A 111543-nucleotide genomic window follows, 5' to 3' on the forward strand; every position below is an offset into this window, starting at 1 on the left:
GCACATCACATAATTTCCCGGGACCTCGGTTCCTTCATCTGTACCATAGGGACAGTAATGGTGCCTACTTTATCTGTGTGAGGATGAAAGAAGAGGACGTATTTTGCAGAATGTGTTGTGGGTACTCAATAAACAGCAGTTAATTATTCGTCTTGGCTGCTTGCACAGCCAGGCTGCCTGGGGTTCAGTCCCAGCTCTACCATTTCCTAGCAGTATGACTTTGAGCAAGTTACTTAATATCTCTGTGCTCAGTTCCTCACTTGGGGACAATGACATAACAATAACAAAACAACTATGTGTCTGGCTCGTTAAAAGTGCTCCTGGCCCTGGCTGGGCAGCTCAGTTGATGAGGGCATCATCCCAATACACCAAGGTTTTGGGTTCGATCCCTGGTCAGGGCACATACAAGAGGCAACCAATGAATGCATAACTAGGTGGAACAGATCGATGTTTTTTCCTCTCTCAAATTAATAAATAAAAGTTAAAAAAAAAATTTAAGTGTTCCCTAAGTGCTAGTGCTTGTTGTTATTATTTTCCAGCTATAAGACCTTGGGCAAAATCCTGTCTCTCCCAAGGCCTCAGTTTCCCCATTTGCTTAGCGCAGTGTAGACTTGACTGTTGCTAACCGTTTCCGGGGCTCCACCCTACCCTAATGACTCAGTGCCTCTAGGGAAGAGCCCTGGTACCCTTTCTTGGAGAGCAGCTACTGGATCCTTCTTGCTCTCGTTCTGGACTCCAGCCTCAGAACCTGGCCTGGATCTGGTGTAGGGCGGGTCCCCACTAAATGTTTCCGGAATGTATGTGACTTAGTGCTTTTTTTGTGCCAGGCACTCTTCCGAGTGCTTTACAGATATAAGTACATTTACTCCTTGTACCCTTAGGGGGAGGGACTATGATTACTTTCATTTTTTATTTTTACAGATGAGGCAATTGAAGCAGACAGTTAACATCATGTGTCCAGGGATTCCAGCCCAGGTCCTCTAGCTCCAGGGATAATCCTCTGACTTTCTCTGGCCCTGTGCCCTCTGCTCAGAAGTTGGGGCGCACCATGCACCCGCCCATCCACCAGCAGCCATTACTCATCTCCTGGGACGGGACTCTCCCCTCCTCGGGGTGAGAGGCGGGGGCTGGCTGTGGGCTGTGGGACTGGAGCGATGAGCCCGGCCTCTGGGGGACAGCCTGCCAACACCTGCCACCCAGCCAAGTCCCAGAACGGTCTGGGCGGATCTCACAACCTATTCTTCCGGAGTCAGAACAGGAAAGGCCAAGAGGCCTGGCTTCAGGGCTGACTCATGTAGAGGCGGGCTGAGCAGCCAGGCTGGGGAGGCGAGGAGTGGGTTAAATTCACCCTTCTTAAATTCTTCTCTGGACACTCACTGGAATAAGGTTGTGCCCAGGAGTGAGGAGCCTGAATCCACTCAGCGCAGAACCTCAAATACTTAGACTTGGGGTGGGGGGCAGGAGGGTGGGTGGGTCACAGAATCCTTTTAGGAAGAGGAGGGTCTTTGATGGGCTAAATATTTTGGCGGCGGCCCTGAGTGTGAGGGGCACACCTCCCCTCCGCCACCTTGGCCGTGGCCTGGAGGGCTGGAAGGCTGTGGGGAGGCCTCGGCTAAGGAAGGGAGGGGAGACTTGAGACCTGAAAGCAGGTGGAGGGGATGAGAGTAGAGAAACGGAGACTGAAGAAAGAGCAGCCCAGAAGTTCCTGGGGTGGGAATGTTTGCTGGACTTTTAAGAACCAGGATATTTAATATTCAAATTTCAGTTGTTTAGTGGTGGCTCCCTCCCCTGTCACCACCAGCCTTCCAGACTCTGCCACACCTGCGCCCAGCCTTGCGGCCGGGTATGCGGGAGAGCGGAGGGGTGTCCTGCCCGTGGCTGTGCGGACAGCACACTGTAGAGCTAGAATATGAGGGTTTGACCGACTTACTGTGTGACCTCAGGCTCTATCAGAGACTCTCTGAGCCTTGGTCCCATCCGTAAAATGGAAACAATAATATAAAGACTAATTTTTTTCAGCATCTACTATGTGCTAGGAACTGATATAAGCACCTTGTGTAGATTATCCTATTTTGATACTTACTACAACCCTATGAAGTAGGTGCTATTTTCAGACGAGGAGACTGAAGCAAAACAGCTGGCTAAGTTAAGTAGAAGAGCTGTGAAAATCCAGGAGGTCTCACTCCACAAAAGGTGCTATTAACTATGACACAGATCCCATCTGCCTATTAAGGTAGTTGTGAGTATTAAATGAATTTATGCATGTAAAGCTCTGAGAACAGTGCCTGGCACATAGTAAGTGCTCAATAAATTGAATATGAGCTCTTGTGCTATGATCAGTGGAGTTGCAAACACCCAACTCAGATGGCTTAAACATTAAGGGAGCTTATCATTTCATCACCAGAAAGTCGCTGGGCGTTCCCAGTCTCATGATCAATTGATTCAGTAGTTCAATGATGACATAAGTGACGCAAGACATAGCATAGGAAGAACTCAGACTGTGCTGCTGTTCCTGGCCAGCATCTAGCTTCTCAGTTGCCAGGCAACGCCTCTTAGCACTTAGGTAGAAGGGATAGTAAACCAAGGCAGGGAGGAGTAGGGGGACATGTCTCACCTACTACTTCGGCAGTCATGAGACTGGTCCAATAATACTGCCAGGTGCTCCAACATCATAAGAAACACTATGTTAGCATGGGAGGAGGGTAGTCCTTGAAGTTCTATGTATGGTTTCCACTATATGGGAAAGAAAGCCTTAAAATTGTGTATTCCCGCCAAGGTCTAGAAGGGGGATGAGGAGGGAGTCCACAGTGGCCAAAGAAGAAACCCAGAAAACAACTTTGGTTAATTGCTTACCTCTGGTCACTGTCTGCTTTCTGAGGGAGTCCCTAATGCTTACAGAAAGAGCCCATAAATAACTTCGGGTGACTTCTCCAACTTTAATGAACTGCCTCCTATCATGTGTCTGTTTTACAACAAGATGACAAATGGGGTCTGGAGCTAGTAAGGATTCGGGCTAACAGACCACACACATACCTAAGTTTGGGTAGCCACGCCCCCCCGGGAAAGCTGGCTCCACCTTTACCCGTCAATCAGTATGTAACTCCCTCACCCCCATCCTACCAACTATGTAAGTCCTCAGAACAAAGGCCCTGATGCTCTTGCCATCTTTGCTCTCGCCACCCTTACCATGCCCTGAACCTATGTCCTTCACCTCCTCTTCAGCAAGGCCTGTTCTCTTCCCTGAGAACTATCACTAATAAACCCTGCTTACATGCAAATAGACCTGCCGATCTGTAATTCTTTACTGCGTCGGCAAAAAGAACCGGGTTTCTCCTGGTAACATGAGGACCTGGGAGGCTTTCTGCCTCCTCCTCTGCACATTGGCTTCAGTCCGGGGGTAGCTACTCTACTGGTAGCAAGACAGCTTCCAGCAACACCTGGAGTATCCTGCGTCTTTACTCTTCCCCCAAAACCGAAAGAGACTGTGCCTCTAGCCAGACATTTAAGGTCTTCCCTTCAGTCTGATTGAGCAAGGTGTAGGGAATTGTGGAACTAGTGATCCTTGCCAGCTGGAGGACCTGGGGGGACCCCTGGGTTACACAAATAATCTCAATACAATGTGCTCATCTAGTGTCCGGTAGTGCTGGATCCAGAGGAGGAAGAGGTTTATTTGGACTGAGGGTGGAGGTGTGTTTCTGGGAGGATCCCTGGTGCCTTTGCCTCTGAATCCTGAAATATGAGCAAGATTTCCTCAGCCAGGAAAGCTTAGGAAGAGGGTCAGCAAAGATCCGTGGGCGTCCAGGGTAGATGGGGCTTGAGAGCAGTGAAGGGGGAGTGAGTGAGGGGAGGGTGGAGACAAGGCCCTCAGATCGCAGAGCTGACCCTCCCCACCTCTCCTCTGGGCCAGGAGGACCAGAATATTAACCCCTAGCCGTGCGGAGTGCTCACTACCTGCGTGCACCACAAGGGCATTTAATCCTCATGACAGCTCTGTGAGGAAGTGTTGTTACTCTCCATTTTACAGACAGAGAAAGTGAGATGTGTAGAGATTAAGTAATTTGCTTAAAGTCACACTGCTGGCAAGGGCAGAGCTGGGCTGTGAATCCAGACAGCCTGACCCCAGAGCCAGCGCTTTAAACGTGCCCTGGACCTCTTTGCCAATCCCCCATCCTGGCAAGGAGGAGGGAGAGCGGGGGGGGGGGGGGGGGGGGGGCGGGGGTGGTGAACAAAGACCCATCAGGCCCTGAGTGCCTGCCGCTGATGCGGGTGGGTGGTGGCCTCAGGTGGGTGGAAGCTGCAGCAGGGGTACCTACCTGCAGACCGAGTCTGGCAGACAAAGGTGGGAAGCCAGAGCTTTTGTCTGAGGGCCAGGGAAAGTGGCTCCCTCCTCAGGCCTGAGAGACAGGGAGGAGGTGGGGGAACCGCTGTGTAAAGGGGCCCTAGAGCCAGGAGATCTTGCTTCTTAGGACTTGAATTCTCTAAGTCTCCATTTTACCATCGGAAGTAGTAATAATGCTCATTATTTCAAATATCATGCCATTAGGTGGAGGCAGCCGGAACACAGTACAGAATGCAAAGCTGCTTTTACCATGTCACTCAAAGGTTAATTGCATTTCTTGTTAAAACAGAAACCAGGGGCTGAAAGCGGTAGGGGTGATAGCCTTTGCAGCTTAGCTTTTCGTTCTGTTGTTCTACTTTCTGAGGGTTTTTTTCCCCCCTCCGTATTCTCTACAATAAACATATTTTGCTTTTTAATGGGGCTTCCCCCTAAAAGAAGAACATTAAAATTCATACTTAAAATTCCTCCATGGGATATATTTACATAAACTAATGCATATATGCATAGAATGTGTTTGGAAGGCAACCCAGGAAAATGATCAAGGTCTTGCAGAGGGCAAATGAGAGGCTGGGGTGGTGGGGAGGGGGTGCCTTTGTGCTGCAGGCTCCACGGGACTGCCGGAAGTGTTATTTATTTATCTTACCTTATGCTTGCGTAACCTCTGAAAAAAGTGTGTGTGTGTGTGTGTGTGTGTGTGTGTGTGTGTGTGTGTGTAAGTCAAGAGGAACAACCAGGCGCCCTGGCCAGGTGGCCCCAGTATGCCAAAGTTGTGGGTTCAATCCCCAGTCATGGGACATACAAGAATCAACCAGTGAATGCATACATAAGCATAACAACAAATTGATGTCTCTTTCTCTAAAATTAATAAATAAAAATTCAAAAAAATAAAAAGAGGAAAACCCGACCCAAGCCCCAAATCCTCCTGGGTTCCACAGTTGTCATCTTCAGGATTCACCTCTGGGCTTCCCTCTCCCATGCTCTATTCTGGCTCCTTAAGAGCCACCCCTTTTGGAGAGACTCTGGGTCCCACTGGAAGGTTGACTTGCCCCGGAGAGTCTCCCAGAAGTGGGTGCCTGGCAGCTGAGGGAGCCAAACTGCAAAGACGCCTCTCTGCCTGCCCCATTTTGCACTCCCCCAACAAAGCATTCATATTAATAAGGCTCCTTCTCCCCATCAGACTGGAGGGTTGACCAGGAGGCAAGCAGCTGCTCTTCACTGGCTCCCCAGGGCACCTCTGCACCCAGGAGAGAGGCCACGCAGGGTAATACAAGGCCCTTCTTGACCTGCATCGCTACGCCACCACCCCCCGATCATTACGAGCTTCTTGAATACTGTGGCTGGATCATGTCATCCTGATATTCACTCAGGGTTTGGTACATATTAAAGAGTTCTCAAAAAATTCTTAACGAATAAGTGAAATAATCCATTCAAATCAATAAACATTTTTTGAGCATTTGCAAACCATGTGAAATATCTAACACTCCGTGTCAGACACTGGACTACTTAGTACTTTCTGTACATTAGTTCTTTCCTTCCCTTTCCTTTCCTTTCCTTTCCTTTCCTTTCCTTTCCTTTCCTTTCCTTTCCTTTCCTTTTCTTTCTTTCTTTCCTTTCTTTCTTTCTCTTTCCTTCGCCAGGCATCAAAAAACAAAACAAAACAAAACAGTTTTACTTACTTATTTTTAAATAGTTCATTGAAAAATTTTTTTCCATTACCATTTATTCCCCCATTATTCCACCCACCCACATTATTTCATTTAATCTTTGTGATGAGGGCTTGAGTTAGCTATTTGTAGTATGTCCATTTCACAGATGGGTAAACATTCAATCCCCTTAACCTGTTATATTTTTTTTCATAACACATCATCACCTGCCATTTTATGCATTTGTCTCTTTGTGGTAGAGCTGGCCTCCACGCTAGAGTGGAAGTTCTGTGAGAGCAGAATTTACTTTGTGGTGTTTACAGGGCCTTGAACAGCATCCAGCACAGAGCCGGTGCTCAGTTTACACCAGTTTGAACACGCTGACTCTGGAAAACCTTCCTTGACTTTCCCCCACTGCAGACTACGGTAGCTGGGCCGCTCTGTGCTTTCACTGCACGTGACAGTTGCATGTACTTCCCCTAACCCAGCAGTTATCAGGCTTTGTTATATTGCTTCTAAAATTGGTGGTTTTCTTGGCCAGCCGGCCAACTCTGGGAGGGCAGGGCCTGTGGTTAATAATAATAGCAACAACGAACATCTGTTGGTTATTTAGCGTGCCAATTCTCTACTCAAAGTATTCCTTTCAGTAGTTTCAAGGAGCCTATGAGGTACGGTGTTGTCCCCATTTTCCAGAGGGGGAAACCGAGGCTCGTGGGGGTGAAGAGTCTTGCTGCAGGTGAAGGGACTAGCGAATCACTGGCCAGCAGCGCCTGACCCAGGCGGTCTGAATTTAGCTTCGGGGTCCTTAACTGCACACATTGCCTCTTCAGAAAAGACATCTATATAACAAACGGAGCCAGGAGCACTTGACAAGTGTCTCCTCACTGTCCCCTGACAAGCAGGAAACAGAAAAGGTGGCTTCCGATTCCACTGATTCCTAGCTCCACTCAAGACAATGAGGGGTGGGGTGCTGGGCCGAAGTCTCTGCGGTGGCAAAACAGCGCTCCTTTCGCCTCACTTTCCCCTTAAAGTCTGTCCCAGAGGCTCGGGAGCCCTTGCCTTTTCACTTTGGAAAGACCAGAGGGTGAGCTGGTGCTTCGGTGTTTCCGAGCTGGCCTGCCTGGAAGGTTCCGCCCTGACTGCCAGACTCTGCGGCCCCAGGGAGGATGATCTAAGAGAGTGGGAGTGTCTTCCTGGCCATTAGCAAAAGGGAAACCAACCAAGCCACAGAAAAGTCCAAAGAGAGGTCAGAGAACGAGCCTGCCACCACCGTTCACTCAAAGAAGAGCAGGGGAATCCCCAGGATTTTAGTTGGGGATCCAGCTTTGGCTCCCTCCGGGTCCCTAGGAAGTTTATTTTAATTAAAAATAATTCCAAACTAACAGAAAAGTTGCAAAAATAGTACAAAGAACTCTTAAAGACCCTTTACCTAGATTCATCAATTTTTGCACTTTCCCAGGTTTATTTTCTCTTTCTCTCTTTCTAGATAGATGTTACAAGGATATAGGGGGGTGGGTAGATAGATAAATAGGTAGATATAGTTACACACAGAATAATGTCATCATTTTTGAACTCTTTGAAAGTAGATTGCAGACATCACACCCCCTTAACCCCTCAATACTTCCGTATATATTTCCGAAGGATAAAGTTATCTTCTTACATGATCACTGTACAGCTATGAAGTTCAGGAAATTTAACATTGATATAATACTTTAATCTACTATCCATATTTCCATTGTGTCAACTGACCCAGTAACTTTTTAAAAAATTGATTTGAGAGAGAAAGAAACATCACTTTGTTTTTCACTTATTTATGCATTCATTGTTTGCTTCTTGTATGTGCCCTGACCAGGGGTCAAACCCGAAACCTTGGTGTATTGGGACTATGTTCTAACCAACTGACCTACCCAACCAGGGTGACCCAGTAACATTTTTAAATAGAATTTTGTTCCCTGTAGTACAAGATCCAATCCAAGAGCATGTACTGCAGTTAGTTGTCATGTCTTTTTGTTTGTTTGTTTTGTTTTTGCTTTGTAGTTGTCATGTCTTTTTATTTCCCTCTAACCTGGAACAACAACCTTCCTTCCTTTGCCTTTCATGACATTGGAATTTTGAAGACTACAGACAAGTTATTTTATAGAATGCTGCTCAGTTTGGGTGTGTCTGATGTCTCCCCATAACTAGATTCTGGTTATGCACTCCCAGCTGGAATATTAGAAAACTGATACTGTGTGCTTCTCAGGGTAACACTTCCAGACACCCCTGATGTCTGTCTGCCTGGAGAGGGTGACATTCATTTTGATCACCTTCGTTAAGTGGTGGTCTGGTTTCTCTACTGTATAAGTTACGATTTCCCCCCTCGCGTGTAATAAGCAATCTGTGAGGACACTTTAAGGTCATGTAAATATCCTGTTCCTGCTGATTCTTGTAGTGTTTATTTCTGATCAGCAGGAAGAGGTGCCCGGCCTCCTTTCAGCTTCTTTGTCCTGGTCGTCCAGCTCCTTCCTCCCCTGCCCACCCCCACCCGCGGCCCCACCCCGTGGCGCTGGGATGAGGCCACTCTTAGCATTATATCAGCATTCTGTGGGCCTTGGACATGCTCGCCCACCTCGGGAGCCGTGCTGAGTGACTCCAGGGACTCTGATCTCTGCCTTATCAGGGCGGATTTAGCAGCTGGAGGTTCTGGGAGTGTTCGGGGGAAATAAGGATTCTTTTGAGAACCTCTTCTGAAAACGAAGGGGCACACCAGACAGGGTAGGTGGAGAAGAAGAGTTGGGCTCCATCCTCGGGACCCTGCTCATGTCTGAGATCAGCTCAGGCAAGGCTGCTCTCCCGTCAGGGACTGTTCCTCTGTGGGTACAGTGTCCACACAAAGACCAGCGGTCTTGGTCCAAATAGGACATTGCAGTAAGTGTAGCTCTGTGTGAGGAGATTAGGAACTGTTTCATGTGAAAAACAAACAAACAGACAAATAAACAAGCCAGCCTCCAAGTATCACCAAATGACCACCAAGTGAGGGAGGTGGACGGCCAGGACAGGGGTTGCAGCTGGGAAAACAGCGCTGGCTGAGCTCCCCTTTCTTTGGCCTGTGATCTCAGGCTGCTGAGACTCAGCACAGTTCAGAGCTGGGGAACTCGTTATTCTTCTGAAGCATGAAGGACACTGCTCAGCTTTGAAAAAATACAGTTGCCTGCTTGAATTTCAAATAATTTAACGCCTCCCCCGCTACCTAGCTGTGAGCTAAAGGGCTGATTGTTCAGGCCTCAAAGTACCAAATAAATGAACTGTCAACCCCCAAGGATGAGGAAGAAATGTCCCTACACAAATCAAATCTTATGGCTGGAGAGGAGCACATCCGAGCCCTGCATAATGCTGACATAATATGCTAAGAGGCTAGCGGAGTCCTGCTCTGATGTGGCAGGGAAGCACCTGGGAAGTGGTCTGCCACCCCAAGGTTCTCCTGGGGCAACAGCTGGCTGTCCCTGCACCTTTAGGAGGTAGGAAATAGACACTTCACCTGAATCAAGGCCACCAGCTCTGGTGGGGACGCTTGGTGATGAAAGCTATTTCTCTATGTTGAAGATCCAATCCAGCAAAAGGCAAAAGGCAGAGGGCAAAAGGCAGAGCAGGCATCTGAAGGAAGGCTGCTGAAGTCAGGGCACTGCCCACCACGTGGCCACTGGTGATGGGAAGGGGCGGGACAGAGTAGTACACGGCACCATCTGGAGTCAGACTAGACTTGCGTTCAAGTCCCAGCTCTGCCTGCTTATTTACCCGGTTTTTGACTTGTGTGTGTGATTTAATCTTGTGAAGCCTCAGTTTTCTCCTCCACAAAATGGAGAGCAATAATAATATTCAACTTGTGTTGTTCGTACATATTAAAGGAGATTGTATAGGCAATGTATTTAATTAGGTACATATTAAGTGCTCAGTACACCTCTAATAACAGTGTAAATTCTAATACTAACAACACTGCTGGTGGTGGTACTGGTCATTATTGTTATTTCTGAGCCTCCAGGCTGCTATGTTAGGTTTGGCTAGGAAGTTGGAGCTGGGGCAGGAGTGGGAGTGGGAATGTGGCCCAAGGGAGCTGTAAGTGGCACTGAGCGGAGGCCACCAGGCACAGTGTCATTGTCCCCTTTGCTTGTTCCAGTAGTTCCTACCCCCACCAGCAGCTCCAGTCTCAGCAACCTTCAACATCTTTTTTGATGACTATGTAGTATTCCACTATAGAGATCAACTATGTTTTATTTAAGCAAATAATCATTTTTTAAAAGATTTTATTTATTTATTTCTAGAGAGAGGGGAAGGGAGGGAGGGGAAGGGAGGTAGAAAGGGAGGGAGAGAAACATGAATGTGTGGTTGCCTCTTACAAGCCCCTGACTGGGGACCTGGCCCACAGCCCAAGCCTGTGCCCTGACCGGGAATCGATCCAGCGACCCTTTGATTTGCAGGCCAACACTCAATCCACTGAGCCACATCAGCCAGGGCTAAGCAAATAATCATTTTTAACAGAATATTTCAATGATTGGATGGATCATATTTTGCTAGTATCAGAATAAGAAAAGGCTTTGGAAATAGAGATCTTCAATCAGTTATTCGATATTTTTTGAGCATCAGCTTTGGGTCAAGCCCTGTGCTATGTGCCAGTCATACAAAGGTGAAGAAGAGAGATAGGGACATGCCCTCACAATGCTTATGGTCTAGGGGGGAGACAGGCATATAACTGGACCCGAATTTAAACCCCTGGCTGTGTGATCTTGAACAAGCCATGCCTCTTCCCCAAGCCATAGTTTCCTCACATATGGAATCTCAATGTAGAGAGTTGCAAGCACAGTATTTGGTGAACAGACATTAGTTCTTTCATCTAATGATTAGTACTTCTAAAGAGTTTTTTTATTCTTTTGTCTTTATGGACAATATAGTCATGGATATCCTCCTATATGTCATGTTTTTCTTTTGGGAATAGATTATTTATCATCATGGGACAATTTCTGTAATCCAGCTAAAGAAGTTTTTCTAGGCTCTCTGCTACTCTTTAGTGTTCATCAGGCAGAGAAGAACATAAGGGCCCCTGAATTGGTGGCAGGAGGTCTTAGCAAGCAGCTCACCAAACTGTCTGGGCCTTTGATTCTTCATCAGCCTCTGTACTGTTTCTCCAATACACCAAGGAAATTCCTGCCTCAGTGCCTTTGTGCTCACTGCTCTCTCTGCCCGGGGCATTATTTGCCTAGAAATTGTCTTCACTTTCTTCAGGTCTTTACTCAAGTGTCATCTTACAAGAGAGGCTGTTCCTAGTCCATGCCCCCAGCACCCCTCTCCATTCCCCTATTGGCCTTATTCTTTTTGCAGCTCTAACTACCTCCTGACATAGACACATGGGGCTGGGTATTGGTTTATTGTATGACTTCTCAAATAGATGTATTCTTTGTGAAAGTCAAGATGCAAGACTTGAGTATGGAAGAGTGCCTGGTACATAGTAGGCACTCAATAAAAATTTGTGGCGTGCGTGAATAAAGAGATCAAATAAGACCACTCACAATACTCATAGTATTTCCTAGCGTCTGGAAACAGTATAAAGCTGGTCAAGTGGAAGGGAGAATAATAATTGGAAACCTAATACAGTATCGTATTTGGGTAGCAGGCCATTGAAGATCTTGGCTGGGGTGTGTGTGAGTGGGGACTCAGGTGGGGGAGGGAGACTTTCCTCTCGGCCAAGCTGCAGCGAGAGGCTAATGGCCTCTACAGGGATCCAATCTAATTAAGGCCCTGGCTCCACGTCAACTCGGGTTCCCTTCCCAGCTGCAGCAGCTTCCAAGTGACAAAATGAAACCTGTAACTTTCCCAAGATGAGACAGTCTCCAGGCGAGCAGGGCAGAAAGGGGCTGAGGGTAGGGTTTCTGCCCCAGGGGAACAGATCTGCGTTGCACCCAAAAGGTTTTAATAGTGTGTGTGAGTGTGTGTGTGTGCATGCGCATATGAGAGAGGGCGAGGGGAGAGAGAGCACAAGGCACAGAGCAGGGGCTGGATCACCGCCCTCAAGACCAGTCCTTGCGGGGAAGCAGCTGGATCTAGTGGGAAGGGGTGAGATGCAAAGCAAGGAGACATGAGTTCTCCTGTCCCTGAGTTGGTGTAACAGGGCGGGAAGGCGCGATGGCGGGGAGGATGAGCCCTGCCCCAGGTCACAGAACTCCCCGCGGCAGAACTGGAAAGGTGACTGTCCGCAAGTTTAGACTTAATCGCACTCAGAATGCTTTCACCTGTTTTTATTCTTTTTGAAGTCAATTTTTTGGGGGTTGGTAATACATACCCATAGAACAAAATTTTAGAGTTACGGAACGAAATGGTATATAGTAAACAAATGTACACCTCTGTCCCCAGTGACCGGGTCCCTCTTTGAGGGTAAATATTGTTACCAATTTCTTGTGTATCTTTCCAGAGAGAAGCATATGTGATATACAGCTACAGAAAGATGATATATAGGCATGCAAAGATGATGTCAGAGTATCACAGTAAATTTTAAATTAATAAAGAAACCCCAAATATCATGATGATTTTGAGTCTCCTTATCTTAAGAATAGATTATCCTTCTTGATGTATCAAATAATTTTTTTCTTTCTTTTTTTAAAATTCTAGTCCCACATTAGGCACGCTTCTTTTTTTTCTTCCTCCAATCTGTTTTGTTTTTAAAATTTTTACATTAATTTTTTATTTTTAAATTTTGCATTACCTTATTTATTTTAAAATAAATTTATTGGGGTACACTGGTTAAAACGTGATATCTATTTTAGATGTACAACTAAACAGTAAAACAACTGTAATAATACAACACCTGTATACTCCATTGTGTTCTCACCACCTGAAACCTAGTCTCGGTACATCACCTTGTATTTGACCTCCTTCACTTTCCTCTTCCTTCCCCCAGCCCCATTCCTTCTGGTAACAACCATCCTGCTGTCTGTATCTATGAGTTTGTCTGTTTTGTTTGTTTGTGCCTTTTGCTTTATATCCAAAAATTAGTAAAATCATATGGTTCTTGTCGTTTTCTGACTTATTTCTCAAGATCCATCCATGTTTTGCAAATGGCAAGATTTCATCTTTTTTTATGGCCGAGTAGTACTGCATTGTACAGGGGTGGGCAAAGGTAGGTTTACAATTGTAATACAAATAATACAATAATTGATACACAATAATAAAAGAATAAACTCTGTGTTTTACAGACTCACACCTCTAAACCTACTTTTGCCCACCCCTGTATATGTGTACCACAGCTTCTTTATTCAAGCATTCATTGAAGGCCACTCAGGTGCTTTCCATGTCTTGGTCACTATGAATAAAACTGCAATGAACCTAGGGGTACACACATCTTTACAAATAAGTAAAGACAAAAATACCCAGAAAAGGGATTGCTGGATCATATGGTAGCTCCATTCTTAAAAATTTTTGGAAACCTCTATACTGTTATCTATAGTGTCTGCACCAATTTACATTTCTGCCAGCAGTGTGCAAGGGTTCCTTTTTTCCACAGTCTCTCCAACACTTGCTAGTTCTGGTCTCATTGATAATAGCCATTCTGGCAGGTGTGAGGTGGTATCTCACGGTGGGCTTGATTTGCATTTCCCTTATAACTAGTGATGTTGAACACCTTTCCATTTACCTGTTGGCCATCTGTATGCCTTCCTTGGAAAAGTGTCTACGTAAGTCCTCTGCCCATTGTTTAAATTGAATTTTTTGCTTCTTTGTTTTTGAGTTGTATAAGTTCTTTATATTTTTTTTATATTAGCCCCTTATTGGAGGTATCTTTTGTGTAGAAGCTTTTTAGTTTGAGGCAGTCCCATTCATTCATTTTTTTTAAGAGATTTATTTACTTTTAGAGAGAGGGGAAGGGAGGGAAAAAGAAAGGAAGAGAAACATCAATGTATGAGAGATAGAGAGATACATTGATAGAGAGATACATGGATCCTCTCACACGCCCCCAACTGGGGACCTCGTCTGCAACCCAGGCGTGTGCCCTGACTGGGAATCAAACCAGCGACTTTTCAGTTCACAGGCTGGCACTCAATCCACTGAGCCATACCAGCTAGTGCTATTTATTTATTTTTTGTTTTTACTTCCTTTGCCTTTATCAAAGCATTTTCAACATTTTTTTTTGTGAGTATATATTTATATACGTATATTTCTCAAAAGCATTAACTTTTTATCAAGTGGAAATTGCACATATTATAAAGGTGCTTTCCTATTTCTTGGTTTTTATACTTTTTATATTTTATATTTTTGGTTGCTTTTAATAAATGAGATCTTTTCTCCCATTATAATTTCTAACTAGTGGGGCTTTGTATATAGGAAGGCACTGATTTCTAAAAAACCTTAATTTTAGTCACTTTCATGAGGTTTCTGATAACTGATAATAGATTACCAGTTGCTTTTCTTTGGAACTGATATTGAAGATAGCTAACTCAGTAGATTCCATGGACACCTTGTTAGTAAATTTTAAAAATATGAATAATAACCTCTCAAATCTGTATAAAACTTTCTCTTTTTTCCCTGATTCAACAAAGGCCTCTGATACAGACATTATTTCTCCACTTGACAGAAGAAACTGAGGCTCCAGAAGGTGAAATGATTTGCCTAAGCTAGTAAGTGGCAGAGTTGGAATTTGAACAAGGCCTGTTATGCAAAAACCTTCTGACCTCTGGATGTGAGGCATGTGAGAGAAAGAGTTGGGAAGAGGTTTGTGCAGAAGCAGAAGGTGACATTTTTTGAATGCCTACACTATGCTAAATTCTTTATAAAATATCTTTAAAAAATTTATTTATTTACTTTTAGAGAGAGGGGTGGGAGGGAGAAGGAGAGGGAGAGAAACATCAGTGTGTGCGAGATGCATCGATCAGTTGCCTCTCCCAGGCTCCCAACCGGGGCCTGGCCTGCAACCTTGGCGTGTGCCCTGACCGCTGAGCCACACCAGCCAGGGCTGTACTATCTTTTTAAATGCTCAAAAGGACTCTTCGAGGCAACATTATGAACAGATGACTGGCAGGACATGGGCAACAGGGACAAAGAGATTTGGGTTTGATTATTGGCTCTGCCGCTTATCAGCTGTGTGGCCCTATGCAAACTGTTTGACTTCTCTGAGCCTCAGTTTTCTCCACTGTGTCTTTGTTGCAGATGGTACCTGGATGGTCCTCCTCCCAGCGAAGGTCCACCTACTGGGGCTTGGGGCCAGGAAGAACAACTCAATCCTTGGACTCACAGCCTGGAGCTCTGTTCCAAGAGCCCGGAAAAGCTGGACTGAAATGTGTTTCCAGCTCCTGTGTTTGTCGAGTGACTTTGCTCGCCCTAGGGGAGCCTGGATCTCCAAGGAGGCAGGAAAGGTTCGTGTTTCTGTGGACACAACATTCAGGTTAGGCTTTAGCCAAATTTATGACTGAGTCGTAATTAGCAAGGTTTTATAGGACCTAATTCACATCATGCGAACACACTTGAAGTTCAAAGCTGCATTAGGATTTTCCATAGCTGGGTTGACCAACATCACCAAAGATTAATTGAGCAGCTATTATAAATGCAGTGAGAGAAACAACAATGTAAAATTCAGAAGGTGGGAGGTTAAAAGGCAATATTTGAAATTTTAAAAATGTGGTCTTTCACTTAATCTGGTTATTATTACATTACAGACACCGATTTAGGCATAGGAGAACACAAATAATAATTAATGTTTACTGAGCACTTAGCATATGACAGGCAGTGTGCTAAGTGCTTTATATTTATTAACCTCCTCAATCTCCATAACAACCCTATGAAGTAGGTATTGTTTACCATCATTTTATATGTGGAAATGGAGGTATAGAGAAGACAGCTTGATCAAAAGTCACACAGCTTGGAAGTTAAATATTTTGTTCAAGTAAAGATGGATATAAGAAGGTTCTTTGTGCTCCAAGAATCTCACAGTATATCATGGAAGAAGACATTGCTAAGAATAAAATAATAGCTAATATTTATTAAATTCTTTACATGAACTATCTCATTTTATCCCTACAGCGACTTTATGAGTTAGGTTCTGTTATATTCTATTATAGCGATGAGAAAACTTGCATGACTTAGTAACTTGCTCAGCTGGATTTCGAGGTTCTGTTATATTCTGTTACAGTGATGAGGAAACTTGCTTGAGTTGGTAACTTGCCCAACTGGAATCTGAAATGAGGCAGATTGCTAGGGAAGATCACATTGGCAACTGCAACACCACCCTGACTGTTCTGCTGGGTGATGTAGAATCCAGACTAATGCATTGGCACAAAGAAGCTCCTTGGAGCAGGGGAATATTTGACTTGGACCTTGAAGGATTGGTAGAAGATTAGCTTTTCCCGCCCCCCCTTAGTATACAGTGGAGTGAACAGATAGTTGTGGGTTCGAATTTCAGCTCCACCATCTTCCCAGCTGAATAACTTGGGTTCATCTTCTCTGACCCTCAATTTCCTTAACTGTTTTTTTAAAGGAACTTCTTTAATCCTACAAAGGGTGTCGATTTTCTTAAAAATTTATTTTTTTAATTTTAGAGAGAGGGGAAGTGAGGGAGGGAGGAAGAAAAACACTGATGTGAGAAACAGCGATTGGTTGCCTCTTGTACATACTTCAAAGGGGGTGGGGGAACCAAACCTGCAACTCAGGCATTTGGCCTGACAGGGAGTTGAACCGGCGACCTTTTGCTTTGCAGGACAATGCTCAACCAACCTAAGCCACACTGGTCAGAACCTCCTTAATTGTTAAATAGGGATGATGAAAACTATTTTTCTAAAACACCATGAGGAATAAATGTGACTGGATGTAAAAACACCCAGCTAGGTGTCTGGCAGGCGGCATGGGGGCTCAGCGATTGACACTGTGGACGGATGGATATAACGGCAATAGCTAGTCCCTACAGAGCACTTACCACGTGCCAGGCACCATTCCAAGCACTTAACATAGATTTACTTATCAACGATCCTCTTAAATAGGTACTATTTTTAGACCCATTTCATAGAGGAGAAACTGAAGCACAGAGAGGTTAAACGAGTTATCTGAGCTAGCAAATGACAGAAGTAGGGTTGGAACCCAGGCAGTCTGACCCCAGAGTCCACTCTATATAGCACGTGACTCTACTGCCTTCATTGCAAAAAGTGGGGCTGAGACAGCTATCCAGTAGCACCACAGGATCAGGAGTGGGAGGAGGGAAGTGGGTCATCAGGAGAGGCTTTTGGGCGGTTCCACGAACGTGGCATTTGCGCAAAGACCTGAAGGAGGCAAGGGAGTGGGAATTGCAGGAATTCTGGGAAAAGAATGTTCTGTGGAGGAAGAAGAGCAAATGCAAAGGCCCTGAGGCAAGGAAGGATGTTTGGCATGTTCAAGGCAAGGCAAGGAGGCTACCTGGCTGGGGTGGGAGAGTAGTAAGAGATAAGGACAGAAGGGTATGGGGGCTGCAGAGGGAGAACACATCGCCACCCATCTTCCCGATTAGTGTGTGCGTTATAAAAAACATGACTATAGGATGCAAAATGTGCATGCTTTTCAAAGTTTGAAGGTGAGACTTGAGGCAGTGTGCTTATGGACCCTCCTCTGCATAGACATTTTCTCCCTATCACCCTCCCCGATCAGCTTTGCCCATCCTTGTGAGTGAGTCACACAGGGGTGGAAATTGGGAAATGCTGGTGTGAGTGACGTGATCAGGATTCTAAGAAGAGCCTCTGGGTCTGAGCCTGGGAGATCATCACCATCGCAGGGCTGGGTGGAGGATGGTGCCTCTGGTCTCCACCCAGCTAAGATCTGAGTTTAGTCAATGAGGCCTAAAAATCCCTGGTCTGCTTAGCCTTCAAGGTCCTGGTCTTCTTCATATCCTGGCTTTCAGCACAGCAAATATTTGCTGATTCAAAGTGAATTTGATAAACCCTCAGATACACCCCTGAAACCAGCCTTGAATAGTCTTTTCCCTCAGGGCCAGCCCAGGTGCTTCTTTGAGGTTCCATGTGATCTTTTAGATCTGGATCTTCTTGGATCTGCTTTGATCTGGTTCATCATTTTGGTTCCTTTTCAGGCAGTGGAGAGGAAGAGGGCTGGAAGGGAACTTTGGTATAGCTCGCGATTCCGTGAGAAACTAGCACTGGATTCAGTTCAGAGTCCAGCAAGGCAATCAGTTTGTTTTTGGTTCATGTCCCCATTTAGGGGGCAGCCTCCTGGTGCTTCTTTTCAACAAACAAGCTGGTCGTAGAGGAGTTGAATATGATGCTGGCCTGCAGGGGTGAACAGGGACAATAGAAGGCCCAATGCAATGATAACAGCCATCACTGACTGAACAGGGCACAAGGACCAGGAATTGTCCTTGCCTTAGGAGTAATGAAACTGAGGCTAATGGGTAGGTTTAGGGACCTTGAAGTTTCAGGACAGTCTGACTCCAGAGCCTGTTGTGCTTCTAACCTCTGGAGTCCGCTGCCTCTTTATCAGAGTCCCTACAAGAATATGTGAGCAAATTGCTTTGGTCTGGAAGAGGAAGAAGTGGCAGGTTTCACTGTATTTTTATGCAAACATTTAATTTGCTCAAACATTAAATCATCTGTGAAACTTACTGCTATGCACTAAGGACGTGGAGACAAACCTCTGTTCGGCTTTTCTGGACTTGTCATTCAGCCTGACCAGGGAAGTGGGGAGGAGTAGCTAGCTGTGAGTCAAATACTACGGAGAGTCCAAAGAGGGAACAAGTAACTGTCTCCAGAGCGAGTGACATTTCCCTGGGCATTCCACAGTAGCAAATCTGGCCTGAGTGCTACGGACTGGCTGAAAGTATCACAGCCCCTATCCTCAGTGCAATTTTTGTGATTTGAGGAGCCCTACATCAACATTGTCCTGGTGCTTGTTAAGTTGGGAATTTCTCCCTTCTCTGGAGGAGAATCAGAGAATTGGAATAAGAGGGGTCTGGGAGTAGCACGCAGGTGGAATTGATGTACACTCATGTTTGCCAGGTGAATGGGGGGAAGAAATCAGCCCAAGCAGGAGGAAAAAGCATGGACAATAGTTTGGGGGTCCTTCGTGGCCTGCAGACACTGGGATTGCAGTTCAAGACTAAGTTGTGGGAGGAGAGGGATCCTGTCACCCGGGGCCTGGAACACAGGCTTCCTAAATATTTGGGATGTATTCACCTGGCAAACTTGAGTGTTCATCAGATTCACCTGGGTGCCTGGAACACAGGCCTCCTAAATATTTGGGATGTATTCACCTAGCAAACTTGAGTGTTCATTAGATTCACCTGGGTGCTAGGCCGGCTCTTGAAGTGACGAGTCAAAGGGAGAAACGAAGCCGTCAAAGGAGGAAAGGAAATGTGTTTCTAAGGGGATGAAAACTTTCCAAAAAGTTGACCTGGAAAAGGCAGCTCCATCTAACAGGAGTTTGGGGAAGTAGTCGCTTTGGCAAAGGGCAATGAATCCTGAGGCCGCAGATTGGGAGCCGGCGGAAAGAGCTTACTTGCCTCCCTAGGCAGGCTGAAGGTGTGAGGTCACGGGGCGCAAGGCCAGCAGCAGCTGCGAGGCCTCGCCCGAACTGCGGTGGGAGACAGTGTCAGGCTCCAGCCCACTGGGGAGATTTCTTCCCCCGCCTCCGGAGCAGTAACTCCGGATCCTACCCTCCGCCAGCGCCTAGGCCACGCCCCCGGGGCTGGGTCACGCCCCTCTAGAGACCCCGCCTCTTAGTGGCCCCGCCCCTGGGTCCCACCCGGAGGTTTGAAGCAGCTCGGGCTGGGGCGGCCCCAGAGTCGCGCTCGAGGCGTGGGGTGGTGCTGAGAAGCCGGGACTGTCCTGGAAGGCGCAGAGCGGCGGGAGGCCACTCCAGAGCACCCCGGAGCAGAAGCAGCAGCCGCTACCAGTGTCCGCGGAGCCCACCGAGCTGGCCATGGCGTTGTCGATGCCGCTGAACGGTCTGAAGGAGGAGGACAAAGATCCCATCATTGAGCTCTTCGTCAAGGTGAGCGCTCGCACGCGGTCCAACGCTGCTGAGCCGACCGCGCCTGGCCGACTGCGGGGGGCGGTGTCCCTGGGCGAGGGACGCTTATCCGCCCCTGCGCCCCCGCAGCGCCCCCGCGCGGCGCCCAGCATCCGGGGATGAGAGAAGCGCTGCTCTTGCACCCCCGGCCCATTGTCTCGGGGCCACCCGCGCCTTCCCGCCGCCGACGTTGGTCCAAGGAGCCGGGGTGGGACCGGGACCGCCGAAAGCTAGCACTCTGGGGCTGTCGTCACCGCCTTGCGCTGCGCGGGCTCCGGCGGACGCCAGACGGTGGTCCCGCGCCCCTGTGGGACTAGCTGCTCCCTCTCGGGCCCCGGAGTTCCTGTCACCACACCAGCCCGGGCTCCGGGCTCCCGACCCCCCCCCGCCCCCCATTCCAGTCCTCAGCCCTCCAATTCCACCCCCAGCCAGGGAGCCGAACCCTCGAACCAGTGGGGAAATGAACTGAACTTTGGACGCTGTCCGAAAGAGCATTTTTCTCGCTGATATGAAGCCGTAACTTTAATTTTCCATGCTATCTTAATTTATTTCTTTTTAAAAAAGAGAGCAGACATTCCTGGGCTTCCGGAAAAGCCCGAGATTCCCAACTTGGGTTTTCCTGTGTTAGGTATTTTACCACCATCTGGTTTTCTTGTTTTTCAAACGCGGAATGTTTTGTATGATGCAACATTTTGGCTGCTCCCCTCGGTGTTGCTGCCTCGGGAAGATTGTGTGCGCTCTTTTGTTTTGAAAGAAAAGCTGGTGAGGGAGGGAAAGAAATTAATAACTTGTCTGGGCTTTAGAGGGTTGATTTCCCTCTCGAGTCTCTTCAGTTGTTATATCCTGGGACTACCTTATTTGCCTACAAATACTATCCCTGTCCCTTTCTTTCTTTATTTTTGTAATATTTTTCGTTGAAGCAAAGGAGAGAGTAGAAGTTAAGAACATCTGGATCCAGCTGCCTCCCTCAAAACTTCTTTAAAATCCTCTAGATCCTTTCAGTCACTTACTGTAGCAGACTCATTCAGAGCTAGGCTCTGAAGGGAAAGCTAACAGAAAATCAGAACAATTTTGTTCGTTTTTTCCTGAGGTTTTTAATGAAGGACCCTTTTAGTGAAGGGAAGACATTAAAGGGTGTGTTTGAGGCATGGAGAGAAGACCTGATCCACAAAGGATCACAACAGTGTCAGTTTTAGGATTTCCTTTAGGTTATCAGTTTTAGAAACATTTTGGTCTAGGAAACTGAAACAGGAGATAGGTATGGAAACCCCAGAATATCTCAGAAGAGTCTCAGTTACTTTGGGTGGCAGATAGAGTACTCTGAGGTGCAGAAAATGTAGGAAGGAAGCTGAAATCAGAGAAAGGAGTGGAAGGCATGAAGGGCGGGCCAGCGATGAGTGTTAAATATTTTTTACTGAGCGAGGCACAGGTGGGAATTTCCAGAAACTCAAACAGTATATCTACTAAAAACAAACAGAAAACGTGATACTTAATGGTGAAACTGTAGCAGTAGCATTAAATCTAGGCTCTGATAAGCGTACCATCAGTAATGGTTGCTCTTCAGTATTGTACTGGAGGTCCTAGTCAATACAATAGGGCAAGAAAATATGAAGTCTATGAATTAGAGAGGAAGAGATCAATGCTCAATGACCTGCTTACTATTAATTTAACCCTTAAATTAGGAGGACAGGGAGGAGGTGCATTTGTTTCCCCCAGGTGAGTCACTTGCATACCCCTTCCCAGTTTTCCAGATTTGTGGTAGATCAGTATTATTATTTACTGAATACAACTCATTTCTTAAAAACCGTAGCTTAGCCTTAAGTAATAATACCTGTGAAATTATGGGTTAGGTGTAATTCTTTTAAGTATAACGACAAAAAAATATTTGTGAACCAGCTAAATCATCCTGTTTACCACTAGTTGTAAGCCTTTCTCACAGGCCTTGGTGGGAGAGAACCAGGGTTCAAGCCACAGTTCTTTCCTCGCTGGCTTGGTTGCCTTGGGCACGTTGTTTTCCCTCTCGAAGACTGACTTTTCTTGTTTGTGAAGAGGTGAAATGCTTTTGGCTGCCCTGTGATTCAGCATAGGCAAAACTGTGTACTGCTGTAAACCAGGATAGTTGTTTCAAAGGGAGATTGCGGGGGGCAGATAAATTGTGGTAAAGAGTATTTTTCATTTCTTCTGAAAACCTATATGCTGGAAATGCAAATGGGGGAAAATACCCCTGTAAATGTCATTATTTTGAAAGCAGCGAGGGGGCAGAACCATGGTTGTCCAGTGTTGTTTTAAACAGTGTTAATTATTCCGCCACAAGGTTCCGTAGCAGAAAACTATTGTCTATACTTAAAGCACCTGAGTCAAAAATATATTGAACCTACCTGTGTTGGTAGCTTTACATGTCAGAGAAATAGGCTCGGACCCAACTAGTGTGACTGGACTCAAAGCTACAGTTCCCTTTCTTGTGAGTATTGCTTTTGGGATTCTTTGCCTGTGAGTCCAGTGACTCCTCATTCCCTGTCTAACAGCAGTTGTCCATTTTAGGGTAGGGACCTGCGCAGTAGTAAAGAGGCTTGCCAAGGCAGTCATCCTCAACAGTGAGAGAATGCTCCATTCCGCCACCCTGAGGGACCTGATAGGCGTATATTTCCATAACGCCAGCCCTGCTGGGAACCTCCAACCGATGAGGTGAAGTTCAAACCCTTTAGCCAGGGCCTAGAGCGTTATCTGACTGCTGCCTGGGTTTCTAATCCAATTTGTTCACTTACTGGTTGTGTTTCCAAACATGTTGCTTAAACCTTTCTGTGCCTCATCTGCGCAATTGGGATATTAGTAGACCAATCTCATGGGATTAAATTGGTTAATATATGTGGCATAGAACAGTGACTAGTACACAGTAAGCAAGTAAATGCTAATTGTGTTGTATGTACATATTTAGATGCAGATCCCCCTACTGGTAAGTAAGGAATTGGAGTGGTGGTTGTGGGAAAAAAAAAAGAAAAAGAAAAAGAAAAAAAAAATTGTGCTGAGTGGTTTAATACATAAGAATAGCTGTTTCTTTTGAGATATTTGGCAGGGTTTCCAATGTGCTTGGACCCTACAGCCAGACTGCTTGGCTTAGACCTGGCTTCCAGGAGTGTCAGGCAAATTTCGTAAGTTCTTACTACCTTATTTCCCTGACCTCTAGTATCAGGATAGTAATAATAATTTTATAGGGTTGCTGAGGGGATTAACTGGTAGTCTATGTGTATTAATTAGGGTAGTCTAAGCTGTAATAAATAATCCATGCCAAACAATAGATCAATTAAGATAGTTTTTTTTTTTTCTTGCCTAGCAGCCCAGTTAGGGTGTCCTAGAGGTTGGGGTGGCTTTCCTCCTTAGAGTTGCGTAGGGATTCAAGCTCTTCCTCCCCCACCCCCCGCCCCTCCAGAGCGTTGGCGTCTGAGTAGTCAGAGCTGGTGACTGAGAAGTCCTGGTTGCAGCCAGCAGGAGGTGGAGAGTATGGAGGAGGCATGTTTCTCTTAAGGGTCCCAGCCCAGAAGTTCTACCTTTCACTTCCTTTCATACTCCACTGGGGACAACTTAATCACATGGTTCCATCTAACTGCAAGAAATGCTGGAAAATGTGATCTAGTCATGTACCACCCTATGTAAAGCTTTAGAAATAGTGCTTGACACACAGACCACTTATTTTTGTTTTTGATGATAATACATTCTTAAATGTGGGCTTCATTAATAGGATTCAGGGATTCTGTAAATCTATGAAATTACATAAAAGATTCTATGTGAGGTTTTCCCCTGCAGATTCCTAACCCAAGGGTTAAGAACCATTTTTCTAAAAAAAGTAAATGGTAACATTCTGATTGTCAAGCATAATTCATATAAGCAAAGTATAGAAGAAAGTTTGGGTTAGATGACCATTCAAGTCACTTCTGTTTGATCATCTGTGACTTATACTGGCATGAATTAAATGCCTAATATCGAGTTAGGTACTATGGGAGATTTAAGAAATGTTTCAAAATTTCCTTTCAGTATATAAATTTTATTGGAAAGAAAACAATATATTCAGGGGTGACTGACCTGTGGCCTGTGGACCACATGCAGCCCAGGATGGCTGTGAATGTGGCCCAACACAAAATCGTAAATTGAATTAAAACATTATGATATTTTTTTGTGATTACATGTTGCCAGTATTTAATGTGTGGCCCAAGACATCTCTTCTTCTCCAAGTGTGACCCAGGGATGCCAAAAGGTTGGACACTCCTGCATGGCACATGCTTAAGAGGTCCAGTGTGGTTCACATTAAGTTGGGCTAGGAGATGGGGAAGGATGAAGGTAGGTTTGAACTTGACCGTGAAAAAGCGGGTGAAGTAGTTGGATGTGGAAGAGCAAAGAATGGGAATGTTAGTTGTGACATCATTTGTAAACTCCTTTTGCAGGGACCAATAGGTAGATTGATAATTTTGAAAGAAGGAACCAGGAATGATTTAAATCCATAGTGCCAGGGAGACAAGATATTTACAAGTTGAGGATGAGAACCTGACTTAAGTTTTTGCTAATACGTACGATTTTCCTAGCCTTGCTTGTTCTCCCAACACTTCCCTGTTTTATGGATTGCTGTCTGTTCAACAACTTTCCAGTGGATTTGGGAAGGTGCGAACGGGTCACAGAGGCGGGCAAACTGTTAGCTGCTCTGCCAGTATGAAGTGGGAGTTCTCCATGTGTTGTTTCAGGGGCAGACATCAACCTTCCCTTTTTAAAAAACACAGACAAGTGAAATAAAATTCTTGTAGGAAATGATGCGGAGAACTTTTTCTCATAATTGAACACACTCGCTCACCATCAATATAGTGTTACCATGGATGTAATTGGTTTGTCATTCATTTGAGGTTTTCAGAGGGGAAAATCCAGGTGATAGAAATGAATGTAAAAACGTGAAGTCAACGGGAACTCTGTTTTTGCTAAATTTTGTCTGAGCTATTACTGAAGATCTAACAATGCTGCTGTTCAGAAAGGCCACGGTGATAATTTTGGTTAAGTGTAAAAATCTGAGAGAAAGGGACCCGAAAATGGAAAGAAGAAAACCAAAAAACAAGAGACCTCCGAGCCAAGGGGACTGAACACATGGGAGTCCTAGCACAGCATTAAATCATAGAAGAGAGGCAAAGCAGAGGACCCGGCAAGGCCGTCAGAAAAGCCGCATTTGGTTTGGGAGGATACTTACTGAGACGCCTGGAAGCCAGTCAGAAGGTGATGAGCAAGACTTTCCCCCTTCCTGTTCCCTTAGAGTTAGAGCCGTGGGGCCGCACCGGTGCCTGCTGCTTAGGGAATTAGTCCTTAAAAGGGAAATGTGTTAGGCAGGATGGCAAATGTGATTAAGACGGGAATTTAGATTTCGCTGGGTTTGCCTGTTTAGGAGGCTGTTGTAGAGAATGGAAAGGGAGTTTCTGAAGGAAAATAGCATTTAGGTCATGATTACAAATCACTCAAGTATGATTGAACAGAAATCTAAATTTAATTCGGGACATCAGTTTGTGAATTTTCTTGGAACTTTTCATTGTGTTGCCTTTTTTTGAGACTTGGCTTTTATCCCTTAGTGCTCAGTACCAAATATCAGTACAAGGAATATCAAGGAGCCTTATTTGGTTTGTTATTTTCCGTTAGGTAAAATATAAAACCAGGAAACTTTAATAGTTGAAATTTATGAAAATAACAACTTAATGTAGCTAAATAAGACTATATCTGATGCCTATGCCAAAGATGGACTTAGGAGCATCCTACATTTTAACGGTAATATTTTGAAGAAGTAACGGTATTAGAGCCAGGGCCAGGCTCATCATGAATGTATTTTGTTTCATAGACTTTTTTTTTTTCTTTTCTTGAAGCTGAATACAGTGTGATTGTAAGCAAGGGGTATAACAGGGTTTCCCCCTTTTTTGGTAATAAAATGATTATTTCTAACTTTACATGTAAAATAATTCCTTCTTATGAAAAGGGTTTCGTTTTCATAATAGAATTGTAAAAATGTCAATCAACTAACAATTTAAGTATTGAAATTTATCACCATGCCGCATAGCTATTTATTGGTATATGTGAGAGAAGACAAAAAGAATCTGAAGAAACATTAGAGAGTACAATACCAAAAAATTTGTTGAAAGCTGAGGTAATTATGAACTTTTAAAGATATATAAGTTCTGTGCATGTTTTCCCCTAACAACAAGTTACTTTATTTTGGACATGGAAACCAGGGGGTAGACTGCTAGGGTGAAAGTTCATTAAAAACTGAAACTAGCTGAATGAGTCTGTTGTGCTACTTGGGAAAATGGAAGAGTGGTAGCTGTGAGACCAGACTACATAGACTAATCAAGAGAAAAAGGTGATTAATTAAATGAAATTTTGACTTTGAATATACATATGCCCAAGACTGAATTGAATGAAGAGTGCGAAGTTCTGTATTGATATTCTAGGTTACAGCGCAGTTTAGTGAACACAGGAGTTTAAAATTTCGGTTTACCCCTGGCTGGCGTGGCTCAGTTGCTTGAGTACCAGCCTTCAAACCTAAAGGTCACCAGTTCGATTCCCAGTCAGGGCACATACTTAGGTTATGGGCCAGGTCCCCAGTTGAGGGCATGCAAGAGGCAACAGATCCATTGATGCAGCTCTTGCACATTGATGTTTCTCTCTCTCTCCTACCCTCCCTTCTATCTAGAAATAAATAAAATCTTTAAAACTTTGGATTAAAAATTAGGGCTCGCTGAGTCTTCATTAAATCAGGTAAAAACTGTTGATAATCCTCAATAACATAGACTTCATTTACATTCTGTAATTGTCAGCAGAAGCCTTGATTGCAAATATACTTTTTAAAAGAATGGCTTAGTTGCTCTGGCTGGTGTGGCTCGTTTGGTTGGAGTGTCATCTGGTACACTGGTACACTAAAAGGTCATGAGTTTGATTCCTGGTCAGGGCACATACCCAGGTTGTGGGTTCAATCCCTGGTTGGGGCGCATATGAGAAGGCAACCAGTCGATGTTTCTCTTTCTTGCCCTCCTTCTTTCCCTCCTCCCCCTCTCTCTAAAAGCAGTGAAAAAATGTTCTCAGGTGAGGATAAGAAAATAATAATAAAAATAAAAACAATGGCTTAGCATAAGTAGTAGCTAACCTTAATCTGTTTTAGTTTAAATGTTGGCCCTAAATTTGAAAAACAAATTAATTTCCTTTTTGCTTCCTAGGATATTCATTTGTATGTATTAGGTTTAAAAATGTTTGGGTTTTTTTCCCAATTATAAAATCATTATAGAAGCAAACATTAATTGAATACTTTATGGGCAACCTAAATAAGATAATTGACTTAGAAGTGAGTAAAGTCTTGACATTGTATGCTAACAGATGAAGGGTAGTTTGAATTACTGAATCTACTAAGTATGGTGTATTATCAGTTGTTTAAAGAAACTTTATTTTTTCCCTTAACAGTTGTCTGTCATATTCTGTAATTTTTATCTATCTAAAATAAAGTGTATACTTCTTGCCTCAAATTTTAAGTGGATCCTACTTTCTCTAGTTGTTTATTAAATTAGATATGAATTTGTTTATCTGGCATTCATAGTTTTCAGATTATGATCCCAATTTGTGTTTCCAGTCTTATCTCCCACTGCAGCTATAGATTTACCTCACACTCTAGCTAGTTGGTCCTGAACATGCCATGTACTTCTTTGCCTTCATGGAAGATTTTTGCTGGTGTTTCCTTTATTTGAAATACTTTTGGCTTCATTAACCTCTTCCTCCAATTCCAATGTCTGCTTGCTAGAATAACATATGTTCTTCTTTCATGCAATCATGTAACAAGTACTGAGGCACTCTTCTAGTGGCTGGGGTATATCAATGGACATTATGGTGTTCATATATTCAGTTGGGGGTGCAAACAAATGTATGTCTACAAATGATAAGTGCTATGAAGAAAAATGAAATGGGATAAAGAGTATAGAGAATGATAGGGCGTGCTGTTTTCTATTTAACAGGACATTCTGGTAGCCTTGTCCAGAATAGTATATAGGAGGACAAGGGCCAGAAGCAGGGAGACTAATTAGGAGGCTGTTCGGTAATTCATGCATGAGATGATGGTGGCTTGGATTAAGGTGAGAAGTAGTCTGACTCTGGATATGTTTCTAGGATGGATACATGTTTCCTGATGGATTGGATGTACAATTTGAGAGAAAGAAGTCAAAGGTGATTCTGAGATTTTTTTGTTCTGAACAACAAGAATGATGAAATTGTCATTAACTCAGATGGGAAGGCTGGGGAGAGCTAGTTCTGATGGGGAGGAAATCAGAAGTTTAGTTTTTGACATGTTAAATTAGAAATACATATATTTTATTTATTTATTTATTTAGAGAGAGGGGGCGGGATGGAGAAAGAAAGAGAAACAGCAATTGGTTGCCTCTCTCACGTGTCCCAGCAGGAGATCTGTCCTGCAGCCCAGGCATGTGCCCTGACTGGAATCGAACCAGGGACCATTTGCGATGCCTAACCAAATGAGCCACGCCAGTCAGGGCAAAATTAGAATATATTAATAACTCATGGAACCTATTGTTTAGTAGGAGAAGCTTATATTAAAGAAATACACAAGGACACTATATAATTACATTAAGGACAAGAACAGGGAACCTTGAGAAAGAGTGACAGGAAACTCAATTTAGATGGAAGCTCAATGGGGACTTCTCAGAAACTACGATAAATTCAGCCAAATGAGAGTGTGCCTACAAGGAAGCTAGTTGGAGGCCATGGCAATCAAGAAAGATGGTAGTGGCTTGGATTAAGTGGTGATGGAGAGAAGAGAGTGGATTTGAGATAAATTTTGAAGGTGTAGTCACTAGGAAGATGTTAAAGAAGGAGTTTTGTGTAAGAGAGAGGTGTGAGAAATGACTTAGGTTTCTAATTAGAATCACTGATTGCTAAAGGTGCCTTTTGCTGATATGGAAGGGGAGTAGACAATGTTCAGTTTTTGACTCGAATTTGAGATGACTGAGATGTCAAGTGGAGATGTCTACCAGAAAGTGGGTTACACAGATCTGATGCTCAGAAAGAAGTCTAGGCAGGGTAGGGAAATTTGAGACTTGATATATAGTATTTCAAGTATGTGAGAGCACTGTGGATGAGTAAAGAGTAGGGAAAATGCCCAGGACCAAATTCTGAGGAAATTTCAACACTTAGGGGTTCGGTAATGAAGGAGAACAAAAAGAGTTGCAATAGAACAGTGATGGGAAGGCGAAAACTATGAGAGTGAAGTACCAAAGAAGCTAGAAGTTTTTAAGAAGGGAGGAGTGACCAGTTGTGTCAAGTTAGACGAGAATCTATTTCATTTATCAGCCTGGAGGTCATTGGTAACTGTACGAGTAACAGCTTTGGTGGACTGGTGCTGGGGAAGCCATGGTAGAGAGGCCGGAAGAGTGAATAGGAAGTGAGAGGAAAGTTACTGTGTAAAGCCAGCTCTAACAGGAAACTTGGCTAATTACAAGAGACAGGTTGGTAGCTGGAGAGGGATATATGTCAAGGGAAAACATTTTTTTAAAAAGTATGAGCCATAAGAGCTATAATGTTGGAAGGAACACTGTATACACCATCATGTTACAGGGGAAAATATTTCCCATGAGTCATCATAACATTGCCAGGAAGATCTGGTTTGTGTATATTTAGAATTGTTGCTTATTCCCACTGACTTATATTTTTGTTGCATTCTTCCAAATGCTGGAGTAGTTCATATTTAATTGGCATAACACATACTTAATTGAAATAACACAAACATTTATGAGGTGCTTGCTGTGTACCAGACACTGTGTTAAGTGCATTGCTTGTATTAATTCATTTGATTGTTCTTTAATAAAATGTTTGCTGAAGGAGTACTCAGACACTTTTTTTCCCTTGCATAGGATTGATTCTAAGAGGAGGCTTGTGGGAAAAGAAGAAATAAAATATCATATGATTTGGTAAAAACAAATGCTTATTAAATTCATAGAAATAATCACACAGGAAGCCAGAGAAATAGGCTGAGAGTGTGACGCAAGTCATTGGGCTTAGTTTACATTAGCTGTTCTGATTTAGTGCCTCAACATGACTCTTACTTGGCCCTAGCCTGGTGGCCTGGTTGGTTGGAGCATCGCCACACACACCAAAAAAAAGGTGGTGGTTTCCATCCCCTGTCAGGGCACATACCTAGATTGCAGGTTCTATCTCCAGTCGGGGCACATACGGGATGCAAATCGATCGATGTTGCTCTCTCTCCTCTCTCCTATCTCTCTCTCTCTCTCTCTCTGTCCCTCCCTTTCTCTCTCTCTAAAATCAGTAAAACATATCCTCAGATGAGAATTTTTAAACTGATTAGAACAGATACTATGCTTGATCTTAACCAAAAGGCCAAGAAGCGATCAGATGAGAATTTTTAAAAAATGACTCTTAGATTGGGTGAACAGATTTACTCCGCCCCCCGCCCCCTGCCCTCGCAAAATCAAAAAGATTGAAGGGAGAGCCCATGACTGTGTTCTGGCCCTGAGTGTGTGTCTTGACAGCACAAGGATGAAGAGCTGCAGTCTTTGTCCTGAAGACTCAGCACAAGGGACCCTGTGCTAGATTATAGTGTCACCTTGATATTGCTTGTAAAGGTTCTTTCTGTCCTTTGTAATATCTGAGCTCCAATATTCCAAAGTCAGGACCAGGGGATGATTTTTGAAGTATCATTTGTATTCCCCATGTAAGGCACTAGGCTATGTCAGAGTTGAAGATGGTTGTTAGAATTAGTGTGTCAAGGAGGCAGCTGAGTTGTCATTTGGAAGTTGTCAGAGTGTAGTGACAGTGTTTCAAGTCTGGTTCTACCTTCCACTAGCTGCCTTAGTGTCCCATTGGGGCAGTCAGTACTATCTACCTCTTAGGCTTTTGTAAATATTAGGAGAGTTAATATAAGAACAGTACTTAGCATTTGACACAGTAAGCACTCTTCTTCTTATTCCTTGGGCCCTTTGGAATGCTGAGTTAAGACTGTATTGGCTCATGGTTACCTTATATATTCAATATATGTGGTTTTAACCTTCAGGATGTTATTAAGAGAAGCATCTGCCAGGCTGTCTCTAGGTAGGGAACTTTCCATTCTTTATCAGAGGAGCAGGTTCAGTGCAAAAAAAGTTCAGGATTAGACTTGAAATTTCTTCCTGAATTAACCTCAGTGAACCGTGATCCCGTTGACATTTACTGGGTAACTGGACAGTCAGAGTGGACTCTGCCATCTTAGATCGTCTGCCTCAGCAGCTCTTTCTGGACTTGTAGCTAAGGTTTAGAGTCCAGTATTAGCAGGAATATTTTTCTTGTCCTTTTTTCTTTCCAGACCCTTTTTCTCACCCTCCTCTGCCTTTTTTGTAAGAGCACCAAAGAGGTAAAGGGTAATCTATGGCATATAGGACCTGGAGGTTCTGCAGAAGTTCTTTCGAATTATGGATTTTCCACATATATATATTTCACTTAGCTCACTGTGCTACACTACATTGCACTATTCCTTGATTTTTTAAAAAAATGTTTTTTAAATGTCTTACTAGAGAGAGGGAAAGGTAGAGAGAAATAGAGGGAGAGAAACATCAACGTGTAGTTGCCTTTCATGCGCCCCCTACTGGGGACCTCGTCCACAGCCCAGGCATGTGCCCTGACTGAGAATCAAACTAGAGATCCTTGATTTGTAGGCCAGCACTCAATCCACTGAGCCACGCCAGCCAGGGCTATTCCTTGATTTTTATGGTGTTTCTTTATAAAGTTGAACTGGTCATATATTCACTGGCATTTATCTAATCATTTCTTTAGGGGAAATGCAGGAGAGGTTAGGTTCTTTCTATTTAAGTAGCAGAAGAAATTGAACTTTTGTTTATAGGTTTATAGGTTTTAGGCTTAATAATTTTTGAAGGGTAAGGGTAGAAAGGGTTGAAGTCTCCTAATTCCTAATTTATTTCTAGACCCTAAGATTAAGTAAACTTTTTTCACCTTATCCCACAGTGGAATGATGATAAAACTCTAGAAATTTAGCATGACTATAATTGATAGATAATGTAAGGCTCAGAAAGTGACTTTAATATCCTTTATTTTATACTAAAAATGTAAGCTTTTGGAAACAGTTTATTCCGATGTAAGATACAGTACACTGACACATAAGAATGAACAGCAGGTTTTTGCTTTTCTGTTAAAGTCAGGATAATAGTCATAAGATAATAGTGTTATGGTCCAGGCACCAACACATATGTGCCAAACCCTTTGCATGTCAGCTGATTGAATCCTCACATGAACTCTGAAATAGGCACTATCAATACTACTTTCCACATGAGGCTTGGAGAGGTCATTGCTGGCGTGTGGTCGCAGGGGTAGTGAGTAGCAGTATTGGGGTTTGTACCAGGGTCTTTGTGATCCGGAGCCTAACTCTTTACCACTAAGAGTTTTTAATTTGTTTATATTCTTTTTCTCTATTTGAAACTTGAATTTTTACCTACCAGAGTTTTGTTTTTACTATTTGTTGTTCTTAGTCACTCAAACATTTAAAAAAAAACCTGAGACTGTTTAAATATATTTCTAAAACACGCTAGCAACCAGTGAGCAAAGATGGTTCCTTAGATGAGTTTTGTTGCTTTCGGATTTTTTGGTTAAATTTGAAAGGAAACTGTAAAGTTTCCATTACCTCACCTCTGTGCATTTTTGGGACCTGGTTAATTAGTATTTTATGAAGTACTTTAAAGGGATTATTTATAAACTTGTTGAGGAGTTTGACTTGATCATCACATATTTCATTTTAGAATTATTTTCCAATTTAGAAGTGTTAAAGCAGTCCAAGTTTTTTAAAAAATGTACAAAGATGTTAATATTTTTTTCTGTGTGTGTGTGTTTAACCTCTCCCTTCAGAGGAGCCTACACTAATCGTTGCATTGTTAATAGAAAAAAAGCAAGGAAGTTTCTTTTTGTGGACAGAGGAAATGGCTGTTAGTTCGGGACTTTATCCATATTAGGAATAAACTAAATATAGATGTGTAATCCAGGAGTGAAGTCACATCTATAAAGTTTCTTTTTCTTTTTTTCTATAAAGTTCCTTAGGCAGAGTTAATGAGATCAGCCAGTGCTTTGGAATCTGGGGTTTTTTGTTTCTTCTCTTCTTCTTTTATTTTTTTCTTTTAACTTTTGGCTCACTTAAACAGTTATGAAGCTGTTTAGTCTTATGATCTGCCTTCCTTTGTCCCTTAAAAAAGTCCAAACCATTTACGAGGATTTTTTCTTTAAAACACAAATAAAAAAAAGAAAGATGTGCTTTGTGTATAAAGAATAGTTGCTTATGGCCCTTTTGGAGTCAGATTGTAGTGTGTTAGTTTCTTTAGTTTTTTGGCCCTTTGGATGTTTTCCTATCACCAGTTCTTTCTCCTTCTCTGTCACTCGAGTTGTTTTTATCCCTAAGTCTTTTTCACGTATATTTTTACTGTGAGGCTAGACTCTGTTGCCTAGTATAAGAACCATGTTTTACTTAGTATTTTCTTGGTTTATTCAGTTTTTAAGTCAGATCTCAGTGTGGTCACGTGGTAATAGGATTCTTCTGATTGGTTATAGATATTGTAGAACAGAATGAAGGAATAAATCTCCTTTTGATGGCCAAAGCACATGTTGTTTCAAATAAATACTTTTAAAAACCCCTCAAAAGCATTGTTATAATAACTTTGGTGCTCCTCAGAGAGCTCTTTGCAAGCATGCCAAAACGTTCAGGCACTTAGGAATGTGCTGTGCTTCTGATGAGAAGGATAGACCTATATGGCATATTTTTCTAGAAATATTTTGAGACACAATTAACTCTGTAAAAAGTTTAGCTTAACAAAGGATTTCAAGGGTTTTAGTTCATGAAATCAAATGCCCTCCTAAGTTGAATTCAAATATCTTGTTTCTTTTTCTTTTTAGATTTTATTTATATACTTTTAGAGACAGGGGAAAGTAGGGAGAAAGAGAAGGAGAGAAAGATCAATATGGGAGAGATACATTGATTGGTTGCTTAACATCAATGTGTGAGAGATACATGGATTGGTTGCTTCTCACATACCCCCAACTGGGGACCTGGCCTGCAACCCCGACATGTGCCCTGACTAGGAATCAAACTGGTGACCCTTCGGTTTTAGGCTGGTGCTCAATCCACTGAGCCACACCAGCCAGGGCTCAAATACCTTCTGAATCCTTCTTTGACCCTCAGTAGAGCTAATCCTTCCTTCTGTCTACAGTACTTTGTGCGCTTACACGTTCTGCCCCTCCTTTGGATCATTCTTATTCATATCTTTGTTCCTGGCTAGAATGTGAATTCCAGGAAATCAGGAATCATGGACTATTTTCTTCATCTCTTATATCTTCCACCTAACACAAATCTTGTTATCTAAGAAATAACTCATAAAGTCAGCAAATACCTCTTAGTGTTTGTTTCCAAATTGGTATGCGTAGTCTGTGGATAGAAGCGTGTAGAGAGCGTTGTCTCTTTCTGGTGTTGAAGTCTGTATTATTTCACAGTAAAATACCAGAGATAAAAATAGTATTCAGTTACTGAACATAAGACATATAATTTGGGTTTTTTGACCAGCTGCTTAGTAGATAGATAGCCATTGATCCAAACTTAATAACAGATTGGTTTAGAGGTCTAGAATCTTCATATTATATAACTGGAAGACCAGGTTCAAGTTCTCATCTGAAAAGTGGGTGTGTTTCTTAGAAGTGATGTCCAGTCTAGCCCAGATTTATTTTATGGACTAAAGTAGTCTTAGTCTTGGTTGTCTAGGCGCAGGCAGAAAGTTGAGACCTGAGATTTCAAAGTTGGATACAGATCATTAAATTCTCATAATTAGAAGCAGTTTATTAGACAGAAAATATAAATGGAGCTAATAAAAATTCTTGGTAATAAGGGGTGGGGGGCAATTTGCCAGAAAAATGAAAGCTATTTCAAGAGTGAATTCTTTGACTAGAAAATATAGTTTTCCAATGAACAGCCTTAAAAATAAAGGGAAGGGTTTTTTTTTTTTTTTTTTTTTAATATCTAAGAAAAACAGATGCAGAACTATTCTCAGTTAAAATTTGCTTTAATCATATTTAAGGCACCTGTGCATTGAAATGGTACCAAAACCACGGCCCGAGTGGCTCAGTTGGTTGGAACTGGATCCGGTAACTGAAAGGTTGCCATTTGATCCCTGGCCCAGGCGCGTAAGATCCCCTGTCCAGGTGCTTTTGGGAGGCAACCAATCGATGCTTCTCTCTCGCATCTGGGTTTTTCTCTCTCTCTTCTTCTTTCCTCTCTCTGAATGCAATAAAAAAAAAAAATGTACTTGGGTGAGGATTAAAAAAATTTTTTTTAAAAAAGAAATGGTAAGCAAAAATTTCAATAATAAGCAAGGTATCTTATACTATTCAGACACTTGAGATTGATGTTAGGGCAGACAAGAAGAGAGACGAGAGTTCTGAATGTTAACTTTTCACAGTTGCAATATGTTGCTGATTATATAATTTTAAAAGACCCTTATTTGGTACTATATTTTAATGAAAATTTTCAACATGAATCATTCAAAATAAAATACCAGAGAAAGATTCATTCTTTCATGTCTGAGTGCTAATATTTTATATTAAGATATTCTATAGCATTTTCGTGACTGCAGTTTTTCTTTGTTCATTGTTATCCTTATTAATCCACTGTTCGTAGTCCAGTTTAAAGACACACTCTGATGTATATCTTTATAGCCAATTTTTTGTACGTAATCACACCATGTAATTCTGTTTTTAAAGTCCTTCACTTATCTCATTTATCCTCCGAGTTCTTTATTTTCTTTTGTTTACCCAAAGTGTAATCTCTGTTTAAAAAAACTTTCTGGAGAATTTAGATTTTTTACAAAGAGAGAAATTGGATTTTTGATCCTACTGCTGAACTCTTGGTGGAATTTCTAGGTCAAGGAACTTGTTTATAAAGAGAAATAACCCTTCGCCACTAAAGTTAGGTAGCTGCCATAGCACAGATTGGGGAAGAGGAGTATTTTTTAAACACTCAATTGTTTTCTTTCTCTCCCAGGACTTTTTCTGAGCCGAGTTTATACTACTTGTGTGTATTTTTAAACTGTCCTTAGGGAAAGTGGGCTGCTGGATTTTCACTTGCATAAGAATTTTACCCAACACCGATGTATTTGGCTTCAGCTGATAAACGGGAAGACTGGCAGTTAGTGAGTTTATCTTTGGTTAGAAGATGTTAAAAAAAATGAGGCTTGGTGAAAACATTTGAGGTAACTACTTTTTTTGGTATGTGACCAAAATGAGAATAACTAATTGTAAAAGGCGCATGTTTATTTTTTTTAATGACATAATCATGTCTTAATATTGGGTTGGACAAGAAGTTCGTTTAGGTTTTTTCCATACAATGGCTCTAGTAGTGCTTAGTTGTCCTTAATTTCATTCAAAACAGTTTTGTTAGATTGTATTGTGACAGCTGTCATATCAGTGTGCATTAAAAAAAAACCTTACCAAAATTGGTGAATTCTTATGCAGCCATTTTAATATTGAAGAGGGAAGAAAATATGTGACATTTTCAGCGTATTATGCTTTATTATTTCAAGAAAGGTAAAAATGCAACTGAAATGCAAAAAAAAGATTTGTACAGTGTATAGAGAAGGTGCTGTGACTGATCGAATGTGTCAAAATGGTGTCCGAAGTTTCTTGGTACTACTGACATTCTGGCCAAATAATTCTTTTCTATGGGGCTGTCCAATGCAGTAGAAGATGTTCAGCAGCACCCTGTGCCTCTACCTACTAGAAGCCAATAGCAGGAGATAGCCGACATACTCAAAATATCCAAAGCAATGAAGTTATTGGTGAAGATGAAAAATGTCTTTTATTTTATAGAAAGAAAACTAAATGGATGTTTTGGCCAACCCAGTAAAATAAACACTTATTAGTTTTCTATATACTTGAAATTAACTCTTTTAAATGTCAAACATTTATATTCTACATAGTTTTATCTGAAGTTGTCTTCATTTCACCTGTATTCTTTAAAGATATTTTTGTTGGATATAAGATTTGGGGTGATTTTTGTTCTTGTTTTTATTTCAGCACTTTAAAAATGTTGTTCCATGTTTTCTGGCCTCTAGTAATTCTGATGATAATTAAGCTGTCATTCAAGTCATTTATTGCTTTGTGTGCAGTATGTTGTCTTTTTTTCCCTAGCTACTTTAAAATTTTTATTTTTCTTGGCTTTTTAGCATTGTAATTATAATAAACCTAGGTGTGACTTTCTTTATATTACTCCTATTTGATGTTCACGAAACTTACTGAATCTGTAAATTTGTCTTCATTTGGGAAAAGTTTGGCCATTATTTCCTCAGATTTTGTTTTTGTTTTTGTTTTTGTTTTGCCTTATTCTCTCTCCTCTCCTGAGAATCTAAGAATATAGACCTTTTGACATTTTTTCCCATTAGTCTTAGAGACTCTGTTGATTTTTTTTCACTTTTTTTTCTCTTTTCTATTCTTCAGATTAGAGTAATTGCTTAGATCAGTCTTCATGTTTATGGATCCTTTTTCTCTTCTCTATTCTACTGTTTAGACCATTGAGTGATTTTTAAAAGTTTCAGACAGTGTTCTTTTTGAGTTTTAGAATTTGCCTTTTGTTATTTTTGTGAACTCTTTCAACTGATACATCCTATCATCTGTTATCATGAACATAGTTTCTCACTTTATATCATTAAGCATGGTTTACAATAACTATCTTAAAAATTCTTGTCTGCAAATTGCAGCCTCTGGATCAGTTTGGAGCATGTCTCTGATTTTTTTCTCTTGAGAATGGTGATGCATTTCTGTTTCTTCCTACAGGGAGTAATTTTGGATTGTATCCTGGATATCGCTAATGTTATGTTGTGCTCATCTCTGAGCAGTATTGGTTTTGTTTTTTATCCCCCCAACCCCGCGCCACCTCCCCCCTGCCCCCCCGCCCAGAGAGGGAGAGAAATACTGGTACTGGGACCAAACCCACGACCTAGTCATGTGCCCTGAGCAGGAATCAAAGTCAAGCAGGTGACTTCATGCTTTGCGGGAGGAGGCCTGACCAATTGAGCCACACCAATCAGGGTGTCTTTTTTTTTTTAATTTTATTTTTTAAAGCAGTTAGTTAAATCAGTTGAACTCAAACTGCAGATTTTAGGACTCCCTCTCTGGGGCTCCCTTTTTGTATGGTATTCTACCTTAATTTCCGGGGGTGATGGTGGCTCTGAACGGTGTCCTTTGGTTCTTCAAGCCACGAGCACTGTGAGTCTTCCATTAGAGTTTAGCTGCCCTGCATGGCGCAAGGGTAAAATATAAGAATTGGGGAAACTGGTCCACTCTGGTCCCCCTTCCAAGTGTCCACACCCTCCCAAGTCTGCCTGTTTTTGTTCATTCTCCAGTGTCATCAAGTGGCTTTTTTTTCTCTCTCTTTTTTTTTTTTTTTTAAGGGGAGAGCGCTAGTGCGGTCCCCTACTACCACAAATTCTGCAGTTGATCAAATTGATTTTAAAAGAAAATATTTCCAAAAAAATATTTCTAAAATATGTTAATGTTTTCCTGACTTCTTAAAATGCCGATTTAACTGCCATTAATGTCAGCATTGATACTGAACACAAACTCAGCAATGCAGCGGTGGCCTCGGAAATGAGTGAACTGTGTAAGGCTATTTTTGCCTCGCTGCCAACGGCCTCAGCTGTGAGGCTGTTTGAACCTGGACGTCCTTTGTGTGTGAGTGTGCATGGGCGCGTGTATGTTTATGCGTGTGTTTTCTATTTTTTCCTTTGCCAGCTTAGCTCCATTGACGCAGCCCATTTCCTTTAATTTTCTATTGTAATGTGTTGTGGTTTGCTCAGCCAGATAAGCAAAACGTGTTAAAATTTGTTTGAAGTAAGAATAAATAATTTCTGAGAGTTTGAATGTAGTGGATTAGTCAGGTACATGGCCTTTTTGGCACACAGTCTTGGTGGCATTGGTGTGGGTTGTTCAGAGGCTTTTTCCTCTATGTTTAATATGATGGCCGCTACCACGAGGCATATGTGGCTGTTGAGTGCTTGAAAGGTGTCCAGTTTGGATTGAGATGTACTGTGAGTATAAAATATACACCAGATTTCAAAGATTTAGTGCAAGGAAAAGAGTGTAGTAACTTTTTTTGTTTATTACATGTTGAAATGATAATATTTTAGATCTATTGACTTAAATAAAATACTATTAAAATTAATTTCACCTGTTTCTTTTTATTTATTTTTTGCATAGGGCTAATAGAAAGTTTAAAATAACATTTGTGGATTACATTATAATGCTTGTGGTTCAGGTAATTTATTTTACTTGGTAGGTGATGTCCATGCAAGGGAGATGGTGGTTGTACCATGTGAATCATGAGACCAAGCCTTTGAGATTCCAGCACCTCCTTCTTTCCTTGGTATAAGAAACTTTAAAAGTGATTAATTAATAGCATGGTCCTCAGAGTTCAGACTTCACTTCTGCCCTCCTCAATTGTGTGACCTATGGCAAGTTATGTAGTTTCTCCAAATCTGTTTCCTTATCTAAACTATAAGGAAAACAATAACCTAACTTCATATGGTTATTGTGAGGATTGATATATATTAATAACTTTTCATATAGGACATATCAAATGATAAATAAACTAAGTTAAACAGGGGCTATTAGCTTGTTTCTGGGCAATTTTGGTGACATTTTCATTTACTATAGTTGATTCTTACAGGGAGTAGATTCAGGGTTGATCCAGAGAGGAGAAAGGTCATATACATTTGGCCATCTTTTTTTTTTTTCTTGTCATTCAGTGGTTTTAATTGTGTGGCTTATAATTGGCTCTGAAGAATCTTTGCTCCTATTATTTTAAGGCTTTTGAGGAGTGAATATAAACATACAGCAGAACTTGTTTTTATTATGGTTCTGTTGTACTTAGATGGAAAGTCTGGATATTGTATATCTGACACTTTGTTTTAACAAAGTGTTCTGGCTGAGACATTTCAGGTTTGATTTTAGTACAGATTAGAGCCATTGTTTTCATTTTCAGCATATGCTTCAATATGTACCAGAACAAAAGTGTTCAATAGAGTCTTTCTCAGCTGTTACTGTTATTTCAGTTAGTAGTTTTTGACTACTTTGCATTCAGCATTTGTAAAAGCACTATGAAGGAAAAGGCAGTTCTGTTGTATTTAGGCAGTTTAATATTTTGGCAGTGATTAGGAACCAGAAGGTTATCGTGTGTAAACATTTGAAATATTTTTTTCTAAAACTTTCTTAAACCTAAAAAAGAAGACAAAACAGTACAGAGGTGTATAAGGTTAATAGCCCTGTCCCTTCCTCACCCTAAATGTGTCCTGAGGTGTTAACAATGCTAATTTTGGTTTGTAGCCTTTCACACCTGAGAAATATTTTTAAGCCAAGGCAACATATGTTATCTCTTGAAAGGGATTCTCCTTTTTATCTTCCAACAAAGGGTAGGCACACTCACCCCCATCTTGAGGCTTTCCTCTACCCAGTTGCCCAATCAGAAATCTAAGAGTTATTTGATTTCTTTCTTTCCTTCACGTCCCACCTCCAAACCGCCCTCATTGGGACTGCACCTTCCCAATTCAATTTAATCCATGCATTTTTCACCTCCATTGCCTCTACTGAATCCAGGCCACATTCCGCTGGAGCTGTGGCAATAGGTCTCCCAGCTTCCAGTCTTCATCAGCTCCGTGCCCACAGCCTGTTTTCCGTGTGGTAGCAAGTGTTACTTATTGTCCAAAAGTGGACATTGGATTTTACGCTCGTATGTCCCCATACACCAGAACCCCTTCAGTGGTGTCCCATTACCGTCTTCTCTGGCACCGCCTGTCCCCCAGGCTCCATGAAGTTAGGAATATGTTCTCTACTTGGCATATTAATACTTTGTTACTGAGCACTTACCACATGCTGGGCAATATTTTAAGAGGTTTTCATGATAACTCACTTAATGTAATAATAATCTGTTGTAGATGTTGCTGCCCATTTTACACGTAAGGAAACTTGAGTCCCAGAGAGAGGAAGTGTTGTAATATGCTCCGTGTCACACAAGTGGTTAAGTAGAAGAACCCATGTATTAAACCAGGCACTCTGCTTCCAGAGTCCTTGCTGTTAATCATTGTGTGAAGTGATACTTGGTAAACATTTGTTGAACAAATAAGTTGTTCCCTCTGTAAGCATCAGATTCAAACTCCTTTATTTGGCCTAGAAAGTCTTCCTGAATCTGGCCCCCGCCAATACCACTTTTCTGTCAGGCATCTAGTCACATCAGCTCTTTGCATGGCTGGCTCCTTCTCGTTCTTTAGGTCTAAGAGACCTTTTATGACCATCTGTCTTATCTAAAGTAGGTACACCTCCTCCTCTCTCTTAGTACTTTGTTTCCCTTTAGGCCCTTATCGCAGTTTCTGATTTTTAACTGGATATATTTCTTACCTGTTTCTTCCACAGAAAAATTCATGAGGTCAGGTCGGTCTCGCTCATTCATAGTTGTTTCCACAGTGCCAGCTCCTAGCTCTTGGGAGATCATAAATCTATGCTGCATTTTAAACAGACATCTCTGGGTCCTAGGCAAGGAGGTAGGTGTTCTGTAGGATGTTCTGTGAGTGAGGAGAGAGCCCATAGCTTGAACTTCAATGGCAAATGCTGCCCAGATCACTGAAATCCTAGATCAAGGTCTAAATGACAGCCTGTGGAAAGTAGAATTAGTTGTAACAAACCAGAGCCCTGGAATGGCTATATCTCCTTTAACTTACTTTGAGAGTTATCTTTTTTCATTCCTTACCGCACTGAAGTATTTTCATTCTTCCCACTAGCCTTTTTTTTTTTTTTTTTTTTTTTAATCCTCACTCAAGGATATGTTTACCGATTTGGGGTTGGGAGAGGGACATCGATATGAGAGAGAGACAGAGAGAGACAGAGAGAGAGAGAGAGAGAAGCATCGATCAGTTGCCTCTCGAGTGCTCCCTGGCTGGGGGCCCAGCCCGCAACCTTTCAGTGTGCGGGACGATGCTCCAGCCAACTGAGCCACCTGGCCAGGGCTTTTCCTGCTCATCTTAATTGGAATTAAATGATGATATCGGTTTGGGTGCTTATGATTGTGAATAACAGATAACCTCAAATTGCCTTTAACCATTAAGGAAATACGTATTCAATGAAAGTAGTGTAGTAGGAGGACTGCTCTGTGTCAGGGTCTGGTTCTCTTCGTTGGGCTTCTCTTTTGGCTTTGTCCTCTCTTAGTGTTGGTTGCAGCCTCAGGCTGCTGTCAAGTTGGCTACGGCAGCCAGAGCTTTCACATCTGAGGGTTTTCTCTTCAGCAGTTTTTGTCTTAGGAGCAAGAAGCTTTTTCTCAGGAGACTGTCTTGTCAATGAACCGGGTCCCATGATTACGCCTAACTAAGTTGCTGGCAAGAGGAATGGAATTATCATGACTGGCTTAGAATCAGTCAGGATTTACCCCTAAAATTGGGAATTGGGCATCATCTCCTGTGTCCACTAGGGGAGGAAGGAACGAATGCCTGATCAAAAATAGGAGTTATATCAGAAAAAAAATAAGTGGGAGAGTGGGTGTTGGGCAGACAGCTATCAGAATTTGCTATAGTGGCCTCTGTGGTTTGTTAGCTCTGTCCCAAGGTGATTTGGAGACCCAATTTAAATTTTTGAGAAATTATTAATCAGGAAGATTTGACCTAATAAGTTTTTCCTATACTGATATCCTGGAACACATTCTTTGTAACTCAAAGGCTTTGATTGCTAGCAACCAGCAGAAGGCTAGTGAATAGTAAAGCAACTACAGCAGAAGTTGTCCTATGAAAAGACTTTTTAAAGGTATAACATCTCAGTGAGTTTACAGTCTGTCTAGCTCAGGAGATACAGTGCAGAGGTATGAATAGCAAGGGAATAATACACAGCAACAATTTAAGAAATCACAAGGCAAGTCCTAATTGTTAAATACGCGACGGAGGCTTGCCATTCCCTGGGGATTTGTAAGAGCTGCAAAATCTTGGGCCTCCCTCCAGATCTACTGAATCAGAATCGGCATTCTAACAAGAGCCTCTGATGATTTTTGTTGATGTAGAGTTTGAATAGCTGGACTTGAAGTTGAGCAAACTGGTCATTGGCTTGGGCTACAGGGACCTAGAAAGGTTCCTTGGAGGTGAGACTTGAGCTTAACCTGAAGGCCAGGCATAGCAGTGGGCATTTCAGATGGAGGTGACTTCAGTCATGTAGGTGTCCACATTTATGTTGACGTCTTGTGCCGAATGAATGGAGGGGATGGCGGAATAGTGGTGTGGTTCCTGCAGGACGGTGTTGAGGAGGTCACCCTAGGGAAGGGGGGAGAACTTGCGCGTCACTGCCTTTGTGAACACTATTGTACATGTATACAGGGGTTCTTAAAAAAAAACAACTATTGCTTCCATTAGGTTATTGAATCATAATTTGGTCATTTACTAAAGAAAACAGAAGCAGATAGCCTTTGAAACTACTGGCAGATGAGTTACCTCTTCCATTCAACAGATTTAACTACAGATAGTTGTGGATGGAAGAATGTGCTTAAAAGTTGTTACTAAACCATGACATTTGGCTAAAAGAAATTGGCTAAATTGTGAATTTTAGCTATTTCCTTCAACAGCATCTTGGTAGGTGAATCTTGATGACTTCAGCAATAACTATAGATTTTAGGTTATTTCAGATAGTTAAGTGCTTGAGTCCTGTGTGTGAAGTATCTTTAAAGTTAAGCGATGTTTACTAAGCTCTTACCATGCACCAGGAACTGTGTGTATACCCTAACTGATTTGACGCCCATAATAAAAGGTGTGTAAAGTCAAGTTTCACAGATGCTAAGTAACTTACTGAAGATTACCCAGCTAATAAGTAGTGAAGTCAGGATTCAAATCCAGGTCTGTCTGATTCTAAACCTTGTTATTTCCCACATACTCTGCATACCCTGTAGAAAGGTAACAGCTTATTAAACAAACCTTTAGACTCTAGACTTTGGTTCTAGCGTGTGTGTAGCAAAAAAACAAAGAAGTAGCTAGTAGAAGCCAGGGACTGCCCATTTATCATGCTTTGTTTTGTGACTTTTAGGCTCATCTAAATCAAAGTAAACTTTTGTGTGTTTAGACAGATAATTTAGATAGACTCCACACTAAAGGTTAAATGAGATCTTAAAGTTTTTGAGTTCACTCTTTTGGCAACACATTGTTTTATACATTTCCTAGAAAATGTGTTAAGGGAAATGATTTGATGGTCAGGAGCCCATTCTAACCTTAAGAGGAAGCCCCTCTTCCCCCTGAGTCATCATCAGCCCTCACCCTGAGTCCCACAAACACAAAGAAGCAGAAAGCCTGGAAGCTGGAGCCCTTCTTCTTTGGGGTTTTAAGATCTAACTTTCTATAGACTGATTAAGCTAGGTTTTCTAAGTGAGCAGTTCCTTAACCTCTAATTAGTAAAACATTAAAATTTTTATGGCATCTGCTGCTGACCCTTTTTCTGCAATGTAGGAGTTAATCCAGCCATTTCTGATTAAATACTGGTATTAGGCAATTTAAGAATTACAACAGAGGTCCTGAGGGAGGCGGGTGGGGAATGCTGAGTGTGTGGCGGAGCCCCAGAGAACAAGTTAAAGAAAACCGCCCCCACTCTAAGAACAGTACCCATGCGAATGCTGACTCATCCAACTCACCCTTTATCTGGAAATGAGCGGTTATTTCTGTGTCAGTAGGCTTATTCAAGTTTTTGATGTGATTATTTGAGTTTTCTGATTTTTCAGGAAATGTTATAGACATGTATTTTATTTTGTAATATGAAATCATAATTTTTAAAACTAGGTACTCTACATTAAAATCTTGGCCAGTGTGTGTGTATTGGTATTTGTAATCTATGTCTATGTATTTTTGAATCAGCTTTATGGAGTTGTAATTCATAGACCATGCAATGAACTCTGACTTGAAGTAGACTTCAGTGGTTTTTAGTCCTTCACAAAGTTGCTCAACCATCACCACAGCCTCATTTTAGACCATTTTTACCATTCCAAAAAGAAACCTTGTACTTCTTAGTTACTTCTTAATGGTCTTCCCCCCTCTCACCCACAAGCCCTAGGCAACCACTAATTTACTTTTTGTCTCTGTGGATTTGCCTATTTTGGACTTTTCATATAAACGGACTTGTGCAGTGTATCATCTTTTTGTGCCTGGCTCCATTTATTTAGCATAATTTTTCAAAATTCATCCAAGTTATAGCATGTATCAATACTTCATTGATTTTTATTGTCAAATAATATTCCATCATATGGATATACCATATCTTACACATTTTTAATTTTTAATTTTAAAGTCAATTTTTTAAACTGAATTTAATTTTAAATTCAATACTTCTGGGAGACTTCTGCTTTTGTGAAGGGGGTAAGTTTCCTTGGCTGGATTTTACTTCCTCCCTCCCCTCCCTCCCTCCCTCCCTCCCTCCCTCCCTCCCTCCTCTTCTTTCCTTCTCCCTTTCTCTCTTCCTCTCTTCCTCTCTTCCTTTCCTTTCTTTCCTTTCTTTTCTTTTCTTTTCTTTCTTTCTGCCTCATACATCACAGATTGGGAGCTATAGACACTCGCAACCTGGAAACACAAACAAGCTCAGACAAACTGACAAAAGTCTGCTCTTCAGCCAAAAACCCAGGAAAGAGGCAGCCTAAGCAAGGCAGAAAGCTTGTGGACAATAGCTGCTCTACTCCAAACACCACAGAAACTGCCCCCGCCAGACACAAAAAACTGGCCCTACCCCCACACACACCAACAAAGGCTAAATGGGTAGTCCAAATTTCCACTCTCAGGAGGTGATCTCTAACTTAGACCCTTTGCTGATAGGCACCGGGTGGTCTCCCTTGTTGAGATGTTAACAATGCTTCAGTGTTCCTCGCTCTTACTTACCTTTGGGCATCTGTATAAGTGTCTCTACAGAATAATTTCTAGATGTGAAAATGTTGGGCTAACAGTATGCAATGAAGCCTTCAAAAATGATTGTTAGATGGGTGACATCAAAATACGGAAATATGTAGGGAGTGTTACATTTTCAGTGTACTTTTTCTCTGTTGTTCAGATTGGGTAATTTCTGTAGATCAATCTTCTGGTTCAGTGATTGTTTCCTCTGTCACCTCCATTTGGCCATAGAGCCTGTCCTCTGAACTTTTAATTTTATTTACTGAATTTTTCGATTCTAAAATTTCTGTCTGGTCCTTGTTTACATCTTCTATTTCCTTGCTGAGGCTTTCCATTTTTTCATTTGTTTCCAGCTCTTCATAATTGCTCATTGAAGCTTTTTTTTTTTTTTTTTTTAAGTCACAGCTCCTTTTAAAAATCTTTGCTTGGTAATTCTAACATCTTTGTCATCTCCTTTTTTCCCCATGCTCACCCAAGGACATGTTTTCATTGCTTTTAGAGAAAGAAGAAGGAGGGGGCAGGGAGAGAGAGCGCGCGACAGAGAAAGAAAGAGAGAGAAACATGATGTGAGAGAGAAACATCAGTGGGTTGCCCTCTCATATGTGTCCCAGTTGACCAGGGATCAAACCTGCAACCTGGTTATACACCCTGGCCAGGAATCGAACCCACAACCTTCCAGTATACGGGACAACTCTCCAACCAACTGAGCTACAAGAGCCATGGCTAACATCTTTGTCATCTTGATGTTGACATCTGTCGATTACTTTTTTTCATTGTAATACAAGTGATTTTCAGTTGAAATCTGGACATTTTTATATTCTAAGAGTCTGGGTCTTGTTAAACCTTCTGTTTAAATGTCTCTGACACCACTCTAGAGGGGCTTGGGAGGAGAGGAGTATAGTGACCCCACCTTGTTACAGAGAGGGGGAGATTAAAGTCCAGATGCCCCACCTGGCCTCCGCTGATGCCACAGGTGTGAAGGCTCCTCAGTACTGCTGGGTTCCAGCTTTGTGTGTGGCTTCCACTGACACTCTGGTTGAGGAGGTCTCATTGCCTCTGACTGCTGTCTCCTAGACCTCTGACCCCAACCCTAACAGCGAGGAGGAGGGGTTCCTTGTTCCTGGCTGGCAGGGCTGAAAGCCGGAGCTGCCTCCTTGGCCTTCTCTGGCACTGTCTTGGTGGGGAGCACTACAGCCTCCAGTGGGTTGATTACATTAAATTGGGATTAAAATATAGAAGTTGTAAAAAAAAATATATGTATAGTGATCACATTTTTAAAATAAAAAATATAATATGTACATAGAAAAAAATCTAGATAAATAAACTGTTGAATGGTTCAAGGGTAGGGAAACTGACTTGTAGTATTTCAGTGTTTGTTTTTAAAATAATGAGTGTTTATTGCTGTTAGAAGCAGTATAAAGCAGAAAATTTTTAAAGGGATACTTTTCTTAGGTGCTGATGTTAGGTATACCGATGTGTTAATTTCATTGTTGTTATTAACAAAAAATTGGGTGTAGAATAAAAGTATCCTGATTTCTAGTGTAATGCTTCACATTATACCACAATATCCAGTTTATTGTAACAATAGGTTTTAGTCAATGTAGTTCATACTGAAGAGAGTAACGTTTACCCTTTAACTTGAAAGAGATTTTACTGAAATGTTGAAATGGAATTTTAGTAGTACAATGTGAATTAAAGCAGGAAGTTTTTGATACGTGACTTCTGGAAATCCAAAGTTTCTAGCTCCACTGTACTTTACAAAAACATTATCTGTCTGGTAGCTCTCAATTTTCTAATGCTGTTAAAACTTTGGAAAAACTTGTACGTCCACATGTACTTGAGTTTTCATGAATTTTGGGAGTAGTTAATGAGGCAGTATTTCAGTTCTGTCTTGAAGAGTATGCATGCTTTTATTTTTTAGTACATAGAACAAAGTAGTTTATACGGAAAGTGAGATGTAATGGCTTATGATTGATAAACCTGGAAGAGAATTGATAAACTTTTCTAGAAGATTAAAGACAAAGGAGATGAAAGCAAAGAAGCATTTGTGTTCCTGGCTGCCCAGGTCTTCACAAGCAGAGGATGTCCTGAGACCTTGCGCCCGACTCTGCAGTGCGGTCTGCAGACCGTCATGGGACATTATGGTGTGGTGTGTCTCATCTCTGGCCAGCTGCTTTTTATTACGTGTTTTCCAGTGCCTACATGTAACATCTTTATTACATCTTTGCCAATGTAATTCTTTTAACTGTGCTGTGACAGGCAGTTTGGCAATAGTTAATTTTACAGATTAAATAAATGGTAAAGGATGAACACTTTGAGTCAGACTTGTTCTTTGTCTACTAACTTGGTATCCTTTTTCTTGTATTTATGCTTCTGTTGTAAGCATCTTAAAACTGGGAGGAAACAAAAGCAAAACAATGATGATAAAATCCGGGTCTCTAAAGCCACAACCTTGTGTGAAAATATTAATCATCAAGCTATATAGAAAGGTAACGTGTTAACTTTTTCTGATCTGTAATGAGCTCACTCGTGTGTTACCAGTTCCATGTGTGTTTGGATGGTGAGCATCTTCAAAAAAGCAACTCTGAGTATCAGTTTGTTATATATTGTAGGACGGCTTAGTCCTGAGAACTGCCTTGTGCTCAGAGGAGTATCATCCTAGCCTTCCCACACTGGTGGTTCTCGATGTGTCCAGCAGATGCCTAACTTTGTGATTTCCTTGGGTGCCTCTAACAAAATGAGGATTCCTGGGCCTTACTCACCCAGGAATTCTTCTGAATCAGGCTCTCTGGATGTAAGTCCTAGGAATTTTCATTTTAAATGGTTACTTCAGGTTATTCTTACTCACCCTAAACTTGCAGGGATGTCCAACCTTTTGGCATCTCTGGGCCACACTGGAAGAAGAAAAGTTGTCTTGGGCCCCACATTAAATACACAAACACTAAGGAAAACTGATGAGCAAAAAAAAAAAGGTTTTAAGGAAATTTATCGTAGTTTGTTGAGCCGCATTCATAGCCATCCTGGGCCACATGCAGCCCGCGAGCCATGGGTTGGATGCCCCTGCAAATATAAGAACTAGAACTTTTTTAGAAAGTAAATTTTGTATAAGTTGAAGTATTAGAAATTAATAGGATTCATTCTGGTGATTGTTCTATGTGTGTTTTGTTTCTGATAAAGAATGATCATTTTTTTCCCCCCTTAAGCTCAGTTGTAACTATTGCATGCTGTCTGGTTAGTAGGGTTCTGGAATCCTTATACGTGTGTTTTGCTGGTTATATTATGTGTAATCAGGCAACTTTTTATTTTTTACCCACCCCCTATTGCATCATTAGTTAGGAATTAATGACTTAACTGGGTATAGCATTTTACTGAAATGGCTTCTGTGTTTTTTGAGAGTTACTTTAGGATAATAAACAGTACTTTTACCAGCATCTTTGAATGGCTTGGCAGAAGTTATTTCTGGCTTTCTTCATAGACTTCATGGTGAAGAGGGCTGGAGGGCTGGGTCGGTCCCTAGCAAGTGTCAGAGTGTTCTTTTCCAGCGGCTGGCTACCCCAACCCCCATATCCCTTCCCCTTCCCCCTCCTTTTTAAACTCGGGGGCATACATGATGGAATTGAAGATTTGTTCCACTCTGATTTTTAGGAAAATTCTACCTCATTGTTAAACTTGGGGAAGTCAACTGTTGCATTCATTAAGTGGATTACAAATAGCTTACTATAAAGCTATGTTATTTTCCTTCCTCCCTGCAGGAATATGTAAAATATATTTAAAATGAGTCTTTTTTAGAATTGGGGGAGGCTGGCAACTATTTTAACCCTTTGGAGAGAAGCACATCTACAAGTTCCCTTTTTTATGTCACCCTATAAAGAATATTATCTCGCCCTGGCTGGTGTGGCTCAGTGGATTGAGTGCTGGCCTGTGGATTGAAAAGTTGCTGGTTCGATTCCCAGTCAGGGCCCATGCCTGGGTTGCAGGCCAGGTCCCCAGTTCGGGGCATGAAAGAGGCAACCAGTTGCTGTTTCTCTTCCACATTATGTTTCTCTCCCTCTTTTTCTCCCTCCTTTCCCCTCTCTCTGAAATTAAATAAATAAATAAATATTTTTTTAAAAAAGAATATTATCTCATAGAACAATAAATGATTTGCATTTTATAAAACCTATGATTGACTTTGTCTTTGCCCTAGGGCAAGGATATAGGTATCCACTAAGGACTGATTAGACTTCTGCTTTCCTATATGATGGCTGTTAGCCACATGTGGCTATTTAAATTTGAATTCATTGAAAGTGAATAAAATTTTAAAAATTTAGTTACGTTGAACTAGCCACACTTAAGTACTCTTTAGCCATACGCCACAAATGATTACCATATTAGATAGTGATAATATAGATAATTTCTATCATTGCAGAAACTTCTCTTGGACATTGCTATACTAGACTGGACACTTTTATTTTTATTATTTATAATCCTCACCTGAGGATGTGTTTATTGATTAGAGAGAGAGGGGAAGGGGAAAGAGTGAGAGAGGGGGAGAAAAACATCGATGTCAGAGAAAAACATCAATCGGTTGTCTCCTATACATTCTCTCACAGAGAATTGAACTTGCAGCCTAGGTATATGCCCTGACTGGGAATCGAACCTGCAGCCTTTAATGTATGGGATGACGCTTCAACCAACTGAGCAACTCAGCTAGGGCTAGACTGTCCATCTTTAAAAAGAGAATGAGGCAAATGAAAGCAAAATAATAAAGACCCGAATTTTCACCCTCCCTTCCACAGTGCAACTTTTTCTGTCGTCTTGTATCCTTGTTTAAAATTCAGAAAAAGGTCTATTATTTTGAGTACCACTTTGACCTTGTTTTTTGTTTATTTGTTTCCCAGGCTGGCAGTGATGGTGAAAGCATAGGAAACTGCCCCTTTTCCCAGAGGCTCTTCATGATTCTTTGGCTCAAAGGAGTTGTATTTAGTGTCACAACTGTTGACCTGAAAAGGTAAGAGTTGGTTGCATTTTAGAGTCAACTTAAGTTGAGTATTTACCTTACTGTTTTCAGTTCGATCCTCTCCCCTTTCTTCACTTTGCTTGCCCATGTTCTCTAAAGAAAATATATTGTAAAGTTCAACGGAGTATGGACAACTTGACCTTGTGTTAAGTACTATGCTAACTCACAATGTCAGTAAATTGCATGTAGCCATACAGTCTTTTTAGCAACTTATTGTATGTTTACCTTAAATTTCAAGAGCAGCACCAGGAGCTTTAGTGTGGATGCACATGACTTTCCAGTGTAAACATGGGCGTATGAAGGACTTTCTAAGCAGGTATCTTGGTCTCAAGTTTGCTAAACATACGGCCTATGTAATCTGGATCCTTAAAGACAAGGATGGGGTTTTCAGAGGACAAATACTGCTTGGTCTATTTTATTTAATCAACTTTTCAAGAAATAAAATAGGAATTTTTTAATAATACAGTTTTAACCATGTTTGGTTAAGTACAATTGTAAAATAAAAGCAATTACCCATGGCTGTGATTGTTCTTGCTAGTTGAAAAGTTGTTCCTATCTTTCTTGCCATGGACCATAGTGGAAAAGGTTGAGAAGAACCCTGATAAGTAGTAAGCTCTTCTTACTCAGGAGCTTCTCTTCCCCCCAAGGTGAAGAGCATTCATACTTGAACAAAGAAAAGATTTAAATCAAGGGTTAAAAACAGTTTTACCAACAGAAAATCTGCAGTGGATTCAGCAGTGGAAATGGATTCCTCTTGACAAAAGTCCCACAACAAAGCTTGCTGCCTGTGTTTTAAGCATATCAGTCATGGACAATATTCAAGGAAAAAAAATGTTCACTTGATGGATGGCACAATTTATGTATGTTATCCCTCTGGGCATCACGGAGTGCAAGTCACATGAGAGCTGTAATCTTACTCCCTGTTCTCGGTTAGTGTTCCCTGGGACCTCTGTCGGTTCCTTGCAATTCATTTTTTACTTACTGCTAGGGCACTTATTTGAAATTTTACAGACTTAGAATTTATTTAATGAAAGTAAGCCATGAAGTCTTCCAGGAATCCCATATACATTAGTCATGTATATGAATGCAGAGGTAAGCCTTTGGGGACAGTAAGAGTTAAAACTACAGGCTCTCTCGAAGACATACCCAGCTCACATCAGACGCAGCTATTATAAGAATGAAACAATTCCTGTAGTTACTCTTCGATTACTGTTTTTTCCCCTACATGCATTCACCCAGAAAGTTCCCCACTATAACTCCTAAAAATAGCCTGCGCCGCCAGGCACACACCCTTGCTGTGTCTTAAAATACATGCTTTCTCCTATTCCATTTTTGGGTTGGAGCAAGTGAGTTGACTGCCATGCTTCCAAAAATTCTTTGAACAGCTCCATACAGTGCTCGATTGTGGAACATACCAGTAATGGTGCCATAAACGATGCTCGTCTGGGTCAGAAAAGGAAGTTAACACAAAATGGCTCTTTTAAAAATCAGCCGTTTCACTTTGGCAAACTTTTGAGGGCATTCTTCCTGTAAGTTGATATTGGAGCGTTTGTATATGTTTAAGAGTAATGTACCCGACCTGTCAAAAGTGACACACGGGAAGTATTGCACAGTGAAAGATTCAGAGCCTCCTACTAGAGAGCACCCCCTCTCAAAGGCAATGTGTGTCTGTCTCCTAGGGCCTTGTATAAAATCAGCAGAGAACACTCATACGGGAGCCTATATTTTGTAGTTTTCTTTAGAAATCTTCAGTCTACACATACTTAAAAGTGATTCTGAAGGACAGTTAAAAGTGCACAGGCGGCACCTGAGAGTGGTCGTGAGTCCCACCCACCCCCGTCAGCAGCTTCCTTTTCACAGCTGTCGTTGCACTTAGGTTTGGCCTTTACCCTTCCAATCTTTTTTCAATGAGTCAGTCTGTAGTTAAGAGTTCAAAGAGGAAGTCAGTGAACATTGGCTCAGAACGCCAGTGTAAAATAAAGTCATCACAGAGGAATAAAACATCCTGTAGTGAAGAGTACCTTTCACAATATATTCTTAACTTTAAAACTTTAAATGTGACTGTTTTTAGAAAGCTGTGGGGGAGAAAATGCCTATAGTGTTTATTTTCCTGCTTTTCCAGATGATTGCTTAACTCCTCAGTGAAAAGTACTGATCCCAGAAGAAACCGGTGGTGAGCAATAGAACTCTCCTGAGAGCTATTTAGAAGCTCACTGTGTGCCCTGAAAAAATTATTGTTACATGACATTTCATCCGTAAAAAACAAGCCCGTTCTGGCACTGGTGTGACACGTTCTCTTTGACTGGCAATTACGGTGTGACACCGTTCTCTTTGACTCGCAATTGGCGTTAACGACTGTGCTGGTGGAGTTCATGTGCCCCTGTGGAACTTGGAACAATCTCCCTTTGCTTGCCTGCCAGTGTTGCTTAATGCTTTAGGGGAGTCATTTCTAAACCTAATTTTCTGTTCATGCTACAACTGCATTATAGGGCTTGTAGATTTAAAAAATGCTTAGGCTTCAAAAGAATTTGGGTTTTATATCAGCGATCACCATTTGAACAAAAGCTTCACCAAAATGGAAGTGAGAAATATTAAAATTTGGGGCACTATTTAAAGATGTTGTCACACGTCATCAAAGGGGAGCAACCATGCATAGGAGAAAGTATGAGCGGTAGAGGCCTGGCTCTGTTTGGAGAGAACCCTGGGATCTTGGGCAAGCTGCCTCTTCTGGGAGGTCAGTTAGCTCATTTTTAAATCAGGAAAAAGGAAGGGGAAAATGAGCTAACATTTCTTCAGTGTCTATTATGTGTAAATACTGTTCAGGGTACTTTTTGCTACTCTTATCAAATCACTTCAGACCTGTTACTTGAATAGAACTTTTTTTTTTTTTTTTAATCACATTGGTATTATAGGGCCTTTCTGGCTGACAGGTTGCTGGCAGTGATCAAGATCTTTATTTGAAGATTTTCAGTCTTCATTATGCCCCGAAGTTCCTAAGTCAGATCAGCATCTTTAGAGCAGAGATAAGCCTGAGAGGTAGACAAGGAAGAGAAAGAAGTGTAAGAACAGGGAGAGGGAGAGAAAGAGAAATAGAAAGAGAAAGAAAGAGGAATTGAAACACTGACTTGGATGTAGCTGAGTGTGGCCATATTTTGTCACATACTTGCTGGGATAAACTTCTGGTTTTGAGAAATGAGAGTAGAAATGATAACTTTAAGAAATAACTTTTTATTGAAAGCAGTGATATCTGCTGTATCACCAGTGAATAAAATCCGCCGCTCCCCATGGTATTCTCAGAGAGAAAAAAATAAATTGGAGATCGCTTTTTTGAAGTCTGGGAAATGTATGTTTCCATTTTCTCATTCCTACCTTAAACTCTGAAACTACTTCCTCCTCCGCACCATCACAGCTGATTTTTTCCTGCTTCAAATGTCAACCATACCCATTGTAGCATATTGTGTGAGTCAGACCCACACAATATGTAAGCAGCCATAATAATGGCATAAAGTGTTAGATGATGATGGTAGTTTATCCTTTAACAATTCTGTAATAGTTTAAGATGTTACAATAAAATGGTAAAAACTGATAGTTTGGCATATCTTAAAGGCAGCTTTAAACTCAGAACAAAAATCTGATTTCCAAAGAGATTCTTCAGAGAGGTTGCTTTCATGATCATGTCTGTGTGGTCCCACCCTTCTGCAAACAGCCTTCAGCATGTAGGGAGGCCAGCGATTTCCAGGTGGGTCTTCAGAAACAGCAGTGTGACTGAGACAGACAGGGGAACAAGTGGGATGGAGCAGGCCAGCCTTTTAGGGAGACCATCCATTTTCTGCTGCTGGCCAGTCAGCAAAGTATAATACAAACTGCATTCTCCCCTTGTAAATTTGACTTGAGTTACACGAAGCCCTATTAGAACAGTCCTAACAATTCAAGATTTATGTCTTGCAAATGTATTCTGAATCCTGTGTATATTCCACACCCAGGTGTATGTGCGTGTGTGTGCGTGTGTGTGTGTGTGTGTGTGTGTGTGTGTGTGAGAGAGAGAGAGAGAGAGAGAGAGAGAGGAACACATAGAGATAGACACATACAGTTAGAGGGAGAACTTTGCTGTCACATGTCTTTATGTTCTTTCTCAAGATAATTTTGAAATTAAATATTAGTAAATATTTTTAAACCTGTTATTAGTATTAACTGTACTTATAAACTGTGTTAGTAAAATCTGTTAAGAATTACAGAAGCTGTATTTGAAACCTGCATGGGTGCTCTTTTGTTTTAAAAACAATTGCTCCACAAATTGACCTTAAAGTAGACAGAGATTAGCAGTAGACCACATTGAATCAAAATAAATAAAATCCTTTAACTGGTTGAACGGGTACAAATAAACAAATGCTTAGTAGCTAGGATCTGGTATGTGCTTTGGTGAGTCCACAATCCACTGATTCACTTAGTGACTTTAGTATTAGAATATAGCAAATCTAATGAAGAATAATGAACAGGAATAAGTTGAAACAAATAAAGGACTTGTGGTGTTACCTTTTATTATTATTTTTTACTTATTTGCTTTATAGTATCCAATACTCTCTTGATTTGTGTAAACTAACTTTAGGCTTTAAAAATCAAGATCTTCAAAAGGGAAGTGGAACTTTTATATACTTAGTATTCTTTTCCTCCACCTAGTGAGCCAGCTAGTTACAGGCAGGTCATCTTAAGAATCAGTCTCAGTGTGCCTGGCTATCTGTGCTCCTCTTACAGGAAGCAGCTGGAACTGAGCCACCAGCCCGACATCATCCAATTGTTGCAAGTGCACCAAATTAAATTTTAATCTAAGTTAAGCCACTTACGTTACTTAAAGTATTAGCTCCTAGAAGGTTCCTCCTTTTCATTTCTTTCTTTCCCTCTGTTTATTGTTAGTTTCCCTTTATTTCCTTATCTTCATCTGGGAACAAAGTGGAAGAGGATAGAATGTATTTTTCATCTAAAAAGCTACTTTAAAGAAAAAAACTACTTTGATAAGTAATATTAAAAATAAAAAACCCCAAAACATTGAAGTACCTGTTACCTCAAGGCATGAATTCTGTGTACTTCGCTTTTTCTAGATATCTGTCACTCAGGGAAACATTTGAATGGGTTTGATTGAATTGTTGAGTATTTATTGAAGTCCTTGCATGGTTTAAACCTAAGATGTCCTAAACTGTTTAGCCATTCAGCTCATTTTCATTTATCTCACACTGAGTTCCTGAAATGTTAAGTTTGTGTAAACCATCTGTAAAATGAGCCTTTGTGGGTCAGACAAAACACCTGAGTCCTCAGTGCCAGGTGAGAACTAGAAGTTGGAGAATCTTGGCCTCTGTCGGCCTGATGACTTGATATAGCCTTGGAGTCACCTCAGTGTTTACCACTTGTCCATTTATTTGAGGTCTGCTAATCCATTTAGAGTCATTAAAATTTCTCCTCAAACCTATTTTCGCTTGGAATAAGGAAGTAACATGGTTGTCCTTCATCTTGACAGTTAATTCTGGAAAATAGTTTCATCACTTTGGTTTTTTAAAAATCTATGTAGCCTTTCAGCAGAAACAAGATGGACTGTTCACTAGTCACTAACATGAATGGAAAATTGGTAACTATATACTTGGTTTCACTTCACTTACATGCCTCTGTATTAATCAGATCTCTTATTACCAAACAGTTAACGCTAAGTAATCAGTTTTGAACCACCAGGCTCAAACCGAGTTTAAAATTGCCCATCTTCTCTCCTGTAAAATGCTTTCTTAATGTGATACTGAAAGCAATAATGACTTTCATTTGCATACTTTGGTTTAGTTCATGCATTATTTCCCATGCATTATTTGATTTGTTCTTTGCAGCAAACCAGGTCTTAGATCCATACTACAGATGAGGAAGTCCAGATCCAAAGAGGCTGTGATTGACTTAGTCATGTGGCTGGAATGGCAGAACTATTCAATTTGAGATTTTAATCAGGTTTTTTAAAAAAATTCAGTCTTTGGCTTTTTTTTTCTCCTCTGCCATGCTAACTTTATTTGTCCACTAATAAATATTTTTATTTGGCCAGCTTAAAAGCTGTCATAATAATTTGTTTTAGAAGTAATAGATGCTCTGGCTGGTGTGGCTCAGTGGATTCCGTGCCAGCCTGTGAACTGACAGGTCGCTGGTTCAATTCCCAGTCAGGGCACATGCCTCGGTTTCAGGCCAGGTCCCCAGTTGGGGGCGTGTGAGAGGCAACCAATCGATGTTTCTCTCCCTCTCTTCTTTCCCCTCTCTAAAAATAAATAAATAATTTTTTTTTTAAAGAATGCATGTGCTGTGTTTAATGTTCAAAACACTGTATGTGTCACTTATGTAATAAGCAGTATTATGTACATATATCACAGTAAACCCCCAACACAAAAGGATAATTGATTTATATAAAAGAAATAAGAAGTAATAGCTGTTATTTATTTTGCTGCCCTCGCCCCATGGGTTATTTTAAAGCATTGATCCCTTTTTTTTTTTTTTTTAATCCTACTCCCCTTGTTCTTGAAAAAATAATTGTAAAAAACACAGACATATGCTGTTACTTTACATGTAGGCATTTAATAAGGGACCATTTTTTGGCCATAAAATGTTGATGGATATGTTTTATAACTTCAGAATAAGAAGTGTGTTCTAGGTGATCACAATTCGTATATGACAAGATTAAAGAACATGCTCAGTCGTCCCTGGCATCATTCATGGGAGACGTGTGTGTTCTCTTTCTCTTGTGTATTTTATGCAAATTTGATTAAACCTATTTGCTTTGATGAGACACTGTTGTCCTTTTTCTTATCCTTGTGCTACCTTAAAAAAAAAACCAAACTTTAAAATGTTAAGATTTGAAAATAGAGATACAAATCCTAATGGTTAGGGTTTCTGGACTCTTCCTAAAGTTGAGGAGGAAGTAAATTATAAGCGGGAAGAATGTGAGTGAAAATGTGAGTCGGTAACTTGAAAAATAAAGATGACTATGGTCTTGGACATGCTGGACCCTTTAATGATCAAAGAGGAGCAGGTGGTCAGGATGGTGATTGAAAAGGAATAACTAAAAGAAACCAAGGAAATGAAAAGTAGAAAAGGATTAGTTCTAATTTGGAGTTGAGTACTTATAAAAGTTGTTGGAATCTATAGGCGGGCCTATAGACAGATGCACATCTGGAAGACTTCCTTAGGTTTCTTGTATCCCGGCCATTTTGTGCTGACTTTTTTTTTACCTTTACAGACTGAAGAATACTCAGGAAAAGAATTGGAGTTGAAAATCCAATCAGATTTTGATTTTTAAAAGTCCTTTGTGGAGCTTAGGTTCTTGGGAAAGTTCATAGAAAACATGTCTTATTTTTCTTTGCCTTGGGAGGGAGATAGGCTCTAGAATTTGGGCAGAGGGAGGCCCTGAGTTAGAGAGTGTGGACTAATAGAATAATGGATTAAGTCTTTGTATCTTTGATTAGAATGTCATAGAAAGATGAGGCACTTTCTAAACCTAAGCGGAGAGACAGGGATGGGGCGGCAGGGGGAATGAGGAGGAAAAGGAGAAACGGAGAGAATGAAATGAGTAAGACCGGAGGGAATTGATAAGCCGGGCTTGCATAGTTTTTAGGGTGCCCTGTATTTTAAAAATTATTTTTAATGGCAAAGTATTTCACCTTTATGATACCTTTACAGATATCCTTTATTTTATTCAACTGTGCATTTGTGGTAAGGAGAGAAATAAAATATATTTTTAAAAAAGAAAAGCTGAGAGATTTTAAAATATAACTTATTTACTAATTGGTTTAAATAAAATAATTATGAATGCTTTATTTGTTTTTTTAAGTATATTTTGATTATGCTGTTTCAGTTGTCCCAATTTTTTTCTCTTTGTCCCCCTCCACTTGGGACCCCCTTCCCTCCAGCAATCCTCCCTCATTAGTTCATGTCCATGGGTCATGCATGTAAGTTCTTCGGCTTTTCTCTTTCCTATAGTATTCTTAACATCCCCCTGTCTATTTTCTACCTACCAAGTATGCTGCGTCTCCTTTGCTTTTCTTTCTTTTCTCTTTAAGGATTTTTATTTATTTTTAGAGAGGGGAAGAGAGGGAAACATCAATGTGTGATTGCATTTTGCACGGCCCCTGCTGGGGACCTGGCCTGCAACCCAGGCATGTGCCCTGCACTGGGAATCAAACCGGTGACCCTTTGGTTTGCAGGCCAGTGCTCAATCCACTGAGCCACACCGGCCAGGGCCAGTTATGCTTCTTGACCCCCTGCACCATTTCCCCTTTTCTTCCCCTCTCCACTCCCCACTGATAATCTTCCAAATGATCCCCATACCTATGATTCTGTTCCTGTTCTGGTTGTTTGCTTAGTTAGTTTTTGTTTTTTTAGATTCATTTGTTGATAGTTGTAATTTTAATTTCATGGTTTTGATCTTCTTAATGCATTACTTGTTATTGCAAAACATAATTGTAATAGTAAAACTTAAATCAATAATAAAAATTACTATATTTTCTCCCTTCTCAGTTAGAGTAAAAAAAATGATCCAATTTTGACCACTGTATTTTGCCTAACAGGAAGCCTGTAGACCTGCAGAACTTGGCTCCTGGGACCCACCCACCATTCATAACTTTCAACAATGAGGTCAAAACGGATGTAAATAAGATTGAAGAATTTCTGGAAGAAGCTCTGTGCCCTCCCAAGTGAGTATCAAAGAAAATATGCATGGAAATATTGCCATCTCTTTAAAGCTTTGTCTTATCTGCCCCTTAGAGACCTTTCTCCTGATGGTACTTGAGTTAAATTCTCACAGTATCAAGTTGGAATGACTAGAACTTCTCTTCATTTATCGTAATTATCGCTCCACAAATGTCAGAGTCGGCTTCTGGCCAGACCAGGAGCCGTACTGGGGTAGGAATCTGATGAGCGGGAAAGCACACGGTGAACGTAGGATTGGGCGCGTGAGATAGGTCAGGAAAGACTGGTCGTTTGGGGGGTGTAGGTTCCAAATGAGAGGGAAGTGTAGGGAGAAGGGATGGGAAGAGACAAGTTCAGACTGAACTTAGGATGTCTAAGTAGGTGTGGTCGCAGGTTGCCGGGGGGGGGTTTTCTATCAGGTCATTTCATTTATTTTTTAATTATATTTTATTGTTTATGCTATTACAGTTGTCCCGGTTTTCCCTCTTTGCCACCCCCGCCCCGGCACTGCCACTCCCTCAGGCAGGCCCCACACCGTTGCTTGTGTCTGTGGGGCGTGCGCATACATTCTTTGGCTACTCCGTTTCCTATATGCACTTCCCATCCCCATGGCTAGTCTGTAACTACCCGTGTTTGTACTGCTTAATCCTATCAGGTCACTTTAACACTCGGAGGCTGCCACCCAAGGCAGTTGACTTTCCTGACTGTGTCCCTGGGATTCTTTTTCTATTTATGTATTTCTTTGAGCTGTTCTCGAGCCCCGGTCCTACATGGTTAACACTTTTAAAGTACTATAGCCTATCCTGTAAGGTACAGTTGCGGAACAGATGAACTTTCATGACAGTTACCTATATTGCAGATCTGCAGTTTTGCATTGTACTGTAATCTTGGCACAGGTTTAAAGCATTACTGATTTCTTTTAGAATTTTCCAATTTCATCATCCTGAAAACTGACATTTTTTTTCCTTCTGACCCAAGCCTTTCTTGCTAGTTAACGTCACTTTATCTTCCATATGCAGGTGAATTTCCCAGGAGTGGGATTATTGGGTCAGAGTGTTCTAAAATAATTAATTACTCACTGATTCACTTACATGCATTCGGCAAGCAGTTACTGGGCAACAGAGGCTCGTGGACGCAATAGTGAGTGAGACGCACTTCCCGCAGCACCGTCCAGTATGGATGGCGGTGGCGGCGGCCGTGTGGGGAAGCGAGTGGAACTGGGAAAGGCTTTAGAGCAGAGATGGTACTTGAATTAAACTTTAATTAAAAAAAAAAACAAAAACAGTGGCATTCGGCAGGTGAGTGAAGGAGTGACAGTTATTCTGGGCCTAAGAATCATTTTGAATCAGCAGTGTGTCTTCTGGGGACCTGAAGGTATGCCTGGAGGTGCACCTCTGTCTGCAAGTGGCCCATCTTTGATTGTGAACAGAATTGCCCTGTCTTTAGCAATCTTGTACTAAGCTTAAAATTTCATTTTCTTGATCCTGTGTTATAAAAGCTTATCCCCTGTCTTCCTTCCTGTCTTTCAAGGAGCCTTAAACTTCTTTTCTCTCTCCATACCCAGAGCCCAAACCTTCCTTCCATCTCCAGTCAAGTTTCTTCAGACCAGCATTAACAGAGCTAGACCTGGACTTTTCTTCCAGGCCTTGCCTATACGTCGAATAACAATAAATCAGAACTGGGATCTTTGTAAACTGAAGGTTTATACACATCAGTGAGGAACTGTTATGAATATTTATTCAACTTAGTAGCAATAACTTTTGAAAGATTTCATCATGAACCTACTAGATCCCTTTTTATTCTTAAAAGTCTGTCAGCTCCAAAGAAAAGTTCCACATTTGTCAACTTGTCCTCAGGCAGTAAGGAGAGTGATATTCCCTTCATGTAACTGTAGATCATTGGATGGACATTAAATTATAAACAGAGTAACAGTTTGAATGACTTGCCAGTGTCTATGAAGAAAACTGTATTTTGTTTTAAAGCATTGTCTGAAGTGTTTAATGTGTAAATTCTTTCAAGGTATTTAAGTTTTTGAAATCAGTGTGCTGATAACATTATATACCATTTCTGTCAAATGGACATTTTCTCATATTCTCTTCTAGCCTTCTTCGACAACAGAAATAATTTTTATTATTCTTCCTTGTTGTTTTTGTCAGAGGGACTAGACATCATGATAAATAGAGCTAATGTCAACATACTCTGGTTTCTTGATGTCCAATTTTCTGTAAGACATGATTCAAAAAGACAAGCTTTTTGAATTGGACTTTGAAAATAGACATTTTCAGTTTGCTTTTTGTCTATAGAAATTTCAGCCCCATTTTGTTTGGGCATATTCATAGAGGTACTTTAACCAGAGATGGTCTTTTCTTTCAGTTTAAATAATTCAAAACTTGGAGATCTTTCTGATATAAAGGATTCACAGTGTGCTAAATTCTAAGAGTAATTTCTTTGTTTTTATGTTGTAAATTATAATCTAATGAGAGCTTCTAAATAATTTTATAATTCATTAATTCAGAAGGGAGTATTTTTGATGTTGCTAAGACCTCTGCTGTTAGTAGCATTTAAGTGCTAATTATGTGCCCTGTTCTGTGCATTGCGGATTATTTTGTGGATCCTCTCAATCCTCTCAAAGGCTGTGAAGAAACTGAAGATGAGTAATCCAAATAATTTGTCCGGGATTAATGCTGGCAGAGCCGGCACACTCGGGTCTATGCGACTTCAAAAACCTATGTTTCTCCTATTGTCTTCTTTCTGTGTCTCATTTCGTTGAGTCTGACTTTTATAAAAGAGGTAAAATGTGTCTTTAATTGGGATTGTGCTTTAGAGCAGCGGTGCCTGACCTTTTGGGCACCAACCAGGGACTGGTTTCGTGGACGACTTTTCCACGGACTGACGGGGCGGGCAGCGGACAGGAGGCAGAGCTCAGCCACTCACCTCCTGCCAGGCCCTAACAGGCCCTGGACTGGTACTGGCTGGGGGTTTGGGGACCCCCGCTCTAGAGATTGCTAAGGTGAAGGCTAGCTCAAGCGTAGAAGAAGGGTAGAAGAGAAATCCGAGAGAATTTACTTCACTTGATGAGCAAGTTGGGCTGACGGCGGTTGTCAAACTAAATTTAGTAAATCCTTTTTAAAAAGTAGGTGAGGTTTAGCGATGATGAGCTTTTACTTATATGCACTGCAGCAGCACGTTTGGATTGGGTGTGTCTTTCTCATTGGGCTCAGCAGCCGCAATGTGAAATGCTCCTCAAAAGGCGGCGTCTCTGTCCTGCAGAGATGTATCTAGAAGGGGAGCGGGAGGGAGAAACGTGCCTGGGACTGTCACCCGCATCCCTTTCCCTTTCCTTTATTGTTCTCTGGCCTTCAGGGACCGCTCTGGCCCACTGTCCTTTCTCTCTAGGGCAAGAAGACCTTCAGGTCCTGAACCGCTGTCGATCTCCCTCACACTCACATCGCAAGCCTTATGGTCTCCAGATAGGATGAGGGGGAAAGGCAGAATGTTGTACAAGAATGCAGCATGTCTAATAACATGTTTTTGGCATTTGATGATCCTGAGAACAGAGTGTTTTTATGTGAGCACTTTTGATTTAATCATGACAAGTATAAATATAGGCAACTGTCTGTCCCAGAGTTGTTTTGAATTTAGAGACTAACGAAAAGCTTAAATCAAGCAACTCTAGATGGTTAATGTAACTACAGGTTTTAAGAAGAAACTTTCTCTTTCTTCTTCTTTGGGGAAAATATTTATGGGTTTTTCTTTTGTTTTTGTTTTTTAGTTCCCCTCGCTTGAAAGAAGGGACTACTTTGCCTTCTCCACCCCCACCCCCACCAAAAAAAAAAAGCTTTCAAAAAAGCTTTGAAACTTGGATTTCTAACTGAAGCAGGCCTATATACATGGCTAATTACTAATAAAAGGATAGCAGGATACAGAAAGCTAGATAATTTTGGAGAAGAGTTCTCTGAAGTGTTATTAAGCCTTTTTTAAAAATGAGAAATATTGGCAATGAAAATTGAATTTACAAGGATAACTTAATATGCTATATTATGTTAGCACGAGGAAGGAAAGATGTCTGAGATCTTTCCTAAAAGGATAGAAATAATTATTAGCTAGTCTGCTGTTAACAGTCTGTGATGTCATAGCGGATAAAGGACTAATCTGAAAGTCTCAATACCCTGGTGCTCACGTCCTGTCATTTGCACATAGTCTTTTATTAATTATTTACCTTTCTCTTGTTAAACATTAAAATGAATATTCACAATAATTGAAAATTATTGCTTTATCAAGCTATCTGCTAAAACTAATAATAATGGATGAATTATTAAAATCCAGTGGTTGGTGGGGGAATGCAAACAAAGTTAACATCTAATTTAGGAACTTGTGCTTTAGAATTTGATTGATATTTTAGAGAGAGACTGATTTGTAAAAAAACAAACAGAAACACCAACCAAACAAAAGAAACACTGCAGCTGGGGACAGAAAATCTGGGTTTTAGTTTGGCAATACTTTTAATTAATCCAGTGACTCTGGGGCCAATATGTGAATTTTCTGAATATAATTTCCTTCTAGGCAAAAGAGAGATTGAGGTGAGTGGCCTCTTGTAGTTACAGTATTATATGCATTAAATTAATAATACAAATGTAATGGTTTGTCCTGGAAGGGAGGAACAGGGTGTGCTTATCCTACTTTTCAGAACAGTGGTTTAGAAAATTTTTAATGACATCTCTTTCCTATAAATAAGGACATGCTGACTTGACAGTCCGTCCTTCTCACCCGGTCGTTAGACTCAGCCTCTAGTACGTGTGCTTTCTGTGCTCAGCATTCCATCCCCGCCACTGAGTGCAACGCCTGACACGTAATAGATAATTAGCAATGAGAATAAAAGAATATATGTATGAATAATGAATGCATAAATGATCTGTAATTCAAGCCTGCTTTCCTGTAAGTTATTTTGAGACTTCCGAAGTTTACCTCGTTAGAAAAAGTTGGTGCAACTAAATATTGGTTGGGGAAAAGGAGACTAATTTTGGAAACTTGGCTAGAGAAAGACATAGATGTATTGAAGAGGCACGTATATTCCTTGCACTATTTTTTGTTGGAATGAATCAATGAAGGTACTGTATTACCAGCGGTGAAAACATTTAAATTGGAGGTTGGGTGTTTTTATAGTCAAGGGAAACCCGGGATGTTGAAACAGGGATTAACTGTTACAGCTCAGGCAGGAAGGAAAAGAGGAGTGTGGGGGTAAACTTTTCTCTAGACAGGAGGGAAAATATGCAAACAGAATCTACATAAACTCAGGTGAAATTCAGGTACTGTAATTGTTAACAGAAAAACTCACTTAAGTAATTTTGTTTATAGGAGACATTTTTAAGCTTAAAAATCGAGAGAGATTAAAAAGATAACTTGAACATAGAGTTGATCAAGATATTTTATATTCTTCTTATCCATATAGTACTATGTCCAGTTTTTAGAAGGTGTAGCTCTTCTTGAATTCAAAACAGTAAAATGTAAAAAAAAAATGATGATAAAAACTAACCTGCATCTTGCAACTGAACTACATTTCTGTCTAAAAATACCTCATCTTCATTTTTCATTTAAAGAAAAGTGGTAAGACAGCACCTTAAAATACATAAATAAATCCTAATTACTAGTTCATAGTAAGATGTTTTTCTGAAGTCTCACTGCCCCAAGCCCATTTCCAGTGAAAGTTGGGAGGGCCTTTTAGCTGATGAACCTTTCCCAAAGTGGTTCTGCGAATCCGAGTCCCTGTAGCCAGCAGTCCCTGGAGCTGGTGCAAAAGGAAGGAATGAAGTGTTAAGCTTCTCTTACATGTATTTTCCAGTCTGAGGAAGAAATATATGGGCATGTGTGTTTGAAACGGAAATATGCAAAGCATGCATTTGTGTGTGTGTTTTTTAAAACGGTTGTGTCACTAATGACTTCTCGAAGGAGGAAAACTTTGTCACAACAAAACAGAGCGCTTGTTAGCAACATTCCTGACATCTCATTTTTCTGTTGCTCGGTGCCACCCTTACAAAATTTAGTATGTGAGAGGTTTCGGTGCCTGAGTATAGGGTGATCTGAAGTGAGTGGTCTGCCTCTTGCCGTTTTTGTCCTGAGCCTACAGTGGGCGCACGAGACGCCCGGGCAGCCTAGACTCTCCCTGCCGCACCGGGCTGGCCCAGGGCGCGGCACACCGAGCGTCGGGTGAGCGTTCCCGTCTGCGAAAGCTCCGCGGCTGCCATGTGGCTAGTGCAACGGAAAAAGTGAAATTTTTTAAAATATATTTTATTGATTATGCTATTACAGTTGTTCCATTTTTTTCTCCCCTTTATTCCCCTCCCCCCTGCACCAACCCTCCCCGAAGCATCCCCCCACCCCCTTAGTTCATGTCCCTGGGTTCTGCATGTAAGTTCTTTGGCTTCTCCATTTCCTATACAATTCTTAACCTCCCCCTGTCTAGTTTGTACCTACTATTTATGCTTCTTATTCCCTGTACCTTTTCCCCATTCTTCCCCCTCCACTTCCCCTCTGATCTCCATTTCTGTGATTTTGTTCCTGTTCTAGTTGTTTGCTTAGTGTTCGGTTCAGTGGTTCATAGCTGTGAGTTTGTTGTCATGAGAAAGTGAATTTTTAACACGATTTAATTGTCATTAATTTAAATTCATATTCCAAGAGCCACTTGTCACTCAGGGGCTACTGTATTGGACAGTTCAGATAGAGAGTATTTCCGTCGTCACAGAAAGTTCTCTGAGTGCTGCTGTAGGGTTCTGGGACGTCCACTGGCCCAGCACAAGTCTCCAAACAAGTAGCAGGTTTCCCCAGCATTTTAGTTTATAAAATGGAGGTGGAGTGCGGATGTCTTTTGGCTGCCAAGAATATTAACATGTGAACAAAAACTGGGCAGAGCTTTGTTTCCGAAGGAAAAAGCACATCTTAAAAATATCATAGAAAACAGATGATGGCATTTTCTAGATTAATAACTGTTAAAAGATGTCTAGTAACTGCTAGCCCAGTGGTTTATTGATTGAGGGAATTTATGCTGATGTATCTTTGGAAGGATCTATAATCCATTTTCACTTTTTCCGCTTAGGTACTTAAAGCTTTCACCAAAACACCCGGAATCGAATACTGCTGGAATGGACATCTTTGCCAAATTCTCTGCATATATTAAGAATTCAAGGCCAGAGGCTAATGAAGGTAAAAAAATAAAATAGGAAGGAAGGAAGGAGGGCAGGAAGGAAGGAGGGTGGGAAGGAAGGAGGGTGGGAAGGAAGGAAAGAAGGAAGGAAAGATTAACACTTTTGATGGGGGGGGGGAGGAGACTCTACCAAAAAACCCTATTATGACATTGATTATAAATGAATTCTTTATAATCTAGATATTCCCATAAGTGTTAAAACCTGGTATTCAGAGTTGATCAGGGATTTGATGATAAACCAGGATAAGTCTTTAAATTGCTGTTTTGGTTTTTTTTGTGATTCCAGTTTGTGGGACAGTACTTAGCAGTATAGTAGGTGTATGATAAAGTGTTTATTGAAAGAATTTATTATGTTCTTCTGAGAAGTTACTGTGAAGGGAGCTATGCAAAGAATTAGTGTTGCATCAAAAACAATGGGTTGATATAGTTTAATTTAAACCATTACTAAAGCTTTTGTTTATTGTTGAGTGCCAGCATTCTAGAATCAGCTTCAGTGGATTTTTGTGCTAATTATGCCTAAAGAGCAATTTTTGGAGTTGCTCTAAGGGAGCCTTTAGACTCAGCCTTCCAAATTTCTCTGCATCCTAAAACTAGGGTTTTAATTTCAAGTCATATTTTCATGGTGAGAATTGTTTAGGTTATATTGGTATGGTTTTCTTCTTTTATTTATTAAAGGACATTCTTATTATTTTATTCACCAAACTTATATGTGGCATATTAGAGGGAAGCCTCTTTGAAAGAAGTCTCATTTAATGAACATTGTCTTAACCAAACCATTCAGTAATTTTCCTTTTTCTTTCCTTTGGGATGTTAAGCATTATTCTCTCTGGAGAAAACTATAGAGAGAGCATGAGTATTTAATTAAGAGTAACAGCCCTGGCCGGTGCGGTTCAATGGACTGAGTTCTGGCCTCAAACCACAAGGTGGCCAGTTGGATTCCCAGTCAGGGCACGTGCCTGGGTGGCAGGCCCGGTCCCCAGTTGGGGGAATTTGATCTCTCACACAATGACGTTTCTCTCCTTCTCTTTCTTCCTCCCTTCCCTTGTCTCTAAAAGTAAATAAATCTTTAAAAAAAAGTAACAACAATAACCAAAAAGCCAGCTCCTAAAGATACCTCAACCCATCATTATTTTAGACAGTTGAGGTTTTTCACATCTATTTCCTACTTGAGTAAGAAATAATGACTATGCGATATTTAAATACGTAAAATATGCATTTGTGTTTTTTTATATTATTGACACTGTTACAGATGTCCCCCATTTTCTCCCCCTTTGCCCTCTTTCACCCAGCCCCTGCCCCTCCCTAATTTGTGTGTATTTTCTTAAAAGCTGTTATGTCACAAGGGTCTCTTCTCAAAGCAGAAAAACTTTGTAACAACACAACAGAGCACTTGTTAGCAAAATTCTTGACATCTTATTTCTCTGTTGCTCAGTGCCACTCTTACAGAATTTCATACATGGGAGAAAATCCTGAGTGCAGGGTGATCTGAAATGATTGCCTGCTGCTGTTTTTTTGTCCCTGACCCCACTGTTCAAGGTGCTTGATCAGCCTAGTGGGATTCTTTTGGGTCGAAGTTTATGACAGCCAATGACCAAGAATAAAAATTGGGGGCGGAGGGGGTGGTGGTGGAATTAGTGCTGGTTAAGCAAGAATAAACAATTAAAAAAAATTGAAACAGTTGCTAATTTCCTTACATCATTTCAGTGGACAGATTTCCAAGCTATTCAGGCTTTTATTTTTTGACTCTTAGAATTTAAAATTGCAGCATTTTATAATTTAGTATTGAATTTCGATGGCTCCTGGAATATTCATTGCATGAGATGTTTTTCTGCAGCGATAGGAGTAAAGGGTAGTGCTCAGGCCTGGCTTTTATCAATTAAATGTGTTCTAGAAGCTGCCTTGGTTTTGGAAGCGACTTTCCTTAATAACTGGCTTTTTTTTTTTTCCCTAATAGTTGCTGTCAAAGCATTTTATACACTAAGTAAACAGTCAGTTACACCAGAGCCTCTGGTATCCACGTACAGTTTCTATTCCGTTCTACCTTTCCTTTTCATGAAACTTACCTTTTATACCTAGATGCTTTTGCTGCATAGTACTTTGGCCTCTCTTAGTTAAAGTCATAATGTTCATATTTCTCTTTATGGTTTTTGGAAGCTGGAGGGTGAATATCTTTTGACACTTGGTGGAGAGGAGAATAAAATGTGCTTACTTAAAAACATTGTTCTGGTGGATGGGGTTGCTGGAAGAGAATAGGGGAGAAAGCGAGTCATTTAAGTATATCTTGATATTCTGTTTTTTTTCTATTTATTTGTTACTGTTAAAGTAGCCATCTACCCTTACTGTCCTTAGAATTTTGTAACCAATAAGAACAAACAGCATCGTGGATTACACAGCGCACAATTTGGAAGACCTTGTATTAAATTACCTATTGGTAAATAAGAATTCCAGTTGCCAAGCAACTTCTTCCCACAGGGGCCTGCCACTGCCATGAGACTTTAGAAAACAAATGTTCCAAATAATTTCGGACCTTAATGGGTCTCCCTTATGTATGTTTGTTGCAGGTCTCTCATCTGTTTCATGCAATTAAATGCCTTAAATAAGCCTAGGAAATGAAATGATCCACCTCCTTATGCCTCCAAACAATAAACATCTTACATGGAGATGGAGTTGTTCTTTTATATGGTAAATCAGAATAGGAAGGTCCTCGATTAGTTTTACCAGCCTAGGAAATATTTTACAAAATCCAGCATTTTACAACAGTTTGGATAATTTTAAGACCTCATTCTGAGCTAAGGGGTTAGATGCCTAGATGCTATGCTGTTGGGCTAGTGAAAGTGACACAGAAGGGCCAGTGCTTAGATTGGGTACAAAGTAAACAAATAAGATTTAAAGAATAAAATAAAGGGAAACACTGATGATTGATTGATAGGTAGATGGATGGATGGATAAAACAAATAAGTCTTTTGGAATGTATCCAAATTGGCTGGGAGTAAGTTTTTGTAATCTTCTGAAGCATTTAAAGAGATCAATGAGTCCTGGCGGGGTGGCTCACTTGACTGGCGTGTTGTCCGGTACACCGAAAGGTTGTGGGTTCGATCCCTGGTCAGGGCATGTCCCTCTTGTGGGTTCAACCCTCTGACTGGGGCATGTACAGGAGACAACTGATGGAGTTTTTCCATATCGATGTTTCTCTCTTTCTCTCTCTAAAATCAATAAACATATCCCTAGGTGAGGATGAGGAAAAAATTGCAAGAGATCAATGAGTAATTCCTTGTATGGGTTGTGTTAGGTAGGACCTGTCCCAGATCTCCTAAGTTGTTTTTTCAGTCTGTGATTTAATTAATTCATATAATTTATTAAGCTCCCAAATGTAACTAATAGATAATTTATTAGTCTGCTTGGTATTTTTAATATTCTTCAAAGATCCATGTATTTAGCAGTGATGAAAATCTGCTATTAAATGCTCTAAGGCATATTTTATAATGTTTAAATTCCTATTTTTAAATGGAGGAATGGAATCTATAGGTTCTGATTAGTAGCTTTTCATTCTAGACTTATTCTCCTTCCTCTCTGTCTTTCTGTCTCTGTCTGAGAAGTGTTTAGAATCAGAGGATGATTGTTCATCACTGTAGCTGGAAAACCACATTATATATTTAATCATCCTTAAATACTCAATACCTCTCCCTCTTTTCCTCTGATGTGTTACCTAGTCTTTAAAAATTGTCTGTGTAAGATTATCCTTTATTAAAACTAGCAGTAGCTTTAAAATAATAGTTTTATCCATGTTAAGTGTTCATAATTTTTGTTTTCTTTGTGAATTTTATTGTTTTCTTTTTAGGATTTATTTATTTATTTTTTAGAGAGCGGGGGAAAGGAGGGAGAAAGAGGGAGAGAAACATCGATGTGCGAGAGGATCATTGACTGCCTCTCGATGCTCCTAATCCCTTAATGGGGGCCTGGCCCACAACCCCAGCACATGCCCCGACTGGGAGTCAAACCGGCAACCTTTTGGTTCACAGACCGGCGCTCAACCTACTGAGCCACAGCAGCGAGAGCTGTATTGTTTTTCTACAACAGATGCAGACTTGTTACATTTAATGGTTTCTACCTTTTATTTACTCATTCCATAATAGAGTAATGCCTGCTTATTTTAAAAGTTATCAGTGCTCCTTAAATCACATTATATAACATCTTCCCCAACAGTATGCATCCTTTTTTTCTCTGTAATTTTGCAGTGTGTATAAATGTGTATTTATATATTTACATTATACAGTTGTCTTTTTCACGTTATGTGGTCGACATTCTTCATAATATAGATCTACCTCATTTTTTAAGAAATGCTGCTTAATGTTCCATTTTATGGATTTTTATTTAGTCATATCTCTATTGGTAGACATTTAGATTGTCTCAAGTTTTTTTTTATTATGACAAATAATACTGCCAATGAAAGTCCTTGTGCTAGATTTCTAAATAAGTTAAAGGGTTTTGTTCTCCAAAAGTCTGTCCCAGTTAATATTCCCATTAACGTGAAGGTAGTCATTTCCCCACACTTCTGACCCTGATGTGCATATGTGTGTTAATCTTTTCAATTTTGCTGAGTTCTCATAGGCAAAAAAGAGTGTTTTGATTTTTATAATTAATTTAAAGTGGACATATGGCCCCTGTTGCACTTAATTTTTTTGAGAACTTTTGAAAGACATTAGAGATACTAGTACCACTACCTTGGGATGTTGGAGAATAATAGTGCTGCATATTACAAAAGGCAAGGAGGTACTTTCTGGTGGCTTGCTACTGCCTTCTAGTGGTTCATCTGTACATTTTCTTTATCTTAACCAACTTCAAATTACTGTGTGATGGTTTGTCTTCAAAACTTAAGGCTCATTGTGTGGTGCTCTTTAGTACCTTTTCTTACTTCTGTATTTCTTTGTTTTGTTGGCCATCCCGTACATTGATATGTACATATTGTATCAAACTAATTCAGCATTTTTTGTGTTCATTAATGTACCCTTTATTCTGACATTCTTTTTTTTAAATTATTTTTTATTGATTATGCTGTTAGAGCGGTCCTGATTCCCCCCCCTTTGTCCCCTCCCAGTCAGCGCCCCCCACTCCCTCGGGCCATCCCCCCAGCATTGTTCACGTCCACGGGCATTCTGACATTCTTAACTCTGAAAAATCACTTGGCATCCTAGTCAGATAGAGCAATTCAGCATCATTGCGGGGGCTGTGCTGAGTCCAAATTAACAGAAAGAACAATAATTGTAATGTTTTGCCGTCTTAATTTTAGTTTGCGCCTTACATTTGGGTTTTTAGGCATTATATGGTATAAACCTTGTAAATTTAGGGCATTATTTTCCTGTTGCATACACTTGAGAATCAGTTCAGAAACAGGGTTGACTTAGAACAGGCTGAAGATGACTCACTTGCTCCGACCCGCCTCGCCGCCCGGGTCCATTTCAGACATTATTTCAGTGTGTAAGATCGGGCAGTGTTCTCTTCCTCCACGCCGTGCTCCTGTTCATTGCAGTCATGCCGGGGAACAAGTCCCTGTATCCAGTATGCATTTGTTCTGTATTCACAGCTTTGGATAATAAGCATATTGGATCTTTGTTCTTCTAAAGTCCTGACATTCTACTGTCTCTTTTCTTTTTTCTTTCCCTTTTAATTACAACAGTGAAAGGTTTTTCATCATGCCCTGGTCTCCTTGCTAACCTAGCTATTTTTCACATTGCATTTTCTTGTTAATTTATAAACTTCACATTTCAGTTTACTGTATGCATTATCAGTAGCTTGGACATGATTGACAAAGAGTTATATTTATTACCTTTGTATTTTTCATCTCTTATTTTTAAATGGCTCTATTCCCTGTCATTCCTTTAGTTTCAGTTGAACTTTCCTAACGCTTCAACTTTATTTTACTAGGTTCCAGTGCCCTGTTGCTCAGCTAATTCATCTAAGAAATAAACTAGCTTGATCCTGGCTATGGCTAGAGTGGCCTTTTATTAATAAAAATAGGTAGTTCTTCGATCTTGAAATTGGCTTTAACTTGACCTAACACATTCCAACCTGTTTGATATTCACCTAAATAACAAATATTACCAGTTCTTTATATTTTTAAAATATATTTTATTTATTTATTTTTAGACAGAGGGGAAAAGAGGGAGAGAAACATCAATGTGTGGTTGCCTCTTGCGAGGCCCCTGCTGGGGACCTGGCCCGCAACTCAAGTATGTGCCCTGACTGGGAATCGAACCGGTGACCCATTAGTTCACAGGCCAGTGCTCAACCCACTGATCCATACCAGCCAGGTCCAGTTCTTTACATTTTTTAAATGGCTATTATGTTCTATATCAATATGCAGTACCTACCTCATTCTCAACTTTCCACAAAGATGTGACAGTCACATGCAGATATTGTCACTCATCTGACTTTAAAAGTGTCTATTCTACATTTTAAAAATGTCTATTCTACATTTATAAGTGTCTAATTTCCTTTTGAACCATATCCATTCATATAAGAAGTCAAAACTTGTCTACTTCATCACTGTCTAATCTCAGTCTGGGCCAGCTGTTGACCCAGTGTCCAATATGTGCTTAGGCAGAGTGCCATGAATTTTAGGGGATGTACAGAAGAAGTACAAAAGTAAGAATTATGCATAAATATAATAATGAGAGCTAGAAGGAAGAATTTCATGATTTAGTAGGCTATTAGTTTAATGTAAACCAGTTCTGAGTTTAAAAACATAAAGCTTTTAAAATCTAATAGTAATAGAAAGTGCCCGTATCAAGGACTGAACATAACTAATAAAAATTTTTGAAGCATATTAAAAACTACAAGGTGTTCAGTTGTCAGATACTGGCTGTAAAAAAACATTTTTTAGCATCTTTCATTTATTTTTAGCTACCATGGCAACTAAGACAATTATAATCACCCTAATTTTTTTTTTTTATTGTGGTAAAATTGATATGTAACCTTACGTTAGTTTCCGGTGTGCAACATAATAATTTGATCTTTGTATATGTTATCACCACAATGGTCATAGTTACCTTCTGTCACCAAACCATTGACCCCCTTCACTCATCTTGCCCATTTCCCAGCCTCCTTCCCCTCTGATAACCACCCATCTATTCTGTATATGGGAGTTTTGTTTGTTTCGTTTTTTAGAGTATACATATAAGTTCAATAATATGGTACAAGCATACCTTGGAGATATTGTGGGTTCTGTTCCAGATCACTGCAATAAGGTGAATATCTCAGTAGAGCGAGTCACATGAATATTTTGGCTTCCTAGTACATATGAAAGTTACGTTTATACTGTAGTCTATTAAGTGTGCAAGTCTGTAATGAGTCAGAGTCTTTTTGCTGCCGGAGGGCCTTCATGCTGAGGGCTGCTGACTGATCAGGGTGGTGGTTGCCGGAGGCTGGGTGGCTGTGGCAGTTTCTTAAAATAAGACAGCACCGAAGTTTGCCGCATTAGCGACTCTTCCTTTCATGAATGATTTCTCTGTAGCATGAGATGCTCTTTGATAGCATTTCACCCACAGTAGAACCCCTTTCAAAATTAGAGTCTGTCCTCTCAAACCCTGCTGCTGCTTTATCAACTAAGTTCATGTAATATTCTAAATCCTTTGTTGTCATTTTAACAATCTTCACAGCATCTTCAGCAGGTATAGATTTCATCTCAAGAAACCACTGTCTTTGCCCATCCGTTATTAGAAGCAACTCCTCATCCGTTTAAGCTTTATCATGAGATTGCAGTGATTCAGCCACATCTTCAGGCTTTCTCTACTTCTAATTTTAGTTTTCTTGCTGTTTTTACCACATCTGCAGTTACTTCTTCTGCTGAAGTCTTGAACCCCTCAAAAGTCATGCATGAGGGCCGGAATCGACCTCCTCCAAACTCCTGTTAATGCTATTTTTGACCTCTTCCCGTGACTCATGAATGTTCTTAATGGCGTCCAGAATGGTGAATCCTTTCCAGAGGTTTTCAATTTACTTTGCCCACATCCATCAGAGGAGTCATAATTTCTGGCAGCTACAGCCTTACAAAATGTATTTTTAAAATAAGACTTGAAAGTCGAAATTATTTCTTGATCCATGGGCTGCAGAACTTCAAGAAATTTTCCTTTGCGTGCATTCACAACTCGGCTAATTGTTCGGCGTGAGAGGTCTAGCTTTTGGCCTGCCTCGGCTTTCAACATGCCTTCCCCAATAAGCTTGATCATTTCTAGCTTTTGGTTTAAAATGAGAGATAATGTGATTCTTTCTTTCACTTGAACACTTAGAGGCCATTGTAGACTTGTTACTTGGCCTAATTGCAGTATTGTTGTGTCTCGGGGAATAGGGAGGCTGAGGAGACGGGGAGAGTTTTGCGGGGGGCAGGGAGGTGGGGGGTGGAGGCGGGGAGAAGGGCCTGTCAGTGGAGCGGCCAGAGCGCACACAGCACAGGCGGACTAAATTCACTGTTTGACATGGGTGCACTTTGTGGCGCCCCTAAATAATTACAATAGGAACATCAAAGAGGACTGATCAGATACCACCATAATGAATATAATAATTATGAAAAAGTTTGAAATAGTGCAAGAATTACCAAAATGTGATAGAGAGACACGAAGTGAGCAAATGCTGTTGGAAAAATGGTGCTGATAAACTTGCTCCACACAAGTTGCCACAAACCTTCAGTTTCTAAAGAACAGTATCTGTGAAGCACAGTCAAACAAGCTTTATTAGTCTTTCTCTGTCTGACTTCACTCTCAAATCCATCCATTCCTTTTTCTGTCTGTAGCCCTTGCCTAGCTAAGACCACCATCTATTGCCTGGTCTGCTCGGAGGGACAAGGGATGAGTGGGTAGGAGGCGTTTGGAAGAAGACGTATAGGGTCAGGACACGTCTCTGCTGTTGGTGAAATACCCAATGAGCAGCATGTGAAGCTTTGCCTTTTTCCGTAATGGATCCAACTTTATTCAAATTTTTAACTACATGGATTGTCACCTCATAATACGTAACTTTCTTTTACAGCCAAGTACTGTAATAATTTGTGTGAGCTCGTTTTTTCTGGGAGTGGGAGGTGAAGGTGGGTTGGGAAGGTCATGGTTAAGAAAGGAGACTAGAAGATCTATTGTTACTCTGTATTTCTTTCTAATGATGTCCCCACCTCCTCTCTGCAAAGCGTCACTAACTTGACTTTCCAGTTATACAGGGGTGGTCCTGTCCCACTTCCCTCTAAATCATAACAATGATAGCATCTTAATCTATTTGTCTAGCAAGACCCTGAATTCAGCTCTCTAATCTGACCTCTGTTTTTCACGGTATTACGCGATATGCTCTTGTTGGCGTCTTGTGTAATATGAGACAATGCAAAAACTCCAGGTTTTCTGTTTGCATTGGGGTTTCTTAACACATTTTCTAGTGGGAAAAAAAAAAAAAATCCAAATAATCCCATGGGAGTAGGACTTAAACACTGAGAGTAAAAAGTCTGTTTCAGTAGGATTTTCTTCCCTAGATTTAAAATAATAGGTTTGCTTTTTCTCACCAGTTTTTCCAGTTTAAACATCAGCTGTGCTGGGCCATAATGTGTTCGTATGTGGGTTATTTAGTTATTAATGAGATTTTACAGATTCCACTATCTGAAACGCTCATACTTGTTTTTATAGTTATCTGAACCAATTTGTGTGTCTGGCCCCCTGCCCCCTGGAAATAAGCCCCAGGAGAGCTGGAACTGTGTCTATTCTTAGTGCTTAGTGTCAGAAGAAACATTTAACAGTTATTGACTGAGAGAGTGGTGCTTTGGGGCTTGGGTGGTTTTCCTTCTTATAATATTCCCACATTTCTTTCAGCATTGGAGAGAGGGCTCTTGAAAACACTGCAGAAACTGGATGACTATCTGAATTCTCCCCTTCCTGATGAAATTGATGAGAATAGTATGGAGGATATTAAGTTTTCCACACGTAAATTTCTGGATGGCAATGAAATGACATTGGCTGATTGCAACCTGTTGCCCAAATTGCACATCGTCAAGGTAGGTCTGTAGGATGTGGTGTCACATTGCCACCAGACCTAGTCTGCTGTGAACTGAGATAGCACTTCCTTTACGTGTGAGCTTTTCTGATCTTCTGACATAAGACTAGGAACCCCCCAAGCAGTGTAATTTAATGCTATTGAAGCTATAGTTAAAACACCATAGAGCTAATTAGATGGGAAATTGTGTCTTAAAATGGAAGCATATGAGAAAGAGGAATATTATATTTTTCTGTGAGTATATAAAAATTAAAAACTGTAATAGGTCAATCTGAATTGGATTTTGTGGTGCTGACATATCACTAAATTCTGTTCTGTGATCACCTGGCTTTTTCAATTCAAAGCAAAAATACTTACTGAGCATTTATCGCATGAGACACCGATAAATATAGAATAGTAATAAACACTAGTTGTGCAGTAAAGATAAAGAAAAACAGATCTAAAATCGTGTATTGAAGTATTGATATACGTCCATTGATTCCCTTTGGCCTTCTCTGTGGATGATCAGGGCTGGGGTTTGCCGTTAGTGCTGCACTTCAGAATCTGCTGTAGGTTGCAGTCCTTATCATTATCTAAAATGCTAGTTTGAACGAAAGGGACCCCTAACTTCATCCTCCCCTTCTCTGGTGAAATGAATGAGGATGGTACAGAGGACGTTAAGCTCTCTTTCAAGTAGAAGCAGTTCTCAGAGATTCACAGAATCACTTTTTCTTAAAGTCAGAGATACTCTGGTTAACATGAAAAGCAAATATTAACTTTTGATCTTTTTGTATTTCAGGTGGTGGCCAAAAAATATCGCAACTTTGATATTCCAAAACGGATGACCGGCATCTGGAGATACTTAACTAATGCTTATAGTAGGGACGAGTTCACTAATACCTGTCCCAGTGATAAGGAGGTTGAAATAGCATATAGTGACGTAGCCAAAAGACTTACCAAGTAAAAGAGCACTTAGAGAGAGATGTCTTCACATCTTTTCCTGATTACGAATATGCTTTTTCTAACAGGCTGATTCTTGTCCTATAAAGTAGACATTTTATTTTGCATGACAATGGCAGTTACTCAAGGTTAGGATAAAGGATAGATAAGGTGTAGTAGCTCTCTTTAAACATGCACTCCTAAGCAGTATTATTTTAAATTTTTTTACCCTGCCTACCTCCCCTACCCCATATCCTCCACTCTTCTAATTCGGAGACACTTCGCAAACTTTCTCCTTCAGAGGCGGTTTGCCATCTCTCTAGAGCCCTCGCCTCCATTCACTGTGTACAGGTGGCAGGGCTGCTGAGGTGCGGGGTTCAACTGTTGACATAGTAACCACGACCTCATCGGTCAGCCCCAAACTGGTGCATAATGCGTGGTACAAGGAATATTTATGTATTTTTGGAGTTGTATAGTATTTAGTAAGAGTATATGAAAGGATTGCTACTGTATCAAAATACTGTACCCTGTTTCAGTTTAGTCTATCCTGGATATGTACTAAAAGCTGTACCACCAGGCAAGAGGGCCTTCTACCGATGTCACTACAGATTTTGCTCTTTCACTTTGTACGTGGGCTTTTACTTTTCCAAAAGCACCTATCCATTATACCAGTTATAACATCTGACACTGTGTAGAAGCTAAAAGTTTAGAGGGAGGGATAATATTCTCAGTCCTTCTCGAGAATTTTATCCATGTAAGATAAACCGATGGGCATATTCTGTCTGAATGTGGTGTTTGCTATATGTAATTTTGCCCAGTGCCATTAATTTGGAACATTATTGCTTTCTTCCTTTATTTTAAAAGGCTCCTTTTTAGGTAAACGTAGACCTTGCTGTTTGTCGATCTTTTGAGCAACACTACGTATACTGATGTTTAGTTGATTTAGCTATAGCAGTACAATGATTATTAGCAAAGTAAAAATTAACACGGAAATTAACCTAATGAAGGTAGGATGGGTTTGTCAAACTATCAAGTAGAATTTTGTTTCGAAAGCATACTTAATGTGGGTAATCTAAAGACGGCATTTTCCACCCTATATTAAAAATAAGATAAAACATACAGATTAGCAGCTTTTCCATTCCGCCCCCATTTACTGTTAGGCTCTGGGTAGAGGATGACTCCCTCCTTTTGGACTAAATTATAATTGTTACATGAGTACATATTTACTGCAGTTTTGCCTAATGTCAGTCATTGTGTTTCCTTCAATTAAATTTCTCTGCAGCCACACTGAGGAATAGCACCCTGCATGTTTGTTTTTTAAATTGAATTCCTAAACCAGGAATTATTTGTGCTCTAATAAGGGAGAATGAACTTGGTGAAAATAAAACAGAAGCTTGCTGTGTATTTGTTCATTTTTAAAATAAAATTAGACTTTCTAAGTATTGCTCCAAAGGTGGAGCAATAAATAAATTTTTGGTAATTTTTTTATACCTAACTTGCTTAAGAAGTGCTGTTTCTCATAGGTGGTTTTTGGAAATTTTAAGTATATTGTTTTCAACTGGGAATGATTCCCTCCCTTTGGTATGCTAACATTCAGTAAGCACTGATGTTATGGAAGCAGCCTGATTTTTCAAAGCATACTGCATTTTTTAACCTATCAGTGATTAGCTTAGTAGAAAAAGATAAGAAAAGCTCCATATTGTACCCGTTTGGCTCAGGGAGATTTGCTTTACCTTTCTTAAAACTCCTTATTGCTGATCAAAAGTTTGGGCACCCACCTTTTTGCAATTAAATATTGGCTGCTGATTTATCTGTTTCCAGGAAGTAGCGCTATCAGGTTATCTACTGAGATTCTATAGCAGTTGCTTCAGTGGGTGAAAAACGTCGCATCTGCACCAGTACACAGCCAAGGCAATCATCACTTTTCATCTATTTTTAAATAGTGGTGACTTGGCATTCAGGTGAGACTGAATCTTGCCTTGTAGCTTCAAGCGTGAAGAAGATTCAGAAGAAGGGGTGTCTGTCCTTTCCAGGGAATGGTGAACTAGGCGGTGCAGAGCAGACGGCTAAGGAACAAGGAGCCGCGTTCCTCAGAGTGATGAGAAACACATTCTGAAACTCAGTTGTCAAGTATTTTTACCTTGGACATTTATTCTCTCTCTCTTTTTTAAAATAATGTGTCCCCTGACTCTCTTGCCTTCTCAGTGTCCAAGGAAGTTAGGTCAATTAGGATTTGATGAAGGCAAAATTATTTCTCTGTATAGAAGGACCTTATTGCTTTATCAGGGAAGTTAGATGAAACTGAGATTGGCAAGTGGACAGAACCCAGAAAACAGGATGCCCCCAGCAAATGCTTTTTTAACCCATCTTATATTTGTAGAAAGTTCATAGCTTAAATCTTAGGAGATTTGGGAATAAAAGTCACCATGTAGTGTGTGGATTGATAATGGAAATCATCTGATATTATTTCTGCAACTACTCCATCATTTACCCCTTCATTGAAACCAACGAGGAGCTCCTGAATGGAAGTGCCTGCTATTTCCCAAGGGATTCTGCTAAGTTTTGTGTTCAACCGTTGGAAAGCTCCCTGCTGTTTCAGTTGGTGACTTCTTTAAAAAAAAAAAAAAAAAGGAAATGCAGGTTTTTGTATACAGTTTTGTTCTCTTTTACTAGAATTGTTGACGTGATAAAATTCATGTAAGATTTTATTTCTTGGTAACTTTGGCTTACACAACATACCTGTAAACCCTTGAGCAATCTGTATACAAGTAAGAGATTTCTGACATTTATTCTTACACTAAATTGATTAGCTCTAGAATTTAGGCAGTGTTACTTCTGTTGAGTTTTGAATCTCCAGGGTTGCATGTAGATAGCTTTTGTTTCTGTGCATTTAAAATATCCATTTAGAAAATATAAGGTAAAAATGATAAGAAACGAACGTATTTTTTCATGAACATTTTGTACACATTTCATCAAGTTATTATCAACCAATTTCCTACACTGGTTATAACTGTATTTGATTCAAAGAGAGGGAAGCATTCATTATTGATATACTATATGGGCTTTTTTATTCCATTCTTTACAAATTACCAAGGTTGAGGGCTGTCAAAATTATATTTTTATCATGGAAAAAAATTTCAACTCCCTAAGTCATAATGTTGAACAGAATTGGAGTATTTTCTTTAGAATTACTTGAAAAGGCAAATGAAAGCTTATTATAGAATGCTTGTATTTTTCTTTTGTCTCTCTGGAACCAGTATATTGCTGGCAGCTATTGTATTAAAATAAAGTATATTTTCACTATCATAAAAAGTTCTTTTTTCTCCCTCCTCTTGAAAATAAATAACAACTTGGGGTAAAAGTGTTGTATTTGAGATTTTTTCCATGAGTGGGTGATTCAGCACAATACATTAAAGGAGAAAAACTAAATCATCTCAATAGGTACATAAAATAATTTCACAAAAACTTTCATGATATTCATTCTTAGCAAAATAGGACCAGAGATAAAATTTTTTTTAACCTGATAAAGGCATCTGCCAAGAACCTACAGCAAATTTCATATATAAATATGAAACAGAAGCCCGCTTATGAAAGTCAGGAATAAGACAGGATTGCCCTCTGTTACAGCTATTATCCAGCTACTTTAATAGAGGCGCCCTACCTCCTGCAATAAAATCTCTGCAAAGAATGGACCAAATGATTGTTTTTTGCAGATGAATGCATATACATAAAAGAAGTCTAAACTTACTATGAGAAACAATAAGAAAATGCAGCCAGATTACTAGATACAAGAACGAGGAACAGAAACCAATATAACCACTATATATTAATATTTACCATATCAAAATTAAGAGATAAAGTGGTAACATTGGTTTCTTCTGGGTTTTAAAATTTGTAACATATATTACCCTAAAAATATAGAATGTGCTTTAAAAGATAAGATATTTAGGATCAAATGTAATAAAAAATGTACAATTCCTTTAGGAAGGCAACTACATAATAAAGGACCTGATACAATCTCTTCAATGGATAAGTATATCATGTTCATGGGTGGATAACTTAAAAAGCGTAAGAATTTCAGTTCGGTCTCAAGTAATTTATAAATTGAATATATTTTCCCACAAAATCTCAACAGGTTTTTTTTTTCCCCCTGGAAAACTAGATAAATGAATTTTAAAACTTCATATGGGAGAACTGTGTCACCAAGGGGGGAGGGAAAGGAAACTTGCCTGAAGATAGAAAGACTTAACAGCTTACAGTCGGTAATGGGTAGGAAATAGCAGGACATGGCAACACAACATGCCTGCTGCAACTACCAGGAAAAAAATAGAAACATCAGAAAACTGGGAGGCAATAAAGACAATGAACTGAAATTTCAGAGGAGGCAGCCTTTCTGAGGCAGACCGATGATCTGGCCATTTTCTCCTGGGGGGCATTTGCTGATTCTGGGCCTGGAACTGAGGTTTGGGTTCGGTCTGTGCAGAGGGGCTCAGCGGAGAAAAGTCACGAGGCCCTTGGTTAGGGGGCACACTGGAAACCTGAGACACCCTGAATGCATGACTGGTTTCTCCCAGGACACTTCCTGAACTCCAGGACTACATGGCATGCTAAAAGCTAAGCGAAGGGCTTCCGGAAGGCAGCGTGAAATCTCCCACAATCTCACAATATTTAGGAGACAAAATTTAATTAGAGGGAGGGACCTTCCCAAAACACAGCAACTGTGTGGTTTCTGGCAATGAGGGTGACTGGGAATTGACTGCAAACAGGCATGAGGTTCTTTTGGGGATGATGGAACTGTTCTAAATACAGATTATAGAAAAGGGTCTAGCATCCAGTTATATAAAGAATTCTTACAACTCAAAAACAAAAAGACACTCCAATTAAAAAATGAGCAAAGAATTTGAATAGACATTTCTCCAAAGATAAATGGCTAATAAAAACAAAAGCTTACCATTACTTATCGGTCCTCAGGGAACTGTAAATCTAAACCACAAACAACATCCTCTAGGATGGCTGTGATCAAGAAGATGGACAATTCTAAGTGTTGGCAATGACATGGAGAAATTAGAACTTGCACACTGCTGGTGGCAGGATTAGTGTTGCTGATTTGAAAGACTGGCAGTTCCTCAAAAGGTTAAACATACCTAACAATTCCTAGGTTTATGACCAGGAGAATTAAAAACTTAGGTTCATACATCTTGTATACCATACACTCATGGCATCGTTACAATAGTCAAAAAATGGAAACAACTCAAGCATTCATTAACTGATGAATGGATAAACAACATTATATATCCAAAAAAAGAACACTGCCGTGGCTGGTGTAGCTCAGTGGATTGAACCAAAAGGTCTCTGGACTGATTCCCCGTCAGGGCACACGCCTGGGTTGGGGGCTGGGTCCACAGCTGGGGGTATGCGAGAGGCAACCGATCATCTCTCACACATCGATGTTTCTCTCCCTCTCTTTTTCCCTCCCTTACCGTCTCTCTAAAAATAAATAAAATCTTTTAAAAAAATAAATTAATGGAATACTATTCAGCCATGAAAAGTAATTAACAAGTTACCACATGAATGGACCTTGAGGACATCACGCTCAGTGAAGGAAACCAGACACAAAAGGCCACGTAGCGTATGATTCCAATGATGTGAAATGTCCAGAATAGGCAAGTGTATCAGGACAGGCAGCAAACTGACGGTTATCAGGAGCTGGGGGAGGAGAGAATGCAGAGTGACTGCTAGTGAAGACGGGGTTTCTTTTTGGAGTGACGAATATGTTCTGGAACTAAGTAATAGTGATGATTACACAACTCTGTGAATATACTGTAAACCACTGTCTTGTACTGTTTGAAAGACTGAACTTAATGGTATATATCTCAAAAAAAAAAAAAATGCAAGGGGGCAATTCTGCCTCGCTGAAGTGCTGGATAATCAGTGTCTTGACAGGTTGAGTGGCAAAGTTAGTTATGTGTGTGAGTTAAAGTCCAAATTAAATGTCATCCAAAATATATTCTTAAAAGGGGAAAAGCAAAAATAAGAATCGTGCAAATGCTTGCTCAACTCTAAATTTACTAAAAATCATTTAGTTTGCCTAAAATGGGTGAACTCTCCACAGTTTGTAAATTATACCTCAATAAAGCTTTCTTTTTAGAAAGAGCTTAAAAGCACACATCTGAAATTAAGAATTCATTGTATGGCTTTAAAAGAAGGGGGCATTAGCAGAAGACAGGATTAGTGCTTGAAGACAGGTCCGTTGAAAAAAATCCAAACTGAAGCAAAGATAGTAAAAAGATTGCACAAATAAAACAATAACAACAAATACTACAAGAAAAGAGCGTAAGAGACATGTGGAACGCAGTCTCGACATGTGTGTAATTGAAGTCCCAGGCAGAAAAGAATTGGGGCAGAAGCGATATTTGATGAAATAATGGCTGAGAATTTTCCAGAACTGTTGACAGCTATCAACCCACACATTCATAAAACTCAGCAAACTCCATATGGAATAAAAACAAAGAGACCAAACCTAAGATTACAATAGTCAAATTGCTGAAAACCAGAGAAAATTCTAAAGACAGCCAGAGAGGAAGGACACGTAACTTTCTAAGGAGTAACAATAAAACCAATGCGTGGCTTTTCAACAGAAACTTTGGAAGCAGCAAGACAGGAATCTTCAAAGTGATGAAAATAAGTCTGCTAGCCTAGGATTCCATACTTCAGTGAAAATATTCTCAAAAGTGAAGGCAAAATAAAGGCATTTTCAGACAGACAAAAGCTGTAAGGATTTGGCACCAGCAGGCCTCTGCTACAAAGATACTAAAGTAAGTATTTCAACTAAAGGAAAATGGCCCCAGGTGGAAGTATAGAACTGGAAGGAAGAATGAAGAGCATTGTAAAGGGTAAATATGTATGTAGGCACATACGAAAGAATATTGACTTTTAACAACAATAATGACATACTCTGTTATACAATATATAATGTGAAATATAACAGTGGTAGAAGGATGGAAGGAAGGGAAATGAAGTACTGTTATTATCCTTATGTTATTTGGCAAGCAGAAGTACTAATTTAAGAAAACTATAGTAATAAATCATACATAAATTGTATAATTCTAAGATAACTACTAAGATAATTACAAAAATAAGTTTAAAAATCTAAGATTCAAGGGAAAATGGAATTTAAAAAAATATGTAATGACTCCAAAAGAAAGGGCAAGAGGACTAGATGAGTGAAGGATAGAACAAGTTGGAAAAGTAGTAAAAGGTCCTTTATAAACCCTATACCATTAGTAATTATATAAATGTAAGTGCACTAAAAAATGCAATGACAAATCAGAGTGTCAAGTTGGATTTTAAAAAAGCTAAACCCAACATATGACATTCATAAGAAACAGACTTTATAAAGACACAGAAAGATTGAAATTAAAGGATGGAATAGTCCACCCTTTGACAGTAAACAAAAGAAAGCAGATGTAACCATTTATCACACAAAACAGGCTTTGAGGCAAAAAGTATTACTTAAGATGAAGAAGGACGTGTACATTTATAAAGTCCTTTTTTAAAAAAAAGATTTTTAAAATTTACTTTTAGAGAGGGGAAAGAAGGAAGAAAGAGAGGGAGAGAAACATCAATGTGTGCTTGCCTTTTGCACACCCCCTCCTGGGGCCTGCAACCCAGGCATGTGCCCTAGACTGGGAATCAAACCAGTGACCTTTTGGTTTGCAGGCCTGCACTCAACCCACTGAACCACACCAGTTGGGGCTACAATGTCCTTTTATAATGAAAGTTTTATTCACTAGGAAGATAATAGCTCTAAATTTACATATATCTAGTAACAGAGCCTTGAATACAAATAGCAGAAGTTAAGCTAAAGGAGAATTAGACAAATAAATTATCACAACTGGAGATCTTAACACAGCTCCCTCCATAACTGCTCCAACAGGCATGACCCCCTCCCTTCCACACACACACCCAGTAAGGAAGAGCAGATTTGAATAACACAGTTAACCAATTTGACTTAATTGACATTGGAACACTATATCCAACAACTGCAGAACACACATACTTTTTTTCAAGTGCCATGGAAGTTTTAGCAAGCAGACCGACCATATGCTGGCCCATAAAGCAAGCATCAACAAAGTTCAAAGGGATGAAATCATACCAAGTATTGGGTTGGCAAAAAAAAAAAATCCTTTTAGGTTTTTTTTTGGTAAAATAAAAGACACATTTTTCATTTTCACTAATAACTTTATTGATTTGGATATTTTGAGTATGTCAGCTCTCTCCCACTAGTGGCTTCTAATGGGTAGAGGCCAGGGGTGCTGCTAAACACCTTCCAATGCATAAGACAGCCCCACAGCAAAGAATTACTTGGCCAAAATGTCAATAGTACCAAGAAACTTTGGACACAACTTTTGACACATTTGATCAGTCACAGCACCTTCTCCATACACTGCACAAATCTTGTGTTCCAGTTGTGTTTTTACCTTTCCTGAAATAATAAAGCATAATATGCTGAAAATGTTGTATGTCTTCTTCCATCTTCAGTATAAAATGGCTGCACTAAAATTCACCAATTTTGGTAAGTTTTTTTAAATGCACACTGGTATGACAGCTGTGACAATACAACCTAACAAAATTGTTTCAAATGAAGTTAAAACATAACTAAGCACTACTAGAGCCATCATTTGGAAAAAACTAAACGAACTTTTTGGCTAACCCAATATGTTCTTTGATCACAGTGGAATTAAACTAGAAATATATGATTGAAAGACAGCAACAAAATCCTCAGAATAAGGAACCAGTTACAGCCATTGTAACGAGCCCACAACCAAAACTGAAATTAAAAAATTTTAATTTAACAAACATGTGCAAAACCCAGAAACTATTCTAAGTACTTTACATATAACTCAGTCTCTAACGAACCTGCAATAGAGACTCTGATTCCCATTTTATGGATGAGGAAGCCCAGGGATAAGAAATTTGCTCAAGGTCACCCTGATAGTGACGGGATCAAACTTAGAGCCCTGTGGCACTACGTAGATCATGCTCTGCAGTCTCAGAAGTGCGTCTGTTTTTCTCATTTGGGTGGACTTGTCTGCCCTGACCCCGACAGCCAAGGTGTGGACTGCCAGGTAAGCAGAGCTTCAGCTGGAGTGAGTCCATCTTTGCGTTTGTCCGCTGGGGCAGGTTACCTTGCACGGAGCAGAAGGCAGAGGGCTCAGGCGCACCCAGGCCCGGCACCCAGCAGGCCGGCTCACCGCTTTCTGCTGCAGGAGGCGTTAGCCCGCCCTTGTCCCTACGGCCTCTGTTCGCTTTCATTGCACCAGATGGGTGCGGTTCTGCAATGACCAGAAAGGGGGCAAGCGCCCCTCCTTTCGGCCTCGCGTCTGCAAACTTGTCGGTGACAGCTGCAGGGCCTCTTCAGTTTGGGGAGCTGTCAGCTCGGTTCCGCCGCGTCGCGGATTTCCTTCCTCTTTATCAGATCGGTCAGGGCTGCTGCGCGACGCGAAGGCACCTCCGGCCTCCTTCCCTCCTTCCTGTGTGGAACCGACGCTCTCCCGAGCAGCCACTGATCGACACCTTCGCTCCCGCCGCCGGCCGGGGCCAGGGCCAGCCCCCTCCCCCACCCTGCTCTCACCCTTCCTGGGGAACGGGACCCTGGTTTGACCTCCATCCGCCCAGAGCCGGGGTGCGCCCGGTGCGTGCAGACATTAAGTACTTCTGCATGCCCTTAGTTGTCGTCGGCCAGCAAGGCAGCTGGGGAAGCAAAACTACCAGGCCTGGGTGGCAGTTGGGCCGAGGGAGAGCAAGGGACGTGCTGCGGTCAGTCCCGGGGCTCCTCCCGCTCCTCGCTGCCCCGGCAGCGCGCAGAGGCCCCTTGAACGTCCCTGCGACTAAAGGCCGGGGCCCAGGGCCGGCTGCGCGTCGCCGCCGCCCAGGTGCTGGGTCGTGGAGCTCCGGCAGGTAGACCACGCAGACGCCCAACGGGTCCACACAGAGCGACATCAAGAGTCACCTGGAAATCAGGCAGGGAAATCCCCCCTTGGAAGAAGGGCCCTGCGCTAAGGGCTGAATGGTGACTCTGTCTCTAGGGAGAAGGTCCCCTACACAGACTTCCCCAGAGGGAGGAGTGGCATCAAGTAAGCCGAGCTGGCGTTGGGGGTCCTTTGGTGGAAAAAAAGGGAAAGCCAGTGATGCATATCTGATCCCATTTTTCATAAAATAAGATATGGATATACTTCAATGTCTTCAAATATTCCCTCTTTCTCTGATTTCCTCAGTCAAATGATGATAAATAATTTTCATTAAACACCACGTGCCAGTTAATGTACTGAGCTTATACGCATATATTTATTATAAATACGTTTAAAAATATATAAATATGTCAAGTCTTTTAATCTTGTCAACAATCTGTTGAAGTAGGGATGACTATGAACCCCCACCCTTGTTTTTAGATAAGGAAATTTAAACGTAGAGAGGTTCAGCAATCTAGCTCCAGAGCTTAACCACCAGGATGCTGGGTTCGATGCTGATACCGTCACCTTCCCTGTGTGGGGAGGAGCTCAAGTCGGGATTCAGGAAGGCCGATCCCTTGGCCCAGCAGTGGGGCAGCGCAGAGATCGGCAGGAAGACTCTCGCGGGAAGCTCTGGAGGCTCGCCGCCGTGCCTGCCCAGCTCCAGCCCCCGAAGCACAAAGAGCGGGGGCAAAGCAGGCAGGGCCGGCCGGTTCCAGCGCGGGAAGTGCGCTAGCACTCCAGTATCTGGGTAAACAGGAGTATGGGGTGGGGAGGGGATCCTGTTTGGTGAGAAGGGATTCTGGGAGGTGGGGAGAGCAGAAGGGGCCTCTGCTGAGCCTTAGCTCAGAGATAGATGCGCAACTCCCTGCTGTCTGCAGAGGTCACTGTAAGCCAGCACTGGAGGAACTGGAGGTTCCAGATCAAGGAAGGAGCTGCAGAAGCGAAGCCCAGCTCCCTCTTCATTTCCTTCCTTCACTGGAAATGGTTATCTCAAAGACGTCATCTCCTTCTCTTAAATAGTGTACCGCACACGAATTGTTCCTAATCTCTACTGATGCTCCAAGAATTCTACGGTGCTCGCCAGAATCTCAAGATTGCCTATTTTAATTATTTTTAAAGTCAGGGATAAAGACAAAAATGTAAATAAAGTGAATTGGAGCCCAATGTGCTGGTGCACAGTATAGATTTTATTATCAGTAGAGTTTTTAAAAAAAATATTCTGCAATGTTCTAAAGATACCTTTCAAGTTAATATTCTAAACCAACATTCCCTCTCGGATGCTTTTTAGAAATCCTGGGGACAGCTAGCTAGAAATACTCCAGCATCTTCACTCATCAGTGAAGGGTCTAAGGGTGACTGACTGGCCCAAGGCCCCGCAGGTAGCTAGTTGCAAAATGGGGACTCCTAGGACAGTGCTCTCAGGATTAGACAGCAGATTTGGCATAAACATGGGAAGACCACCAGGTAGGGGCGGAGTTGCACCTGGAACTGCATGTCGACCCCCTCTCCTTGGTTTTCAGGGAGTTCCCTGACCTCATAAAGAATGGGTTTAACAATCCTTGGCATCCAGGATCTTCATCTCATGTTTAAAATATTTTTTACCTCATGTTAAAACACACTTAACCAAATGAGATGCCCAATTCATTAAAAAATAGCACTGTTGTGCAACCTCCTGGGTACAAGGCAGTGGCTGGGTGTGACTAAATGGAGACACATGATTCCTGCCTTCCAGGCGCTTCTGGGATCGCAAAGGAGAAAAGACATAAACTCTAATAACCAGGCAATAAAAGCAGAAGGTCAGAAACAATTCACAAAAGACTTAAAAGCGCTATTCAGTCATTCACTCATGGGTATTATTGAGCCTGCCTTGTGCCAATTCATAAAAGGAACAGTTGCTTTTGCTTGTCACGTGGAATATCAACAGTGTATCAAGGAGGGTGTTTTTGTTTTGTTTTTTACATTTTTAAAGAATTGTTTATCAAAGTAATTCTGCTCACTGTAGAGATTTTGGAAAGTACAGAAAAGCATAAAGAAGCACATGTACAAATTCCTCCCAAATTCACCATGCAGAGGCAACCCATTCAGCCTATTGGCTAGGGTTTTTCTTTAAGAACTTTAGAGCTGATTTTCCATCACACATCCATTATACCATAACATTTTCCCTCATCCTCTGAAATTCTTGAATATTATAGGCTGTGTACCCAATGCTGTCTGTCACATGGACGCATCATAATTGACTCACCCACTCCCGACTCTGGGACGCTGAGGTTGTTTCCAACTTTTCATCGTTACTCATTTCCACTGCAGTGGACATCTCCGCACATACATCTTCAGCTGTAGTTCAGCTTCTGGGTGTCAGAGGAAATCATCAGAAATGTGAGCGGAAAGTATGAACGTCTTAAGCAGATGGATAAATATCATCAAATAATTTGCTGAAAAGTTTTTAAGGAAATGGTTTATGAAAAATAGGTGGACAAAAAAGTAGGAACATTGTTCAGGCTTTCAATGAAGGCCACTGAGTGGCTTGTCAGGCGAACTTCACCAGTTGACACCCCCAGCCTCCACGAGGATGCCGTCTATCTGTGCTTCAGCTGGCCCGGAGCGGCATCTTTGCTGGCCTGATGTTGGCAGGTTGCTATTTGCATTTCTTTGGCCCTTAGAGAGACTGAAGACTTTTCTTTCCCCCAATGTTTATTAGCCACTTATATTTGCTTTTTATTATGTCCTTTGCCCTTTTATCCATCGTCTCTTTGTTTTTAAATTGATTCATGTGGGTTCTTTATAAATTAAGGGTTCTAACCGTCTGCCTGTGGCATTAGCTGCAAACATTTTTTATAGTTGTCTTTTAATTTTGCTTGCATTTTTTAATCACACTGGAATTTTTTGTTTTTCTGTAGCATGGGCTCTGGTCAAACATTTCCTTTGCGGATTCTTCCCCAGCTCTGCAGCTTGGAAAGCCCCTCCCTGTGTGAAGATCAGTTGGTGAACAGAGTTCCCAGGTGAGGGATCGCTGGGACCTTGGTCTAGAGGCCAGAGGCAACCCAGTTGCAGGTGCATGGATTGCACTTGTAGTTTGGGGCAGATCAGGGACACCTTTTAAGGCTATGCTGGGGGGCGACAAGTTGGGGAGCCACCGACAGATTTTGAGCTGAGCCACGGCATAGGGGAGGGGCTGCAAATAGATTCTGTGTCTTCAGGACAATACCTGAATATTGGAATGTTTAAGTTCTACCGAGAACAATGGGGAATCTCTCCTGGGAAGCTATTATGGGAAATCCAATGTTCAGAGTTCAGGGAAACTTAAAGATTCTTTCCACGTCATTCTGAGTCTGCAGCCATTTTGGGATCTGAGGGGGATGTTTCTGCTCTGATTTTGCTACTGTCAGTGATTCTGTTACTACCAGGACTGGGAAGGATACTCTGAGCTGCCAGTTTTCTTCTCCCTTCACAGCAAGTTGATACTTACTGCTCTGTTTGCCCACCCTGTCGCTGGCACCTCCTCACCCTGCTCAGCATGGCTTCGCTGGAGCCCAGCCGGGCCGCGAACCTTGGGAGCAGGCCTCCACTTTTCTGCTTTAAAAAAAAACGGTCATTTCAATAACCGATTCTGTGAGAGAAACCACACTTGAACAATTTGGAAAATCTCTGGAAAGGAGTTATTCTGGGTGGCCACATTTGTAGTGAATAAAAAGCTTACTCCTTAGAAGAATGTATTTTCATTTCTAGTTAGACACCTGGTACCAGGTACGATACCTTTCGGCCTTTTTTTTTTTTTTTTTTTCATTCTTCTTGACAAGACAGTCTAACACATTCTTATACAGAATACTTAAATGCTTTAAAGTGACCCGGAATCCCTGCTTCACAGTACAAATATTTTGATATTTTCCATCTTGCCACACCTGTATGTACACTTTACAGGCCTGCAAATCACTGCACAAGACCCTCTGAGGTTTGGCCCTTTTCATGGGCCAGAGCCAGGTCGTAGGGGTCTAGATTTTCTGCTGTGCATACAAAATGGTCATTTTTAAACTTTTTGGATTGAAATATAGTGTACATACAGACTAGTGCACAAATCATAAATGTTCAGCGTGATGAATTTTTGCATACTAAACACACACACAATCTGCACTGAACAGCCCACAGACCAAGTGGCGGAGCATTAGGAGCCCTCAGAGGCCTGTGCCGATGGCTCCCAGTCCCTAACCTCCCCTCCCTCAGGTACCCTGAACAGCATAGGTTCATGCTGGGTGTTTAACTTTGGTATCAATAAAGTCACAAAAAATGTCCTTTTGCTTAACATTCTCATGGTGAAATTCACCCATATTGTTGCGAGGAAAAGTAATTTATTCACTTTCACTACTGTGTGGTATCCATTCATCGTATGGGGCATTGGTTCTTGGCTGTGGGACAGATTACCCCAAAACCTAGTGACCTAAAGCAGTAACATTTATGATCTCTCAGAGTTCCTGTGGGGTAAGAATTTCAGGAGCAACTTAGCTGGGTTCCTCTTGAGTGGCACTTGACGTGTCAGGCAGGGCTGCCATCATCCAAGAGCTTGCCTGGGGCTTGGGGGTGTCTGTTCCCAAGATGGCACACTCACATGGCCATTGGCAGCAGGCGCCAGGGTGTCCCCACCTGGGCCTCTGCATAGTGTGGCCTCAGTGTTTTCACGACATGGTGGCTGCCTTGCCCTAGAATGAGTGATCAAGGGACCAACATTTTTATGGCCTCTCCTTGGAAGTCACACACAGTTACTTTGACAGTATCCGGTTGCTCTCTAAGTCAGCCCTATTCAGTGCTGAGAGCGGATGTCATAAGGGTGTGACTGTCAGGAGGCAAAGACCATGGGGGCATCTTGGAGACTGGCTACCACATATGGACAAACTACCCACTGTTACAAGATCACTTGTAATAGCACCTCCCATCACATCATTGTACTATAAATCATTTGCTATTGTAGTTAATACTGACATGAACAGGTTCATACACATGGCTTTCTGTTTCTGCTGAAGTAGTTCTTAGAAACATATCCCTGGGAATGGAATTCCTGAGTCGAAAGATCTCGGCCTGTTCACAGCTCTTGCCCCGCTGCCACCTGTGGCTTCCCAAGGGTCGTACCAATTGTCAGCGCTACTGGCAACCAAATGGTAGGCTGAGGCCACTTTGCCTTTATCTACATCAGGCATTAATGCCACCAGACAAAACTTTGTATGCATGGAACATAAAACAATCTTCTGTCATCCAAAAAAAAAAAAAAAGAAAGAAAAGGCAAATGATAGTCATTGGTCACTGTTCTGGGCCATAGCACAGCAGTGACTGGAGGGGCAGTTGGACGGTGGGGACCAGTGAGCCCTCCTTAAGAGGCCCTGGGTGACTGGTCCTCTGGATGCTTTTCAACCAAACTGGTTTTGAAATCGTGCTTTCTGCCACTGTGTGGAAAGGCGCATGCTGAGTGGAAGAACAGGTCACTTTCCCTCTCCCTGCCTCAGTCCCCTGGTCTGTAAAATGGGGATTGCAGCACCGAACTCTCAGGGGAGTCTGCAGGGTCGAAGAGATCATGGATGTAGTGCCCCTAGCCCCAGGCTCGCCACGGAAGTGGGCACCCAACAAATGCTGGTTTCCTCCTCTCTCCTTCTCCCATTTCCTCTTCTTGGTTTAACAAGGGCCACACATATTCCATTCACTGGCTGAAATACTTCCTGTGATATGTCCTTGTTTTCTCCTGGAGAAAAAAAAAGTTCATTATTTTTTTCTAATTATAACAGTGAGGTATGTTCACCGAATAAAAATTTGGAAACTGTGAGAAAGTACAAAGAAGAAAATAAAAGTTACCCGCAATTTCACACCCCTGATCTGCCACTGCTAACATTTGGGTGTGTCTCCTTAGGGGTGTTGGGCTACTTCTTATTCTCAGAATTCTAAGGTGTGGCTCTAGGACAGTGTGACAACTCTGTCCAGGCCCCAACGAGGCTGGGCCCAACGATGCTAGGGATGGGGTGAACCCAGGGGTCATCGAGTCCCATCTGGGACCGGAGTCTTCAGGCCAGACCCACCTTTGTTGCATGTGTGAAGAGAGGGTTTCAAGACTGTCTTTACCGCCTGCACACAACAGGACCGGGAGCCTCACCGACGACAGGACCGGCCTTTATTCTTTCCCTTTCTCCAGCAAGTCCCTGGCCAAACTCATCCACACTTTGGGCATTTCCTGTCTCTGGGCCTTAGCGTGATATAACAGAGTTGTTCTGGCACTGCTGGTAGAGAGCAACTGCCCAGGTTCTAACCCCTGCTCCACCACTTTCTGGCTCTGTGACCTTGGGCAAGTTACTTAACTGTTCTGTGCCTCACTCATCTCTAACTGGGAAAGGCAGGAATAATGTGTGAGTTAAATTATATTGATCAAATGAGTTAATACGCATGAAGCCTTTAGAACAGTTCCTGGCACAGAGTAGGTGCTATGCGAGAATTAGGTAGTATATTAGGTAGTGTTATTATATTGTCTGAAATGTAGTAAGTACTCTGAGGTAGGTGCCATTTAGAATTATGAACAGATTCCAACAATGCAGATGTGTTTGACATGAAAAGTGAGTTTCCCCTCCTCTTCACTCTCCAGGACTAACCTCTGGGAACAATTCAGTGGACCACCTTCCAGGTCGTTCTCTAGAAACACACGGTGATCTTATAGATCTAGTATTTTCCTCTAAAAACATCCTATCATACATTTTTTTCTGCAACTTGCTTGTTCACTCAGAATAGCATGGACAGAGCTTTATGTCAGAATGTGCAAATAGACAGCTATTAAATTTATGCCTCCAATCCCCTACCGATGGACAGTTAAGTTATTTCCATTTTTTATTATGCAAAATACAGCAGGGAACATCTTTCTCTAGAGTTTCTCATGCCAAAAGGAGTAACCTGAGAGAGAGGGGGTTATGGGGACATGAGCTCCTTGTCACTGCTCAGGAGGGTGATGTCCATCCTTCTCAGGTCCCTGGCTTCTGAGTGGCTCTAACGTGTCACCCTGGGAGGAGCCTCCGTGCTCCCAAAGGAGGCAGGGGGCTTCCCAGGGGCGCCCCTCCCGGAGGCAGAGACAGCAGTGCAGGCTGGGAGAGGACAAAGGGGTCGCACGTGACCCCGAGGCCCCCCTTTCACTATGTCCTTTATAAAAATTATTATTTCAATGTTTTTATTATGGAAAAAATGCAAGAACAGTCCAACATACATCTGTACGCCACCCATCACAATGTAACAGTTGTTGACACAGGCATATTTATTTTACTTTTCTGTATTATATCTCTATCTCGTCTATCTTTATATCTACCTCTAGATTTTAGCCGAAACATTTCAAAGTAAGTTGTAAACATCATAACACATCTCCCTAAATAATCCTCTTCTAAGAATAGGAATTCTCCTATATAACCCAATCCCTAGGGAAATTAACAATCATGTTCTAATATCATCGAATAATAAATTAGATTTCAAATTTCCAAAGTTTTCCTCCAAATATATCTATTCTGTATATAATATGTGTATATTATATATAATTTTATATATACTTTTATATGTGTATATATAGTTTTATAAACCTGGCAGATCACCATTCTCTTCTCTCTTATCTGATCCTGCACCTGCCACCCCCGTCAATGACGGTGGCCATGTCAGGTAGAGACAGCAGTTTCTGCGACCTGCGTGCACTGTGGAGGTGGAGGTGTGGGGTGGGGTTGGGGACAGGCACTTTCCTGTTAGGGAGGGCCTGGGAGCCAGACACTGGCCACCGCCTTCTCAGGCTGACTGAGCTGGGGCGGGACACAGCACTGGGTAAACATGGATCCCGGCCCCTTGATTGGCAGCAGCTGGGGCGAGCTGGGCCGGGGCTCCCGCGCTCCAATTGTTCCCTGTGCGGTGCTTTTGGACAGATAGAAAACGCGCTCCTTGTGGACACAGCTCACCTGCCAGTGCCCCTGCTGCCTTAGCAGTGGCATCAGGTTGGATTTCAGCCCCGACTGCAGCGGCAGCACTTTGTGTAGTGCGCAAGCTATGCAGTCCACGTGGCAACCCTGGCTGGGAGGGGCAGTTTGGCCAGGAAGGCAGGGCAGACAGAGATGCCAGCCTGACAGTGGGCGAGGCGGCGGGTAGCAGCCGGCTCTCGGCCACACGGCAGCAGCAGCGATGCCCTGGCGTCTGCTGGGCGTTCACTCCGCACCCAGCCCTGGCTTGAGCACTGCCTGACTTCTCTCATAGTTTCTTACAGCCACCTGGCCGTATTATCCCTACTTTAGGGATGAGAACCGAGGCTCAGAGAGGTTCCATTATTTGCTCAAGGCTGCAAAGCTCATAAAGGGCCGACTTAAGGCTCCATCCTGGGCCTGGGACTGTGCCCCGCATGGCATTTGTCAGGGGCCCAGGAGCCTGATTCAGGGCCAGGCCACTGGGGATCCCTTGATCTGGGGTGGGAGCCGAAGTCAATTTCAAACAGCTGCCTCCCACCCCACTGGGTGATCCTGATGTGCCCCCACCGGCCTGGTTAAGAACCACTGGGTGGCAAGATCACATGGGAATCCAAGGCCCCTGACCTCTCTCAGTTACTGTCACTGTCAAGGGCTGTGTGCTGACCTTTAGGTCCCCAAGCAGAAGTGTGTCACCTGCAGGTGAAGAGGGGTCAGCATCCGATGCAGGGCAGGGTCAGTGGGAAGGCGAGGTCGGGTGTGTCCCACGCAGCACCCGGCCACCCTGGCTACCCTGACGAGGGGAGCAGTCCTGGATGGCTGGGGAACAAAATTTGCCCTCGGTTCCCCCAGAAAATGGGGTGATATCGCGGGCTCCCCCTGCCCTGGCTGTGACTCTCAGCCTGGGCAGGTGGGGCTGCAGGTGTTGGTGGCCAATGCTGTTGAGGAATCCTGAAGCTTCCAGCTCACATTCCCCAAAGGAGCAGGGGGTGCGGATTAGGGGCAGATTCTGAGGCCACTGGCCCAGACGGCCACGCCCGCAGCCCCTCCTTCAGGCAATGGACAATTGCTGCACCCCTGCCCCCGGGGCTGGCTCACGGAGCTGTGGGATCGAACCCGCACTTCCTTATGGAGGAACCTGTTGTTCACTTGGTAGACTCACTACAGGGGCCCCGCAGTTTGAACGGGGCTGGGCTGCGCCCTGAATGATTTCGAATCTGCACTCAACAGTCTAGGACCCACCTGGCCATCTGTCCTCCAGAGCCAACGTCTCGCTATAGCTGCATCAGAGCTCGGCGCTGTTCCTCAACTGTCAGATGGGGTCATGTTTTGTACAACTGGGCCTAAAAGAGATCAGGCAGGGCTTAAAGGAGATCAGGCAGCAGACCCAAAAGACACTTTGTGACTCCTGGCTTGTTTGTTTTGGAAGGAGGAGCCATTAGTTAGAAATTGTTGGCTGTTGCCCCAGTTATGGAGGCTCCGAGGTGAGAGGGTGGGAGCTAGGCACAGTCAGTGACGTCAGATTGAGCCACAGGCCTATGGGGGAGATGGGATCCCTAGACTCCCAGAGAGGAAACTGAGGCTGAGAGGGGTCAGCAGTGAGCCCACAGTCACACAGTTGGAGGCAAACCTTCTATGCACGACTGCGCGGACACTGGGCATCTTTCCAAGCACCCCCCACCCCACCTTCTGGAGCCCGAACCTGCATTTTCCCTTTCCCACGCTCAGCAGTGAATGCGCGGTCCCCGTCGTCCTTGCTCCCGCCCACATCCAGCTTCCCTTTCTGACTGCCAGTCGGGATGAGCTGGGTGGCTTCAGGCCCGCACCCTTCCCTCTATTGCGTGAGGCCTGACCCTGCAGCAGACCATCCCTCCCGGCCCCTCAGGCCCCACCTGGGTCTCTGCCGGGACCCCCGTTCTGCCCTGCCCCCCACCCCCAGCACTCCTGTTCTGGCTTCCTCTGTCCTTTTGTTCCTCCCCACCCGTAGACACAGGCCCTCCCAAGGTCCCTGCTGATGATAATATCCTGACATACAAAATAATGCAGCCCATTTACCAAGACTCTGTAGCAGGCACAGTGCTTAGTGCTCACAAGCACCATTGGGCCCTCCCACAACCCCAGGTGTGGGGGAAAAGTGTCTCCCACCGCCGTCTGGAGTTAGAGGGACTGGGAATTTTGGAAAACACAGAGGATGTTTTGATGGTTTTGATGGTTGGTCAAGATGCCCTCCACCCAGAGGAAAAGAAATTAAAGTGGGGTGTGTGTGTGGAGTGGGATCGTAGGGGATAAGGTCTGCCACTAGGTTCAGCTCCCAGGCCCTGTCGGAAGGGGCAGTTGAGGACAGGGGAGTGAGACCCTGGTGCTCCCCACAGGCGACCCGCACCCCGGGGAGCTTTCTGGAGCTGAGCAGAGCCTCTGACGGCGGCGGCAGCGTCTCCCTTACTGCCCATGGCCCCTGCCCATGGGAAGTTCTAAACAAAGGGACTCTTCTTGGGATGGTTCCTTGCGGAGTATGTTTTCGCCCCCTGACGCCTTTTGTTTGTCAGCACAACTGTGTGCGAATGTGTGTGTAACTGTGTGTGAGTGTACGCATGAATGCATGTAGCATGTATGTGTGTGCATGTATGAATGTGTGAGGTGTGCAAGTATGTGAATGTGTATACGTGTGTGTGAAAGTGTGGAGGTGTGTGTATGTATGTGAATTTGTGGGAGTGTGTATGAGAACATGGGTGTGAGTGAATGCGTGTGACTGTATGAACGTATGAGGTGTGCGAGTGTGTGTATGTATGTGAATGTGTGCGTCTGTACATGTGAATGTGTGTGAGCGTGTGACTGTGCGCGTGAGTGTGTGCGTGTGCAGGCACACATGCACTTCAGTCCACCTTTACCCGACTTCCTGCAGCTCCCCTGACTCAGTTCCCTAGACTTTCCGGAGTCTTCCTCGTTAGCGGGCCGTGTGATTCATTGTGTGAGGGGATTTAGTGCCGCTCGTAAAACACCACTTCACGTTGTTTTCTTTTTTCCCCTTTTTCTCTCCGCCCCTCCACTCCATAGCCTGGGTCTCCCCCCTCTGTTTGGCCAGATACATAAAATAAATACATCCACTGCGCAGGAGGAAATGACCCCTGGGTTTCAGAGGCCTTTTTAATGGGGCCTGAGCTGCTGACAGTTCCACGCTTCCCCTTTACCATTTCACAACCCGAGACTTTGCCTGGGAGCTGGCGTCTTAGATCCCGGGGAGTTAGGGGGTCCCCCCACAAAGCCTGGAGTCACCCAGTCTCTCATTTGGCTTTACCTGGCCGGCTGTGCCTCTGTCTGTGGACTCTCACTGGCTTTGTGTTTTTGTTTCTTTGTTGTTGTTTTTTTTTTAATAACAAAAGAAATGTATGTTTGTCTCGAAAGCTATAAACAGTGAAGACATGAAGACCCTCTCCTCTTCTCGTTGGAAGCTCTCTCCCCACAGAAAGAACGGGACTTGCACTGTCTCGGGAGCAGCTATAGATTTCGCCTCCCCCTTCCAGAATGTCAGTTGCTTCAGGCTGCTGTCTTAAACTCCACCCGAACGGGAGTCCCTAGCTAATGGCAGGCCCTCCGCAAAGGCTGAATGAATGAATGAAGCTGTGCTGAGTGGACTGTCCCTGAGTGGCAGTTCATCCCAGAAGGCACGTCTTCAGCCATACCAGAGTCAAAGATCCTGCTTTGGGATGCGGCCCTACCCCTTCCTTCTGTGTGACCTTGGGCAGATGTCGTTTATTTTTTGGAACTTCAGTTTTTCCATCTGCAAAGTGGGGATATTGCCTGTCAGCTCCCATCACAGACCAGTGACGGTCAAAGAAGAAGGCAGGAGGGACGTGGGGACATCTCCGAGACAGGGCTGAGTGGGAAAATCAAGTTAAAACCGCACATAACAAGATGGTGATGCTTATTTCATTGCTCCCCGTATTTCTCCAGATGAGGAGGAAAAGATCGGGAAATTATCAAACCAACCGTGGTTGCCAGGAGCTCTTTAGCTTTATTGCACTGTTTTAATATTTTATAACAAGAATGTGCCCTAGCTGGTGTGGCTCAGTGGATTGAATGCCGGCCTGCAAACAAAAGGTCGCCGGTTTGATTCCCAGTCAGGGCACGTGCCTGGGTGGCAGGCCAGGTCCCCAGTCGGGAGTGTGTGAGAGGCAGCCACACATTGATGTTTCTCTTCTCTTTCGCTCTCCCTCCCCCTCTCTAAAAATAAATAAATAAAATCTTTAAAAAAGAGAGACTGTACTGAGGTTCTACTTTTGTGTTGGAAATATTTTAACATATATGTATAAAAATAAAATAGCAATAATAGTCTCTGCTCATTGAACTCTGACTCAGTTGGAGACTGTGAGGATTATTACAATCCCCCTTTTACAGATGAAAAAAAATGAAGCCAAGAGAGGTGAGGAAAGGCTGACGTAGACTCTGAATGTCCTGTGGGGAATTGTTAGCCCCCAAATGATGTTGATGAGAGCAGCCACTGGGCGACTGGACAGGGATTCACACAAGGGGAGGAACAGCCAAAAGAATGTGTTAACAGGGACAGAATTTATGACATTGAAGAACAGCGGGTTTGGCGTCAGAAAGACATGGGATCATGTCTCAGTTCTGCCACTTCTTGGCTCTGTGATGTCAGGCTAGTCTCTTCACCTCTCTGGGGCTTGCGTCACTCATCTTCAAAAGCTGGGGGCGGGAGGTGGGGAGAAACTACCCACCCACCTTACAGGCTTGTGTGGATTGAGCATGTTGTAGGCAGGCCAACACCCTGTAAACTGTGAAGTGCTGCTTATTCATTCTGGAAACGAGCATTTATGCCAAGCGTTTCTCTTGGATCTAGGGGTACAGCAACAAACATGACAGACCAGGTCCTAGTCCCTAGAGGTGAGTTGCCTGTGGTTAGAGCCAGACAATCAATGGGGAAACCAGGGAGACAGTTCGAGGTGGGGAAGAGGGTGAGGCAATGGAGGGGAGGTGCGGGCCAGTGAACCGGAGCCCCGAGGAGAGGAAGAGCTGGTGTGGGTGAGGGACAGAGAAGACCCGTGTGTTTCCTGCTGGCAAGGGAGCCTGGGAAACACAGCCCACAGACATAAGTCCCCTGCAACACAGAGAGGGAATGTATTTAAGGCAACAAGCCTGGGACTGGCCCAGCGGCAGTCTTTGAATGCTTCTGGCACCGGGGAGCTCATTCTCTAACTCTAGAGGGAGGAGCAACTGCCTATTCCACTGCCCACTGAGTACAAGCATTGGCTCAGAATAAAGAAGAAGGTTGGGTTCCCTGGGACTCCCAACCTAGAGGTTTGTCTTTGGAGCCAGCTGCGTAGGATGGCTGATCACTTCGTGCCTCCAGGCTGTGCTCCTGTGGCCATATCTGCCGGGGAACGCCCTTCCCGCCCCCAACTGTTTAGCTAATTTTTACCCATCTGATGTGATTCAGCTCTTCCAGGAAACCTTGCGACGTTCCCACGTGGGTGACAGTACCTTGTGCCCTTCCACAGCACCTTGTGCTTCCCTCTCTATTTAGCACAAACTACGTCACATGAAACATGAATTCCCTGTTGGTTCTACCTGATTTTTCAGGGGCATGGAAGGCGGTGGGCTTGACTTTGTCTTTCCAGTGTGGGCACCATGTTAAAGGGATGTTCTCTGAGGCACCTACAATGTGCCTTACAGACGCTATCTGATTTAATTCTCCCAACAACCCTGAAAGTAGGTTTTTATTATCCCCATTTCTCAGCAGGAGAATCTGAGGTTCAAAGAGGAGAGTAGCCAAGGTCACCGGGCCAGTGAGGGGCAGAGCTGGGGTTGGGAGGCAGCTGCTTCTGGCTGTGAGGACCATGTCCTTAACCCGGGGCCACATGTCTTTCCACAGCTCAGCTGGGCCTTGGGTGGGACTGCAGGAGGTGCCTCTCTGGGAACACTTTCAGTTCAGCTTCAGGCGCCTCTCCCTGACCCTCTGTCCAAGCCTCTACGTCAGTCCTTTACAGAGGAAGAGGCTGTTCCCATGGCCACTTCTCCATTCTGAAATGACCAAGAGGCCAGACTGGGACAGCAGGTCTAACCGCAGATTGACAGATGTTTCCAAGTGTGGAAGTGGGGTTTGAGCCTTGATGCATGTTTTCGCGGTTCCCTTTTCACTTTTTCCCTTGGGTGATGGGTCCAGTCATGGTTTTGTTGCCCTGGTGAGTTTCATGTATATTGCCCACACTCTTTAGACTGTTCTTAACAGCACTTTTCCCTTTTCATTAGCAGAGCACTTTCCAGTTTGCATAACACTTTTATTAGCTCAGTGGATTTTCCCAGCAAACCTGGGACTTGGGGCCATTTGATAGATGGAGACTTGGAGAGTCTAATGACAACAACAACAACATTTAGCTGCTTTTATTGAGTTCTTAGCGTGTTTTGCTTCTATTGCAATGGCACGAAACCACACTACACTCTGTGTCTCCTGCAATCTTCCCAACAGTTATATGAGACCAATAGTATTATTATCTCTATTTTAGAAGTGGAGAAACAAGCTCAGAGAGGATAACTGACTTGCCCAAGATCACATTGCAGCAAATCCAGACCTAGAATTTATTTCTTGATTCTTAGTTTAGTGTTCTAACCATCTCTTGAGAATAGTCATAAAACCAAAAAAAAAAAAATTACTATATTTCAATAAATGTACATCATTAAATATAGACATGTCACTATTTTATATGCCACAGAAAATAAAAGTACTGTCAAATAAACGAAGACAATGCTTTCTTATCACTTAAAATTTTTTAATTATAAAGGAGCTGTTTTATTAGACTAAGAGGCCTAGTGTGTGTATATATATACACACACACATATATATATATATACCACTCTTGTGCATACATAAAAATAATATTTATATGAAAAAACCCATATGAAATAAAATGCAATGAAATTTATATGAAAATAAACTTTATATTTAAAATCCTGCTTTGACTCAAAGTGCTCATGCTTTTCTCACAATCTTGTCTCTGGTGCCAGCAAGTGTTAGTGACTCAGATTTCTCTCTCTCTGTTTTCAAAAACATCAGGCTAAAGCTGACACAATAAAGCGCACACATCTCAGGTACACCTGATGAGTTTTTATCTGTGTCCATGTACACCTATGATCTGCAGTACACTGATTGTTGAACATTCAGGAATTGTGCAAACTATCTTTAAACTGTTAGTCACCTAAAATCAGCCACGGTGGGAACATTTACACCATGGAAATTGGCAAATGCTACAATATAAAGCTTTTTATCCCCTTCCATGGCACACCACTGGGCCTAACCATGGCTGGATCCAACACCCCCAGAAGGCTCCTTTGTGCCCCCCGCCACCCCGCACCCAGGGGACCAATCTGAGGTGCATTTCTTGAAAAGAATGCAGAGCTGGACAGGGAGCCATGGCGCTGGGCCATGGCCGGGCTTTGCCATTGTGCGGTGCTCCCCGCTCGGACACGCATGCGAGGAATGCTGCTGAATGCATCTGCTTCACCACCTCCCCCACCCCGCACCCACAGCCTGGTTCCTCGCGGTTAAAAGAACACTCCTCTATTGTGTCTAGGATTGTCTCCCGAGCCCAGAAACCCATACCGCAGTGACGTTTGGCCAGAGCCAGAAACGGCAGCTCTTTGTAGAGGTCCCTGGCCAGCAGCCATCGTAGGGCACACCCCGATTTCAGAGACACTAAAGTGAAAAGTGGTGCCCCATGGAGTGGCCGAAATACAGTGCACTGCTGCCCTCTTGAACGTCTTCCCTTACTGAAGTGGTTTTCTTTGACAAGCAGTGTGGCTTGATGATTAAACCCCACAAAGCAGATGTGGCCTGGTTTCCTCATGGCCAGCAGTCTTGCAGGTCAGCTTGTTCCTAGACAGATGGTGGCCTGCTCATTTCTTCGGGGGTCAGCCGGGAGTTCCTACCTCGGGCCCGACCAGGAAAGAGAGGGCCGGGATGCTATGGGAACGCCCTGGTCCTGGGGCTCTTTGGGGACAGTCTTTTTGGGTGCAGACCAAGCCTAGGCTTGTGCCCTTTGGGGATTGATGATGGTTCAGGCTGCTCTTTATGGGGTCACACCTCGGACATACCCCCGGAAGACTGTTTCAGGGTCAGCATTGCTTTCCCAACCTGGCTGTGACCTTGTGCAACTGGGTTTTAATCACCTTCATGTTCCCCTACAGCCCAGCACAACCCTGGCAGGGAGCAAGTGCCCAGGAGGTGCTTGAATGAATGAGCCCGTGACAGACCGGGCAGGCAGCCCCGCTGGACTCGCTGCCCTGATAAAGCCACTTCTCTGTAAACGACAACAGCAATGAGATGGCAGTGCAAAATGGCTTCGCATGAGACCTGACGGCTTCACCGAGAGTATGTTGTGTGACCCCTTTGGAAACCTGGGGACTGCCCCTCCCCTTCTTTCTGTGACTTTGTTTCAGCTGCCTCACCACAGCCCTGCCTGCCTGCGGTGCCAAGGCCTGGGTCCCAGAGAGGGGCGGGGAGTGGCAGAGAGGACCAGGCCGAGACCTGCTCTGGGGCTGGGAAAGGGGTGGCGGAAAGCAGCATCCACAGCGAAATGGATCCAGAGCAGCAGGTTCAGCTAGAACCTCAGAATGGGCAGGGAGAAGTCAATGAGTTCGGTGACTGCAAACCTCCCCGTTATGGTTATGGGAATAACTAAAATGTGCTCATGTGACACGGAGGTCTTGATCTGGTGCCAGACACAAAGCACTTACGGTGAATTCATTCAGTGGTCCTCAACGTGCGGTCCAGAGACCAGCAGGGTCCTTATCACTTGGGAATTTATTAGAAACCCTGGGCATGTGGCAGGCAGCTTGTATTTTAACAAGCTCTCCGGGAGATTCTGCTGAAGCCTAAAATTTGAGGATCATGACATTGGCTCATTAATCTGCCCATCTGTCCTCCAAGGTGGGTCCTGTTAACATGGAGAGAAACGCCTCAGTCATACCAGTGGGTCCCCATTTCTTCAGACTTCAAGGCAGTTTTTTTAAAAAGATATGACTCCATATACCATAAAATAAACCCTTTCACAAAGTATACAGTTTACTTGGTTTTTAGGATATTCACAAAATTATGCAACCGTTACAACTAATTCCAGAATATTTTCATTGCCTCCCCCCAAGATTGTACCTTTTAGCAGTCATTCCGCCCCCCTGTCCCCTAGGCCTTGGCAATCAATAGTCTACTTTCTCTTCTTATGGATTTGTTAATTCTGGACATTTTATACAAATGAATTCATAGAATATGTAGTCTGTTGTTTCATTTAGCATAATGCTTTCAAGGTTCATCCGTGTTGTAGCGCGTATCAGTCCTTCATGTATTTTTATGGCTGAAGAATAGTCTATTGTATGGATTTACCACATGTTGTTTACCCATTCATCTCCTGATGGATATTTGGGTGTCTTCCACCTTTTGGCTACGCTGAAGAGTGCTGCTACAAATATTCGCGAACAAGTACTTGCTTGACTACCTATTTTCAATTCTCCTGGGCATATATCTAGGAGCAGAATTGCGGGGTCATGTGGTAACCGTGTATAACTTTTTGAGGAGCTGTCAGACTGTTTTGCAAAGAGACCGCACCATTTTACATCTTTACAAGCAATGCATGAGGGTTCTAATGTCTTCACTTTTGCCAACACTTGCTATTTTCTTTTCTTCTTTAATTATAGCCATTCTAGTGGATGCGAAGACGTTTCTCATTACTGTTTTGATTTGCACTTCCCTAAAGATTAGTAACGTGGAGCCTCTTTTCACGTGCAACTGTCCTAGGAGGCATCCCCTTTCTCCGCCAGAGATGTTTTGCTCACACGCACACACGCAGCCACTTTCGTAACTTCTTCGGAGAAATGTTGATTTAAGTCCTTTGCCCATTTTTGAGTCATGTTGTTTATCTAATTGTTGCTGAGTTTTAGGAATTATCTATGTATTCTGGATATGAATCCCTTATTGGATATGAATTTCACAAATATTTTCTCCTAGTCTGTAGATTGTTTTTTTGCTCAGTCAATAGCGTCTTTTGATGCCCTAATTTTTTTTATTTTGATGAAGTCCAATTGACTTATTTTTTCTTTTGTTGCTTGTGCTTTAGTGTCATAGTTAAGATTTTTTTTTTTTTTTTTTTTTTTTGCCAGATTCAAGGTCATGAAGATTTAGCTCCTATGTTATCTTTTGAGAGTTTTATAGCATTAGGCCCTTGATTCACTTTGAGCAGATTTTTCTATATGATGCAAGGTGGGGGTCCAGCCTCATTCTTTTGCATGTGGATATATCCAGTTGTTGAAGAGACTAGAAAGAGGTGACATTTTAAAGAAAAATGTTGAGTAAAATACTAGTTAGCTGATATGGGCCAGGTATGGCAAAAAGTGAGAAAACGGTACTTGAGTGAATGAAGTTTTGGAGACACCATTTCTAAAGTGTTCTTGCCCTTTGAGGACTTCCTCTGGCCTGGGAGATGCTCTCTCTGTTCAATAAAAGGTAACAGAACTGAGGTGATAGGGCTGCTGGTGTCCTACCCAGAGGGACACTTGGCAAGACCTTCCTCTGCTCTTCCTGGATCTGCATCCAGGAACAAGGGGTCTCCGGGAGCACAGGGGAGAAACCCCTCCTCGTTTGTTCACCTGGTGCCCAGCCACTCCCTCCTCGTCCCCTGACTGGGCCTTGGTCCAGCTGCCAAGCCCAACACCTCTACCATCTGGCCAGATGTGGTTCCAAAAACAACCTCAGGAGCATTTGGATATGTTTTCCAGCCTTAACTAACGGCCCTGCCTGAACCCAGGTTCCCGTTGGGTGGGGAGGCGGCTCCTCACCTCCTGGAAGGTAGTGGAAGTGTGTGGTTTTTCCTTGTCTCATTTTGGAACACAAGTATCTTCCTGAGTCTCTCTGGCCAAATGACGACATGCAGGCCTGTTGACCTACGTGTCAGAGCTCAGTGGCTCCATGTGCTGTCTCTCTTACCTGTCACCCAGGTGGTCCAGGTATATTCATTTCCCGGGGCTGTCATGAAAATGTGCCACAAACTGGGTGGCTTAAAACAACAGAAATGCATTCGTTCACAGTTTTGACAAGTGGAAATTTGAAATGAAAATGTCAGCAGAGTTGATTCCTTTGGAGGCTGTGAGGGAGAATCTGTCCCAGGGCTCCCTCTTAGCTTCTGACAGACACTGGCAATCCTTGATGTCCCCATCACTCCAATCTCTGCCTTTTTCTCCCCATGACCTTCTTTCTGTGTCTTTACTAACTCTGTGTTTCCTCTCTTCTTCTAAGGACACCATTCATATTAGATTAAAAGCCTACCCTGCTCCAGCATGACCTCATCTTAACCTAACTAATTACATCTGCAGTGATCTTATTTCCAAATATGGTGACATTAAGAAGGACAGGAATTGCAGAGGGGACACTATGCAACCCAGTGCACCAGGAAATGCGGAGGGCGTACCTGGGAAGGAGGCTGTAGCTGTTGCCCGTTTCTGTGAGCCCCTCCTTTGCTCCTCACAACCTGCACCTGCAACTCTCTTCAGAGACCGCCTCTCAAGCTACTAGAGCTGCTTCACACACGCACACACAACAGCCACAAGTGCCTTGCCATCTGTGTCCCCTGGGGCAACCTTAGCATGATAACGACTGACTGGTGTGCTTGCAAGAGTATGAAAGCCCAGCTCACTTGCCTGTAGCTGGGAACAAAGCTCTGTGAGCATTCAGGGGTCTCCCACACAGCAGGCAGGCCTCGCCCAACCACATCTCCTAAGATCTAATCTTGTTCTTTCACGCTGCTGACTGACCAGCCCGGGGGTTAATGCTGACGTGTAGCCCTCCTTCCACCATACGAAGGGATGACCAAATCTACTGCTTATCATCCTGTGCACCAACTCACGAACCAGACCTGCGTCCTTTACTCCTCTGACAGTTGACCATTAGGAACTGTGACCATGAAGCTACATGTGTGTTGTTGAGGGATAGGTAGAGATGCAAGAGAAGGAGGTAACGTGGGGAGCTGGCACCTCTTTGTGGAACCTACTTGAATACTTGGGACTTGCCCAGTACCAATTCTAAATACATCACTTCCACTCTGTAACAGGTTGCTGCGGTGCTCTCCTCGTATGATGACTTGCTGGATTTGATGATACCCAGCTCATGAAGGAAGCTCAGGTAGTATAGCTGCTTGGTGTCACATGGGCAGGTGCTCAGTCTCTATTATGATCCAGTTGCATGCCGGGATTGTTTTTCAAAGGGAGAATAGTTCTTCGCTGCAGAGAACCCTAGGAGTCTTCACCGGCACTCTTCTGTGGGGGTTTGCCAAAGACTCCGCCCAATATCCTTGTCTATCAGTGTGGAATCTTCTCTGCCATGCAGCTTGAAGAGCAGGGAAGCTTGCCCTGAAGATTGAACCTCCCACAAAGTTATCTTTGTCTCAAAACTGATAATTCTGTAACAAATGTTGGTGAAGGTGTAGAGAAACTGGGATCCGTGTGCACTGATGGTGGGAATGTCAAATGGTACAGCCACTGTGGAAAACAGTATGGTGGCTATTCAAAAAGTGAAAAATAAAATTAGCATATATCTCAGCATTTCCGCTTCTGGGTATATACCCCGATAGAATGGAAAACAAGATTTTGAAGAGATACTTTTACACCCATGTTTATAGCAATGTTATTTAAAAATAGATGGATGAATGGATAAGCAAAATGTTGTATATTTATGCAATGATATGTTAGTCAACCTTAGAATAAGAGAAGGAGATCCTATCATGTGCTACAACACAGATGAACTTGAGGGCATTATATGACATGAAATGAACTAGTCACAAAAAGATAACACTGTCTGATTCCACTATGTGAGACAGAGTAATAAACGTCACAGAGACAGAAAGTAGAATGATGGCTGCCAGGGGCAAGGGAGATGGGGAAGGGGGGTGGTTATTGTTTCATGAACTTAGAGTTTCAGTTTTATACAATGGGAAGAGTTATGGGGATGAATGGTGGTGGTGTTACATAACCATGTGAACGTATGTAACCCCAGCAAACGGTACCCTTGGATGGTTAAGATGCTAAGCTTTGTGTTGTGTGTATTTTAACACAATGAAAAACTGATAGCTTTATGGTCTCCTAATAAATAGATCAGAAGAGTATTCCCAAGTGTGGCAGATGCTGCTCCAAAATTCGAAGAGGCCAAAGAGAGTGGCTTAAAACAATAGAAATGTATTCTCCCCAAGTTCTCTAGGTCAGAAGTCTGCAATCAAGGTATCGGCAGGGCTGTGCTCTCTCTGAAGGCTCTAGGGGACAATCCCTTCTTTGCCGCCACCAGCCTCTGATGGCTCCAGTCACTCCTTAGCCTGTGGCTTCGTTATTCCAGACTCTGCCTCTGTGGTCACTTTGTATCCCCTTCTTTCTGTGTGTTTCTTATAAGGACATTTGTCATTAGATTTGGGATCTGCTTGAATGATCCTCACCTTGAGAGTTCTAACTTAATTACATCTGTTAAGATCCATTTTCCAAATAAGGCACTATTCACAGATTTCAGGGATTAGAATGTGGACACATCTTTTGCGGGGGGTCCATTTTTGGGTCACCTAACAGCAACTTGTCTTTGATCTTAGAGGCGATGGCCTGGTGTGTGGGTCACTCTCCAGCGGCATCTACTAGAGTGTCCTCGATCATCTTGACATCCCACAGACGTCACCCAGTCCACCGGGTGGACATCGCGTGAGTGACGGCTGCTGGCAGCTCGGACGTTCCCCCTTCTCCGGAGAATTGCTCTCGGCCTCATAGCAGGGATCTTACCAGGGAGATCACACTGCTCCAGGGGGCCGGCCAGCCTCACTGTCTGGCTGACTGACCTGGGGGGCAACTCGTGATGAAATTCATGCTCCAGAGGCCCCTGTAGACCAGCATGAGGCCGGTCTCCAGCCCCAAGACACCACGGATCAGCTTTCTTCCCTGCTCCGTCCCACTTTCCGAAAGCCCACCCTCCCGAAATCCCCAGCTCTGGATCTGCCTCTGGGCGGCCTGACCCGAGAGAGTCCCTGGCAATGATCTTTCGATGGGGAGCAGTGAACAGAGCCCCCTGGGCAGGGCCATGAAGGGGTTCTGCTGCCCCTGCCGTGGACGGGCACAGTGCTTGGTCTCCTCTCTGCTGGCGGGCGCCTCGGAGAAAGTCTTTGCCAGATCAACAGCGGCACCCCAAGTTTCAGACACTCTGCTGACCTGCCCCAGGGAGGACGCCACATCTGGCACAGTAGCTGAGATTGGGCTGTTCTGGCCAAGCTGATGGGAGTCCCGCAGAGGGACCTTCTATGACTACCTTCCCTAATGTCACCTTGTAACTCCCAGGCTTCCCCATCGTACCCTCCCATTTTATTTTTTCTAGCCCTGATTACTGTCGGAGTCAAGTCACATGCTGTGTTTATTTGTTTGTCTATGCCTCTGCCCAATGGGGTGTGTTGACTTACTCACAGCTGTCCCCCAAGCACCCACCATCGTAGGAGGCGCTGCACCAGCACGTGTCGAAGGAATGAAAGAGCAGGCCCGTGTTCTTTCCCTTGACGTAGACAGAAAGGAATAAAGAGGGTTTTCTGTGGAGACTCTAAAGTGTAGGCCATTTCTGAGGGTCATGGGTGGGAGAAGGCAGGTCAAGGTGGGCTGTCTTCCAGGTGGTGAAAACCCCCTCGGCCCCTACCAGCCCTCACCGGCCGGTCTTTTTGTTGGGTCTGGCGCAGACCTCAAGGAAACATAACATTTTTAATAAAACCTCAGAGTCAATAAAGCCGAATGGTCTCGAGTGACCCTCCTGCCGGCCCCGGCTGTTGACTTTAGAAGTCAAGAGGTTGGGGTGTTGCCCAATTCCCGTGTAGTTCAGGGAGATATAAGCTAGAAGGGCCTGGCCCATTTTATATGAAAAAAAACAAAACAAAACAAAACTCCCTGGGTCCTGGAAAGATTCCACCGCCAGCCAGAATCAAAGGTCCATTCAGAGCGACAGAACTCTTCACATTCACTGCTAATGAAAACCAAATTTCTTGTCCCTCTGAGCATTTCCAGGGGCTGCGACTGGAAGGGGCTGCTGTGCAGCTCTTGGCCACCCCTCCTGCCACCGAGAGGGCCCCACTGTGTTAAAATAGTTTTATGATAATATGGACCTCGTATTTTTCTAATTTCAGGCGTCGGTGATTTAGGGCTGAGTTGTTTCCATGGAAAAAGAAATGGAACTTGTGTGAGACATGGGGAGGCTGCCGCCTCTGCCGATACTCCCACTGTGTGCGCATCCAGGCTCGGGCCGGGGCCTCCTTCGTGGTCGTCCCCTTGAGTGGGGCAGGATGGGCGGGGGTCACTGCGGCGTCCAGAGACAGCGAGTTCTGTATTTTGCCTCCAAAATTTGTGAAATTTTAGAATCACAACTCAGAAAGGCAGACACCATCACTCTCAGAAGCAGAGAAATAGCTGTAAAGATTGGCCTTTCTGTTTCTACTTTTCTTTTTCAAAAAAGCCATTTTCTCATTTCTCTTTATTTTCCCCCCTGATGATCAGTCTTTATAGCAAGTATAAGTCATGGCGCACAAACTCAGGTGTGCAAGAAATACCACCTTTTTTTGTAAAGTTGATTTAATTCTTACTTTTAGTTTTCAAGGCCTTTAGCTGATGAGAAACTTAAATTCAACCTTCTCAGGTATTGTTCTGCCCTTTTTAGCATTGAGAGGGGAGTCTGTCCTTATTCCTCAGTTTTCTCTTCTGTAAAATGGAGATAATGATAGTACATACCTTAACCGGCCGAGTTACTCAT

The 111543-nt window shown here is 42.3% G+C and overlaps 1 protein-coding gene and 1 pseudogene across 1 annotated transcript; one reads left to right on the forward strand and one right to left on the reverse strand.

Moving 5' to 3' along the window:
- Positions 1 to 19696: 19696 nt before the first annotated feature.
- CLIC4 (chloride intracellular channel 4) lies at positions 19697 to 81097 on the forward strand. Its single transcript, XM_054571748.1, has 6 exons — positions 19697 to 19959; positions 50834 to 50943; positions 59532 to 59657; positions 66743 to 66849; positions 76687 to 76868; positions 77646 to 81097. Exons 1-6 carry the CDS (start codon positions 19888 to 19890, stop codon positions 77808 to 77810), a joined length of 762 nt encoding a protein of 253 aa, XP_054427723.1. The 5' UTR covers positions 19697 to 19887; the 3' UTR covers positions 77811 to 81097.
- On the reverse strand, positions 30290 to 30393 carry LOC129069507 (uncharacterized; annotated as a pseudogene).
- Positions 81098 to 111543: the final 30446 nt, after the last annotated feature.

The sequence above is a fragment of the Pteronotus mesoamericanus genome, unplaced genomic scaffold, assembly GCF_021234165.1.
Source record: "Pteronotus mesoamericanus isolate MK-2021 breed Mesoamerican mustached bat unplaced genomic scaffold, CSHL_Meso_final contig_221, whole genome shotgun sequence".
NCBI classification, from domain to species: Eukaryota; Metazoa; Chordata; class Mammalia; order Chiroptera; family Mormoopidae; genus Pteronotus; species Pteronotus mesoamericanus.

Coding starts and splice junctions, on each gene's coding strand:
- CLIC4 (XM_054571748.1), top strand. CDS start 19,888: ATGGCGTTGTCGATGCCGCTGAACGGTCTGAAGGAGGAGGACAAAGAT. Junction 66,850..76,686: donor AAGGCCAGAGGCTAATGAAG/GTAAAAAAATAA, acceptor CATTTCTTTCAG/CATTGGAGAGAGGGCTCTTG. Junction 76,869..77,645: donor CCAAATTGCACATCGTCAAG/GTAGGTCTGTAG, acceptor TTTGTATTTCAG/GTGGTGGCCAAAAAATATCG.